This window comes from Xylaria bambusicola (genome assembly GCF_022495145.1).
Source record: "Xylaria bambusicola strain CBS 139988 unplaced genomic scaffold F5B22scaffold_12, whole genome shotgun sequence".
In the NCBI taxonomy this organism is placed as follows: Eukaryota; Fungi; Ascomycota; class Sordariomycetes; order Xylariales; family Xylariaceae; genus Xylaria; species Xylaria bambusicola.
This window is the reverse complement of record NW_025953565.1, coordinates 350,283-458,659: the sequence shown is the minus strand read 5'-3', so window position 1 is coordinate 458,659 and position 108,377 is coordinate 350,283. Positions and strand designations below refer to the sequence as shown.

At 48.0% G+C, this 108,377-nt stretch overlaps 29 protein-coding genes and 1 non-coding gene across 30 annotated transcripts; 14 read left to right on the top strand and 16 right to left on the bottom strand.

Moving 5' to 3' along the window:
• Positions 1 to 1,026: 1,026 nt before the first annotated feature.
• F5B22DRAFT_599400 (putative sialidase) lies at positions 1,027 to 3,104 on the top strand. Its single transcript, XM_047974459.1, has 2 exons — positions 1,027 to 1,792; positions 1,861 to 3,104. Exons 1-2 carry the CDS (start codon positions 1,741 to 1,743, stop codon positions 2,868 to 2,870), a joined length of 1,062 nt encoding a protein of 353 aa, XP_047832600.1. The 5' UTR covers positions 1,027 to 1,740; the 3' UTR covers positions 2,871 to 3,104.
• A 6,208-nt stretch (positions 3,105 to 9,312) lies between these two features.
• Positions 9,313 to 10,729, top strand: F5B22DRAFT_65478 (Alpha/Beta hydrolase protein). Its single transcript, XM_047979832.1, has one exon. It carries the CDS (start codon positions 9,633 to 9,635, stop codon positions 10,566 to 10,568), a length of 936 nt encoding a protein of 311 aa, XP_047832599.1. The 5' UTR covers positions 9,313 to 9,632; the 3' UTR covers positions 10,569 to 10,729.
• On the top strand, positions 10,730 to 12,770 carry F5B22DRAFT_65477 (peptide N-acetyl-beta-D-glucosaminyl asparaginase amidase A-domain-containing protein). Its single transcript, XM_047979828.1, has one exon. It carries the CDS (start codon positions 10,891 to 10,893, stop codon positions 12,661 to 12,663), a length of 1,773 nt encoding a protein of 590 aa, XP_047832598.1. The 5' UTR covers positions 10,730 to 10,890; the 3' UTR covers positions 12,664 to 12,770.
• F5B22DRAFT_65476 (DNA glycosylase) lies at positions 12,771 to 14,813 on the bottom strand (the record flags this gene model as incomplete). The annotated part of the gene is made up of 1 exon (XM_047979826.1): positions 12,771 to 14,813. A coding segment is annotated over one exon (1,936 nt), but the record flags the coding sequence as incomplete, so codon positions are not given.
• Positions 14,814 to 14,985: 172 nt separating this feature from the next.
• Positions 14,986 to 16,726, top strand: F5B22DRAFT_599397 (Fructosamine/Ketosamine-3-kinase). Its single transcript, XM_047974458.1, has 3 exons — positions 14,986 to 16,213; positions 16,292 to 16,475; positions 16,539 to 16,726. Exons 1-3 carry the CDS (start codon positions 15,670 to 15,672, stop codon positions 16,591 to 16,593), a joined length of 783 nt encoding a protein of 260 aa, XP_047832596.1. The 5' UTR covers positions 14,986 to 15,669; the 3' UTR covers positions 16,594 to 16,726.
• Positions 16,727 to 20,740: 4,014 nt separating this feature from the next.
• F5B22DRAFT_644797 (Mechanosensitive ion channel-domain-containing protein) lies at positions 20,741 to 23,453 on the top strand (the record flags this gene model as incomplete). Its single annotated transcript, XM_047978485.1, has 2 exons — positions 20,741 to 22,196; positions 22,249 to 23,453. 2 exons carry the CDS (start codon positions 20,741 to 20,743, stop codon positions 23,451 to 23,453), a joined length of 2,661 nt encoding a protein of 886 aa, XP_047832595.1.
• Positions 23,454 to 24,226: 773 nt separating this feature from the next.
• F5B22DRAFT_599388 (uncharacterized protein) lies at positions 24,227 to 26,090 on the top strand. Its single transcript, XM_047974457.1, has 6 exons — positions 24,227 to 24,331; positions 24,388 to 24,501; positions 24,601 to 25,049; positions 25,115 to 25,271; positions 25,422 to 25,620; positions 25,674 to 26,090. The coding sequence occupies exons 2-6, from the start codon at positions 24,488 to 24,490 to the stop codon at positions 25,728 to 25,730; spliced, it is 876 nt and encodes a 291-aa protein (XP_047832594.1). The 5' UTR covers positions 24,227 to 24,331; positions 24,388 to 24,487; the 3' UTR covers positions 25,731 to 26,090.
• Positions 26,091 to 26,585: 495 nt separating this feature from the next.
• Positions 26,586 to 29,620, bottom strand: F5B22DRAFT_65374 (S-adenosyl-L-methionine-dependent methyltransferase). The gene is made up of 5 exons (XM_047979743.1): positions 29,093 to 29,620; positions 28,492 to 28,914; positions 28,297 to 28,413; positions 27,251 to 28,230; positions 26,586 to 27,021 (listed from the first exon to the last, which is right to left on the bottom strand). The coding sequence occupies exons 1-4, from the start codon at positions 29,361 to 29,363 to the stop codon at positions 27,257 to 27,259; spliced, it is 1,785 nt and encodes a 594-aa protein (XP_047832593.1). The 5' UTR covers positions 29,364 to 29,620; the 3' UTR covers positions 26,586 to 27,021; positions 27,251 to 27,256.
• On the bottom strand, positions 26,888 to 26,981 carry F5B22DRAFT_t80. The gene has a single exon. It is a non-coding gene; the product is annotated as a tRNA-Cys (tRNA).
• Positions 29,621 to 29,877: 257 nt separating the features above from the next.
• On the bottom strand, positions 29,878 to 32,988 carry F5B22DRAFT_644794 (p115 like vesicle tethering protein; the record flags this gene model as incomplete). The annotated part of the gene is made up of 6 exons (XM_047978484.1): positions 29,878 to 29,973; positions 30,028 to 30,138; positions 30,189 to 30,338; positions 30,398 to 30,650; positions 30,703 to 31,937; positions 31,996 to 32,988. 6 exons carry the CDS (start codon positions 32,986 to 32,988, stop codon positions 29,878 to 29,880), a joined length of 2,838 nt encoding a protein of 945 aa, XP_047832592.1.
• Positions 32,989 to 34,164: 1,176 nt separating this feature from the next.
• On the top strand, positions 34,165 to 37,501 carry F5B22DRAFT_65319 (exoribonuclease Dhp1). Its single transcript, XM_047979693.1, has 3 exons — positions 34,165 to 34,602; positions 34,676 to 36,737; positions 36,792 to 37,501. The coding sequence occupies exons 1-3, from the start codon at positions 34,293 to 34,295 to the stop codon at positions 37,339 to 37,341; spliced, it is 2,922 nt and encodes a 973-aa protein (XP_047832591.1). The 5' UTR covers positions 34,165 to 34,292; the 3' UTR covers positions 37,342 to 37,501.
• Positions 37,502 to 39,542: 2,041 nt separating this feature from the next.
• F5B22DRAFT_65278 (GTPase) lies at positions 39,543 to 48,112 on the top strand. The gene is made up of 12 exons (XM_047979668.1): positions 39,543 to 39,726; positions 39,840 to 41,345; positions 41,398 to 41,756; positions 41,814 to 41,928; positions 41,987 to 43,507; positions 43,577 to 43,736; positions 43,790 to 44,079; positions 44,134 to 44,421; positions 44,471 to 45,782; positions 45,839 to 47,687; positions 47,756 to 48,008; positions 48,078 to 48,112. Exons 1-12 carry the CDS (start codon positions 39,655 to 39,657, stop codon positions 48,090 to 48,092), a joined length of 7,740 nt encoding a protein of 2,579 aa, XP_047832590.1. The 5' UTR covers positions 39,543 to 39,654; the 3' UTR covers positions 48,093 to 48,112.
• Positions 48,113 to 49,358: 1,246 nt separating this feature from the next.
• On the bottom strand, positions 49,359 to 50,863 carry F5B22DRAFT_653978 (uncharacterized protein; the record flags this gene model as incomplete). The annotated part of the gene is made up of 4 exons (XM_047979766.1): positions 49,359 to 50,092; positions 50,182 to 50,337; positions 50,439 to 50,684; positions 50,773 to 50,863. 4 exons carry the CDS (start codon positions 50,861 to 50,863, stop codon positions 49,359 to 49,361), a joined length of 1,227 nt encoding a protein of 408 aa, XP_047832589.1.
• A 1,645-nt stretch (positions 50,864 to 52,508) lies between these two features.
• On the bottom strand, positions 52,509 to 55,243 carry F5B22DRAFT_653976 (sugar transporter-domain-containing protein; the record flags this gene model as incomplete). Its single annotated transcript, XM_047979765.1, has 8 exons — positions 54,953 to 55,243; positions 54,835 to 54,867; positions 54,688 to 54,768; positions 54,181 to 54,635; positions 53,856 to 54,128; positions 53,490 to 53,798; positions 52,987 to 53,432; positions 52,509 to 52,871 (listed from the first exon to the last, which is right to left on the bottom strand). The coding sequence occupies exons 1-8, from the start codon at positions 54,976 to 54,978 to the stop codon at positions 52,509 to 52,511; spliced, it is 1,986 nt and encodes a 661-aa protein (XP_047832588.1). The 5' UTR covers positions 54,979 to 55,243.
• A 3,459-nt stretch (positions 55,244 to 58,702) lies between these two features.
• F5B22DRAFT_64762 (ARS binding protein 2-domain-containing protein) lies at positions 58,703 to 61,391 on the bottom strand. The gene is made up of 2 exons (XM_047978904.1): positions 60,764 to 61,391; positions 58,703 to 60,716 (listed from the first exon to the last, which is right to left on the bottom strand). The coding sequence occupies exons 1-2, from the start codon at positions 61,169 to 61,171 to the stop codon at positions 59,022 to 59,024; spliced, it is 2,103 nt and encodes a 700-aa protein (XP_047832587.1). The 5' UTR covers positions 61,172 to 61,391; the 3' UTR covers positions 58,703 to 59,021.
• Positions 61,392 to 62,501: 1,110 nt separating this feature from the next.
• Positions 62,502 to 64,263, top strand: F5B22DRAFT_65160 (mitochondrial carrier). Its single transcript, XM_047979491.1, has 3 exons — positions 62,502 to 62,896; positions 63,013 to 63,773; positions 63,916 to 64,263. Exons 1-3 carry the CDS (start codon positions 62,808 to 62,810, stop codon positions 64,038 to 64,040), a joined length of 975 nt encoding a protein of 324 aa, XP_047832586.1. The 5' UTR covers positions 62,502 to 62,807; the 3' UTR covers positions 64,041 to 64,263.
• A 166-nt stretch (positions 64,264 to 64,429) lies between these two features.
• F5B22DRAFT_599327 (Mak10 subunit, NatC N-terminal acetyltransferase-domain-containing protein) lies at positions 64,430 to 67,692 on the bottom strand. Its single transcript, XM_047974456.1, has 6 exons — positions 66,960 to 67,692; positions 66,822 to 66,889; positions 66,629 to 66,757; positions 66,341 to 66,571; positions 65,820 to 66,284; positions 64,430 to 65,769 (listed from the first exon to the last, which is right to left on the bottom strand). The coding sequence occupies exons 1-6, from the start codon at positions 67,057 to 67,059 to the stop codon at positions 64,486 to 64,488; spliced, it is 2,277 nt and encodes a 758-aa protein (XP_047832585.1). The 5' UTR covers positions 67,060 to 67,692; the 3' UTR covers positions 64,430 to 64,485.
• F5B22DRAFT_599325 (mitochondrial ATP synthase epsilon chain-domain-containing protein) lies at positions 67,684 to 68,751 on the bottom strand. Its single transcript, XM_047974455.1, has 3 exons — positions 68,609 to 68,751; positions 68,384 to 68,498; positions 67,684 to 68,291 (listed from the first exon to the last, which is right to left on the bottom strand). The coding sequence occupies exons 1-3, from the start codon at positions 68,638 to 68,640 to the stop codon at positions 68,214 to 68,216; spliced, it is 225 nt and encodes a 74-aa protein (XP_047832584.1). The 5' UTR covers positions 68,641 to 68,751; the 3' UTR covers positions 67,684 to 68,213.
• Positions 68,752 to 70,639: 1,888 nt separating this feature from the next.
• Positions 70,640 to 71,617, top strand: F5B22DRAFT_653975 (UbiA prenyltransferase family-domain-containing protein; the record flags this gene model as incomplete). Its single annotated transcript, XM_047979764.1, has 2 exons — positions 70,640 to 70,645; positions 70,730 to 71,617. 2 exons carry the CDS (start codon positions 70,640 to 70,642, stop codon positions 71,615 to 71,617), a joined length of 894 nt encoding a protein of 297 aa, XP_047832583.1.
• A 248-nt stretch (positions 71,618 to 71,865) lies between these two features.
• F5B22DRAFT_599321 (ubiquinol-cytochrome C reductase complex CORE protein 2 precursor) lies at positions 71,866 to 73,767 on the bottom strand. Its single transcript, XM_047974454.1, has 4 exons — positions 73,392 to 73,767; positions 73,157 to 73,331; positions 72,258 to 73,102; positions 71,866 to 72,200 (listed from the first exon to the last, which is right to left on the bottom strand). Exons 1-4 carry the CDS (start codon positions 73,656 to 73,658, stop codon positions 72,105 to 72,107), a joined length of 1,383 nt encoding a protein of 460 aa, XP_047832582.1. The 5' UTR covers positions 73,659 to 73,767; the 3' UTR covers positions 71,866 to 72,104.
• A 1,494-nt stretch (positions 73,768 to 75,261) lies between these two features.
• F5B22DRAFT_599320 (RNA polymerase III subunit RPC82) lies at positions 75,262 to 78,219 on the top strand. Its single transcript, XM_047974453.1, has 4 exons — positions 75,262 to 75,557; positions 75,640 to 75,702; positions 75,772 to 76,608; positions 76,668 to 78,219. Exons 1-4 carry the CDS (start codon positions 75,549 to 75,551, stop codon positions 77,817 to 77,819), a joined length of 2,061 nt encoding a protein of 686 aa, XP_047832581.1. The 5' UTR covers positions 75,262 to 75,548; the 3' UTR covers positions 77,820 to 78,219.
• Positions 78,220 to 78,671: 452 nt separating this feature from the next.
• On the top strand, positions 78,672 to 80,300 carry F5B22DRAFT_653969 (putative YHM1; the record flags this gene model as incomplete). Its single annotated transcript, XM_047979763.1, has 8 exons — positions 78,672 to 78,732; positions 78,789 to 78,826; positions 78,877 to 78,918; positions 78,984 to 79,097; positions 79,155 to 79,288; positions 79,340 to 79,517; positions 79,568 to 79,822; positions 79,886 to 80,300. 8 exons carry the CDS (start codon positions 78,672 to 78,674, stop codon positions 79,967 to 79,969), a joined length of 906 nt encoding a protein of 301 aa, XP_047832580.1. The 3' UTR covers positions 79,970 to 80,300.
• A 684-nt stretch (positions 80,301 to 80,984) lies between these two features.
• F5B22DRAFT_653967 (uncharacterized protein) lies at positions 80,985 to 87,588 on the top strand (the record flags this gene model as incomplete). Its single annotated transcript, XM_047979762.1, has 2 exons — positions 80,985 to 81,490; positions 81,579 to 87,588. Exons 1-2 carry the CDS (start codon positions 81,408 to 81,410, stop codon positions 87,586 to 87,588), a joined length of 6,093 nt encoding a protein of 2,030 aa, XP_047832579.1. The 5' UTR covers positions 80,985 to 81,407.
• A 591-nt stretch (positions 87,589 to 88,179) lies between these two features.
• F5B22DRAFT_599314 (uncharacterized protein) lies at positions 88,180 to 90,491 on the bottom strand. The gene has a single exon (XM_047974452.1). The coding sequence runs from the start codon at positions 90,216 to 90,218 to the stop codon at positions 88,551 to 88,553; it is 1,668 nt and encodes a 555-aa protein (XP_047832578.1). The 5' UTR covers positions 90,219 to 90,491; the 3' UTR covers positions 88,180 to 88,550.
• On the bottom strand, positions 90,492 to 92,210 carry F5B22DRAFT_599312 (Alpha/Beta hydrolase protein). The gene has a single exon (XM_047974451.1). It carries the CDS (start codon positions 91,822 to 91,824, stop codon positions 90,634 to 90,636), a length of 1,191 nt encoding a protein of 396 aa, XP_047832577.1. The 5' UTR covers positions 91,825 to 92,210; the 3' UTR covers positions 90,492 to 90,633.
• A 19-nt stretch (positions 92,211 to 92,229) lies between these two features.
• On the bottom strand, positions 92,230 to 94,437 carry F5B22DRAFT_599311 (actin-domain-containing protein). The gene is made up of 2 exons (XM_047974450.1): positions 93,811 to 94,437; positions 92,230 to 93,743 (listed from the first exon to the last, which is right to left on the bottom strand). Exons 1-2 carry the CDS (start codon positions 94,242 to 94,244, stop codon positions 92,435 to 92,437), a joined length of 1,743 nt encoding a protein of 580 aa, XP_047832576.1. The 5' UTR covers positions 94,245 to 94,437; the 3' UTR covers positions 92,230 to 92,434.
• A 176-nt stretch (positions 94,438 to 94,613) lies between these two features.
• On the top strand, positions 94,614 to 97,706 carry F5B22DRAFT_599309 (uncharacterized protein). The gene is made up of 3 exons (XM_047974449.1): positions 94,614 to 94,806; positions 94,859 to 94,995; positions 95,069 to 97,706. Exons 1-3 carry the CDS (start codon positions 94,793 to 94,795, stop codon positions 97,507 to 97,509), a joined length of 2,592 nt encoding a protein of 863 aa, XP_047832575.1. The 5' UTR covers positions 94,614 to 94,792; the 3' UTR covers positions 97,510 to 97,706.
• A 1,103-nt stretch (positions 97,707 to 98,809) lies between these two features.
• F5B22DRAFT_644776 (uncharacterized protein) lies at positions 98,810 to 100,513 on the bottom strand (the record flags this gene model as incomplete). The annotated part of the gene is made up of 1 exon (XM_047978483.1): positions 98,810 to 100,513. The coding sequence occupies one exon, from the start codon at positions 100,511 to 100,513 to the stop codon at positions 98,810 to 98,812; it is 1,704 nt and encodes a 567-aa protein (XP_047832574.1).
• A 2,517-nt stretch (positions 100,514 to 103,030) lies between these two features.
• F5B22DRAFT_644775 (uncharacterized protein) lies at positions 103,031 to 103,978 on the bottom strand (the record flags this gene model as incomplete). Its single annotated transcript, XM_047978482.1, has 1 exon — positions 103,031 to 103,978. One exon carries the CDS (start codon positions 103,976 to 103,978, stop codon positions 103,031 to 103,033), a length of 948 nt encoding a protein of 315 aa, XP_047832573.1.
• Positions 103,979 to 106,170: 2,192 nt separating this feature from the next.
• F5B22DRAFT_653961 (uncharacterized protein) lies at positions 106,171 to 107,731 on the bottom strand (the record flags this gene model as incomplete). The annotated part of the gene is made up of 2 exons (XM_047979761.1): positions 106,171 to 107,051; positions 107,105 to 107,731. 2 exons carry the CDS (start codon positions 107,729 to 107,731, stop codon positions 106,581 to 106,583), a joined length of 1,098 nt encoding a protein of 365 aa, XP_047832572.1. The 3' UTR covers positions 106,171 to 106,580.
• Positions 107,732 to 108,377: the final 646 nt, after the last annotated feature.

The window sequence follows — 108,377 nt, the reverse complement described above, 5'->3', positions numbered from 1 at the left end:
CCCGCCCCCGCCCCCCCCCCCCCCCCCCCCCCCCCCCCCCCCCCCCCCCCCCCCCCCCCCCCCCCCCCCCTAGAAGCATAGCAAATTGGAAAGCTGCTCAACGAGATGTGTGATCAAAACATTCGCTCTAGCCAATTTCATAACCATGTTAGATGATTTGCATTAATATTCTATTTCTCTTAGTTAGAGGACGAGGGTGCTAGATGACGGCTGTAGGAAGATGCGAGAGGTCTAAACTTCTTGCTTGAGGCGACTTAGATCCCGTCATGTGCTCGTGCATTAAATAATGCTCGGAAGACCGAGAAGAAGCTAGATGAAAAGACTGATTACACCCTCCGACTGGCATATGTATAACAGTAGGATTAAATAAAGTATATTCCGTAGACGAGTATAGAATGGAGTTACGCACCAGTACGATTAAAAGTGCGGACTGGGACGACCCGAACTACGTACCGGTGTGGGTAATAAGGGGATAATGACATTATAGTTAACAAATAAACATGACCTAACTAACAAATCAATTACCTGTGAGTAGTCCGAATAAAAAATGAGAGATCCTAAGCTAAGACTGAAGACCCCAGAGGAGGTATAGACACCCAAAGGTGTCGCGCCCTTATTTTGTCAGTAGAAAATATTTCGTGCATTCAGAAGCTATCATAGAGTATCTATTACGTATTTTATTGCGTGGGAAATCTCGCATTCTCCGCCATACTGTTCTCGGCTATGGGCCAGAAGCTGTGAGATGCGCGGATCGAGTACTTGATAATCAAACATACAAAGAGTAGAAAGAAAGTAGCGTGATACCCCGGCTTGCTTCAATTCCAATTCGATCATGACATATATACGTGCAAACTGTGAAGCGGCTGACATTAACGTGAACAATCCATTGATTAGGCACCTAGGGAGCATCTGCAAGCATGACTACAGGGAACTGCTCCGCAGAACCGAGGCACCACTGCATCAGGGCAGCAATATATTGCTGCATGTCAGACTAGTAGTTACATCCCCTTACCCCTTCACGGCCGTTGCGTTTGAGCGGCTCAACAGAATGGAGGGTTAGCTCCTATTGACATATGAGACTCTGTCGGTCTCCTCTTAAATCCATGTGTCAATAGCACACGCCACACGAAGACGCCAGAGGGGTGCTTCTTTCAAGAGAAGTTATTTGAAGAAAACCAAATAATACCAGGAGTCGATTATACCAAATTCAATATTCGAGAGTTAGTTCACAGTTGAAAGCAGCAGCTCAGCACCGCTTCACATAGGCCAGACTGTCAGATGAGGGTTACAGTGGCTTGTGGAGATAGTCTTATGTCATTCATCAGATTTATCGACGACTTCGAGAGTGCCATCCGAATTGCTTCAATGAGCAGAAAGAGGCGCAATCTGTCCAAGCTGAGGTTCCAGAATGGGATGTGGTTGATGCGTGCTTGAGTCATACCTCGTCGCAAGACTGCATGCAATCTAGGACTTCGTGCGGCTCTGCTCTAGTCCTCCCAGGCTGCACGGGGCAAAAATTGGACAGCATCAGACGCTGGGGATGTCGTCACCTTAGTTGATAGATGATCTGAATTGCGCTAATAGGAATTTTGAACTTCTTTTCTCTGCATCCTAAATGGTGTATATAAGACCCATTCTCCACGACCGAACGACTTGCCTTGACGATGTTGCTCATCCGACCTCTTCTGCCCTATCGAATCTAGCTTACCTCCTCCCGAACAAAAATCCACAGGCCCCGACATGCATATTAAAGGTTTATCTTTGGTTCTCCTATGGGGGACTTTCTTGGGTTGTAAGTTAGCCTTGATCCCGTATACCTCGCAGATAACCTCACACTAACGGCATGTCACGATCTAACAGCCACACTAGCCGGCTCCATATCCAAACAACTATCGACGTTCTCATGGAGTCCTACTCAAGTCCACTCATTCAGCCTACACGCCAACAGTCAATTCTACCACATCTGGTGGAACGGAACCGGCTTCGACTACCAGATACTCCCAGGCAGCGGATGGGCTAGTGCCCCCGAAGCAGTGAGCTGGGGTCCAAACCACATCGACCTGTTCGCTCTTGACCGTGAAAACTCCTGCTACCATACTACATGGGACGGCAGCAGCTGGAGTAGCTGGGAGAACTTAGGCGGGCAGTTTACGAGCTCGATCAAGGCCGTGTCTTGGGGTCCTGGTCGCATCGATCTGTTCGGTCGAGGACCGGACATGGCCGGCTGGCACAATACGCGGGACGCAAGCGGGTGGTATCAATGGTCAAGCCTTGGTGGCGACCCTCATCTGGGCGGGTGGCTGAATAGCGGCATTGAAGCGGTCAGTCGGGGTGCGAATCTGCTCGATTTCTTCGCCCTCGGCATCGACAACACCTGCCTCCACAGGTCATGGGATGGTAGTACCTGGAGTCCATGGACCAGTCTTGGCGGCAGCTTGACAGGGCCTATATGTGCCGTTAGTTGGGGCTTGGATCGACTTGATCTGTTCTCAAAAGGGCCCTCTAATGAGCTGTTACATAATTGGTGGGATGGAGTGAGCTGGAGCGGATGGGAGTCTCTAGGTGGCACGATCATAAGTGACATCAGCTGCGTATCGCGGGCGCCAAATCGGCTGGATGTCTTTGCTCTGGGTACTGAGAATACTGCTTTTCAACGACGATGGAATGGAAACAGCTGGGAAGAATGGGTGAGGTTGGGAGATACTAGGTTTTTCAGCGCCGTCGCGGCTAGTGCGGCGGGAGCAAACCACCTCGACTTGTTTGCGGTTGGCATCGACAATGGCTTTTTTCATCAGTCATGGAACGGTAGCAATTGGGATGGGTGGACTTGGCTTGGTGGTTCTCTGATCAACAACATCCGAAACACTTGAGGCACTTGTAAATTACCCATGTAGATGAGCGATACCAAGTCGCCAGCCCAGGTGGGCTCGGTTTTCAAGTGCCTGCTTGACGTAGCGCTGCACCTCCCTGTTATAGACAGAAGATGTCACTGCAGATTCAGCGTTCACCTCCGTATTGAACTAGGTAGATGAGACTAACTTGTCTCTATTCGCGTCATTTTTTACTACTTGAGAACACTGATTTATATTCACATTAGAGAAGGGAATATATTTCTTGGCAAGTTTTGATAAGCAGATTATGGCAACATTCAGTTCAGGCCTGGAGCTTCATTTCCGCCATATATCCCAACCGTATTTGGTAAAATCCGAAAGCCTCCGAATGTTAGTTCAGGACTTCCCATATTTTATTATATCTACCTGTTATATAACAATTACATTTGCCTTAAACTATGATTAATACTCAAGCTAGAATTCGATTATGTCTTTGTTATTGCTTAGTTATCTAGTCATTGCACTTTATAACATTAGTGACAACAACCCCCTTTGTGGTGGCACTCGCAACAACCTTGGAAGGGAAAGCAGCTGCTGGCTACTGCACTTTGGCACCATTGTATTATTTCAGCAGGTAGCAGGTACGCTGGGCGTTGTCATATGCCCCTCGCAGTGGATTTCTATTCATTACCCAGATCCTTCTACTCTACAACATCAATCCAATCGCTTTGCCCATCCCATCACTTACAAACTTGACTCGAGGGTCTTCAATATTAGCTTAGTACCGCATAGAAACTTTTGGTTCTTGTTCTCTCTTGTCCTCTCTTCCTCTCTCAGGGAGGCTTACACGAATATATTTCAAGTCTTATTTTTTAATACAAAATAACCCAATGCGAATAAGAGGGTCCAGTTTATTGTCTAAATTATTATGATCCTAAGCAATTTGATTAAAAATATTTTAAAGCATGTTTTGCCCACTTTTGCCAATGAACTGGTGCTGATTTAGTAGAGGCTTTTAAACCGAATACAATCAGAAATTACCAAGGGGCAATCAAGTCATCTATTTCATCTACTTTGCTTGCCTAGCCTAGATATGCAAAAGATTGAGTAGTAGTATACATACTTAGGGAAGTAGGTAGCTTCTGCGCAACTCGTCCCAAGAAGTAGACGGCTTTATGCCATCCCTACGTAGATGACTACTTAAACTCAAGAAGCCCAATCATAATTTCTAGTCACACATTTAAGGTTATATATCCCAGGTTTTTCCTTCACTTGCTGCTACTGATTTCTTTAGAAGGTACCGTGGCTGCTCCCTTTTGGAACGCTTCCTAGTTTCTAAGGTTTGTCAACGCATTTCATATAAGATGAGGACTGGATATTTTCACCTCCAATACGATCTGTCTTCTTTCCATTGGTTTTACGGCCAAAGTCCGTAGATGACTCGCATATATGGGCGTGCAAGAGTGTTTGATACATATGAGAACCGTTGTTAGTTCTAGGGGGTAGCCCAGTCAATACTTCCAGAAGCCGTGATTAGTAGTTAAGCAAAAACCCTGCCTCACGACCACCCCCGTCACGACCAGGGCCCTAAGCACCCTAAAACGCGCTTTAACTCCCAACTATTTAATTAAATATTACTTAATAATATAATTGCGTTTAAGTCTTATAATAACTTTTTACCTTTATTTTATTTAAAATTAACTTTTCTTTATTGCTATATTTTTTAATTTTAAAAATTATTATACTATAGTTACTATTTATACAGTTTAACTTAAAATCCTAATTTAAGCAGCAATATATATTTAAAGCATTAATAGATTGTACCTATATTATTAGCTTTAAAGTATTTTTATTAAAAAATAAACCTACGTTAACCTTTAAGCCTTATTAACCTATTATAAATATTAATTAATAAATTGGATAATAAGGTAGGTTAAGTTAAGCTTTATACCTTTATTTTTTAAATTTAAATTTATAATTAAATATATATTAACCATTTTAAGCAATAATAAAAGCTTTAAAAAAAGTAATATATATATTTTTTAATTTAAAACAATAAAGTTAAATTAATTAAATTATAATTTATTAATTATATATATATTAACGCATCTCCCACTTGACCTGGCCACCCAATTGAGCTGGCCACCCCCCCAGCCCATACAAAAAACGTCGGTGCGCTAATCACGTGATAATTCAATAACTTTACAAGCACTGGTCGTATAAAATAATAAAATATACCATTAGATTCGTAATAAAAAGAGCTATTTAACGATACCCTTCATTAGTTTATACAACTTATATTCGTGGAGTTATTACGCAATACGCTAAAGTAAGCGCTAAAATAATCCTTGCCTAGCGCCCTTTTAGCGTATTGCTTAATATCTCGCTTAATAAATTTTGTAAAAAATAGTAAAAAATACCTTTAGATTCCCCTTGAACTAACGGATTTAACGGTACTAATCATTAAACCGTACGATCCGCATTCGTAAAGTTATTGAAGATTGAAATAATAGGATTTTATATAGGTTATTGGGGTGGCCAGGTCAATTGGGTGGCCAGGTCAAGTGGGAGATGCGTTAATAATATAATAATAGTTAATATTAACCTTTTTTTTAATTGCTTTAAAGCTTTAAAAATTATAAATATTCCTTTTAATTACTTTTATAATATTAATAAAATAGGTATAAGTTAAAATATTAATAATAATTATTAAATAATTATTAATTTTATTTTATATTAAACTTTTTAAAAAGCTATTAAAAAAGATAAATGGATTATTATTTTTAAAACTATTAATATTATTAATAATACTTTACTATTATTAATAATTTAAAAGGGTATATAAATATAAAGTTAATAGTTTTTAAATTAAAATTAAAGCTTATTTAAAAATTAACACTTTAAATATTTACCTAATAGGTGGATTAATAATTTTATAATATTAAAGTAATTATAAAACCTTTTTATACTTTATATTTAAAGCTATTATAATAATATATAATATATATTAATATATAATAGTTATAAATTATATATTAATAATAAGTTTTTTTAAACCTACTTTTTAAATAAAATTTAGCTTTTATTTTATAAACCTTAACGCATCTCCCACTTGACCTGGCCACCTAATTAACCTAGCTACATTTTTAACCTTTATATACGTATTTGAAAATATCTTAATAATTATTTATACGATTGATTTAAACTAATCTAAATCTAAATCGCTAAACATTTTTATAATATTTTTGCAAATTTGTATATTATAGCTAGGTATAAGTTTCCTTCCTCCTTATATAACAACTACCTTAATATATAATGCAATTTTCTACCTTAAGAATACCCTATACCTTTATTTAATCCTTAATATCTTTAACAATAAAAGATCTTCTATTTTATAATTTAATTCTTTTTATATAGTAACGTTTATTAAACTTATAATTTATTTTATAAAAGCTTTTAACCTTCCCTTTTAATAATATAAAATAATATATAATATTAGTTATATTATATATAATTTAACTTAACCCTTTAATAATAAATATAGGAAAGCTATTTTAATATTATATAATTTTTTATTTAATATATTTAAAAAAGGAATTAGCTTTAGTTAGGTTATTTAAAGTTATAATTATATAAGGATTAAATAGTACCGGGAATAAAGGGTTAATTTAAGGTATAATTGAATAATTTAACTAGTTAATAATATAATTTAAATTGTATAGCATTAAACCTATTCCTTTAAATCCCTTTTATATATTATTTAGAATAATTGCTTTATTAAACGTATAGAAAAATACGGTTATAAAATCTTCCTTTTAAATATAGGTAATATATACCTATATAAAGCCTTTAATTTATTTTCTATATAATTGTTTTAAAGGGCTAAATACTTTAACATTAAGTAGTTAAAGGTAATAAAAGGAATAGGAAGGTATATAAAGGGTAATAATATTATTTTCTTTATAATATAATTTAAATTTATATAAATAGTAGCTTTTATAACTATTAAAAAAAAAAAGTAATAATATCCTTTTATATAAAGCTTTATATATTTATTAAAATGTTTAATTTAATTTATAACTTATTTATTTATTATTTAACTATTTTTTATAATTATAATCTTTTAATTATTTAATATATTGTTATTTTTATATTAAGGTATAAAGTAGTTTTTTCCTATTAAGATAATATATAGTAGGATAATTTAACCATACGATAAAATTGCTTAAATAATTATAAACTATTTTAAATTGCTTGGTTAAATAGCTTATAGTTTTTATTTATATTTAGTTAAAGTTATAACTATTTTAAATATAATTTTATTTATTATAAACCTAATTTTATTAAAGTTATAAATATTTTTTTTTAAATATTATTTTTATTTATTATTTTTTATATAAGGATAAATTAAATATAATATTTAATTGGATTTTTATTTAATACTTATTAATAATTAATTCTTTAATTAAAATATATTTAAATATTTAAAGTTTATTATATAAAGTTTAACATTTAATTTTTTCCAACTAGCTTTTAACCCTATAATGCTATTAATTAATTAGCTATATCTTTTATATAACTATATAAAGGCGGAAATAATTTTGCTATAAGATTAAAGATATATTGTACGATTAATTATTTTTCGTCCGGAGTTAATTGGGCTTTTAAAGGTGGTATTTTGCTTGTTGGTTTAAAACCTTTCGTTCGAAGGGTAAATGTTATACGAGGAATATTATAAATAGTAACAGCGTATTAAATAAATAATTTCAAATTTCGTTCAATAGCTTGGAATATAAGCTATAGGTTGCTTTCTTTATAAAGGGTTTCTATAATTATTAGTAGAGAAATAAGGGATTTTTTTTATATGCGTATAAAGGTTAAAAATGTGGCCAGGTTAAGTGGGAGATGCATTATTATAATTATATATTATAATTATTAAATATTAAAATCTTTAATTTATTAAAAAAAAAGTTAAAAAATAAGCTATAGGAAATATTTATAAGCTATTTAAAAATAAAGCTTTTAAAAAGAAATATATTAATAGTATATAAAGCTATATATAAAGATATAATAAAGTTAAATATATTAAAAAAAGTATAAAAAATAATTAAAATATATTTAAAAAACTAATAAGTATTATTATTTTTAAAATATATAATATTTAAAAAAAAAGGTATTATAAAGGTAATAGTATTAATATTTATAATTAAAGAATAATTTATTATATTTAATTTATTAAAAATAGCTTTAAAAATTATAATTAAAATACCTTTTAAAAGTTAATAATTATAGGTTAATATATAAAAACTAATTTAAACCTTCCTTTTATTTAATAATTTATTATAAAAGCTATTTTTTATAAAGGTTAATAAGGCCTTTAATAAAAAGGTTAAAAATTTTACATTTTTATAAATAAAGATTAAAGCATTAAAAGTTAAACTTTAAAAAAATATTAAAGTTAAGTAAAAAGTAGTTAAAATAAGTCTTAACAATAACTTTATTTATATAATATATATATAAAAGGTAAAACGTAAATTATATAATTATTTAATATATATTAACGAAGTTGTTAATTAATATATTTTAAAATATAAGGATATTAATATAGAAAAGGTTATTAAGGTTAAAAATAATAGATTTAATTGAAAATATTAAAAAAAGCATCGCGAATAACGTATTCGTTAAGAAAATCGCTTTAAAAGTTGGGTAATTAGTAGGCAGGGGGGGTGGTCGTGATAGGGGGTGGTCGTGAGGCAGGGTTTTTGCTTAATGTACGGGGAATCTCGGATCGCACAGTCTATACGGTGAGTGGTTGAGGAAAAGAACCAGTGATTTACTAATTATGGAAAAGAAAGAAAATAATTGCAAGTCCTCATAATAGTACATACATATCGTCTTCAGAATGCACTAGCGACGCCCCTGTCCCTACTTCTTCTCCATCATCTCACCCTCAACATACAGCCATGTGGATGATGTGTCAGCCTCCCCAATTCCAACAACTACATCTTACACCCCGAACAGGAAACTTCATTGTTCAATTTCACCCTCCGATTTCTCCGTGGCGAATCCTCTTTGCACGGCGGCCCCAAAATCAATGCCAAACCTTCTGGCCCATATCCCGTCGGCTTCCTCTCCCTGCGTCTCCCACCATCCAGAGCTAAACCCCTAATCGCCAAGCAATTCCGTTAATTCGGCTGCGCTCATGCACTCAGCGCCCGTAGTGCGCGCTGCACACCGGCAGAACTCACTCCCTGCGAGAAAGCGCTATTAAACTTACAATCGGGTATGGGTGGCGTGGAAGAATGCCGCGGACGTCCGTCAGCCAGAAATCGAGCCTGGATTCGGCAGGTCCATCATGGTATTATCTGTGCCAAGACCAACCTTGACAATTAACTCCGATCCAAGGTCCCTTTTCCAAATAACGTGGACTGGAGCCAGTTTATTCACTCATGCGGTTTACAAATACACGCCATTAACTCATAATCCTTGTTCCCACATCAGGGAAATCCACAAGTGCCGAGCCCGAGCATCAAGGGCACCGGGTAAACCACAACCGATTCCCCGCACTGTCTATTGTTCAGGCTTCTTGGAGCATACATCATTACATCGCGCATGTGAATCTCGTAGATATATATCTACGTCTTCCCAAGCATTCAGTATAATCAAAATACGCCAAATACCTACATAGTGCGTTCTGTTTTGCGGGGCAAGAGTTGCCAAGTCCAAGCGACCTACGGAATTTGAAAATAGGAAGTGGGGAGGCAGAAGAGACTATCTAATTATCGCATCAAGCAAGGAAGCATGGACAAGCTACCCCCTCTCGGCCGCGGGATAGAACAGGTCTTACTCCCTACATTTGCCGCCTACGAAGACCTGTTGAAAGCCAACGAGGCCGACATCCGGTCCGCGCGGCGCGAGACGCACAGCTACGGGCCGAACCCGCGCCATGTGCTCGACGTGTACTTCCCCGATGATGCGTCAAAGATAAAAGGAGGGAAAGCTACTGTCCTTGTATTCTTGCACGGCGGCGGCTTCTACACCGGCGCGCGCATCAACGAGGGGTACGCGGGAGGCCTGATATTCGGCAACATTGGGCGGTTCTTCACGGCTAAGTACGGCGTGACGGTCATCGTGCCTGATTACCGGCTCATCTCACACGGCGCGAAGTACCCCTCCGGCGGTGAGGACGTCGCGCTTGTGGTAGACTGGATAAAGGCTTCGCTAGCGCAGCGCGAAGGGCACGAGAGTGTCGACGTCGTGTTACTAGGGAACTCAGCAGGTGGGGTGCATGTGTTGACGTTTCTGTTGGACGGCGCGTTCGAGGCGGAGAGGGAGGCTGTTCTCGCGGAAGACGCTGCTGTACGGCTTCGCGGGGTGATTACTCTAGGCGCGCCGTTTCATTGGGGCGGATTCCAGGACGATGCTATTCGGACGTATCTAGGGGAGAATACGATAGAAGAGAACGCGTCATTGAGCAAGTTGCAAGCTGCAATTCAACGGGGCGCGAAACTGCCGACGGTGAAAATCCTGATACTGGTGAGCGAGCTGGATCCGCAGTTGATGTTCACATCAGCCGAGGAATTCAAGGCGGCGTGGAAGGATGCGGATATCGAGATCAAAGTGCTCGAGGGACATAACCATATCAGTCCTCCGCTGGGACTAAATACGGGAATTGAGCGTGAGGAGGCTTGGGGCGCGCAAGTTGCACAGTTTTTGAGCTCCTGTACTTCTGATTGATAGACCTGTGAAAATTTCATCATGGGACATCACGAGCACTAGATTAATCGTACAACTGAGTGAATCTTACTTCACTCAAGATAACGACTGCTTCTCATCAGATTGCTGCAGGATCCGGCTCCAACGCTCTTAATGTCTCTCGGTGTGGTGCAGCTCCGACGCTGTCACCCCCCCACCTCCAATGTCACATTCCATTATCAGGTTATCATCCGATAGATAGTCAATCTTGAAGCAATTGAGAAGTAGACATAATAATAGGATATCCAACAAGACATTCGTTTCGGGTTATTCGCCGTGATCATTGTACCTGCTCATTGGCAAGATGAGAGTTTTACCTCTGGCTTCATTATTCATCGGCCAAGCCTGGTGCGTCCTTGAAGTAATCCAAGCTGCCACTCCTCCCCGCTTAGATCTCAGCGCCCCAGCATGCAGACAAGAAGTCTTCAAGCATGATTTTGGGAATAGCTATGGTTCGCCATATGTTGGATATTACACGCCACCGCCTGGCTGCGTCTACACGACAACTATCTTCAACCTAAGCGTGGTATCCAGGGGGCGACAATACGACCGGCTCGCGACGCTCTGGCTCGGCGATGTCGAGGTGTGGCGGACATCAACGGCAATGCCGACGCAGACAGGGATTCACTGGTCATTCCAGAAAGACATGACGATATGGAACACTCTGCTGCGCAGCCAAGATCCCATAAAAATCATCTTTGAATTAAATAACATTATTGACGGCGACCGCTACACGGGGTTGTTCAATGCTACGCTCGAGGCGCTGTACTTTGATGATGTTTACGACGGTCAAGGACTGCACCCAGCAGAGCACATATACGCTATTTCGACGCGTTCATCATCTAGTAACATGACCTCGTTATTCTCTCTCCCGGAAGATAGTGGTGCCGTCAACTTGACCTTCCCGCGAAACGCCAAGACCGCTGTAGTGTCCATCATTGCCTCTGGAAATGCGGCCGAAGAGTTTTGGTTTACCAATGTGCCAACCGAGTACATCAACACGTTCCCGGAGAACGAGGGATGGTTATACGGCTATAGCCCGTTCCGAGAGGTGCAGCTACTTATCGATGAAGAGCTTGCAGGCGTATCGTGGCCATTCCCTATCCTCTTCACAGGTGGTGTTGATCCCGGGGCTTGGAGACCGATCGTCGGCATCGACGCATACGAGCTACCGTCGTTCGAGATCGACGTGACGCCGTGGCTTGGGTTGTTGACAGACGGAGACTCTCATAGATTCGCACTCCGTGTCGTCGGTTATGACACTTCGACCGAAGATGGCATCGGGCCGGTTGGAGAGAATTGGTGGGTGTCAGGGTCCGTTTTCATCTGGATTGACGAGGGGAGTGAGCAGACGACAGCGAAGAGCTTCAAAAGCGAGATTTCATCGCCCCTATTCGAGTTTCAACCGACCCTCGGCACTCGTGTTGCTGAGGATAGTACTTTAACTAACACGTCTTTCTATTACTCCTTGATAGCTAGTCGAAGTCTCAAAGTGTCCTCGATAATCACGAGCGGAGGGGAGAGTCGCCCAGTCTCTTGGAGCCAAGATGTATCTTATTCCAACATCCAAAACATGACAGACTTTGCTTTCAACCAATCTCTCGCAATGGTCTCTTCTGGTAACCATTCTAGCTCGGCTTCGAATATTGTATCGAGTTACACATATCCAATGAATCTGTTTAGTGCGTATAAAGTCCAATCGGAGGGCGCAACTACCAATCCAGGCTCCGTTCTTTGCCTTGTCGACAGAAGCAAACTCACTAATGGCCTTTCATTATTATCGTTTCTCGCCGGCACATCAACCGGGCTCGAAACTCTAAGCACGAGGCAAAACGTCACTTCCAGCTATCATTGGAACTCGACTATAGTGGAGGGTACCGCAGGCCTAGATACCATGAACGGTGAGACGTGGTTTTCTTCTTCTAGCTCTCCTGGAATTAGACAAGGTGTACGGAAGTACCACCGGTATGCGAAGGAAAAGGATGATGCCTTAGAAGTCGACCAAGAAGGATGGGATACGATCCCGGTGCCGCCCACCGAGCCATTGCCTGTTGTTGAGGGAGAACCACATGTATAGCCCTTTCAAGCATAGAAATCATAGACCCTTCTATGTAAGGTTATATAATGGCGGCAGAATGTGTTCAGCCAGCTCTGAGTGTTCGGTGGTGTCTGTTAAGTTTAAAAATGGTCTAGAAGTATCTTGAAATCAGACATCAATGTTAGGCTGGTGTCGTGCGCATTCCAGTCTGGAGATCTTGCCCGTTGCTTTACTGCGAATGTGGGTAGACAATCTATTCGCTATTCGCCTCACGAACGAGTTCCCAGCATTTCCGCATGCCCGTTCCCATGGATTCATTCTCTACCTCATCGCTCCATCGATCATTAGTATCGGGTAACGTATTGAATTCGCTCTTTGAGCATTTAAGCTCAAATAAAAAGACGTGCATTGTCAACTTAAGGTGCGAGAAAAGCCACGGGACGCTTCCAAGCTCGCTGACAAACTTCAACTTCAGATGCGTTGAAGAGTTGCGCTTGAGGGCCGGGTCTAGAACTTTTGATGCGTGGAGCTCGGCAGCCCGTTTATAAGCTGTCGCCGTGTTCTCGTAGTCTTCCGGGACAATCCAGCTAGGGAACTCCCATAACCCAGCTAGTAGGCCTTTGTCAGGTCGCCGGTGAATGATGTATCGACCATCACCGCGGTGTATGGCGCACACAAGCGTTTCCTGTTCTTTCACGGCCTTTTTGATGACCTTGACGGGAAACTTTCTCGCATGTTCCACGATAGTGTTTAACCCCGCACGAGTAAGTTCTGTTGGTACAGATTTGCTCGCCTCAACCGATTCCTTAGGCCGTGTGAAAAAATTTGATAGGGTAGGCTGTCTCAACAGTCGTGGTTTTCCCTTCTTCGCAATCGGCACAATCTCAGCCTCATCATCACCGTTATCTTGTATCACCTCCTCAAAAGGTTTGCAGAAATTGCATGAGTCCTCAATATCAGGTAGTGAGCCACGCTTAGAGTGTGTACGTATGTCTTTTGGGGCCAATCCTTTGGTGGATGCATACTGAAGGCCCTCACCATATGCGCGGCAGGTTTCACTGATAGGACAGACCTCACAGTCTGGTTTAGGGGTACAGATTGTACTACCCAATTCCATTAATGCTTGACCCCACCGTCCTGGTCTATCGCTGATTTCTTCTTCCTCAGCACTTCTTGATTCCTCATCCGGAAAGTCTTGTGCAATGGCCTTGACCAAGCTGTCGGCCGCCGCCCAGAGGAGATCGATGACAGACTTGTCAGTTTTGACATCTCCAAGGAGGCCTAACTGGCGACTGAGAACACGGAGTACATTGCCATCCACCATGGGAGCTGCCTTGCCAAAAACGATAGCTGAGATGGCGCCGGCAGTATACCGCCCGACTCCAGGAACATTCGCGACGAGCGTGTCTACAGATGAAGGCAAAAGTCCTTTTGTTTCCGGGTCTTTGCATACTAATTTTGCAGCTTCATGTATCCTAGTTGCACGGCTATAGTAACCCAGCCCACGCCATGCCGCTAACACTTCGTCGCTTGTAGCTGCGGCCAGTTCGTGGATTGTAGGCCATTTTGCCATCCAACGGTTCCAGTAGTCTATGACAACCGCAACTCGCGTCTGTTGCAACATAATCTCACTAATCCAGACTTCGTAGGCACGCTTCTCTAGTTTTTGGCGAAGAAGTGAAGGATCATCGGTATATGTGCTTGGGTCAATCCAAGGCTTTCGCCATGGCATTGATCGTTTAGTGCTTATGCCATCAAACCAGTCAAGGAGATCCTTCCGCCCTTTTCGACTACCCAGCAGTAGTGGGCGATGGTAGTCGACATTATGAACTCGCGCAGGTAATAATACACATGGCGGTATATCAGCCACCACCCGGTCGACGCTGAGTAGTTGTGCTAAGGCTTGCTGGTGTTCACTGTTCTTGCTGCTTTTACTACGCGAAGCTAGCTTACGCTTCTTCTTCTTCTGCGGCAATTCGGTGGCTTGTTCTGGTGATTGATAGTCATCATCTTCACTGTGCGACGCGTCGTCCCGCGTTTGCCGCGGTGGTACTGTCCTTTTTCTGGTGGAATTGGAATTGTGTGTGAGCGTAGATCTATTGTCTTCACTCGTTTTTGAAAGCCCGTTGGAAGACGTGACTGAAGCCTCATGGCTTTGTCTCTGGACTTGTCGCAAGGAGCGTCTCATGGTGGCTTTTCACCATTCATCAGAGCAGCGCCATGCAAGACGCGGCGGGATTGAGATGCAAGTCTCCAGTTTGATGCGGTCTCACGTGACACCAATAGTCCCGAGTGGGACCTGCCCAGAGGACCCTTATCTCGCTAGAATTACCAGCCTAGGGACCCTACCAACCATCTTGAGCAGCACTATGACGACATACCTACTTCTTGTAGGCAGTTATCTCCGGAACTATGGGAGCCGGCATACGTCGTGCTTCCCAGTTACCCGTCTATGGACTGTCATGATGATGGCACTGCAGCAACATCAGCATTGCTGATTGGGCACGGTGACGCGGATTGCAGACCAGAAGGAGGAACCCCGCACTTGTTGTGTGGTAACACCAGATCAAAGGTGCTTACGAAGTATATTATGTAGTGAAGGTTTGTTTTTAACTTAACGTTACCTCCATGCAGAGTAAGTTGAGCAGGGTGACCCAAATATTTCGAACCATGCCGACTTCTGAACCTGAGCATCCTCGAAATGGCCATGTCTACTATGATGCCACCTGATGACCTCGGGGACGACGGTGAATTAGATGCCAACATCGTCGCAGGTAATATTGGATGCCCTCATGAGGCACAGGTTTTTGACATTTACTAATATACATCAGCATTGCCGACTAGCAGCGCAACCCACTTCGTCACCCCATCGGGCGAGAGTCTTTGGGTACAGACGGTGAAGATCGAGGCCAGGGATGGGGAAAACGAGACTGGCGCGTTCTTCAAGAAGGTACACCCCAGTTGATATTGCTGGGCACTCGCAAGACCAGTTGACTGGCATTGCTGACGTTGTTTTAGAGCGCTCCCGGAGACACCGGTTACGGCATGATGAAGGGAGCCTTCGAGGCTGAAAATGCCCTCTACGACGTCATACCCGAGTACGTCCCTCGCCCGGTCAGCTATGGGACCTACATGACCCATCCTGATCTGCATTTCTATATATGTGACTTCGTCGATTTGGTCGATGAAGTCCCCAGTCCTGCCGTATGGGCTGAAGCAGCTGCAACATTGCACAAGCGCAGCAGGTGGCCTACCGGACAGTTCGGTTTTCACTGCCCTGGCCACGTGGCCAACGTGTTAATCGATAATATTTGGGATTCATCCTGGGAATCTGTCTGGACTCATCAAATGAGATCATTACTGCGTCAGGACGAAGCAATACATGGTGTAGATGAAAAATACTCTGAGCTACAGGCCACTTTTTTCGACGTTGTGATCCCTACATACCTAAGGCCGTTGGAATCAAACGGTCGGTCAATAACACCATGTCTAGTTCATTCAAACCTGTGGCCCGGTAATATCAAGCCGCGGGCAGACTCCAACACAGTTTGCATGTTCGATTCGTGTGCTTGCTGGGGACATCATGAAGGTAAGATATTTCCTTGAAAGCCTACATAGGTAGGGCAACTTTGATGAACCATTTCCAACTAAGGCATCTTGGACGTAGCTGAGCTGGCTGTTTGCCGGAACCCACGATATCGTCTTGGTAAAACGTATATAGAAGAGTACCTGAAGCACATGCCGATTTCAGAACCGGTAGAGGATTTTGATACGCGCAATGCTATATACGCGATGAAGTATCACATAGTACTATCAATAGCGCATCATCAAGATCCCGAATATCGACAAATGTGAGTTTCCCCACTATGCTCGTCATCAGGACGATAAGTCGGAGAGCTAACATGATCGTCAAGTGCAATCAGAGAAATGAAGCAACTTGTAGAACAAGTCACTCGTTCCGTGTCATAAAGTCGCCCTTGCCAAATATTACGTCAGAAAGCGAACAGTATTTCTTGCATATATGTTAAAGTTGATAATTAAATTAATCATTTAATACTATATTTTGAAAACCTAATAGACTACATTTAAGAACCCGAACCCGACTTGCAAAGATTAACAGTTGCGTTGCTCTGTCTACCTCAGAACAGTATAGGTAAACGATTCAGCCTCACGACCTCTACCTCGTAGATTCACACGAGATATCCACAATAAGGGGGTGCTGAAGTCACCACCAATAGGAGCCGGAGGGCCGGGGAATGAATTCGTGCTGGCAATGGAAATGTATGCAATGGCCAAATCCTAATCCCATCTTATCCACGATGATGAAACTAGGCTCAACGAGCATCGTTCTATGACTTCACATACCTCTCTTGCCGGCCGTTGAGAACATATCAATCTATTTCGTAATTACCCACATTTTAAGCCGTTGATTCGGCCATTTCGGGGTTCTGTGAAAGTTGACGACGTATTAACTCTGTGTAACGGGTTTACGTGTTGAGAGTAGACGATGATGTCATGTCTGGTTGACTCTAGCCCTCCGATATTTCAGCCAACGGCCCACTCCGGTCAGAACTCCGGTCAATGGCTAAGCTATGTGTAGAACCCTTAAGACAAATCGTTACATCAGACTCTGATGCGAAATTATCAAAAGTACTCCTCATATGTCTTGTGTCACTCATAGCTGTATAAGAAATACTAGGGTTGGGTAGATGACGGTCACACACAAACCATCATCAATCTTGCCTTAGAAAACCGGCAGGCAGGTAAACCCCACAACCACAGGAGCAATCATACGTATGTAACAGTAGGTCTTGAATAAAACATTTTAAACCTCTACAATTAGAGTTTGGGTCGAATTGAGATGCGTACCGATGTTCTAGACATTGTGTGATTGCGGAGCCAGAGAGGGGAAGGAAGGAATATACCTACCTGCCCGTTATGAAGTCCCTGATCCCGTCACAAGGCTTAACTCGTACGATGGAAGTCACTCCGAATTAGAGCCCTGAAGCCTAAATATAGGTGAGACATTGATGTGGAATGGGATTGCTTGATTTTGTTTCGGTCGTTATTATTTTATTTTTTTTCGGGAAGAAGTTGTAGAACATTTATCTACATCAAGTTGGTGTTTTAAATACGCATACTTATGAGACATACACATAAAGATATGCAATTGGTAAGCAGGTGAGAATGGCCGAGGCTGCGCAGCACTACCATTGGGCTAACCAGTCATCAGGGTATCTACACCAATCTCATCTTCTTCACGTCTTACACCAACTACGTCCCTCATCCTCCTTGCGAGGCCGCAAGTCAATGCCAGAAAATAAAAAAGAATAAAAAAGAAGAACAAGTGGCTGCCACCATGATAGGCACTTGGTGTCGACTTGGTGTTGCATCCACACACCAACTGGTTCGCGTGTGTACACACCCTGTGAAGGCTGCAAGAGTCCGAATCAAGTGATGTGCGCTGGGATATGGTCGATCAGGGCCCTGTTCAGGGAAAAAATAGCGATCCCCTACCTCCCCTACTACCTAATCCTTAGCAAATAGAATTTTCACACCTTACCGTGAGAACAATTTTGATCTTCTCGGGGGGTCCTGAATATCAGCAGCTACCTACTGAATAAACAATTCGCGTCACGAAAACAGTGGAAGTAGGTACTGTAAGTACTGTATGTTGCGCACTAAAGAAGGCATGCAAGTGTGCGATGACGAAGCAAAGCCAACCACCTCGTGCGAAGTTATGGGCCGAAACGCTTGCGATCGGGTTAGATGTGCCGCTTTTTATTATTTAGTGTACACGCGCTAAATTGGCTGCTGAGTTTCCGCTGTCTGATCCGCGCGGAACTCCTCATTTTCGAGGGACCCCTGGCTCTGCCCTGGTTCAAGGGACGGAGAGATGCAACGGTCAATGCCTACTTACCTACCTCCCCGGTTCGCGAGCACTATTATTGGTATGTATATCTGCAGTTGGTATTGCATGCTGTGAAGGCCTGTGTGAGCCGGTTTCCCGGTGCTCGCGTGCCACCAACGAACATAAGGGCTGTTGCTCTGGGTTGGTAGGTATGTGTAGAGATGTGTGTGTAGATGGATGGTAGGTAGGTGTTGTACACGTAGTCGCTCCACCTGGTCTGGCGAAGAACAAGGCACTAAGGTCGTACACTATCGATGCCAGGAATTGAAGATGGGTCTCAATCGATTGGAGTAGTATCGTGTAGATCGATGAACGCAAAATCTGTCTGATCTGTGTTTCCATACTTTCGTATCGCGTACCATCACTTGCAGATCTACAGTACGGATCTACATAGAAGTGCAACACCAAATCGCTTCTATTGTGGGTGTAGTGGGTGCTCTGTGTCCCCTCGCTTTGACAGATGGTAGGGCAGAGTGAGTAGGGGAATTTGAGGCTGTATCTAACTGGTATTTACGAACGAGGCTTTTCCTTTTATTTTTAACATATTTGTTGGACGTTTGCATCTTCTCGCATGCCTGAATACCATGCGCCGTACAGAAAGAAGTGCTTGAAGCAGCAGTTGGAATACTAATAAAAAGGGGTAGGTATTCGGTAATGGGGAACTCCGGGGATTAAATTCAGCCACAAACTGCACGCTACTGTACCTATCGACTGGCAGCGTACCTGCCTGACTGCCTAAGTACAGGCTACAGGCTATCGAGTATGTAGCTAGGTAGGTGGTAGGTAGTGTACCGGTATGTACTGTGAGCGGCACGGGTAGGTACCTCCCCACGGGTACCTTAGCCGTCTCGCCCGTGTTCAAGGCGGACCCCGAATGCTTGGGAAGCTTCTGTGGCCCAGTGGTGGCGAGTCTGACGACCAATACCGGGTCCGGATAGCGCTGCGAGAAAAATTCATTTGGCGCAATTTCAGCCCCTAATATGGGGGCGACCCTTGCCTCTGCCTTGCCTTAGCGAGAGCTGAGTGGAGACTTCAACTTGAAACATTTGCTCAGGCACGCGCGCTGATTGGATCCATACAAGGAATCTCAAACACAGGGACTGCGTTGCACATTGTTTGCATGTCTTGAATGAGTAAGTAAGTAAGTTGTACATGTCACATGTGGTATCAACTAAGCCTCCCGTCTTGAAATATACGATCGAATTTATAAGATTATGTCATGGTATGTATACATAATATGTACTAAAGAAACTGCCCGTAAGTAGAGCGCTGGGGTGTGCTGGACAAGATGCTGGAGAACTGGCAGTAAACTGGTAAGTATGTATGTAGTACGGGCGAGGGTAAGGTTACATGTAGATCGGAAGACCAGCTTTGTCTCTGGATGGATTCTGGTGGGCAATCGGAATCTCCACCATCTACCTACAATCTCATAATACAGTCTGTACAGTAGGTACCTATTAAGACTACTGTGCTTTTACATGTACAGCACGCCATGAGTCGCGGCGGGACCTACAGTACTTACTACTTACATGATGGGGGACGGTACCAACAGGCAAATACCCCGGTCAGTGGGCACTTGCAACTTCAGATTCGTGCGTAAATGGCTGCTGGAGAAGGCCAATCAATTACTTGACGTAGGTAGCTCAAGTAACAGCCCACTGCTTCGATACGAGGCCTCGAAGGAAGAGCAGGCCAGAGCAGGCACAGCAGCAGCAGCAGCAGCAACCGCCTGCCTCCCTTGTCAAGCGTGACGGTCCACACATCCCACACCAACCGTTTGTTAATGTTCATGTCTGCTGGCTAGACTGACTCCCTTCTTTTCTATCTTTGTCCTCGACCTCCCATGTAATCATACCCGCTCCCAACCACTCTTCATCTTGATTTTACCTCTTCCTGTTTCACTCTCTTTTGTCGTCGCGCCCAGTCTCTCGTTTATCTGGGCAGACATCGAGTTCCTGTACCTACTTAGCAACAATCCAAGTTGCCCGTGCCGTCCATCATCATCATCACTCCCCACATATTGTTCAGTACAGAAGGCCGGCTCACCTGCAATACAACTTGGGAACCGACGTCCAATCGATCGCCTGGCGCGTCTTGGAGTGGCATCTCTGATGCGACCGCTTTCCCCATAATCCACGCCACCGCACAAGATACGATACGCATTGAGCGCGGTGCTTTCCTACCCTCACGATTACCAGTGCCGCCATGTCTCTCAGGTCCCCAACTAGGTCCTCTAGGGGCTTTGTACCTCTTGGTGGCTCTAACTCGAGCCCTGGCGATGGCGATATTCCTCTCACTCAAATCCGAAGCAACATGAGCACCGGCGCCCGGAAGGCCAATCAAGGTATCGGGTCAGGTTTCGAACAATCTGAAGATTCAGGCGACAATGGAAACCAGGAGAAACATCACTTCTTTCACCGCGGCCGCAGGTCTGCCAGGAAAGCCGAGCCGACAAAGTCGGATGAGCTCGCTAGCAATGAGCTTTCACTCAACGCTATGGGCAGACTTTATGATCGGATCGTCAACGCCTCTGGCCCCCAACGTTATCTATTGTATATTGTCCCCGTTGGGGCCTTGCTCGCCGTACCTATCATCGTCCTCGCTGCCCTGGATAAGCGTAACGACATTCCTGTCGGTGGCTCAGAAGAAAACCCGGGGCCCTCTCTTTTCCTTTTCTTCATCTGGATTGAGGTCGGCTGGCTAGCGCTCTGGGTTGGAAAACTCGTTGCCTGGCTATCTGCCCCTGCGTTCATGTTCTTTACTGGAGTCATCAGCCCGGGAACACGCAAATATGCCGCTCTTCTACGAAATCTTCAAATACCCTTATCGCTATTCTTCTGGGCTCTTGCAGATTGGCTCGTGTTCATCAACGTTCTTCGACGCGGGCATGAGAAAGTATCCTGGGTTAATACCATTTCCACGATCTTGGGAGCTTTGTTTGTGTCATCGGCCATTTTCCTCGGTGAAAAGGCTTTCATTCAGCTCATTAGCGTTTCGTACCACCAGCGTTCATTCGCGAATCGGATTCAGGATTCGAAGCGGGACGTTCATCTTCTCGGCATGATGTATGACGCGTCTCGGAAGCTATTCCCCATGTATTGCGAGGAATTTCTTGAGGAAGACCAGATCATTAATGATAGCATCGAGTTACTCCTCGCAGGAAGTAAAAAGAAGTGGAGACGGAATAAGGGAGCTGTGGCCGCCGTGCCGGGCAAGTTGATTGGCAACGTTGGTCGTTTCGGCAACAAGGTTACATCTGCTTTCGGTAATATTGCTTCAGAGATCACCGGCAAGCAAGTTTTCAATCCTAATTCCGCACATTCTATCGTCATTGAAGCCCTGGAAAAAGCTAAGACCTCCGAGGCATTAGCTAAACGTATTTGGATGTCGTTTGTCGTGGAGGGAAAAGACTCTCTCTATGCTGAAGATATCGCGGAAGTCCTCGGGCCTCAACATCAGGATGAGGCGGAGGAATGTTTCGATGCTATGGACGCTGATGGCAATGGTGACATCAGCCTTGATGAGATGATTCGAAAGGTAGTCTCAGTTGGCAAAGAACGAAGGGCCATTACTCTCAGCATGCAAGACATTAGTCAAGCCTTGGGTGCATTTGACAAGATCTTACTCTTCATCGTACTGCTAGTGGTCATTTTTGTTTTCTGTAAGTTTGACACGCTACCTTTGTTTGAGATCTAGCTAATGTGGCATGTCAGTGAGTTTCTTCCAAAGCTCCTTCGTTACGACACTGGCAACCGCGGGAACCGCGCTGCTATCGTTGTCGTTCATCTTTGCTGTTACAACTCAAGAGATTCTCGGTTCTTGCATTTTCCTGTTCGTCAAGCACCCATACGATGTCGGAGATCGGGTCGATATCACAGGTCCGGAAAAGGAGGCACTTGTTGTGGAAAAGATCTCCCTACTCTACACTGTTTTCACCAGAATTGATAAGATGCAAGTAGTGCAGGTCCCTAACATTCAGCTCAATAACGTGTGGATCGAAAACGTTACTCGAAGCAAGGCAATGAAGGAAGTCATCGATGTTAATGTATCATTTGATACAACCTTCGAAGATATCGAACTACTTCGACTAGAGATAGAGAAGTTTGTCCAGTCTCCCGAAAACTCCAGGGACTTCCAATCAGATTTCGGCATAGGAGTGGGTGGCGTCGGCGATCTCGATAAGCTCAACCTCAAGGTTGCTATTAAACACAAGTCTAACTGGCATAATGAGGCCGTACGAGCTACCAGGAGATCCAAATTTATCTGTGCTCTTGCACAGGCGTTGAAGAAGGTTCCCATCAATGGTCCTGGAGGTGGTGGCGAAGTTCTAGGTGGTCCTACGAACCCTACTTACTCAGTTAGCGTTTCAGATGTTGAGGCTGCTGCGGCTCGTGACAAAGCCGCACAGGACAAGGATGCTGCTCGCCTCGTGCCTCTGAATGATTCGAGTGCAATTAGTGAGGACACCGCAGTTCAGGGCATTAATACTCTCAATCCTCTGGTGGCTGCGCAAGACGAGTGGGGTTACAACCGCGATGATGAGACTTTGAGCGATGCTCATGGTCAAGCTATCGATCGAATGCGGTCAAATGACGGCCATTCTTTGCAATCTGGACCGCGCAAAACACCGAGCCAACGTGGCGGCCTTCGCAGAGCCGGTGAATCGGTGCCAGTGGAGCAAGTCCCAGAACGGACACCAAGCTTACAGGTCACTCAGCATATGGGGCCTTTTGATGAGGAGGCACAGATGGGTGGACCGAATCCTTTCACTACGGCCCAGCAGAATCTGCAGCAGGCCCCCTATGCTGCTCCGCCATCGTCAAACAGGACCAACCCTTTACAAACTGTCAGCGAACCAAGCAGTAGGCCAGGTGGAGTCGGTTCGTCTCAACCGCAAAACCCACCTTATCAGCGGTAAATTTGCCGTATCATGAATTTGCATAAGACCACGAATTTTTCAAAATTTAAAAGCATCCTGTTTCGTGCGTATTGCACCAATGGCGTTTAAGAATAAGCGCGTAAGAAGGGCTATTAGGCTATGAACAATGAACAAACATTAGATCAACTGGGTAGGACCCTCCCATTTGAGATGGGATCAATTGGTGGAGGTTCCATATTTTCTTTCATGCGATGACTTTTGGTATTTTATAGAGAATCAGCTGCTCATCGATATAGGTAGCTGATGTTCACGAATGCATGAGTCGCGATAGAAGGGATTATTGTGGTGGTATATCTCAAGATGGGATGAGGCAGGCGTATAAATTGTATATACATCGACCAGACCAGTAAATTGTTTAGGCATAGAAATTACTGAGCCTTACTCACTCATTCCCATGTTATCGCAACTGAGAATTTGAAGAAGCATGATTTACTTAGATCCCTGTCCGGTGTGTGTGTGTGTTCACTGAAGATGGTCTGGGTAATTACCTATTATGCGGGGTTAATTCGGGATGAGTCTATTCTCGCGTTTCATATATGGATGGATAGATTATATTCGTTATTATGAAGTTAATTATGATGTGCAATGTGATAGTTATCTTGAAGTGTAGGTGTCTACTCAAACCCACGTAACACCTACCTGCCTACATATCAGCCTACCTCTACCTACACGTAGTACCTAGTTAAGTCATTGTTACCGGTTCTGTATACATGATAGCCTGTCTTTCTACCATCTGCCGCCTCATCCAGCCAACCACATGTTCACTTGTCAGCTCGCCCCCAGTTATTACCGCTCTGTACCTATGCATGTTGGTGTTTTACCTACACTACTGTACAGCTAACGGCGACGTTTTTGAAGTGTGATATGTACCTTAGGTACTACCTACTGCGTAGATAGCTAACGTGTAGGTTAGGTGCCTAGGTATCTGTGTGTTCACCGCCGTTGTATCACCATTACTACATATGTGAGTATCTACCTCACCACCGCTAGAGGTGGGAGGGTTTTATAGAGAGATGTTAGGCAGCATGTAAGTTACTGGGTCCCACTTCATATTAATGAATCGATTCTTCCTCTCCATATTATTTCGTCTTAAGGCCTTTTTCACTCTGCTTATTCTATCTCCAAGATCTTTCATCATGAGCTCACCCAAGACTGTCCTGATCACGGGTTGCAGCAATGGTGGAATAGGTTCCGCCCTCGCCATCACTTTCCAGGAGCGTGGATACCATGTCTTCGCTACAGCCCGTGACCCTTCCAAGATGCGCAGTCTTGAGGGTCTATCACGCGTAACGCTTCTGACCCTTGATGTTGTGAAGCCAAGCGACATCCAAGCTGCTGTTGAGGCAGTCACCAAGCATACAGGTGGTACTCTTGATTGCCTTGTCAGCAACGCAGGACGAAACCATTTCATGCCTATTTTGGATGAGGACTTGGAAGGGACTAGAAGGCTCTTTGAAATTAACTTCCTTGGTCCCATTGCCCTTACGCAGGCCTTTGCTCCCTTCCTTATGAAAGCCAAGGGCACGGCTGTGTATATTACCTCGACTTCCGGATACGTGAACATCCCATATATGGGTAAGTAAACTAACTATCACTTCAATACCGAGCTTGAGAACTACAGAATTAAGCTGTCACAAAAGGGACATATGCGGCATCTAAGAGGTCTCTGGAAATCGTGGCCGATACCTTGCGGCTGGAATTGGCTCCTTTCGATGTCAATGTTATCGAAGTCGTTACGGGTGCTGTCAAATCCCAAGGTCAAACATACTTCGACGATTTCAAGCTCCCAGAGCAATCGGTGAGTGCCATGCCACCCCCAAACTTGGAGTTATTACTATACCGCGGTTCATTGGTCCCATACTAACTAGAGTTTAGTAAGTTAATTGTTGATTTCATGAAAGGGAAATGATCTAAACTACACGTAGCATATTGACAAACTATGTTTAGGCTTTACAAGGGTATCGAGAGCATCGTCGCCGGAAGGGCACAGGGCAAGGATGGGACACAGAGGATGGACACCGGAGAATACGCCGCCGCCGTCGTAGATGAGGTTATGAAGGGAACCGCAGGCCGCATTTGGTTTGGTGGTCGCGCTGAAGATGTCAGGCTGGGAACTACGGCAACAGCAGTGCCACAGTCTGCGATGGTAAGATATGAACAACGCCAACTCGACTACGGAAGCATATTAACATCAAATAGGATGCTGGAATGGCCATGGGAACTGGTCTTGATGCAGTGGGGAAGTTTGCTTCGTAGCGAAGGAACTATCTATGTGCTGTGGTGCGTCTGGAGTCGAAAGGTCTCGGCCAGGTCGAGTAGCTACATTTGTCGTGCTTCATTTCAATAGCCAGGTACATTTAGGGATTGTACAATCGAATGCTTTTATTGCCCCCTTTGAGACCCAGACTCGACCACTCGCATCCTTCCTCTCCATGTTCTTCCTTGGCATACCATGGGTTACGCTAAGGTGAGCGCTGGCCGAAGTGGAAGTTGCTAATAGTCGTTACGTGACTGTTAGTGTCACCCTAGCAACCCAACAGTTATCTTATCAAAATATAAAAGGAGGTAATATTGATACTATTTAAGATAGGCTAACTATGTGTTACCTATGCAGACTGCTTTATATATAAGTTATCTCTAAACTTTAATGATATATTAAATAGAAATAAGATAAGCAACCTGTATTGAAAGCGAAGCTACTTATCTCCTATGTATAAGATACATTGATGGACCTTGGAAGTCAAGAAAGGCAGCCCAATTATGTATAGACTTCATGTCAGTCACCAAGATCTGAAAGAAGAAACTAGAAATGCGAATAATTGTCAAGGGCAGGGGAAGCTCATGGCGCTGCCAAGGTGACGTCCATGTAACTGCGTGCTCATCAGTATAATGCTGACATATCTAGATCCCTCCCTTTCCGTTAACGGAAAGAGGATATAAAGAAAAGGCTTACATGTAGTTAGAAGAGTCTGAACAAATTCAGTTCACTCCGGGCCTTCTCAACTTTGCGTAATAATTAAAGTTGTAATCCGAGATAAAGTCGAAAAGGGGGCTCGATACATATATACCAAGACAATTTGGGGAAACAACTGCTTACTACCATCAACGCCTGTGCAACAAGTTACAATACCTACCTACGGATATAGATCATTAATATTGGCTCGTCTTATCTACACCATTCCGGATAACCTGAAACCAACTATTTGTGTAACTTCAACAAGTCAGTCTTTTAAAACGAGCCATCAAAGGTGGAATAGGATAAAATGATCGGTTTTACTCAACTACCCAACGACGATTTAATATAATAATGATCTACAGTCTATGTAATTTTATCATACCGATTTAGGATTTATAGACTATTGTGTAAAAATCTTTATATCAGCTGTAGAAGAGGAAAGAGGAGCAAAATCAATAGCACTGACCCGGGATTGAACCGAGGACCCGCCGGATGTATTCCCCTGAGGGAGAGAACTGCAGCCGACTGCTCTACCACTGAGCTATCAGTGCCTATCTCTGGTTTTCTAGTCGTGGTGATGAATAACGATCCCTGCAAAATAAAATTATAAAGATCAGAAACGTAGAACCCAAATCAACAACTACAAAGCAGATAGGGGAGAAGCCAAGTCCAGCCAAGTTAGCCAGTCACGAAATATTTAGCCCGGAATGACATTGTTTAAGCTAACATCATCGTCGATGTTATCCATTACTTTGCTGCCTTACTAAAGTAAATGAAGGACTGAGCAGGAGTGCTATTCCAAGTGTATACATATACGTACTATCATCTACCGCAGTGCCCAGCTCTGCTGCGTCCTTCCCGCATCCCACGTCGCCTTGATGACGAGCGCTCGGGCGTTGTCCTCGGCCACCGAGAACGTGATCTCGCCACGTACTTCCTCGCCGTTCTTCTTCTGCTGTTGTTGTGTCTCTGCAGCATTGGCATTATCTCCCTTGCTCTTCTCATCCCCCTTCTTCTCGCCTAGATGGGGATCGCAGAGGAGCAGTCCCTGCTTCCAGTGCGTCTCCGCCCCGCCAAACGGCCCCGTGGTGAAGGCGACGCGGTCTTGGTCCCGTTTTCCGTGACTGTCCAAGATCCACTCTGTGGCTACGGCGTTGTCTGGGACACTGTGTTTGTCTGGCTCCTTGTTCTGCCCTGAGAAAGGGGCCGTGGGCGAGAAGAACGTATCGAACCAGATCAGGAATCCGTCTAGGGCGTCGACATCTTCGGTAAGTTTAGAGGCGTACGGCGCGGTGAAGGAGAGATCAGCGGCAGTCGTCGTGTACAGGTCGAGCATCTTGAACGCGCTCGATGTGCCGCAGACTTTATCCCCGGGCCAATGCAGCACGCGCGCCTCGTCGTAGATACCCTTCGCCATGGCGCTCATGTCGAAGCCATAGACATCTGCCCAGAAAGTCTCGCCGTTCTCGGACACCCACACAGGGTCTGACACAGGCGCGACCCACATGTTGGTGTGCGAGGGGACCATGAGGCCGCCAGGTGCCAAATACTTGTCGCGCGCGTAGAGAACGGATGGAAGCATGGCCTCGAACAGCAGACAGTAACCCATCCACTCGCTCACAATGATGTCGACTTGGTCTACTGGTAGCGTGACTTCTTCCATCTTGCCATGGAGCGTGGTGATGGTATCCGCGAGACCTGCGCGGTATATATTCTCGCGCGCCTTGAGGATGATGTCACTGGCATCCACCGCTATCACCCGAGCTGCGCCAGCACGGGCACAGAACATGCTAAGAATTCCTACGAGCTTGTTAGCAGCTGGTGGGGATGCAAGAGATGGTAGGTGTAAAACAAAGTAACACATACCTGTACCGCATCCTATGTCGAGGACTGTCTTGCCTGCGAATAGGTGCTTGTTATTGTAGATGAAATCGCGGTACGCATCAGTGCGCACCGTGTCCTTGAGCATCGTCTCGTGGATATCTTTACTTGGCCGTTAGCATAGTGGATATTTTGGTACTGCGGGTTTCATATTAAGAAGGGAGAGTTGTATGTACTCACCAACCCCAGCATATGACTCCCAGTAGTACTTTGACTCGTCCTCCTTCTCATCTGCACTATCCTTGCCCTTTCCCTTACCGGCAGCATCGTCGGCTGTCTTTGCGTTATCGTCAGCCCCCGTCTCGCCCCAGCGTGCATCTAATGTCTTGGATACTGCTGCCCGGTAATTCTCATGTTGCAGCATGACGCTGGCAAGTTGCTCTTGGAGTTCTGCGTTGCGCTTCAATAGATCATTGACAAGCACTGCATTGTCGCTATCCTGGCCGGGTTGAATGGCGCCCGGGACAGACAGCTCTGGTAGGTCGAAAAGACCAATTATCACTGCATCGTCGTCTAGCACGGGCTTCAGGTATGCATCGTCGTCGATGTCGGCGAGTGATATGCTCTCGCTCACCGGAAGGCCTTCATGCACTCGTTGACGAACTGATGAAACATTAGCACTGCGCATGGGATTTTTGCGAAGGGGAGTGAAATGAAGTCAGCAAAAGTCCTGATGCTTGTGCCCATGTCCTTTAGCTCAGATAGTATGGTTTGAAGTTTGAAGTTGGTGGTGATGTCGGCCCGCTGTAGGATAGTAGTGAACGTGCTAAGATGGACCTACTAAAATTCACAAGTTTCACGCAGCCGTGGAAATCGAGTTGTAGTTTCTGTCTCACAGCTAAGAAATCGAAGTTATGCTTTTCCTTGCAATGCGCCAACATGGAGATGACATCGGGAAATACACGATCATCGAGCAGTGAGATGACCTCGGGCGTTTCTTCTTCGTCTTCTTCAACGTCGTTCCATCCCTCCTCATCTCTCGAGTCGTCTGACTCTGAGTCGCTGGGCGGGTTATCGTTGGCCAGCCTGTCTGACTTGCTTGAGGTAGCCATCTCGGAGCCAATTGAGGGTTTGGGCAATCTATGGACTAATCGAGAGGGGAAAGTGAAGGCCTGAACTATATCAGATCGCCCCCGCCAAGAGAAAAGGCTATATCTGGAATTGAGTGGTATGCAGGAGTGAAAATTGTAAAGAAAAAGTGATGATATCGTGGTGCGCCTAATTCTTGCTACCTATGGTTTTTGATTTTCCAAGATCAAGTCCAATATAGATACCAACCTCTAAATACCTGCTGAGCGTCGTTGGCCGTTTGACGATGTAAGTCGCGATTCCACCTAATATCATGGGCGTCGAAGAATTTCTAAAATGGAAGTGGGCTTGTGGAGGGGCAGATTATCGGATAAGTACATAATATTCACAGCATTTACGGGGTACATGCATGACCAAGGCGGACCCGTGGATTGATTCCAGTTTGTCTTCAGTCACCTTAGTTGACCATGTAATTGGACGTCACACGCTTCATCCGGCTTTTCAAGAAGTGTAACTGGGGGGTTGATCCTGGGTTCTCTAATCTACTTCGTCTTCGGAATCGTCGTTATCATTATCATCTTCCTCATCTTCTTCGCCATCTGATACCGTTTCCCCTAAGCCTTTAAGTCGTTCCTACATGCAAATTAGTCACGTTTCAATGAAAAGCTGTTCGAAAATGAGATATACCTTATATTTCTCAACCTTCTCTTCCAAGTCGCCGAAGACCATAAGGAGATCATCTAATTCTGTTTGTGTAGACGATTGCTGCGTTTCCTTCTCCTTCAATCGAGTTTGAACCTAAACATTATAAGCAGCTAGTTAGAGACGGGTCGAGATATCCAACACACCTCTTTGATTTCTTCTTGTTTTGTCGACAACTGCTTCTCCAAGTCTGCGACCTGCTTCTCTGCGGATTTGGTCTTGGACTCCTCGGCAGATAGTTTAGAGCTAAGTTCACGGCGAGTAGCTTCTACTTCTTGGGTTTTAGCCTTCTTGGCCTGTGTACACGTTAACAATTTCACTGCGTCCTTTTTATATGGCGGACGAGTGCACAAACCTTCATAAGATCAACTTCAAGACGACTGATAGTAGCGCGAAGGTCCGCCATCTCAGCTTCAGCTCTTCGTTGGACACGAGCTGCCTCGGCCTCTGCTGTCTTCCGAACGTAATCAACTTGCCTCTGCAGTTCGGCCTCTTTGGTTTTGTGCTCAGCCCGCAGGGCCTCCATAGCGGCTGCAGCTTCCTTCTGGGCCACTCCAAGTAGTCTTTGGTGTTCGTCAACCCTGGCTTGCTGTTGTGTCTCAATTTTCCTGTGGTTGTTAGTCACCAATGCTGGATATTTTCCGACCTTGGTGAACTCACTTAAGTTCCTCTTGGTGATGGCGCTGTATTCCTTCATTTACACTCTTGATACGGGTAAGTTCGGCGACCGATGCCTCCTTTGAACGGCGGTGATCGGCTTGTTCTTGACCAAGTCTCCCATTGAGAGACGCGACGTCGCTGAGAGCCGCTTGCAACGCTTGCTCCTTCTCTTCAAGTTGAGAACGTAGCGAGTCAACTAGCTCCCTAGAGATGCCTTTTTGAACGCCATTCGTTACTACAGATATCTCCAGGCCGGGATCTCGATCAATGGCTCTTGCTATGCGGCTGTAATTATCTTTGAAGAAATCCACAAAGGTTGCGTCAAAATAAACATCAGGCAGATTTCCAGACCCATCTGCCTTCTGCGGCGTAACCTCAAAATCTCTCATCAGAGCATGACTTCGAAGTTGGTTCAAAGTGTCTATATACTTCTCTCGTCCAACTCGAGATAATATCACTGAATGAAGAGTAGAACGTGGAACAGGCGAATCCTTTGTGGAAAACTCGTAGATGACGCCTAAGATCATGGCGCATAGCCCTTGCACGAGGACACTACTAGGAGGATGGCGGACAATTTCTTGGGCCAGCGCGTGAATGTTGCTGCCCTCTCCTAAGAAATCATTAACGCCGTCGACATCCTCAAACAGCCACCCAATCAATAGCATTAGATACCCAACGGACACGCGGTCATCTTCTTTTCTGCTGAGGGCTGTCACGAGATGGGCAGTAATGGTTTGTATGCTAGTCACCACCTCTTCACCACTATCCGCATCTCCTTCGCTAACAGACATAGCAAGAGTCTTTCCTTCGGGGTTGTCGAAGACGAGATGAAAGACAATCGTAGCTGCGAACCAGTGACGGTACGGATCATTAGCGGCCGAGGTACTTAAAGGTTGTAGGAGCGTAGTTAGTACATTCGCTGTTTCATCAACACCTGAGGCGTGGCCTTCTATAGCGCGTCGAAGAAAATGCATCCGGACTTCAGGATGGTTGTAGAAGTATGCTTTGATGCACTGGCACGCGGCTACGCGCAGGTCAAAGGCCTGGGTTGATGGTACACTTAAGACAAGATCTAACAGTCCGTCTATTACATAGATAGGCGGAAGACCATTTAGCCTGCCCGCCTGCCCATTTGTTGCCGCAGCTGTCTCTAATACCGATGGGACTTGAAGCTGAGCAAAGTTCTCCTGGAGCTTTGTGTTGCCTTTAATTGTATCGGCACAAGTGGTTAAAGCCTACGACACACCCGATCAATTTCTGTGATTCTTGTGATGATTGGGGAAGAACCCGAACCTCTGCTCTGATGGGCATCTCAGCCTTGCGGCTGAATGCAACCTGTAAGGCATGATAAAGCACGCCATGTTGCCAGAAGGCCGCTTGATTTTGGGAGGTCCCAACAGCCCCAGGTACTAGGAACAGCCGAATAACAGCTAGCAAAGCATAGATATTTCTGTTCTGTTGTTCCTGAGCCCAAGCGGCGACCTCTTCCTCCTCCTCCTTGTTGTCGGTATGATATGTACCCTCCAGCAGCTTGGCCAACTTCCCAACGCACCCGCTCTCCCGAAATAGGGATTGATTTGGTGGATTTAAACGCAAAAGATTAGCTAGGAATATGAGGCAATCCTCCACTATCCTACCTCCCTCTAATAACGACCCCTCGATTTCGATAATATCGAAAGTTTTGTCAAATGCATTTTGATACGCAACCGACTGTTGTATGAGCGACGAAGACGGTGTAAGGTATGTGAGAAGAGTCAGGGCTTCGTTTCGTATGGCATCTCGTCGATCGTCAAGAACGGCGACTAATCGGGGGATTCCTAGCGGTGCCAATGAAATACACTCTTCGGTCCTTTCCGTCCGGGCAGCAAGAATAGCAACCAGTAACTGCAACGAATAGAGGCGGGAGTAGAAATCAGTGGTCTCCAAGAAATCCAGAAGTAATGTGATGTTTTCTTGCCTCTGGGTAAACTCATCTGCTAGCCACAGGGCGATGTCTTCTGATGCTTCGGGGCTGTCCTGATTAGGGCTAAAGAGCATCAGCAGTGTCTCGAGCACCACTCTCACGGTGTCAACATCTTCGCCATCAGTAGACAAGCACCCGATCAGGCTTCGTAGAGCGCCTGACGCAACAGAGGCAGGGTAGTCCTTTGCAAAGCTACGTAGGCCGAGTATGGCGGCACGTCGGTCTTCGAGGAGCGTGGCAGAGCCCAGACGGCCACTGAGGACGGTTATGGTATCACCGACCGACTGCTTCGCGGGTGCGGCAGCAGCAATGGTCGAGAACATGGTTGGTGCCGATCGTTTGGGTTCTCGCGTGACAAGGCCATGGGCAAAATCAAATCGATCACTCAGCGAAGCGCATTGCGAGGTAAGTCAGGGTGGGAAAAGTTCTAGACGAGGTACGAGGACAGGGTTAGATTGGATCGGGCCAGCTAGCTTCTCAATGGCTTTGGCGAGTTTATTGCTGTGTCAAATAATTAGTGAATAGATAGGACTGAGCCCCTAACGCCAAGTCGGCATCTGAGAGATAGATATCAAGAATGTGCAAAGCCGTTATAAGACAGCTTGGCATTAAGAAGCCATTCAATTGAAGTGCTGGTATGGGGTTGCTAGAAGTCCTTCTTTTGGCCAACTTTCCGCCTCGACTACCTACCTACCTAGGTAGCTGTGTAGGTAGGTAGGTAGATACAGTACAAGAAGCTACATGCCTCTTACCTAACAGAGGTTACCTAGTCTACCTAAGGTTATACCTACCACTACCTAAATGTACCTACTATGTATATTCATAGTGGATACCTGCTGTAACTGCCCAGTTAGCAGACATACTTAAGAACGCGCGTAGATTATGTACTCTGAGCTTCTACCTAGGTACCCATAGAATTGCTGTTTAGATAGCTTCTAGATGTTGAAACGGAGCTGAATAGGCAGAACAAAGCACTCTAGGCAGGTATGCAGGTAGTATTGTACACTAGGTAGAGCAGACCAGAGCTTAGCCGTGTCTTGAAGAGATGAGACCCTGCGCCAAGGAACACAGCAGTGGCGCTTCTCAGTGGCTCGCCTTTGTGGGTCCAACCTTTCCAGCCAATCCTGCGAACTCTTTATTCGCAGGAAGCCTTGTTGCGCAACTCGTCCGTCTACATCATAATTTCTTGCACATCGGGCGAACGTGGAAGAGAAGCCCTTTGTTTCCCACCAGACTTGCGCGCGCCTTTTCCTACCATATATCCGGAATTCTGCCGTTCCTCGGACCATGAAAGTTGTTTGAACAGTGAAAGGAGACCTGACGAACGCTCTTTCCCCGTCGCGTCGACCTCTTTCCTTTCTAGCCGTTAGGCTGTAATCTACGAGTAGTGCGCAAACTCGCGGCTTTTGTCGCTCTATTGATTTGAGATCGAATCGCGGCCTCTTTGTCTTTATCCTGTATAGTGTGGCGCCATACGTTCTTGTCAGTGTGTCTCTAGTAGCGCTTTGGTGGTCGTAGCGGCATCGCTGTTCATTTTCTCTGGATCGGAGTAGAGAAGCTCGAGGTTCGCCAGTGTCATCCTAATCTCTGCAGACAACTTCCAGCTAGATATATTACAACCGCCGTAATGGGTATCCCAGCTGCGTTCCGGTGGCTCTCCACCAAGTACCCCAAAATCATCTCCCCAGTTATTGAGGACAAGCCGATCGTCATGGACGATGGCTCCGTGATACCTGTCGATACTACGCGCCCAAATCCGAATGGCGAAGAATTCGATAACCTCTATCTCGATATGAATGGCATCGTTCATCCTTGTTCACATCCCGAGGATAGGCCTGCTCCTAAAGATGAGGAAGAGATGATGTTGGAAATTTTCAAGTACACTGATCGTGTAGTTAACATGGTTCGTCCAAGGAAGCTGTTGATGATTGCTATTGGTAAGAATTCCTCCAACTCGCACACTGGCTCTCTCAGTACAAGCAAGTTCCACTAACACTTCATTCTTTGTAGATGGTGTTGCTCCGCGTGCGAAGATGAATCAACAGCGATCCCGTCGCTTCCGTGCCGCACAAGAGGCAAAGGATAAACAGGCTGATAAGGAGGAGTTATTGAAGATGATCAAACAACAGAATGGCGGTGTTTTACCACCCGAAACATTGGCTTCGTTAACTAAGAAGGCTTTCGATTCAAATTCAATTACTCCTGGTACCCCATTTATGGACATCCTAGCTATCAGTTTGAGATATTGGTGTGCTTATAAGCTTAACACTGATCCCGGCTGGGCTAATATGAAAGTCATTATCTCTGATGCTACAGTACCTGGGGAGGGCGAGCACAAGATCATGAATTTTGTTCGTTCACAAAGAGCTTCACCTGACCACGATCCAAATACGAGACATGTGATATATGGGCTGGATGCCGATCTCATTATGCTGGGGCTTGCGACCCATGAACCTCATTTCCGTGTGCTCCGAGAAGATGTCTTTTTTCAGGAAGGCAAGGCCCGTACCTGCAAGATATGTGGTCAAAAGGGCCACGATGCACAAAGTTGTCGCGGAGAAGCAAAACAGAAAGATGGTGAGTTCGACGAGAAGGACAAAGCTGTTCCGCAAAAGCCTTTCATCTGGCTGCATGTATCAGTACTGCGGGAGTATCTCGCTGTAGAGCTCGAAGTGCCTGGTTTACCGTTCCGTTGGGATCAGGAACGAGCGATAGATGATTGGGTTTTTATGTGCTTCTTTGTTGGCAACGATTTCCTTCCCCACTTGCCTGCTCTTGAAATTCGCGAGAATGGCATCGATACATTGACTGCTATCTGGAGAGACAACTTGGCTTTCATGGGTGGCTACATGACTAAAGATGGGCATGTTGACTTGGAGAGGGCACAATACATTCTTGATGGACTCGGAAAACAGGAGGACGCCATCTTCAGGCGTCGAAAAGAGGTGGAAGACAGACGTGAGGCAAATTTCAAGCGACGAAAACTACAGGACCAACAACGCAACGGCCACAATTATTCCCAAGGGGGCAAGGGAGGAGACAAACCTGGAAATGGCCTCCCTGGCGGACTATCTGATTCTCTTACACACGACATGATTGTGAAACGTGGTGCAACAGCCGGCGACGCCAATACAGCAAACAAGAGTGCTGCCGCTGTTCTTAGAAGCCAGATTCAAGGCCTCATGCCGACACCGAAACCCAAAGAAGAGACAGAGAAATCAGAACCACAGGTGGCTTCCGGTGCAGCAAAGCGCAAGGCATCAATGATGGAGGCGGATGGCACTAGTACCCCAGGTAGTGAATCTACTGCAGAGGAAGAGCCAGAAGACAGCGTTCGACTTTGGGAAGACGGCTACGCAGACAGGTACTATGAACAGAAGTTTAAGATTGACCCGAAAGACCTAGACTTCCGACGTAAAGTGGCCTGGGCCTATACCGAAGGATTGGCGTGGGTCCTTAGATATTACTTTCAAGGTTGTCCCTCGTGGGAGTGGTTTTATCCGTATCACTACGCACCCTTCGCTCAAGACTTTAGGGACCTGGCCAAGCTGGAAATTAAATTCGAGAAGGGCAGAATCGCAAGGCCATTTGAGCAGCTCATGAGTGTACAGCCGGCTGCCTCGCGCCATGTGCTCCCAGATGTCTTCCACTCCTTGATGACAGATCCAGAAAGTCCAATCATAGACTTCTACCCCGAAGACTTTGTAGTCGATCTCAACGGCAAGAAGATGGCCTGGCAGGGCGTGGCCCTTCTCCCATTCATCGAAATGCCTCGCCTCTTGGCTGCTATTGAGGAGAAATACGCGTTGTTAGCCCCGGAAGATGCTGCTCGCAACGAGCCCGGAAGAGAATATCTTCTACTTTCCGAGGAAAACCAGGAGTTGTATGATGATATCATTGCACAATTCTATTCAAAGAAGCAAGGTGCCCCCCAGAGCAAACTTGACCCTCGTAAAAGTCAAGGTCTCTCGGGCAAGATCGAAAAGATGCCAGAGTATCTTCCACACGCCACTCTAGAATACCCGCTAGAACGCAAGGGGATGCCCGATATAGATGATGATCGGTCCCTGACGTAAGTCTTCTCTTTAGAATTTACAATATTGCAATTGACACTGACCTTGCCTAGTGTCCACTATAACATGCCGAGTTCCTCGCATACGCACAAGTCCATGCTTTTACGAGGGGTACGGCTACCCGTGCCAGCCTTGAACAGCAGCGATATTGAAGAGCTCAAGGGAAAGACGCGAAACTCGGGTCGGAGCTACCGCGGGGCTCCCCTTGGGCGTCAGCATCATGATGGGAGAAGAGAACGTATGAACTACGGTCCAGACTCGCGACGCGGAGGAAACAATCGTCATTATAACAACAGGGGCGGATACAACGGGCCCAATACATACCCGGGCTCAGCTCCTGTAATTCCGCCGGGATGGGCACCACCACCGCCCGGTTTCCCTGGGTTTGGCAGTGGGGTACCGCCACCGCCCCCGGGCTACCAGGGTGGTAGGACCGGCGGATACGGCAACGGCCATTACGGAGGAGGCCCAGCTTATAACCAGCGACAGGCGCCACCAGGCATCTCTGATTATCAAAACTATGGAGGACAGTACAATGGCCCCCCGCCTGGGTATCAAGGGCATGACCAGCGTCGTGGTCGCGGCGGATACGGTCATAGATGAAGGCCGATATAGGCGCGCCGTGTTACTAGATATGAGCTGAAAATGTATATATGTGAAGATGAAAAGTTACTCGTCACATTTGCGTCTTTACCGCTATTGTTCACGCATGGGAAGTATACCCGATTGGTCTTGGAGCACGCCCATGGCTTCGACAATACTCAGTAGAACACCTACACGTATGCTACTAGAGATAACGGAAGAAGATGTCTGGGTAGGCTTACCGTTTACCCCCGCATCCTTACCGCAGTGCCTACCTGCGCATGTTGATGTTGATAGGGTAAGGTGACCCCCAACGTACAGCTGGTCGTGAGTTAGGCATCCTATGGAGAATGCTGTATGTTTTTGAGCAGGGATTGGATTTGATGGCGTCTAGATACTCGGGTACTCAGTAGGTATGGCAAGCTTATCGGGATTTCCGACGTTGAATTGTAGAAGGATTTCGTAGGACACTTGTCAACCCCTAAGATGATTAGAATGCATACTATGTATGTAAAAATACAATGAAACAGCAAGAAAAGGTGTAGTGTACGGTACATCTGGGCTACCACATATCTATCTGTACAGTACTCAGTACGCATGTTCCCAAGTACCGAATTATCTCACCAGCAGCAGTGTGATTTATCCTTGGCTGGCTAATTTTCGCTCATCTGGCCCGTGCAGGACGCTACTGTAGCTAGCGTGCAGCAGCATGTCATGAGCTTACTTAATAGCACCACGTTTCAGCACCTTGCAGCGTCCCCCCCGCAAAATCGACATGGGAGTCGTGATCCTTTCTTCACCTTTGCCGCACACCCACCACCGCTATTTTCCAATAAAATTAAATTCAATTCTCGATAGGGCCGCCAGCTCGATTCCTTCGGTGAGTGACCGCAGCGTCCTGTCACTCACCCGTCACTCACCCCTTTCACGCGCAGCTGTGGTTGGCTGCCGCGCCTGTGGCCCATCGATAGTACTACGTGCGTAAGTACTTGTATATCTCTTCCAAGAACCTACTACGACACCAGGGTCGCAAACAAATGAAACAGATGTACAGAGATACATACATACATATGTAGGTATAAGCACATAACTACCTACATACATGTAGATACCGGTACCTCCTTGAATTACCAGTGTACATATGGCGGTATTTGCGCTAGGAGGTACTTCAATCTCCAAGACAGCCGCCGGCTTATTCGTCCATGCCCAGACATTCCTTCAACTTCCTGAACAATGTTAATAGCCTTCCCAAGTGTGATTTTGTTAGTGGGCTCAGAGCGGGACCTTTGCTGGAGATCTTGCCCCAAGTGCTTGGCCCTACCTCAGTTCTTACTCAAGTAAGTAGGTCTATGAGATGTACACTTACTAAGTAAGTAATCTGCTAGTTCAGGGCCGGCAATTAGAGTAATTGAATTGCAAGTCTACCTTAGGCTAAGGACCTTAGGTAGGTGAGGTAGGTAATCCTGTGAATCATAGTAAGTATCTACCAGACACCTACCTACATGCCCCCCCGCTGTGCCTGCACCTGCACCTGCGCGCGTGCGATACCTACATAGTACGTCTCTGGGTCTGTCTGTCTGTCTGTCTGTCTGTTTGTCTCTCGGCCGGAATCCGTTTCTGCACGGCCACCACGCACAACAAACCAATGTCTACCTTATCTACTACTATGTATGTAGAGTACCGGTCGATGGTAGATATGTACATGTAGGCTCGCCATGCTGTATGTATCTATCTGTACGCGCCAATATGCACACCTCGGTAGGTCGATGTAGTATCCATGATCCCAGGCAAGAAGAATCTACTTTGTAAATTGTAAGTATTCGTTCACAAGCTACTACGTGCTAGCTAGCATGGCCGGGGGACCGCAGTCTACCTTAATCCTCCTGCTCCACTACGCCTTGTATCTTATTTCGGACGCCAAATTCACAACACACCCAATGCTATGGAATCTGATCTGATCTGATCGCTCTCCGGTCTTCTATCTTCTGTCGCGCAAACCAACGACCGGTCAATACCTTGACACCGTCTTGTTCTGCTTGCTGGCGAGTCCCTTTCTCTCGTCATCGTGCGCCATTGGCAAAATATATAGCACCGGCTCAACCCCGCCATTGTAGTCCTTGGAGGGAAAGTGAAGGAAGACCAGGAGAGGGAACAAGAATCACACGCGGCCGCCAGCTCCTCTGCCCACGATTCGAGCTATTGCTCCGTCTCGCGTCTCTAGAGAATCGTCCTCCTGTCGCCGCCTTTCTACCTCACATCGTACCTGCTCGACCGCCCCAACTCGCTTGATGGCGCCGTCATGACGTTTGCCCGATCCCCTTCGACTGTGACTAAATGGTACCCGATCACAAGATGAATAGTCATGCTGGCCTAGTCGGTTCTCTAGTCGAAAGACTTACCACCAGGGTGACTATCCCTCCCTCCGCCTAGAACTCGGTGCTCGGCACTAGAGTTTGATTCTACGCCGCGTGCGACACTCGGACTACGTTCCGTTGCTAACCTCTTCCTATTTACTACAGCTACCGCACCGCACAGGCACACACAGTTCCGAGCTCAAGCATGACGATATCGTTACCATTACCCGTGCCAGCATAGTCAAGCTCAGCTCGACCTCAATATCCCATATTCTACACGCCCTCATCTCGTTGCTGGAAGACGTATCCCGAGCCTACAAGAGCGGCCACCCGTCCTACATTCTTCAGTCTGAAATTTACATTGTTGCGCTTGCTGCCGATTGTTGTTCCGCCCATTGGCAAGCGCTCCGTGACTCCAGTTCAAGCGCCTCTCCCAATGCCTCGTCAGTTAATTCGGCCACCCAGATCCCGGTGTTGCCCAAGCCTTTAGACGACAAGTTAGTAAAACGGGTCTTCAGCTACCTTGAGGTCCTCATAGAGCCCATACCCGATGGATACGTCATCCCAGCGAAGGTGATATTAGAGGATGAGTTTGTACGTGAAATCTTGGATCCGCGCTATGACGAGCCCGCGCTCAGTCTCGCCTCGTCCAGTGGTTCAGACACCGCTCGAGACACGATTAACTCGCGCGAGGCCAACGATGACTTGACAGCCGCCGAACCCTATATCAAGAAAATTGCCGAGTTTGTGAGCGCAGCGAATTGGTCAGCGTCCTTCGACTATGTGCGGTCTGCCATCCGTAGCAAGAGAACCACTGCTTCCACACAGTCGAACAGCACCCAGAGCCTAACCATGTCTGAAGATGACAGGTCTCTCCTGGTTACTCTCAAGTTCCTCTCGTACTTATGGGTTGACGCTCTCAAGCTTGGTTTGGTCATGCAGGAGCTTAGCTCTACATTCCTCCACTTTCGGAGGATGTTCCAGAATACTGTGGCCCTAGTTGCGCCGCTGCTTATATTCAAGTGGATTGAGCGCTACCCTTGGGAGTTTGTGCGACTGCATAGCCAACGTAGGAAACTTGATGGTGGACCAGACACTCTCGCCGATATGACCCACTCCTTGGGTGACAATGGCAGAAGGCGCTCGTCTCTTTATCCTTTTCAGACAACCCTACTTATGCTTGTCCCAGAAGTATTTGAAGTAGCAAGTAATCTCCGGGATACTAAGGGTGGTAACATGGCCAAGAGGGTAGCTTTTCTCGAGGGCCTCAGAAAAGGGTTGCGCAACAAGAACGAGACAGCCGGTGTGTGTCTGGTGATACTATTGCGGGCCGCTCGTCATTTCCCCCCAGAGTCGGAATCGGCCTTCTTAAGCTATGTAATGGATATCCAGGATGAGCTGAAAGATGCTGTGTTCCGTCGACATAACCCGGTCGGCGATGGCATCTTGTTCGAACAAGATTTGACAACGGCCGCATGTATAAGCCTCATACACCTGAACCTTAACGTCTACGTAGATCCTCTGGTGCAGATTTGTGCACAACCCTCCGCTCCTTTGTCCTTCAGAGTTGCCATCATGCAGACATGCTCCTACTTCGCTCGAAGACCAGATGCCCAAGACTACCGTCGTCTCTACATCTCTGTCTCTGGGTTTATCCAACATATGTTGAAGGTGGGTCGTATCATTCTCAAGCGTCCCGGCGTGCAGTCGCTGACGGATCCAGGCCATGTCGACTGTGTCGACCGACCTTTACATAGGCGTTCGTCGATCCCACCGCAAACCATCGACAGGCGACGCCAGAACAGCAACCGGGATTGTGATATGCAACATTCTCAAATTTCTCAATTCGTCTCCACTAAGTTTATTCGAAAGCACATCACCAGATGCCAAGAACTCGGACTCGTTCTACGAAGAGATTTATGAGTCTTTTGTTTCGTGTCTGGTGACAGCAAATGATACGGTGAGGACGTTGTCTAGACCGCTTGCTCAGAGTATCCTACCGACCAACGGCTTGCTCGCGTCTGTGCGTCAGGCGACCCCTCTCGATTCGGAGAGTTTTAAGCTGAAATTCTGGAAGCTGACGTAGGCAACGTAGCGTCCCAAGCTGTTGGTAACAAGTCTTGGCTAACGGGTATGTAGTGCTTCGGTCCTATTGGACATGTGCGACAAGTGGTACCAACAGGAAGATGTCTCAATCATAAAATCCATTCACTCATACCTGGAATCGGGTTTGTTGCTTCTCTCCTCATGTCGGGTAAGCTACCCTCGCTGCCACACTTCCCTGCCCTGTGGTCGATTTAACACATACCCAGGAACTATGTAGATTGAATGAAGACTTCCCTGAACGTACAGCCGTTGCCATCAAAGCAGAGTCACTTCTGCTGTTAGCGCTCTGTTCTCCAGAGATCGAGACCTGTCAGCTTGTGACATCTGCTTTGGGGCTCCTAAACGAAGAATGCCAGATTCTGCTGAACGAGAGTCAGGAGGCGAACGTAGCGACTTTACAGCTACCCAACTACGAGATATACGCTGATATTGCATCGCGTGGATTCAGGTTTACTGGCATGATGGCTTTTCAGAAGCGTACTCGAGCGCTTTTGCGACGTATTACGTTTCCTGGCCCAAGCATACTTGACGCTTGGGAACGTGCTTTTGACAAATGGATTCACTTATCAAAGGATGTCTCCACAACGCCAATTGATGCTATTGACGAGAGGACCTTCTCGGAATGGCGAAATCTATCTGGATTCCTGGCCTCTCTCGGTGGTGTCTGCACTGCAGAGCAGGCTTACGGTGTCCTAGAGGAGTCTGTTATTAGCGGGCTCAAATGGATTGACCGAGTTGTGTCTGAAGACTCCGGAGAACCAATTCTGAACAGATACCTCAAACAGAGCACGCAGCTTCTCGCATGCCCCAATGTTCGCGTGAGAGAAACCATAAGAGATGTTCTGTCTACAGAGATATCGCCACCTCTATATCAACCGCTGTTCAAGACTTTAGGTTCCGAGCTTACCAATCTGTTCGAAGGCAAACTGAATACTGTTAATGGTCCGGACGCGGCGATCATCTTTGCTGAGCAAGCAGCTTCACTACTCAGAACGCTCGTGGAAAAGTTAGAGTCGCCCTCTGAACTTGGTGCTGCAGCATGCATGGATTTTAGCTCCGTTGGTCTCGATTTCGTTAAATTCCTCGACGGTGTAACTGAAAACGCCTCATGCTTACGGGTCAAGATCAAGGCTTGCCAGCTGTGTGAGTCTATTACTAAAAAGAAAGAACATTTAAATTTCCATGACGACATCAGGAAGCGGAATCAGTTGTTGGAGTACATTTTCAGCTGGATTGCCCGACCTCGTTCTCCGAAGGCCGATCTTTCTCACGGCATAATTCGCCAAGACGAAACAGCAAGGCTCCAAAGGGACTTAGATAAGGCTTGTTTCCGCTGTCTTGCTAGTCTTACATACAAACTCCCTCTTCAGCCGGGCGAGGGACAAACTGATGCAGGCACTAGCGAGCTAAAGTCACAGATGTTCCATACATATTTCAATCGATTCCTCTCTCTTCTTAACCATGAGTCTGCCGAAAATATCAGGGGAGATACTTCGGCTCACGATGAGGCCGGATCGACCTCCGCGTTGGCCATTACTATTCTTTCGAACCTCTTAAGTGCAAACATCGACGTGGGCCTGAAGCATTCTCTAAGTATTGGCTATCACGAAAACATTGAAATTCGCACTGCTTTTGTGAAGGTGCTCTGTAATATTTTAGTTCAGGGGACGGAATTCAGTACACTTTCTGATAAGGCAGTCAACGAAAAATACAATGCCTTGTTACAGGTAAATTTAATCTCAACTACAGGATCTGCCTGGTGTGGTGTATGTTACTGACGATGAGAACGTTCGCAGCTACTTACTCAAGATATGAGTTTGGTTATTGCCATCAGTACGGCTTGTCCTAGCAGCGAGGTGGAAGAAATGACAGTAGCCCTCCTCAACGTATTTGAGTCTCGTGGACTTGCGTTTGAGCTCATGGAGGCTCTGATCAAGCAAGAGATCGAGGATACAGGTACGTTAGATGCCCATTATTCGGAGCTGAGCAGCATCTGACTTTACTTATAGAAAACGAAGCGGAGCTCCTACGAAGAAATTGTGTCGCAACAAAAATGCTTTCCATTTATGCGAAGTGGAAGGGCTCAAATTATCTCAAATCAACTCTACAAAAGGTAGTCGAGAGGTTGATGTTAACCTCGGAAGACTTAGACTTGGAGCTCGACCCTGCGAGATTATCCTCTCAAGAAGAGCTTCAAAGAAATGCTATGCAATTACGAATTGTTGCGAAAGTCTTCATAGATGACATATGCGCATCCTCTACTAACATACCGCCATCGTTCAGGAAAATATGTAGTATTGTAAGTTGTCAATGATTCGGTAACTGAACAGTACCAATAGCTAACCTCCGCGAGATCTCTACTGCTGTTATGCCGAGGTTTCAGGAAGCGAAATACACTGCAGTTGGCGCCTTCATCTTTCTTCGGTTCTTCTGTCCTGCTATCGTTGCACCAGAATCAGAGAAGCTTGTGGCCGAACCTCCTTCCAAGGAGATGAGGCGAGGTTTGCTCTTAATCGCTAAGGTTATTCAGAACTTGGCGAATAATGTTCTCTTTGGAGCAAAGGAGCCATATATGTATCCACTCAACGACTTCTTAACCCAAAATATTTACAAAGTGACAACATTTCTAAGGGAGATATCAGTCAGTATGCTCGCCCCCCGTTCCCAACCACTTGCTAATCTTTTGGTAGGTGCCGCCTGATACTCTAGATACTACGCAGTCTGAAGTTGAGAATTTCGACTTCGGTTCTTGCGTTGTTCTACACCGTTTTCTAAATGAGCACTGGGATAACATCCGACAGCGCCTCATGTCTCAAGGACGGAGAGAGCAAATTCGCACTCCCAACGAGCTCTCCCGTGGCTACACGCCAGCTATCGAGCGACTTCGAACACTGATCACCACGTTGGGTCCACCCTCTTTGGCAATTACCTGGAATCGTCCACAGATATCGACAAACTACTTGCCCACATACTCCAGATTCCAAAACTTCATGTTACGTAATGCACACCGAGACACCAGCTCCTTCATGACCTCTCGCACTATATATGAGGGTGGTGAAACCAAGGACGGCCTAGCAGTAATTTGCGTAATTCTTCGTCACATTGATCGAGAGGCTGTTGACCACGGTGCTTTGTTATTCGCCTATCTGAAGCTCGCAAGCCGTCTTTGGCATAAACCTTTTGGCGTGTTCATTGATGCGACGTGTGACCACGGCGCCATCGAAAACCACGATGATCTCATCAAAGACCTTGAGAATCTCATGCCGACAGAAATGATCAGCCAGCTGACAAGGATGTATGTCTACAACATGAACAGCACATACAGGAAAACATTCCGACGCAATCTGCGTCTGGCTGGCAAACGCGAAGTGAATATGTTCGTGGGACCAAATACGGAAATACATCTGCTTGGAACCGTTCAGGATCTGCAGACACATTTTGTGCTTCGACAAGTTCACCTGCCCAAAGAAACCATCGATGTAGTGAAGGACACTCGATATGTCTTCCAACCTGTCACCAGACTCTCGAAGACTAAAGGAAAGATAGAGGTTACTATTAAGGTTGGCAGTCAGTTTGTTCAAATCACGACAGTGAAGAAACAAGAAGTTCATCCGACCCACCGCCTCAATGCTATTATCAATGACATATTCCGCCTTAGCGAGGTTGACGAAGCGCCAACATCCATTCCTACCGAGGATGATTCTGCTTTCGGACTGCGAGCGGATAACGGCAAAATTGTCATGTACTTCCAGAGTTCGAAGAAGAATGAGATTCTCCAATCCATCCGAAGTGCCAAGGCTAAGTACGGGAAGGATATAAGGAGTGTCAAGTCATTTGACAGGCTCGTTCGACCACAAGATATACCTGGGACACTCTTGAATCTAGCCTTGATGAACCTAGCAGCACCCGATCACTCCCTCAGAATCGCGTCTTATAACCTTTTAGGCGCACTTTGTCAAGCTTTCAAATTCAAGGCAGCTTCAAAGTTTACGTGCATAAATGGTAAGCAATGATTAGGCTCTTATACAGTTACTGAATAATACTGATACTCATCCCAGATGTGTACATACCCATGGACCCCAATCATTTCATCATCAATATAAGCAGGACTCTAGCCCTCGAAGAGCCTCAATTAACGGCTGATTTCTTGAACGAGTTTTTCGTCGGCTGGGAAAACTTCTCTGATGAACAGAAGCCATTGAGCCTTGCCTACATGGCACCGTGGTTACCAAATTTGCGCACATCGCTTCTTAGCGACGAAAGTGATAGCGAAAAGGGTAAAGACAAGATATCTGCTATCTTCCAAAAGCTCATAGATACCGCGGCGGTCGATTCGTCTCTTTGCCTCATACTTGAACAAACAGTGTTGCCTGCAATCTACAAAGACGAAATCCTTTTGGACCTCTTTCTCGAAGAGATCACTAAGGCGGCGCTTGCGGTCGGTCCTTATGATGAGCAGACACAGGCCTTGACATCGACGGTGACAGCGATCGGTACAATGACACTTCGTGGAAAGGTCATCTCGCGTCTGCGAAAAGCGCTGAATCGATCAGTCCTCCGGCCCACGAAACACCTCCCTCAGAATGCTGTCTGGGACGAGATTGTAATCTTACTACAGTTCTGCCTTGCACTATCGTTTGACAGCGGCGTGCAGTCTCAACTCTACATGCCAGAAATATTTCACATTGTCACAATGCTTGCAAATACTGGCCCTGTCGATGTCCGCACATCTGTTCAACGATTATTAGTCAACTCTCTTCACGCAGCATGCACCTCTTTTACGCTAGATGACCACAGGTCATCCAAGTTACATGGCATTCTTGAGTTAGTTTCAGACCCTAAAAACGAAAATTTCTGCATCGCTTCAGACTTCATACCAGATGGGTCTTCCATGTTCGCATTTCTTGATAGTTATCAACCGCTCTTAGCTACGGAACATCTTGCGATTCTACTCTTCGACACCTGCACTGTCGCTGCACCTTCCATCGACTTGGCAAATGCGTGGCGGTCTAGGTGGATGAGTCTAGTTGCCAGCACTGCATTTCAGAATAACCCTGCAATTCAACCACGTGCTTTCACTGTCATGGGCTGCTTGGCACGCGAAGAGATTGATGATGATCTTCTTTACCAAGTTCTAGTAGCCCTTCGCCACAGCATCACCCGCTTTGGAGAGGATGGCTCTACCGATATGCTTATCGCCGTAGTATCGGCCCTCTCCAAGATGATTACCAAACTAACTTCGGCATCTCGTTATGGACTGCAGCTCTTCTGGCTTGCGATGTCCTTGATCCGACTCATGCCAACAGCTCGTCTATTTAACTGCGCAACGCAGTTATTGGAAGCTGTGCTCACTAACATCGGTATCTCAAGTGAGCTTAGGAGCGAGAAAACGGCAGCGTTTCTCCTTCAAGGCCGTAGCACATTGGAAGAGGCCACTCTCCCACTAGATGAAGTTTACGGCGTGCATTTTACACCAGACAACTTCCATTCTGCCGTCTGTGCCTGTCTAGTGCGCGGTCTTACTGACCCCATCACAAAGCCGTCTACACTACGTGTCGTCTCAACATTCCTAGAATTAACGACGAGTTCGTTCTCGTCCAAGTCGTCCACTATCGCACCGGCTGTCTTCTATCAATCTCCATATATGGCCCTACTTCAATCAAGAGTCACCAGCTCAGACAGAATTAAGGAGTGTCTCTGGTCTGCTGGCTTTGACCCAGCTAGTGTTGCCAATCTCACACTCGAACGAGGTGTGCGTCTTACGGAATATGTTCAAGATAAAGATATTCTTCTATATGTTGCTATTCAGCTAGTAGATTTCCGGAATCTAGAAGACGAGATCCAGTCACACATGTTAACGTGGCTGGGTGATCTGGCTATAGAACGGCCAGCAGTTGTTATCCCAATGTGAGTAATCAATCAACGTGTACTTGTAGACACTCCGTAATGACCATTGGCTAATATTTCGACTCCAGGCGTTCGGCTATCACATCTCTTCTTGATGAGATCCTGCTTCATGCCAAGAATCCAACAGCCGTCAAAGCAGCACATGGGTTGCTTCGGATGGTAACTACTAATCCCAAGTTCGCATCTACTAAGGACAACCATGACACGATCGATGATTTTCTTGAAGATATGGGATTCGAAGGATTATGGCGTTCCCATTCCTTCGTCCAGTCTCAAGAATTTGATAAGCAGCTCATAGTGCTGACAGAAAAACTGATTGAAGTAAGTCTCCGAATACGATTGCTGCAGTGAAATGGCATTATATGCAAGCAAATGCTAATTTTAATTCAGCTTATTATTATGTGAACCACGATAAGCGACCACGACTAAGAGGAACATCACCTCTCATTTTCGGGGACTATGAGAAGTACATTTTTTGCATAGCGAGCGAGCTTTGGATAACATTTCATCCACCACCGTCACATTTTGGAGTGGGGGTACCGAGTTATACTTGGTGTATAGACGGAGTAGGCGAGGTGGAAGGCAAAAAAGATAAAGACATGATGATCTGAACGAAAAGTTAAAAAAGAAAAAAGTATCCCACACATATCTGATATTCGCCCCCATCGCCAGCGGATTTAGCGCCCCATATGCATATAGCGGAATGAACCTGATGAGAGCATATGTGAACTACGAATAAAAGAAAAAAGAAATTCTTATCTTTGCAGACTATGTGAATAGTGTGTGGCGATGATCCTTAATTGCACGACGCGCTTATGTACCGCGAGTAAATGTGCCTGTTGTCTGAGATCAATAATTGACCAAGTCGTGATAGAACTATGGCAGTCATAGGTGGACTTTAACGCACAGCAAATGCTGATTAGTTAGGATACTGCAGCGGTGATCTAATCATCTTCATTTCTCCTCCTCGACAGAATCAACGGTACGAGGGTGTCAACTTGTATTTCCTTCCTGTACATCGGGTCCTCTAGCTTTGTGGTATCGAAACCATCGCGGGTGGGATCTACTTGCGCTCTTTCGCACTGGGAGAAACGAAACGTGTGTTAGGCGGGAGTTGAACGAGTGCGAATTCGTTTGATGTCCGGATCTCACGCCTAGACTATGGAGGAAGATGATAGTGTTTGTGGATTCGACACTGTATCGATCGCTCTTTGGTAGATGGGAGCCCATTATCTACAGTACGACGAGAAAGTAAACAGACATGTGATATTAACGAAGACTTTTCTGGTAAATTATGGTTAACTAATTGATAGTCGAGTGACCTCTAGCTGCTACTTAGACAGTCCAGCTCGCTTGTTTGCGTGAGAAGCTCCCGCTTCTTCTCACTGTCACATGCCTATTTTTCTTTTCCAATCGATACCCAGAAGCTGTTTACTACACCATGTGTTCGTATAAGGGGGTCTAGCTTCCGCCTTCCGCCTGTGGTACGTTGTGGGCATTGCCTTCAGTACCCAAGATATATTTGTTAAGAAAGGTGTTCGTGTACGATGGTTTTTCTCCTTCTCTTTTCGGGTTTTGCCATCGGAATTGGCGGTGTGTTTCCCAGGCTATGTGCTCATATCTGAAGACTTTCTCTTCTTTTTGTTTGCCCTTGGTTTGTATGTTGGATCTTCATCCAGTAGATAGCCATCTCAGTAAATATTCAGCCACTAGAGGCGTATAGTCTGGATTCCATTCCTCTGAATCTTCACCCCTTGGATCACCATCTTCTGGATCCCCATCCTCTGAATCTTCACCTCCTGGATCACCATCTTCTGGATCCCCATCCTCTGAATCTTCACCTCCTGGATCCGCATCTTCTGGATCCCCATCTTCTGGATCCCCATCTTCTGGATCCCCATCTTCTGGATCCCCATCTTCTGGATCCCCATCTTCTGGATCCCCATCTTCTGAATCTCCATCTTCTGGCTCACTGTCAATCAAGGATGCGTTCAATAGCTCTTTTAATTGGCCTGTGCCGAATGGAGTTGATGAGAGCACCTTATCTACTCGTTCCCATTGAATTTTTGGATTGATGCGTTCAAGGAAGGTATTTAGACCACGGAATACGGCGTAGGGCAGAGAACCCTCAGGGGTCGAGTCATCGAAACGGCGCAGCCAAACAGTGTAAGTGGAGTCAGTTTCTATGTCGCCGATCTTGCTGTCCTCGAAGTTGCCGCTAGATACAAAACTCCAGCCTTTGAGGTAGTACTTGATTTCGGATTCCATACGCGGGCTCTGGTTCTGCATGCATACGATCGTTGTCCGTCCGAGATTTGCAGTCACCTCCTCAAGCAGCAATCCGAAAGCAGCGATGCAGCACGGGCTGAATTGCGGCATATGGCAAGGGACGAAGTAGGGAACGTCTAATTAGCCGCATCTTAGCTTCACCATAACAGACCCCAAAATGAGAGGCCCTTGTGAGGAGACTGTTATGAGAATAATCGACACTTACTGAGAATACCATTGTCGCACCCCTCACCACGTATATTCTTAACGCGCTCAGCGTACTCGGGTGGGAAAACCCAAACTCTGTCGGGAGACAAAGCATTACATCTCTCATTCTCTGTCCATGGGTCATTGAAGCCTTGTGACTTCATGTGAAATGCCACTAGTTTTTGGTGTCAGCAGCCAACAGAGTTTCGAACCCGTTACGAGTTCTCCGACACAAATTGGCAAAGCATCAGAGAGGGAAAACAGACATTCACTTACAGACCCCCAGGACATTAGCACCTTGCTCGACTACAAATACCCAACCTTCCGTTATCATTGACGGTTTTATATAGTTATACATGATCTTGAAGATCGCCTCCCGGTGTCTCGACAGCGCGATTGTCCATGTCTGTTCCATAGTGTAGTTACCACATCGGATGAAATTTTTGACTTCACACGAATGATCCGCGCAAAATTTGGCAATTCTGTCAACGTCTTTTTCATGACGAGCCCATCTCAGATATACTAAGACTAAGTTAGTTATCACTAATTGAAATAAACAGACAATGAGTTCAGGGAGCTCTTTAAGGCTGCCCATTTCAAACTAGCGTACCTGGGCCGTCCTCTGTCTCCATCAAAAACCGAGGTTCCATCAAGTTGAAATTGTAACTGGGAATTTGATGTTTCGAAAATTCTGAATCCATCCTTCCCTTTCTTGTGTATGAATTCTCGTATTGTGCCGTGCAGAATAAGTGTATAAGTTCTTAAGTGCTTGACTAGTAGAGTATTTGTTGTAGATGCTGATCTGTGCAGAGGAAAAGATAGATGTGAAATGGGAGCTAGGAGACAAGACGAGAGATGTTGATGGATCATTCTCACTGGCTTATAGCCACAATCGGTGAAAAGGAAAGAGGTCCTGATGTCAGGCACGCACGAAAGTAGGGGCTCCCAACTATCTCGAACACACCTACTAGAGTTGTTGATTTGATAACATGCGCTACGTCATCAGGTCTTAATGTCTTCGGGAAGGAAAACCCCACAAAAGCAGGAGCATCAGACAGAATGCTCGTTCTCTTCCCGTTAATACTACTGTTGTAATGGATACAGGACCTCGATGATAACCCATGTGTCCTTCCAAAAGACCATGACACCAGAATCTGCTCAGGACAACGTGCTACGTAGCCGCTCCTCGAGGCCGGATTCGTTAGATACGATACGGATTCCTTCTTCACGTTGTCGACACTCGAGGGTCTCGAGGCTTAAAGTAAACTGTGCGCCTATAGACAAAAAATCTCTGTAGGCTAGGTCTATGTGCACTGTATATGAGTGAGCGAAGGGTATCAAGCTTGCCTAAGGTATGAGGACAGCATGTATTACACAGATAGCTAAGTTCTTGCTCGGCATCTATACCAAAGTGTCCACCACACCACACGTGATCCCGCACCACGCACCGATATAGCTTCCAAGTGAAAAGCAGCAGTTCACCATAATACAATAATACTTTACAGCTGGTTTCCCTCTTGGCCTTAATAGCTGACTTTAATTCTATACAAAGTTGTTTCTGTCTTTGCTAGCCTCTAAGGCTCGTTAACATGTCTTATAGTAGGGAAATTCTGTAAATATAATTGATTCCTCTTTCTATGCCTTATAAGCGGGACTCTTACAAGATTTGTTAGGCAGACTGCATACTTAGCCGTAATTAACGCGTATATAAGATAAATAGAAGTACATAGCTAATATCTTTAATCATGGCATATGATACCCATATCCACGGTATACTGCGGAAGGCGTTATTAAGTGTGACGGGCTAATGCTTCGTTCCGCTATACTACTCTATTCTCCCGGCCGAAGATACGAGCATGAATGAGTGCCATTTTCGGTGCCGTAAAGCAGGCAGCTACGCAAACCTCATGCGGCGGGTGTTTCATCACTCAGCACCGTTTTCTTTTGGTATAATAGTTATAGCATAAGACATACACGAGACGCAGTCTTGATCCCCAAATCACAGACCTACAGCACGTAAGCATTGTAAGAGGGGGCAAGGGCGGAGTAATACATTGCATCTGAGCTCCAAGACAATTCAACTACGGATTAGGTAGTTGCTATATATCGCAAATGGGTATGAGGGTATAAGTTCCAAGTCGAAAGGAGAAAAGAAAGAAAAGTAAGTAAAAGATGGGCGCATGAACCCGCGTGTCAGATAGCATGAACTCTTCCCGTGAAGAAACAAGCAAATCTCTTCTCATCACAAGTGTCACGCTCAGATCTACCACCAGTACATCATGAACACCCGACCTCACGCATATGTAATCACAGCGTGCGAAGCGACCAGGAAACAGAGGCCAATCCTTAGTCTTGAACTACATTCTTCTCACCAGCAGGCGGTATGTCGGTACCAGTGGTCGTGGCGATAGCATCGCTATCGTGGTTTTTCTCAACCGAGGAGCTGCGAGCTGGCTCTGGGGTTGATACGACAACAGGCGGACTGTCGAATTGGTACAGCGGTTGGAGAGTAGCGCTTTTCTGCCAGAGTACCCAACGCTTGAACCACCATGGAAGAGCCTTGGTGAACTGGTACTTGATGAACAGCGTAGAGGGCACGGCAAAGATGTAGTCCAGTTCTTCTAAAGTGCGCTGCTTCGTTTCTGGTACCCACAGGAAGATCAGGACAAAGCCTAAAACGTTAAATCCAGCATACAAGCCAAATGCACCCTATATTGAAGCAATTAAGTCAGTGATTTGTCCAGTTCTCTCCATCCTGTACTGGATCTATCTTAGGAGAGGGGAGCGTCCAAACAAGAACGATAGAACGAAAATAATGACTTACGACGACACCCAGCGAATCTAGAATTTTAGGGAAGGTAATACTCAGCACAGCAGCCCAAAACAGGTTCGTTGCCACTGCGAAAGCCATGCCGACCTCACGATGAGAAAGTGGGAAGACTTCAGCACTGTAGGCAAACGGAACAGGGCCTTCACCAGGAGAGTAGAATGCTGCAAAAACGTAGATGAACACGGCCACAAGGACGACATGGGTTGTTGACTGTTCGGGAAGAAGGTTGAAAAGACCAGCCGCAAGCAATGACCACGCCATGTTGGGGAATGTGAAAAGGAGAAGAGCGCGGCGGCCGAATGTATCGATTGTCCAGAAGGCAGGGAATGCAAAGAAGAAATTAATGGCACCAAAGCCGAAAGAGGCGAGAAGGGCCTGGAAGTTATTGGCGCCGGCAGCAACGAACACAGTCGAGGAGTAGAAGGCAATGATATTGATACCTAAAGAGACACGTCAGTTGAGGGACTTCGGACAAACTGCTGGATCTTATAACTAACCGCAGAGCTGCTGTGCAATCATAACCACAAAAGCGGCACCAGTAGCCCGTCGAAGGCGAGGGACTGTGAACAGCTCGAAGAAGCGAGTGACGTATGAAGCTTTCCCGATAACATTGGCCTCGACTTGAACCTGGGCATGGATAGCGTAAAGGTCGCGAGCTGCTTGGATGGGATTATTGCGTAGTTTCAAAAGCGATGTCATAGCCTCGGCGTACCGACCCTTTTTGATAAACCAGCGAGGACTCTCGGGGCAGAAAAGAATGAGAGATACCAGTGGTACAGCCGGAATGAAGGCCGAGCCAATTTGCACTGAGTTTTGGGTAGTTGTTAATACACGATTAATGACGCTTCTGTAGAGCTACTCACATCGCCAAGCAATCGGCCCAACACGTCCAACAACTAAATTGGCAATAGTCCCGAGCCAGATACCAAATGCAGTCCACATTTGCCATGTCATCGTCAATGCCCCACGGATGGAAGCTGGGCTGTTTTCGGCGGCGAAGATGGGCACAGTCGAGGCCTTGATACCCATACCGATACCAAGAAGCAGTCTCGTAGCGAGGAGTTGCTGCCAGTTCTGGGTAACAGCACCACCAATGGGGGTGATCAGACAGAAGATGGCAGAGATGAAAATGGTACCTGAACAAGTCAATACATCTAGTCACTGAATATGAGATCTAATTTGACAAACCTCGTCGGCCAAAGTAATTGTTTAAGGGGTCAGAGCACCAGCAACCTATCAGAGCTGAGCCAATGTATGGGGCCGAGTTGATCAAGCCAACAAGGAAAACGTCATGAGTCGAATTAGATCCAATGCCAAATTGCAAGGGAAAAGTTAGGTTGGCGCCATTGCTACCCTCTTGATCCCAGCCTTGCACGGCTGCTCCAATAGAACAGGTGATAATAGTCAGATATAGTGTTCTAGGAACACTCCATTTATGAGTGATTTCACGTTTGAGGGCGTAGATCTCGGCCTCGTCAAGTGCCTCGGCACCCTGAATATCTTCAAAGCAAGTTGGGTCCTGCGCAACGAGGGCTCCCTTCCGCAGGAGCGGTATGTGCTGGTCTAAGTTGTTCTCACGGGCAAATGCCTCGACATCGGAAAGCAATTGCTGCCGAGGAATACCTGCAAGCGGATTTCGGATCCTGTCCGTCGCGTTAAGTCTAGGTAGAAGATCACCAATCGGTTGTTACGTACTTAGCGTCCACGTTCTTGTTGATATCAATGTGGGCAGCAGAGCCACGACGGCCTTTCTCCGCATCATGGACAGGCTCAGGGCTGGACCAAGATGTTAGATTGATATTCTTATTTCAATTGAGCGACGCCTCTCGCGCCTGTACTTACGCCAAAGCAGCCGCGTCTTGTGCACCAGCTGTGCTGTGAAAGCTCCGTTAGATTCGACGCCCATTTCTCCCAATTAACCATGACGAATGATATCGTCTCACTTGGGTGAGGTGCTTACGTTGACACCGCCTCTTTCTCCGACATCTTCACACTTTTATATCGAATCTCCAAGGCAATGACGAAGTGTAGCTAGAAGGAAGCGTGGATATCGCTGAGCGGATAAGGTCCAGTCGGGCCACACAAGTTGGGATTGGAGTGAAGCGCCCTCTTTGCTCTTGTGGCGACAACGTCGTGATCGAGCGACGAAGGGGAAACAAAGAAGGTCAAAATCATGCGCAACACATGTGTAGCGATGACGCAGGGCTTTTATTACTTATTATTGCGGCGGTCGGCAATCAAGTAACATGTAGCCCAGCCGCAGGCGTAGGACAAAGTCGACCCTAGCTTCCTTCTCGATACCTAGGCAACGGCAGCTAGGCATCCTAGGTATATGTAAGTAAGGTAGGAAGTATGTACTTAGAGAGGGAGGCATACCGAGTGCCACCTGCACGCGGGTTGCGATGGCGGACACAGTACAGGTGAATGCGACCTAAACTGTCCCATACCTACGAAGTATCCCCTCATGGATGTCTCTCTGGTAAGTATGTGGATGCAGGGATACGAGCATGGGTCATTCGAAATGGCATCGTTACCTTAGGCCTACCATAGAGATTCTGGTGAACACCGGCTTAGGCAGTTTTGCTATGCTTTTAATCATCATATTTTGCTGCCCTGTCTGTCGGATGAGCCACGCGATGGGCAGAGTTTACCTAGAGTTGAGCCGCGATATCGTACCTTCGGTCTGCTCTAATTAATCTCCCGTCATCTACTACGTACTTACTATGTATCTTATGGAATGTCAGGATGTAAGTTGTCTGGCGAGGGTGATATTGCGGCAAGCCAAGGTAGCATCAGCAACTGAAGTAGCTTTGTTCCGTCTTGTTCCATGGAAATGGGTTTGATGTCCTTGCATGTCTAGCGTCGACGGCGAGCAGCAGCCCGCCCGCTCATTGGTGAATTAATATCCTGATGAGACTACAGGTCTCACGGCACATGCAGGTATCCAGCTTCGAGCTGAGAAGGCAATGGAACAAAGATACAGGACTTGACAACCCAGGTGATCTGCTGCCCAGCTGAATCGAGCCCCTAAGAAGTACTTACTCTGTCGGGCAATGTGTATGTATTTTACAATATATATACCGGTACTGGCAATAGCATTGTCGCCGTGTCAAGTTCTTTCTTTCTATCCATCGTCGAGTGCGGTAGGTACACAACAGAAACATGAGTTTTTCAGCCCTGACGATCACGAGAGCACAAAGCTATCTCGTACTCTGGACAACAACGCCTCTATTGGTCCCTTCACCCACTTGTTTCCCGTCTTGCTCGTACTAGATGGCAGTTCGATCATGCGTGTTTCACATCAGCTTACAAGCCGTTGGCATATCGTTCGTCGATGAGCTACCTATTATGTATTATGTTAGCATGCCGTATTGATGCGTATACATGCCTGTACACTTCAATTCTTTGCAAACCCACGGCGAGAGGAGGCTTACTATAGACATAATGTACGCAAGATTGCGCACAGGCAAAACTGACAAGGGTAGCTCCTAGGATGGTATTCAGAGGATTCGACAACAGGGTGGATGTTATCATCTACACATCTGTACCACCATCCTCAGGGTACTTCCCCAGTACTTACTTGTCTCTGTATTGAGATTCCATCGACCAACCCGAGATTATGCGGCCGGTTACTCCCCGGTAGAATAGGTAGGTGCCCATATCCCATATCAGAGCCTTGGAACAATGTTAGCAGGGCTTCTGTACGTCGCTAAAGCAGATTTGACAAATATCAGCACCACCCATACACGTGTGATGGGTGACATCACTTTTTATTCCTACGGCCTTTGGCTTGGCTGTACCTAGCGTACTCAAAGACCATTGGCCGGTCGTGCTGTGCCTCGTCGGACCTGGCGCACTGGGGTGGGCGGCAGAGGCTTTCACAATCCGGTGATGCTGTCAATGGCTGCTTCGACAATGTGAACTGATTGGGTGTTGTTCGGACTAAAGAATCCTACTTAGTATGGGTATATCTACCGGTACCGTGGCTAGCATCGCCTAGAAACCATCGTTGACGCCTCATAGCTTAGCTTTTGGCGCTGCCGATAATGATGGTGCCTTTGACAAGCCTTGGTATTCCTCTCATTGCGTATCAATTCCTTAGATCGATATCGCATGTTCGATCAAGCTTTTAGATGAATGCGGAGGTGGATTTCTAAGAGCGCTAATTAACTAACCTGTTCCCTGACCAACCTGCGCTGTGAGGTTGGTGCTAAGCAGAGCTGGGCAAAGACTAGAAGGGTCTGATCACAGGGATGTGGAAGGACCAGTGGAGCAATATGGAACGACTAAACATGCTTGACGACCTCAGTCAGACTCAGTCTTTGTATGATGAGATGAGTCGATTGACCTTGGCCCTGTGACACAAGCAAGTGACGGTGAGGACTGTAGCGAGGACTGTACTGAGTGAGTACTGCATAGGTATCTAGAAGCGGCCTAGGACTGGCTTCAAGCTGTTTTCGACTCTGGTCTGATCTGGCGAATGAACCCCCGACGCCATGGCTAGTTAGGAGGAATACGATGCCTGCTACCCGTGGCTTCAATGGCCTGTTCTCGGGTCATCTTTTTTAGGTCAAATGAGGGGAAAGCTTTCTCTCCAAGGGGGATGCGGAGAAGCTAGAGATCCTCCCGGTATTCAACGGCGTTGCCGAAGGCATCCTACTTAACTCGTTGCCTAAAAAGGAAACATCACACGGCTGCGAGAATAATTAAGCAGTTCGCCGCCGTAAACGCACGCACCTTCGCGTACATATATATGTACAGTAGCTTATACCTCTGCCTAGGTTGTGTAATACGGTAGTATACAGATGTCAGCTCGACACCTCTTATTTAGATTCCTGTCAGCTGATCGGCGCTGATGTGTACTTGTTTGTGCTCTTGCATGGTGCAGAAACGCAGGAATGAGGCGCTCCCATGTGCCAACGGAGCCTTGCCGCCGTCCTTGCCGCTGCGCAACACAAACTGCGAAATAACGCCTGTCCGGTCCTCGGAGGTGTGTGGTGAAAATATACGAGTCTGCCTGACTGCTTGCCTACCCGCGTAATCTACTGTATTGTGAGTAGACCCAAAGATGCGAAAAACAAGACGTGAAGAGAATCAGCAAACGGTAAGGCTGCATTGGAGCCCTGCATCTAATATCGACTCTCACTGCAGTCTGCATAGTTGTAGATATGTGCATCGTACTGTGTAAGCAACCTGTCAGTCATCGATACTACCTTAAAAAAAAAAAAGTCGAGGTAAATCCGAGGCTTGGAATTGGCCCGACACACAATTTCGAAACAGCCGCAGAACGCCTAACCTAGGCAGTCGTATAGGCAAGACTCGCCCGATAGGCCAACCGTAAATTTCACCTGTCGACAGAGACAGGTGATTCAGCCTTAAACTGCCGATCATCTCACAAATCCATGATCTATCTACCTGAGGAGAATCGCCTCCTCGATCGACGGTTAGAAAGAAAACGGATATGCTATTACTTGGAATAATCGAGGACTGTCAAAAAAAAAGTTATTGGTAGTGAATGTATCATTCTTCTTAAGAAAACATAGAGTGAAAATATATCACGAGTGCTCAATCAATCTCCCAGGCTTGAATATCCCTTTTGCCCGCAAATCTACACAAGAGGTTGTATGGACCATCCAAAAGAATATCGCTGATTTTCCTACATCTATCAAGAATGCTGCCTTATACCATTTCCCCCTAATGCGCCCACGGCCCCTTGATCAAGGACCGCTTCTGATTTTTCAATGCAGATTGTACATACAAAGAAAAACAATAATGTAAAGTAGAACAAAAGTAGGATATACACAGCACAAGCAACTAAACGCTTCAGCTGTAAGAGCCTGATTATATACCAAGTTTGGGCTTTTTTAAAAAGTAGTAGTAATGTTAATAAAACGAGCAGTGAACTGAAAAGGAAAGGGTATCTAGAAGTCCACCACTACAGTCCAAGGTGATAAGGTGATGACCACCATGTCCGGCATGGTACGTGACTAGACGAAATAGGATGACGTTTAGGCACGTTGTGAAATGACCTATATGAGTCGGTGCGGATCAACATCAGGAGTTCCCTTCAGAAGCTTCAGCGCGTTGGCTTTGGCGATTGTCAGGTGATCCAGCCGCCGTATAGACGTAACAGCTAGGCTCGCGTACTGCTGTTGCCAGTATTCGGCCGCCGGGATGCCCTCGGTGGGCATTTGATCTTTCTCTAGAGGTTCACCGGTAGTTTGGTGGCCCGGCTTCCATTTCGAATGTGGCACCGTCTCCGTAAGCGTAAAGGTACCTCTGATAGACCCATAGTGAAGATTCCATTTACACAAATATTTGGTGTAGTCGGGACCGATCTCGAGCCGGTGTACTTCTCTATCGGGCTGTAACATGAAGTGCCCGCCGACAAGTGCAGCCAAGTTGATCAAGAACGCTTCTTTAGTGAGAGCTTGGTCTGCGATGCTGCGAATGACTGCCCGGACTAGCGCCACAACCTCAGCCACGGAAGGGCGAGATCCAATTTCACCACTGGGGTCGTACCATGTACAACCCACTAAGGTCACAACGAATACACTCTCGACTTCGTCATGGTTCGTCTTATCGGGCCCGTCAAGCTCGATCTTGTCGATGCGGGATGGATTCTCTGGATTGAGATACATAGCCGAAGTTCGGTCAAAGATCGTGTAGCCAAGTTGGGGGTTGCTATTTGCATCGGTGGCGGGAGCAATATTACTACCGCTACTAGAGCTGGGATTGGGATTTGATTTGGGAATGGGGTTTGAAATAGGGTTGGAAGTCGGAGCGGGGATGAGATTTGGCTTGGTGTTTTCACTTGTACTAGCAGTATTCCGTCCGTTTACCATCACGACAGGAGCTGGGGGCGTCGCGAGTCGCACGGGGCCGCTAGGCCTTTCGGGAACTTGGAGAGACAGACGCCCGGGTCGCGGTGGACGGGCACTCTGTGCGGATGTGGGCTCCGGTGTCTTGACTACAGGTTCATGTTCATGAGCTGGCATATGCACAGGGGTCGGTGTGCTTGGGTGAGAGGAAGTGTCGAACACCATGCTTGGAGGCGGTCCGCTTACACTCCTATCAGAAGGATAAGCCGAAAGAGGTGTCTCGGCATTGCGGTTCATAGGTGGCCGTCCTCTGGCCTTGCCGCTTGCAGAAACTCCAATGCTTCTCCAAGCAGACGATACTGCCTTGGCCCCATGGCGGCGACCCAGAGGCTTGCTCTTAGGGCTCACTGCCGAGCGAGGCTCTCCATGCTCTGGCCAAAAAGACCCTCTAGTGGTAGGCGTAGCAGCAGAATGCGGATAGGCCGACAATGGCTCCCGAGGATCATGATGCCATGGATATGCAGACTCAGGTCCAGGCAATATGCTGGATCTTGGGTCAGCAGGAGGATATGCGAATCCTGGCCTGGAGTCGGGATGTGCTGTCCAAGGATTCAGCATCTCAGGACGAGGTGGGTGACCGTCACCACCGAAGGCTGGTGAATTAAGCCTCGGTTTCTGTGAAGGTGATTTACTCAGGTTATCGTCCTCTGGGCGCTTTCTACCACGACGAGGCCTGATGTGAGGCAGAAGGGCACGCAAGGCCATATCATCCTCGGCCGCAACCCCATCACGGCCTTCCTCGCAGACAGGGTTATTGTCAGCAGGAATTTGCGTCCAATAAGGATGTGGATTATCAAGCAGGTAGTCAAAGAAAGCATTCACGTGCATCGAATGCATCCAGCGCTATATTACGTCAGTTGTGCTCGCACGACGGGTAACAGATGACGTACTTTCAGTCGCACGGCATATTGCTGTATCTTCTGGGAGCTCTGACCTTTCTCATGGTCAGGCGGCTCAACGCCCAATCGGAGAGCTAACTCAGCCCAAGTTTTTATTTCTTTCTGATGAAGCTTGGCAATGAGCTCGAACAGTGTGAAAGTGCTGAAGCTCTTGCCCTCGCTCTTGGGAGGCGTCCGAAAGGCCTCTCTCAGGGCGGCCGTGTCTACGTCCAGGGGTACGGCAGGATTGCAGTGAAGAATGAAGCTTACGTACGCATCTTCAATGGACCCGGCAGTTACCGACCGGTTAGGTAGCATCGGTCGGACACCGGGGGATCTGGGAGTAGAGTTGCCATTAGAAGAGGTAGGAGTGAGATGGTTGACACCGTTGACGCCGGGCTGTGGAGTGAGCGCCGCCATCTCCACACGGATTGGACGAGTGTTCAGCTCAGTCACGGTTAGGTGTCCATGTACGGGGTGGAGCGGGACGTGTCAACTAAACGGAGATTTGGGTTGGCGAGGGGCAAATATTGCAGCAGCCACGAATCTATGACAAAAACGAATGCCGGGTAGCTGTTGGTCGAGGCAGCTCAATTACGAGAACAGAACAGCAATGAAACGGGTGATGCTCCGAGCGTTCGTGGACAACGGTTTCCGGGCTAATTGGAGGCTGTTGCCCAGCACCGCAGATCCACAAGGAGCAAAATTTGGCCAGTTTCCTAGTCGCGAGAAGACACGAGAAGCCAAGATGCTTCACCGGCTAAAAAAGACGTGAGGGGAACATAGAGAGGTGCGCCGAAGAGCTGAAGCAACGCGCGCAGAGCGAATCACGCTTGCATCAAGCTGGAGAGCTGGGCTCGGATGCGCAATCAGGGTCTACAGCACTGGTATCCCCTTCAAAACATTGGAAGGGCTCGTAAATGGCACGGTACAGGCTCAGCAGTCAGGTTTGGCAAGGCAGGCCGGGCTATTTTAAGAAACCCGCTCACGGATCACGTGAGGATATCCCTGTCGTATTTCCTGCATCATCGCTTCGCTGTAATGCCTCTCGAAGAGAGCTGTTACCCCAACGATCCGAATATCTCGACGGCGCAAGAGGCATGCAAATGGGCCAATTTTGAAATGCGGAAGGGAAGGAATGAACACGGCGAGGTTTGTGTATCTGGTTCCATTTCAAAAGGAGGCGCTGGCCGTAGCTTAGCTCATGACTTAATAATAAAAAGCAAACTTTAAGTGCTGTTATGCCGCCTAACGGATAATGATATAATCCTTTTTATGATGATAGCCTCCCGCAACTCTATACTTTTATAGATATATCCGTGCAAAAATATCCGTGCGTCCACGCAATATGGACCTAGATCCAACGGCAAATGCGGTTCTAAGTTCCGAGACAGAAGGCCCCAAAGAGACATCGAGTCAACGGCCTAGGTTACTTACAGATATATATATATGTATGCGAGGGAGATACAAATACCCCCATTCTACCGCACCAATCGTCCAATCTATGTCCGACCTAATAAATCACAAGCCTCACCTCCCCTCCCCGCCTTGTAGATAGCATAGATATCCATTTGACTGATTCGCATGTGAAAACCGCAGAGCAATCTTCAAGTTTCGGCAAGTCATGTGATCGGCCACGGTGGTAACAGTGGAGAAAGGGATCTCTAGTGGGCGGGGGGAGCCACTAAAACGCGGCCATCACCACTGTAGTCTCCCTCTGGCATCCCCAGGGCCTTAGGTACTTCGTGATGTAATCGGACCTCGGCTCAGTTTCCGAGGACAATAGAGCACGCCAACAAGATAACACAACCTTAAGCTACCAACTCCCTACTTACGACGAGATCCTTACTATCTCCAGCCCTTTATCCTGTATTTACCTAATTATCTTCTCATAAGATATGAGACCTAGTCATTACTGTCATCTGCGAGCTGATCACTATATTCTGATATCCTGAGCTCACCATTCCATCCCTCGACCTCGCAATAATAGTTGAAGTCTCGTAGGAACCGAGACTGCGCCGAACCAGACTAGACCAGACCAGATCAAATTGAAAGCATGGCCTCAAAACCAGTCATCCCTCAAAATGACAATGTTGCGCACGCGCTCGCTGGCGCTGGAGGAGGAGTCCTATCCATGGTTCTGACGTACGTGCCGCGACATCAACTACACTAACCAACCGCACACATCCTCACAACGAGACTGGTTTCACATACTATCAAGAGAAGAATCACTAGCTAATGAGGCGCAACAACGACAACAGATACCCACTCATCACCCTCTCCACACGCGCACAAGTCGAGTCGAAGCGAGCCGAGACAGACTTCCTCAAAGCCGTGAAGCGCATCGTGGCGCGCGAGGGCGTCGCCGGCTTATACGCGGGGCTCGACAGCGCCGTATTCGGCATCAGCGTGACCAACTTCGTCTACTACTACTGGTACGAGTGGACGCGCGCCTTCTTCGAGGCCGCCGCGGCGCGCTCGGGGCGGGCGTCCAAGAAGCTGACGACGGTGGAGTCGATGATGGCGGGCGCGCTGGCGGGTTCCGCGACCGTGATCCTGACGAACCCGATCTGGGTCGTCAACACGCGGATGACGACGCGGCGCGAGTCGCTCGAGGCGTCGCAGGAGATCGTCGTCGAGGGCAGCGGCGCCAAGGCCGTCCCGGAGAAGCCCAAGGCGCCCACCACCCTCGGCACGCTGATGGCGCTGCTGCGCGAGGAGGGGCCCCAGGCTCTGTTCCGCGGCGTCATCCCCGCCCTCGTCCTCGTCATCAACCCCATCCTCCAGTACACCCTCTTCGAGCAGATGAAGAACATATTCGAGGCCCGCCGGAAGCGCAATGCCACGCCCACCCTGGCCTTCTTCCTGGGCGCTCTGGGCAAGTTGTTCGCCACGTCCATCACATACCCCTACATCACGGTGAAGAGCCAGATGCACGTCGCCGGCAACGGCCAGAAGGAGGGCATGACCCAGGCTATAAACCGCGTTATTAAGGAAGAGGGTTACTCAGGGCTATACAAGGGTGAGTCTGCTTTTTTTCTTTTTTTTTCTCTGCTCCATCCAGCCACTTTTCTCGTCTACCAAAGGCGATATTCTCCACCCCCAAGTGCCATAAGCGCAGCAACCTGCGAACCTTTAAAACTAACGACTATTGTTCACGATAGGCATTGGTCCCAAGGTTACCCAGAGCGTGCTCACCGCCGCTTTCCTTTTCGCCTTCAAGGACGTCTTGTACGAGCAGACCATCAAACTACGGGGCACCATGGCCCGTAGGGCCGTCAAGGCTTAAGAAGTAGTTGCCCTGGACCCAAGTGTGTAGAAATATGGAGCGAACAAGAGGCGCTAAAGACTACAGGTTCAAGTCGGCGCAAGTGGTAAGTCATATATGTTGGGTGTGCGCCCAGCATAAAAAAGACCCCCAGTAGTAGTCAGGCACTGTGGGAGGAGAGTGGGTGGAAGCCATGTAATATGTATCTATGCTAGAGATGTGTAAGGATAGGCACTGTTTTGGAGACGTTTGTTGGTTATTATAATACCATTACAGCAGACTCCCCCTTTCTCCTGAAGAATTAAAAAGTTTAGAGCCTGTGGTGCACAGAGTTGTGTGTCCATGTATAGAACTCAATGGAGAGGAAATATAAACATGTATCACTTTTATATCACCATATAGCGTCAATCCATAATGTTTGATTTAATTAAGCCTATTTTCCTTACTGATCCATTAAATTTTCTGTCTAATTTGTGCTATCAGTTGATTTACGTGTTACCGTGGGTACTATCCACCGGTTGGAATTACTGTCGCCAGACTCCGGAATCGTCACCTTCAGACCAAGGGTAACCCCGTTAGTTGAGCAGTTCGTTTTTTTGTCCTCCATTTCTTTCAAAGCCTTTTGCAGCATTCCAATCGCCACGCCTGCTGAGATAGTAGCGTGCATGTCACTGCGGACACTTTTGGCCCAGTATGAGTGACTCGTAGGATTGACCGAGAACGACTCCTGCTTGTTGTAGTTGATATAGTCCCGGACGAATAGGCGAGCGTCACCAATTGTCTTCTCGGCTTGGCCTAACACCTCTTCTGTACTCATTTCGGGCTTTTCTACCTCCTTTTTGACCAGTTCGTAAGGCGGTAGCCCTGGGGTTCCGAGCTTAATAGGCCGCATGCGTAACTCGTATCTCAACGCATCGGTGCCGTAGGGTTGTGGCGGCCGTTTCACAAATCCTAGGCGCATAAGTGCTAGGTATAAGAGGTGCAATCCCTCAGACAGACACGATGTGAATGCGGCATTCAGCATCATCAACTGCTGGTACTGCGAAGATCGCGTAAAATCTTCGCCGATAGGTGTGGGTAAGGATTCGTCATCATCTAATAATCCAACAAACTTCCGGGCGCGCTGTTCCCGAGACGCCGTCATACGCCGAGTTCGGTTCCATTCCAACTTAATGAATACGGCCAATGAAGCTAAACAATGATACATTTCTGCAAGCTCATCAGGCTGGTATATACGAAGCTCGAATCCGAGCTGCACAATCCATTGCAGCTGCCGCAGCTTGAAGAAGCGAATCCAGCTTCGCAGTGGCTTATATTCGGGATCTTCAGCAGGGTACTCTTCGCTTGTAATGGTGGGGATATGTTGGTCTATGCGGTCTTCAATCTCCGCAACCTCTTGCTCCAGGGCGTCCCATGACTGGACATGGTGGCACAGCAAGCGCCTAACGCGACATCGGTTTTGACAGAGGACACAAAGTAGGTCAAGGTATGGTTCGGCCACTCGTTGGCGAAATTCTTCCATAGCATGTGCTATCTTGTGTCGAGGGTCCTCTGGCGCCTCTACATAGTCAAATGATTGGTTGAAGTGGGGTCCGCATGGAAGAACACTGAGGCATACATCGTGGTCGAGGAGCTGGCGAATACTGAGTCGACCTAGTACCACCATATCCTTAAACATAAGATTTTGGAGCATTGTTCTGATAAAAGCCAGTGGCTGTGGCTGTTTTTGTTGGAACAATAAGATGAAGTTCTGGAACAGGTCAGTGCTGTAGACAAGTAGAGATATACAAGGAAACATACCAATAGGCTTTGAGGGTCTTCATACTGAAGAATATCGATAACCTCATGGGCATCCTCGAAAAGACGACTGAAGTGTGAAATGCACTCCTGAAAGCCTAAACTCACCATGGGACGTGGTGGCATAGTACTAGTAAGTCTTCTCTGTAGCTTGGTGCTGAACGCCGCCGGCACCGGCCACCCCAGCCCATGTTGATTTGCAATTTCGTCTATGAATTTTCCCATCCGCGTCCAATGGAGTCTCGGCAATTCCGAAAGATTCATCCTTGTGGTATCCAGATCAAGGGCATCGAGAAACGCGATTCGGAGTTCAAGGCGAGATACGAGAGCGGCACCAATCGATTGAGAAAATCCATTCCGCTCAGCACAGACCTCCGCGATGGCATCGAGTAGCAATTTCTTGATGTCTGGTACTGGTATATTACCTAATAAGCCTCTCCCATAGGTATTTGTGACGAAGTCTTCTTCCTGTGGTCCGTCAGACAGAATACTCCGCCACCGAGTAAGTAGGCTCAATGCCTTACCTCATACGACATTTCTTCTTTCATAAACTCGTTCACAGAGAAGCATGCTCTCAATAGACCGGCACAGTACGCTCTCAATACCAATAACATTACTGATTCTGGACCGGGGCCAGAGGGCTTGTTCGAAAAATCTACATCTTGTATAGTTGCTGGGTCAGGATTCATTAATGCATCCACATGAACGCTTGTTAGGATTGTCTGCGATAAAGGATACCCAAGATGCCAGGCCATCTGTGGACAGGGTCAGAATTGACTTTCACCATTGTAAGTCGGTTGACAGAAACATACTTCAAGACAGAGAAGTTCGTCGATGATGCCGAGAATCTCCTGTGGAAGCACACTACTTGTTACATCGTACTCCTCATCAAGCGACTCATCTTCGTCTAGGATACCGCTATCCATTTTCCGGTCCATAATCTGTCATTCTGTTAGCAGGTCATAAAATTCGAAATAATGGCTGAGGACCATGATTCCAACCCACCTCCATAGCTGAAACTGAGTCATACAAATGGAAGGTATCATCTTTTACCACCTCGCCGGGCGACATTGCTGCAGGAGAATAGGTTAGCAAGCACCTAGTTGGAAAAGGACAAAAGTCGAGGTAAATGGGACGACCTACTCGCCACGGCAGAAGTGAATTTGTCGGTTATATCAATAGCCATGATGCCCGGATGTGAGATGTTTGGCGGGGGAGGTCTGGTGGGTTCAAAAGGCTGCATTGCTTAGAGGGGGGCAAGATGCGATTTAAAGCGTTGTTGGTTCTTTTGACGGCGCCCGGGGATGGCCGGACGGACGAATCCGTAGACAGCGGAAAGTTCAAGCAGGAGCAACAGCAAACCCAGCTCTGGAGGCAAAGTTCTAAAGACAGACCCTCCAGGTAATCGAGCAGAGTGCGGAAAGTGTAGGTCACAGAGCGAAAGACGGCCTACGCGAAAATGACAATGTCGCGCTACTCGAAGATTCGATTGAGGTAGGCACTTGGTCTGTATCTGACCTACCTGTGAAACTTGGTCGATCTATGAATGAAATGCCTGGCTACCAAGCAAGTATTGAATCACTCTGGGGTGTGTGACCGTTGAATAAGGTACCTAGGGAGGTAGGTAGTTACAAATGACGAGATGAATAGCGGTTGTTTCTGTTAGTGGAGTTTGAGAATCTGGTCGTCACCTAACCTACAGGACGGAACAACGGGGAAACCTAAAACCACCGGATCCTGCAATTTCCATAGGAGCGGAATCGTGACTAGATACCAACCCGGGCGTCAGTGGTGACATGAAAATGAGCCGCAGTCGACTTTAATTCACGGTCTCTAAAATGGCAACGCAAAATGTCTTATTTAGGTTATTGTGGGCAGCATACCTGAGTAGCATGTTCAAGCGCTGTAATTTGCCAATGCATCGCCTAACCCAGAGTCTACCTAACTGTGCAATAGTAATAGGCGGAGCTACCTACCTACTCTACAATGCAGTTATTTTACCAATGGGTTGGCAGCCCCGATAAATTTGATTGCCGCCATTTAAGCCGTCGAGGTCATTACAGAGTCGACGCAGTTGACGAAAATACTAGCCAACAACCGAGACTTGTCAAAACCAGCCAGTTAAATGTCTCGAAACATGACGATCAAGATCATCACAATGCGATCTCGTGATAATTCGCGGGACCAAAAAAAAAAAAAAAAATTGTAGCATGTCAACAACTAAGATGGAAATGCCTTTATGCGGTTTATTTATACAGCTTTACACGAGGGCTGTGCAGATAGTTTCCTAATCCCCATCGTGGATCTTCCCTTCATTCTATCGTAGCCGGCTCCGAGATCTAGTACAAGCGCCTTCCATCGTTTTGTCTATTATGTCGAGATGTTTGGGCACGCCGTTTAAGAGCTGTTGGCGGACTCAACAGCTTGAGCAGCGTTAGCCTCGGCCAAGCTCTTGGGTTCGCCCATCTTGCCGTTCTGTTGTTGCGGAATCAATCAATCAGCATTTGCTGCCCTGCTTCTGCTCTGACCTTCGTCCCCTTTCTCCCGCGTAGGCACAGTCAACTCACCTCCCACTTGGCAAATCGCAGTTCCATTTCGCCTCGGCGCTCGGCGGCTATGCGCTTGTCGTCCTTCAGGCTTCGGCGCACGACACGGGCGGCGACGGCGAGGTAGCGGTTGTAGCTGTTCGGACGGATGGATTAAGTCAGTAAAAGGCCGCACATGGCATCGGTCGTCGCATTTTCGGCGTATCGAGAATCAAGCTGGCTTGATCTGGGAGAATTAAAACTCACGTGAGGCCAGCGGTTTTCCACGCAAAAGCCATTTTGACGGTGGATTGAGGTGTGTGTTGAGGTGATCGGTTTGGAGATTGTTGCGTTGCTCAATTGAAGCAAATTCCAGGCGGGAGCTTTCGGAACAAGGTACCGCACCATTGGCCACTGGCAAGGCCCAAGTGCCGGCGACGTCGACGGGCCGCCACCTGGCAAGCCTGGCTGCGAACATGCGCTCTAACCTGATCCCAGGGCACGTGATTTCTCCACGTTCGTCTCCTAGCATCTCGAGTCGACAGTCCTTGGTATTGTATAGTTGCTTTCATCTTACCTATGATATTAATTGGTAATAGTGCTATGCAAGTATAATCTGCGGAAATTATGCGGACAATTTGCAAGAAAAAGCTTCCATTATTAAAGGAGATTCAAGTGACAGACCAATAAGAGAACAAAAGCATAGAATTGATCACGACGTCAGCCAGCCCTCTCTCTGGACTACTACACCAACTTTCACATGACTAGCAAAGATGTAAAAAGATGTGAGATTTCTCGTCCCTAATCCTCCTCGTACAGGGACTCCAGATTGGTCTGGCCATACATCGTGGTAGGAGTAGAATCGAATTATATACGCTATTCCTTGTACAAGAGCCCGTATTGCTAGAAAGCATTTTACGCTTCAACGCCATCAGAAGTGCGAGATTTCTAAGTCAATGCCTTAGAAGCACAACCTGCCATCGATCATGACACCACTTGCATTTGCCACACATGGCGAGATACTGGGTAGAGGCGATTTGATACTTGTGCCTTGACAACTTAATGTAAGTGAGCAGCCAGAAGATGTGTGGCCGCGAACCGCCGGGAGGTGGGAGAGTGCAGGCGCCGGTTTTCTTGGGCCGAGAAGGCGTGTGAGCTGTGGACAATATCGAGTATCACGAGCAAGCTCGCTCCAGGTTCTACGCGAAGCTCCGACTCCTCGTCGGTCTTTGACTTGACAAACAACAGCTGAGTTTAGGCTCCATCATTAGGGGTTGTTTTGTTGTCTCACTAAATTGAAAAATTGGGCGACAATACGCCCCTGATAATCTTTCACGAAAGATTGGAAGCTGGTTGAACCTAGAATAAAACACTAGACACCGCTGGCCAGATGAGTACTGGTAGCTTCTTTACGTACTTTGTTGGCGAGACTACCATGCCTATTATTGTGATGTGCATCCCATGACTGACTGAATGTAACACGACTTCGTAAAGGTTTGTTGCTTGTGTAAGATTTCTAATTCTCCGACTCATGCTTCCCTAGATCATTCACCCATACACCAATTCAGTTGTGGTAATAAGCTTCGTTTGCCACTAGACCTGTACCGTTGCTTTTCGAGACAGCGTACACTAATAGTTTTTTTTTTTTAGAATAGCTCAATTGTGCATGTCTATGGATGCGTATGTATGTATGGATCTTTAGTGACAGGAATATATGTAGAGCCTGCATTTGCTGGCGGGAATATTGGCTGTGAGAGAGACGTTGAGTTTGTCTCATCTATACCCTTCTTTCCGAAGTACATGCATAATGTCTCACTGGTGGTTACACGATGGATGATTGTTCGGAATCAGATTTGAGAATAGGAGGATTATGCAAACACGGAGATGCATATTGAAATCAAGCCATCTAGATAGAGTAAGGACCCGGCAGGATGTCTGCATGTCATACTACATGTGACGGCGAGTGCTCGGTTTGCTATTTTCGACCTTGGGAGAGCGCAATAGTATAGTAATGACACCTTAGAGCTCCCAAAGTTCTCGTATGCACTGGTATTGATGCATATCTCTACTAACAATTATCGCTGGCTACATATATATTTTACTCATATTCTACCGACAATTGTTGTTGGGCTATATATATTACGCATCCTTCAATACTATCTCACAAGGCGGTCGATCTTCTTTCCAAGTATAAGCGGTAACTCGAGGCTCTCTGAGATTACAGCTTACAATATTCGGGCAATTCAAAGCACCACTGGTAGAGGCTCTGGTATTCATGTTTTAATGCCTGAGCCAATAATGAGGGTAAGCATTTTCAAAGCTAAGAGGCGTATATTGATATTTTCCTTCCTGGTACAAGTTGTACATTACTAACACCTTATTTCACAGCGTTCACTTCCGTACCATCTTACTACGTTGTTCCTATTCACGAGGAGCGACTTCAAGACCGTCATACTTCCCCAAAGTGTTTTTGCTCTATCGTTGGTCGTTTCGAGGTCAAACTCGCCCCTGCTGTATGGATTTAGCCTTGGGGATATTGCTTACCGGATGCCATACATGTTGGTCTGGTTATGGTTGCATCTGCTCGTGGAAGACATATCAAATCAGAGCCTAAGCAGCTCAATCGTGGAAGATACCATCAACAGACCATGGCGTCCCCTACCGGCGCGACGTCTCACTGTGACGGAGGCTAGAAATATCACCCGAGTTGCGGTTGTGGCAGCACTGGCACTTAGCATCTTCCTCAAGAGCTTTCTTCCAAGTACTACGCTCATGACATTAATTTGGCTGTATAATGATCTAGACGGTAATAGTACTGGGCCGTTGATGAGAAACGTGCTTAACGGGGCTGGTCTGGCTTGCTTTGGGTGGGGGGCAGTCTGTGTCCTTTTAGAGGGTGCCACTGACGACGGCAATGTGCTAAGAGACTGGTTGATACTGGTCGCGGCTATGATCTCGACCACCGTTCACGTTCAGGATCTTGCTGATAAGGATGGGGACAAGGCTCGGAAGCGACAAACTGCAGCCTTAATTTATGGTGAAGGCTGGACGCGTTGGAGCGTGGCTATTGTCGCTATTTTCTGGTCGGTGGTCTGTCCGGCGTTCTGGGGCGTGTCTCTTCCTTATGCGACAGCTCCCCTTGGAATTTCATCAATCATGAGTGCCGTGCTCTTGCTTGGGAAAAGCCAATTCTCCAATGAGCTTGGGTTGCGACTATGGTGTTTATGGGTAACTGTCGTGTTCATCTCACCACTGTTGGGTGGTGAAAGTGTGTAAGTAAAGCGTATTTTCAGCATGATTAATCACATATCACCTCACGTACCTGCGTATGCCAAGTTCAATGCTCTCACCACGTACTCAGCTTTGAACGACAGCATGACAAACAGCGTTCCTAAACCCTTTTCGAAAGCGTATCTCACCAAACATCGCGACCTACCCTCTACGGTCCACTTTGACCTAGTACGTGGCAGTGAGTAGGAGTTTTTGCGGTTGGCAACGTTGTCGGCTATAGGACAAATCACATATCTTAACTCTGCTTCTCCTGTAATTTATTACTATAGGAATAATCATGGGGGCAACACAATTGATTGTTTCCCATCACATACAAGCAATACTGCTAGTGGTGTATTTGTCTCACATTAGGCTCTCTGCTGGAAGATAGGCAACAATAAAAGGAACTCTAATAAAGGGTGTTGACTATATGCACAAGATAGACTCAACTCTACTGATCTGTTGGTACAATTTTATTCCACTGCCCCAGTATCTATACCTTTAGACCAAGCTCCTCAGCGTAGGGTAATACATGTAGATCACCAACCGCAGTAACCGTAGCCTTACCATCAAGAAGAGCCTTGGCAGCCTGATAAATGGAAATTAGTAAAATGCTAGTAGCTAAGAAATTAGGGAAACGACTTACGCTCTGTAGCTTCTCAGCTGTGACACTGTTAATCGACTCAACGGTCTCGACAACCTGGAAAGGCTTGCCAGTCTGCACGATACCGGAACCAGCCGAGAGGAGTGTTGCGACGCCGGACTGGCTGGCGTCCAGAGCATTGAACTTGGCCTTCGCTATCGCCTTGGTTAGGTCCTCCTTGGCAACTGAGCCGGAGGCGATGCTCTTCAAAGCATTGACTGCTTCTTGCGCCGTCTTACCGACAGCCTTGGCACCACCGTTGATTTGAATAGCGAGAAGGCCAGCATCTGAGTAAGTAAGGTTAGTAGCAGAAGCGCTGAGGCCGGGAACACCCGCAGTAGCCTTCGACAGGATGGTGAATCCAGGTGACCACTTTACGTTAGGCTGTCCTCCGAGCAACGCGGTAAGAACCGCGATCTCGGGCTTGAAGGTGCCGAAGCTGGAGCCAGGGAAGGCGAGAACCAGAGAGTTGCCTCCAGTGTGGGAAGTACGTTGCTCACCACCGTAGTAGGTTGAAGCCTTGGAGTTGAGTGTCACGCTGCTTGTCGAAGACGAAGGGATGTTTTTGAAGAACTGTTCGGTCCAGTTGTGTAAGGCCTGTGGTGTAGCACCATCACCAATGAGGGCAATGTTTGACTTGTTGTAGACGGCGCCGGCGTAGTCGGCAATCGCGTTTTCGTCAAGGTAACCCTTGAGAGGAGTAGACGGCGAAGGGTACAGAGAAGCACCCAGACCAGTGTGGAAGGCGACCGAGTGGGCGGCATCGAGGGCGAGGGCTGACACGTCGAGAGCAAGCTTAGCCTGCTTCAGGTGCAGAATCCTCTCGACATCCTCCTGGAACTCGTAGGCTAAATGTAGGAATAAGTAAAGCTGGCCACCTCAACCACCCAAGGGATACTCACTGGTGTACTTTGTCTGAGAAATGACTTCGCCGAGCAATTCGGTGAAGTAGGGGATATCTTCGCGCAGGAAACTGGCCTGGATAACCAGGGCTTCTCGGGTGTGGAATGCAGCCAATTGGCCTCCTAGGAGTTCGGTCTCTCGGACGATGCGCAGTGCGGTTCGCGATGCGGTGTTCTATGACGGTTGCATGTAATTAGCTCAACTCTGGAGCCTGCAGGCGTCAGACTAGCTCACCTTGAAAGCAAACTCCTCGAGACCAACAGTGAGACCAGGAGCAGGCTCGTATCTAGTTCCGGCTTTGGCGACAATAGCAAGCTTGGTGGTCGGGCCGCGAGAGTCCCGGGTAGCAACCTTGATGCCAGCAATATCGGATGTCTCGTAGGCGAAGGAGGTCGGGACAGAGGAGGAGGAGCTTGCAGCGGCATAGGTCCGGAGCTGCGAGCCGCCTTGCCTGCGGGCGGCGAGCTGGGCGCCCCTAGAAAGAGCCGTTCTAGAGAGCATGATGAGGGTGATTTGCCGGGCACGGGTTGGCAATTGGAGTCGGACGACAACGCTTTCTTCGGTCAGAGGCGAAGGCTTGCAGGAGCAAAAAGATGCTCAATTCCGGTAGATTTTCGGCAACGGGCCACCCCCCAAGCTGGCAGCGACGTTGGGTGGGCGGAAGCTTGCACCTAAGCCAGCCTTTTGGGCCAATAGGAGGCCCGGCATTGCAGAAGCTGACCTCGAACCATAAAACAGCGCCGTCCACCCGGTAAGGCATCGTACTGGATCATCCAATCCGAAGCTTTATCCTGCCTACGCATCGCTTTCCCTTCAGTTTAAGAAGTATCTACATTCCTCAACACGTAGTTGTTGTCGTTTATCATTCTCGAGCTAGTTGCCTATTTTGGGTTCTACAAGACATGGCGGGTATATAACGGCGGAGCAGGTTCTTGCAAGACTCAAAGCGCTGATGTCTATAGTCTTCGGTAGACTTGATGATTGGATGTTTCAACCTGTCAATATTGTTGGCTGTGAGCACTTACGATGCAACTGCTATTAGCCAAGTTTCTTACGCAACTTATATGCGAAAGTTGTGACTGTTCAATCAGGTAGCTGAGACTGTACAGATCTGATATCTTTTAAAACCCAAGTTTGACCCAAGTTGATCAGCATCTACCCGGAAGTCTCCACTAACAGATTTAACTGTTGGAATACCTATTCATGGCGCTCCTGGGATCATTCTGTTACTACTTAGGTAGGGATGCTGTGCTTCGTACCGCTAATGAGGCTAATCAAAGCAAGGCCGAAAAACAGCAAAGTCAGTACTTCCCCCTAGGACACCACCAGCCAGCTTTCATCCAAAGGTTTAGCTGACCTCGTTTCCCGAGCTTAAGGGAAATATCATGCAACAGAGAGTTATAGAGAAACTGGTCTGTGTTAACTATAATAGCTATTCCCTATGAACTGATGTGTGCGCTTATACACTGTGAGCATGACGAAAGCTCTACCTAGGATGTTTAACACATCCATGGATCTTTTAACCAGGGCTTAGTGCTGTCTCTCCCGATACGATTAACCATGACTCACCCGGCATCGATACATATACGCTACTGCCTTTTGAGAGCTAGGTGTAGCATTTCTAAACCACGAGTCTAAGACGATAGGGATGAGAAGACGACGCAGCGATGGCTTGCCCATATACTGTATAGATGGGCGTGTCTTAGACACTGAATCGTGATCGCGCTAGTATGAGTAGCAATTTTTGATGCTGCACCTCGGCTTCGAGGATTGACCTGTAGAAGTGCCTACCTACCGGTATATCATTTCATCCTACAGCCAACAGCGGGACTGGTACATCTAAACTCATAGAGACAAAGAGCACCGGAATGATTCACAGGCAGGATCAGATACCTCGGCGCCCGAGGTAAAACAGAGTAGGTAGGACCATCATATATCTATAGCGAAGTATAAGTGAGTGAGTGATGCAAAGTCAATGCTTTAAATTAAAAACGTACCTACCACTTTAGGTTATGCACCATCCCCCAGCCATATAGCTTGGTGGGGGACGGCTTTTAAGGTAGGTAGTAGAGGCAGCTAACCAATACGTTCCCCGCCCTCAAGAAAAAAAAAGATCCGACTTGTCTTGTTAGCTTGAAGATTAAATTGATACCTATTGCTTCAATCCTACGTCTTCTTCTTCTTCCTCTCTTTCTTAAAACCCTCATCTTGGCACACGTTGTGACCAATTCAGCATTCACCAGACACCCCGACTATCAATGAAGTCACGGTAGCAATCGTGGCTGCTCTAGAGATAGTGAGAGGATCTCTAGAAGCCTTCCCCTCAGTCGGCGCGCGCGCGCATCCAACCCGAAATCCATCGTCGCACGACCAACCGTTTGCCTAGTCGTCATGTTGGTGGTGAGTCCCCTAGTGAATGCTTAGCTACGCGACGCAATCTGCGAGAACTATACTGATTTTTTCCTGCGCCATGGCTCTGCAGACAAGAAATGCTGCAGACCTCTGCACGCTGCTTGTAAATGAGCTTTACGGCCAGCTTCCCTCGGTACGTCTCCCGTGCGTTTGCTTGAAGCACTAGACCCAACTTTTGCGCTTACAATTTGGTGCATTGCAGCGTATAACTGCAGCTCTTCTAGCGAGGGGTCGATCAAACGTAAGGGATCTGTCACTTCATACCTCGCTGAATCCGAAGCAAGTTCGACATGGCCTTGCCCTTGTTATACAACACAATCTCGTCTTCTACCAAACCGACCGCGAAACCGCTGTGACTACTTACGAAGCAAACCCTCAAGCAGCCTATCATCTCGTCCGAGTTGGAAAGACTCTTGATGTTATTGGCCGAAACTACGGAGTTACAGCGCGAAATCTGGTCAACGACATCTTGATACTGGGCAATGTTGAAATAACCGAACTCGTCCGATATCATAGACTTAAACATGGTCGCAAAAAGGCAACAGTCAATGGGAATGATGCCCGCGGTCATGATCCTGTCTCCGACCACGAATTTGAGAATGGCAACGTCGATGATCCTTTCCACGATGACTCACACCATGTCAATGGAAATGGGGTGACGCACGGCGCAGCGGACAATGAAAACCCCATCCAGGCTGACGAGATCTACGATACGCTGGCACAACTTATTGCTGCTGGAGTCATTGAGACCGTGTCAAGCACGATGTTCCAATCTCCCCAGGATCTTAAAGCAAGCATTGAGCAGGAATGCGCACAAGAATTTCCGAACGGTGTTCGAGGTGCCAAAGTAATTTCTGAGTTTGATGCCATGGTCAAATCGCAAATCAAGGCGATCGGGGCGGAACGTTCAATGACGAAGAGGAAACTTCAAGAAAGCGCCATGTACGAGCCAAGTAATATCAAACGCCGAAAGCTTGCGAACGGAGGGATGTCCAACGGATTCGCTGGCGACAGTGGGGGCTCGATATTGCGAGACGAGGTAAGCTTTGCGGAGTTTTCATTAGCTGAGGTGCTCTTGTCTGATTATCTGCTTCATAGCCTAACACTGTCGTTCGACTAAATTTCGACAAATGTTTAGTAGAGCTTCGAAACCAAAAGCTCACCGAACACGCCGAGGATTTTGTTGGGGAGATCACAGCTCAAGTTTACGCAGCATTATTGGCTTCTTTGTGCAAAAAGGTGTACAGATGTCAACACGACCAACATACTATCATGACGGAAGAAGAGGAAGAAACCTATTTTACGGGCGTTCGCGTTACTACCGAAGAGGTTTTCGACCATTTATCCCCCGAGGTGGACGTAGCCACTGGCATTGGGACTGCGTCGGAAGAGGACATTGATATACGGTTTGCGGAAAAGATTCGAAAATACCCGCCTCAAGCCCAGGGCGCACATCTCCAAGGCGATCTCGATGCTGGGGACGAGATCATAGGCTCTGATGATGAGGATTATGACCCAACAGGAGAGCGCCCCAAGACTCAAGTGAATGGGAATGGTGGTTGGACTGCACATAATGGCACCAAATCTGGCGGCGACTATTCTGGAGAGGGCCCTTCGTCTCGTGTCGAGCAAATCTACCAAATGCGGCAGCATCTACTCATACTCGCTGAAGCCAAGCAACAATTCGTCCGTCATTGTGGGCACAACGAATGGACAGTTGATTTTGGCCCCCTTATCCAGCAATTGCGATATGTCGAACTAGATACGATGATAGAGGATAACTTTGGACGTCAGGGTCTCAGGCTCACCCGAATACTCCGAGAGAAAGGCAAACTTGACGACAAGACTCTCCCGGCCATGGCACTCATGAGAAAACCGGATGTGCATGTGAAGATGGCGGAGATGGAAATGGCAGGCTTTCTAGAGGTGCAAGAGGTGCCTCGTGACAACAATCGCGCGGCTAATCGAACCATGTTTTTCTGGTTCTTTGACGAGGCTAGAACGCTGAGACGGGTCCTAGACAATGGGTACAAATCCATGGTGCGTTGCTTGGAGCGGCTCGAGGTGGAGCGCTATAACAAGAGGCACGTAGTTTCGCTTACCGAACGCAAGGACGTTCAAGGCAACGAGGAACAGATGCTCAGAGGTGACGTTTACAACGAATACCTGGAATTAGTCGACATGGAGAAGAAGCTCTTCAGCCAGGTATCGAGACTCGACGATCTTGTTTCAATCTTTCAAGACTTCTGAGCGAAGAAGGAATAATATTTGCATTGCATTGCATGGCGGCGTTGGGCTTGAATGATTGATCAGACATTGTCTGATCTCCTATGTATCATTACCTAGTAGATGGCTGCTACTACGACTGCTTTCTACTTTGCAGCCTGTTGCAGTCGCAGGCCACGGCGGAGGAATAGTTTCTTTTCATGGAATACCTAGCCTGGGGTTTCGGGCTGGTGAAAGATTTGCTGCTTGTATGATACCTTCACATTACCTAGGCACCTATCGACCTATCTTGTTTCCCACGAGACAATCCGGTTCGCCGTGGTGTGTGTTTATAGCTCGCTCTGCACTTACTCGATCAAATAACGTCTTCCATACTATAGTAGTACCTGTATGAAATGCTATCATACTGTTTCTTAAAAGACCACTACAGTTGTTTCATGAACTACCTACTGGAGCTGGTTTATTGCTACCTATGTACGGGCAACGTTGGGTGCTTCCAGTGTCCATGTGGGGCATTGAAAAAGTTCAGGCTGTTGCTCTCACTTATCCTCCCGGCCTGATTGGTCTAGGCGTGTGCCGCGACTGGCGAGCTACACTAGCCCTCCCTGCTAGCTGCGATTTCGCTGGTGCGCAATCGCAACTTTGGGTAAAATTATTGTAGAAGCCCCCCCAACGCGTTGAATTTTTGCTTCGCAATTATCCTATTGACCCCGAACCCGCCCTCGTTCGTTCTCCCTCCTGCCCAATACTTTGTTGGCCGAGCCTGTGTGTATTTGGTATTGCCGTTGTTCATTCGAGAGTTGCAAACCTTCGGATTTTGTAGATTGACTAACTCCCCACCAAAAAATCACCCATCTCCGAACAAACCCAACGACAATGGCGCCTATGGTATCTGGCAAGGAGAAGGAGTCGAACGTCGCTCGATTCGCGGGTTCGGGTATGTGCCGTAGTCGAGACTCATCCAAATTCAACATATTCTAATCTGAGCAATAGCTTCTGCCGGTATTGCCGAATTGGCCGTCTTCCATCCTGTGCGTCACGACGAACTTCGAGGGGAAACCGTTGACTAACATGGTCCAAGGTCGACACAATTGCGAAGCGCCTGATGAGCAACCAAACAAGGGTATGGGAAATCAAAATTGTCTCGAACATCTCAAACTCGAAGAAAAGTTACTAAATTTTGTTAAGATCGCAAGCTCCACGGAATTGAACTCGGTCATCTTTAAAGATATGGCCTCTGCGCCGTTCGCACGGAAATTCTTCTCTTTGTTCCCTGGTCTCGGATATGCTGCCGGGTACAAGGTAGGGCTTGAATATATTTGGACGGATGTCACATTGCATAGCTAACAAGAACGCCAGGTCTCGCAAAGAGTCTACAAGTATGGTGGTCAGCCGATTGCGCGCGACTGGCTAGCTACCCACTATGGCAAGGACTTCGAGAGCGCATTCGGCAAGAAGACGGGGAAGGCCATCATGCACTCAACAGCTGGAAGGTAAATCATCTATATGCGCTAGTGATCACATTCGTCACTGACCTTTTTCAGTTTGATCGGTATTGGTGAGATCGTCCTACTACCGCTCGATGTCCTCAAGATCAAGCGTCAAACAAACCCCGAGGCGTTCCGCGGCCGTGGAATCTTTAAGATTATTGCCGACGAGGGATTCGGCCTGTACAGAGGATGGGGATGGACAGCTGCACGAAATGCGCCTGGCTCCTTTGCGGTACGTGTGCCTCGTCATTAGTGAAGCAGTTCATTTCTAATGCGATGTAGCTTTTCGGTGGTTCGGCGTTTACCAAAGAATATCTTTTCGCCCTCAGCGACTATAACAAGGCATCTTGGTTCCAGAACTTCGTCGCCTCCATCGCCGGTGCCTCGGCGTCTCTTATTGTCTCTGCCCCGCTAGACGTTATCAAGACCCGTATTCAAAACAAGAACTTCGAGAACCCCGAGAGTGGAATGCGGATTCTGTCTAACATGGCGAAAAATGAAGGCTTCTCCAGTTTCTTCAAGGGATTGGTACCCAAGGTAGGTCAACAACCACATATGTGATGTCCCTCATGCCACAGTTACTAATGATTCACCGTGTAGTTGCTCATGACAGGGCCTAAGCTCGTCTTTTCATTCTGGCTCGCCCAGACCCTTATCCCCGCTTTCGACAACATGTTGAAATAATTGATATTAGGATATGAAAAAACGGGTTGAATGAGACATGAAGGGAGAGGGGGCGAAATGCGGCTCAATCTGCAATTGTACAATATAAAAATGTCAGGGTATGAGGAATATAGAAAGAATCATGTATATAATAGGTAAAGCCGGCGTTTTCCAGGAAATGTCCTCTCAAGGGCCTCGATTAGAGATTTGGCTGTACAGGTCTCCCTATCTAGTCTAGAGATGATGAAGAAGCACTCGACTCATAGCTATAATAGAGAGATGTCAATCGCAAATGCTGTTCCATGAAGGTCTAATGAAAAGAGGAGTGTCTTCTGCTGATGAGGGATGCAAATGTCGGTCTTTTAGTTAGCCCCTTTGCACCCATCTTACCTGGCATGTAACAACGTCCACTCTGATGGTGATGTTGCCAGCACCGCTTGATCATGCACGTATCACAACAGGTGCTTACATCTACCTACCTAGGTTTCAATGCATATCTGAAAAATATCACGTAATTCCAATGTTCCTGTTATACTACGCATTGAGGGAAAAGGCACGGCCTTGATTTCATGTACCTAATTGACTTTACGTGTGTACTAGACAGCTATCTATCTATCTACCCACCTCAATATAGTGAAGTTCTCGAACAATTTGATTCCTCCTACCGTCAGTAGGTACTGTATGAAGACGTCACTCGTACGAAACAATGATAATGACTCAGTCTATCAATCAAATATGGTTGGGCAGCATCGGGAGATATAGGTACAATGGCATTGATTATTTACACATCTACCTTGGGCATGGTATCACCAGCAGCGGCCCTATCCGATAGCAGAGCGCATCAGTGGATACCTAGGAGAGGGGCATCAATTGCCCAATCACCGATAGCGGACACTCGGCTATAGAGTCTTGGCTGCAGTGATAGCTCTGTGATAGACAACCTTACGAAGCTGGACAGCGGTTGGATATGGTGTGAGATGGTGGTCCGAGCTGCGGTTGCCCGGCCAGCGGACTTGTGACGTTGCAGCAGAGCTTCGGCTGCTGGCATTGGGCGATCCTTCGTTTTTGTTTGTCCATTTTGGGCAACAGCGATAGTTGACAGGGCCCGCTTGCCGCCAATCGAGGCCCATCGAGCCATCGCACATCATCAACCGCCATTACAGTGTAGCACTCATATATACGCTTTTGCCAACCACACCCGGCTCCCTCCACTTCCATCCAAGTCTACCAAAGATCAATATCATCATTTTTTTTTTCGGGCTGTTGTTGCTGTTGTTGTTGTTTGATTGAGACCGTCAGTCATCAATCAGTCAGTCCCTTGCCCAGGCGGCTGAGTCAACTATTCGAATATATACGCATTAAAAACACAACAGCTTGATTTGCTTCCCAGACATTTGCATGCCAGTACTCGCGCGTCGCCGAACAGTCTGTATCCATTAGACTTTGTTTTTTTTCTGAGATGCCGACATTCGAGCGCGAGACGCCGCCTGACAGGCATCTAAGACATCAACATTCTGCTTCATCAAGCGCTCTTGTGCCAATGTAAGTCTAGACATCCCCATCATGCAACCGACCAACACGTAGCTGTCGCAGACATGTCACTTCTTCGTCGACTGACTCAAATATACAGGTGGGATAGCTCTGATCCCGATCGTGCTCCTCCACCACTACCCTTGAACCCACAATCACCCAGTGTCGGCACGTCGCGAAGCGGCACGTCATTGTTGATACAGAATGCCCACGCCGCGCTGAATGAGAAGGCACGAGAGAATGCTCTTGTCCCCGTCATTCACAAGCGCAACACCGACTTCTCACCAGAACGAGGGCTCGTCCAACGAACAAGCCCCCACAAGCGAATGCAATCCATGCAGCCTGGAAGCGTTCGCGACCTCAGTCTTATGATCGAGGCTGGCCGTGACTCGGCAAATACTACACCTAGAGGCTCGCCCGAGAAAGAAAGACAACCTAGACCAGAGAGACCAGAGACTCCGGTGCGGGGAAGAGAGCCCGAGAAAGAGACAAAGTCCGTTGAGAAAGACCCATCTACCATTAGTTCCATCTCAATACCTTCACACTTGACGCCCGCCATGCGGCCTACATCGCGATGGCCGCAACAGAGCATACTCGGCGAAAACACACCGCCACAGTCTGCAACTATGTTGGCTTTACAAAGCATGTCGACCCCACCGGCTCGTGAAATCGAGTCACCGCTTGCCAATGTCACAAATAATGCAACACCACAACCCAAGACCCCAGCATCTCACGAACAGCTTTCAAACCAATTATTAACCCTTACCAACATAGCTACTGCACTGCAAAAGGAGATGTCAGCGCTTAGCAGGAGAAGTCGAGATAATGCGACGGATCTAATGAGCCTCAAAGAGGCTACACATGCAAGAGACGAGGATATCCGGAAGACTTTGCGCGAGCTGTCTTCCAATGTGGATCCAACTAAACATCACCGCGACACATATAATGGCGGCCTTTACCTTGACAATAAAGCTTTCAACACCTCTCCCGTAATGAAAAACGCCCGCCCGTATGCGCTTCCTCGTATACCGTCACCAAACAGCTTTGCTGCATCTCTCGATAGAGAGTCAATTCTAAGTACGCCATCTCTAGTTGGCAGCGAGACTCCTGCCACGATGGCGTTGTTAGAAAAGATCATCAGGGAAATGGGAACAAAAGATGGCCAAGATATGATGCTTGATCGTTTATCGGAACTTGCGGAGAGGCTTGTAGGTATGGCTTCCGCAAATAAAGTCGAAGAACTCCTTAGCGATGTCAAGGCCATGAGGCAGGAACACGCGACAATCCCTCCTGCGGCCAATAGCTCGAGGAGCCTCAGCTTCGACAGTGGTAGTGAGGGCTCAGCATTGAATTCGCACAGTGGAGCCATAACCCATAGAGTTGAACGTTTTATAATCGACAAAGACGGCCGACGTGCTTCCGCTCCTTCACGTTCAAATGACGTCCTCAACGAGGATCTCATCAAAGTTATTCATTCCGTGAAAGATAGCGTTGCCCAGGGCGGCGGTCTCACAGCCGAGGTCAAAGCACTTGTCCGCGAATTGCGCGGCGAAGTCCTTGGCATGGGTAGAGAGCTCGGCCGCAAGCTTGAGGAATCCGGTGGCAAGACTTCTCACAGTAAAAGCGAGACGACGAATAGTAGGGCCGAGCTCGCGAGAATTGTTGAAGAAAGCTTGGAGCAGATGAAGCTTTACATGCAGCAACGGCTTCGGGAGCATCGGCGTGAATCAACCGAGTCCGAAAAGTCACTGGTTGACTACCAGGAGATATACAATGCTATGAGGACAGCCATCAGTGACTCTCAAGAAAGCAAAGATCCACAGCTGAGTCGCGATGATGTTCTTAATGCAGTCAAAGATGCTTGGGAGAACTATAAGCCTGAGATTGAAATACAACAGCTTGGCTTAGAACGCGACGAAGTTCTGGCTTGTATTAAAGAAGGTCTCCAAGAATATGCCCCGCAACCAGAATTCCCAGAGACTGCGACTAGAGACGAGGTCTTCCAAGCAGTTGTAGAAGGGATGAAGCATTTTGTACCCCCAAAGATCGAAACGCCCGAGACTCTCTCTCGCGATGAGGTGCTGGACGCCGTCAGGGAGTGTCTAGAGGAGTTTGAATTCCCTGTTGCTCCCTCCGCCACTGGGAATGAGCTCACACGCGAAGATGTGCGTTACGCCGTCAAGGAAGGCCTCAATGATTTCAACTTACCCCACCAAATTACTGCTCTAGTACCTCATGACACAGGAAGTTCTGAGATAATGGAGAGGCTTCAGGATATCATGCAGTACATGCAAGATGAGTTTAAAGGAGCTGCTGAGGAAGCCAAGCAGCGTCTCGCAGCGAGTGGACAAAATAATGAGGACGTCTTGGTAGCAACCAAAGAAGGTTTTGCATCATTACGGACCCAGATTGAAGAATACGCCGGCAAAGTTTCCGAGAACAACGGCGCCATTCCGCAAGAAGAACTCATGGCAGAGCTTGTCAGCAGTTTTGATAGTTTCCGCGACGAGCTTACTGACATGGTTACCAAAACATCAGATAATTCCAGAGACCTGGTGAAACAAGAGATAGAATCGCTTAGAGACGCTGTGAACTCGTCTCTTGTTCCCCATGTACCACCACCTACCGACAACAGAGAAGCCCTCGAAGCCATCCGTGATGGTCTTGACCGGGTTCGCAGTGACCTTCTTCGTCCCCATGCGGGCACTACAGACATCATGGACGCCCTACATGAGGGCTTTACTGAGATGCGAACCTGTATTGAAAAGATGAACAACAAGCCAGTTGATTTCACAGCAAATGACGAGATCCTCGATGCTTTGAAGTCGGGTCTGGATGACGTCCGTTCTGATATCGAGACTCTCCGAGGCAATGGCGACAATGACAAAGCCATTATAGCGGCCAACCCGCAGTCCATGGAGCTCATCCCGGCCGACCTAGTCAAGCATGGTGACATCAAGAACCTTGAAGAACTAATGACTGACTTACGGATCAAGATGGATACCATGGAAGTAGCACGGCCCTCAGCGCCTCCTGCCTCTGAAGGTGGGCTGTCAAAAGAGGCCTTGGCTGCAATGGAAAAGATGCTTCTGAATGGTCTATCCAAAGAGGACCTGAATGAAATGGAAGAAAGGCTTCGGAATGGGGTGTCCAAGGAAGACCTCAATGAAATGGAGGAGAGGCTCCAACATGGTCTCTCTAAAGAGGATCTCAACAACATGGAAGAGATGCTTCGAAACGGCGTGTCTAAGGAGGACCTAAATCAAATGGAAGAGACCCTTCGGAGCATGCAGGAGTCAATGGCAGGGCTGGCAAACGTATCAACCAAGGATAGGGGAGAGGGCAACGAGACTCCCGTCAACCTGGAAGATGCGGCCACTAAAGAAGATGTACAAGCCATCGAAACTATCCTCCGTAATACCAAATCTAGGTTGGATGATCTCATCGACGGCGAGCAAGCGGTCAGAAAAGATCATGTTGACGCCGTGGAGGCTCTAGTCCTAGAGACAAAGGACTCCTTAGGGTCCATCACCACTGAGTTAGAGACAGTCACTCGCAAGGCAGACCTCGTTACTATCGAGTCTCTCGTAACGCAAGCTACAGCAGCTCTTGATGAGATGAAGGCACGTGCTGAGAAGTCTCTTGAAGACCCTGAAAAGGTTACTAAGACCGATGTCGACGCCATGGCCCTAGCAGTTGCAGACGTTAAAGCCCTTGTTGAGAAGATGTCTAGCACTGATCTGGCCGAGCTCCCGACGAAAGATGACCTGAACAAAGTCGAAGAGGTCGTACGAGAGATTAAGGAACACAACACCACAGAGCTGCCCTCAAAAGAGGACCTGAAGGCCGTCGAAGATGTTGTGAGGAATATCAAAGATCACAACGTCGAAGTTTTGCCGACAAAGGACGAACTAAAGCTTGTCGAAGATGTTGTGAAGGAGATCAAGGATCACAATACTACAGTGCTACCGTCCAAAGACGATCTCAAAATCGTCGAGGAAATCGTCAGAGAAATCAAAGACCACAACACTGCTCAAGAGGAGGCCAACTCTACTGCTTTGGCGAATAGGCAGGCTGAAGTCGTCACTGTCAATGAAAGGGTTGCCGAAGTCAAAGCCTTCTTGGAAGACTTCCAGGCTATGGCCAAGGAGAGGCTCGAATCCGGTGGTACTGGCATGGAGACCTTGGGTCGGATGCTGGAAGGTCTTGGCGAAACCATTAACCAGAATGCCAGCGTTGGAAGTGACCTCAAGGAGATGTTTGAGCTGATGAAGACGGAGTTTGAGGACTCCAAAAACGGCGTAGTAGGCGCCAAGCTCGACACAGACGAGAAGCTTAAAGAAGCTACCGATCAGCTCAATGAGAAATTTGACGAGAAGATAGGGGCACTGCTTACAAAATACGAGGATTTCCAATTAGTGATTGAAGATCGGACAAAGGCCGGAGAGGCTCGGGATGTCGAGATGGAAGCCGCAGTTGTCGGCACCAAGGCTGTCACAGAGGAGCTCAAAGTACTCGTTGACACTCTTGGCTCTACCGTCACCGACTCATTAGAGAAAATGGAAGTTGCTTCAAAGACAGTCTTTGAAAAGGTCGAGATGCTTTACAGTAAAGCCGAAGACAACCACGCTGAAGGCAAGTCTGAGCACGAAATGACGCGTGATAAACTCAAGGAAGCCCTTGGTATGGTGGAAGGTCTGCAAGGCCACGTTTCTGATTACCAACCCAAGATTCTTGAAGCCGTCAAAGATGTCCTTCTCATCGTTGGACAACACTATGAACACTCTAAGGTCTCGGTAACTGATATCCAACGATACATTGATGACGCCAAGCCACCGCCGCTTAAAGAATTGCTACCACCACCTCCTGAGAAGTACGACGATACGCTAGTACGCACAAAAATCGACAACATGAATGTCGAGGTACACTCAAAATTAGACAAGCTTGTGGACCACACTCATGCAGCTGGCAAGGCCTATGCCCAACTCAGTACTTTAGACAAAGTGCATCAGCAAGTTGTACAGACAGCCGCCGATATCAACGAATTCCTGTCTTCACAAAAACAACGAATTGAAAATGAATACGAAGATCGCGAGAAGACGCTCCGGGAGACCACGATCTCTCTTGAATGCCAAAGGGCAGAACAAGAACACGTCTCGGCCAACCTGGCCATACTCAGGGACGAAGAGGCACAGCTTCGAGATAGCATACTCGCCCTACGAACAGAACAAGAATTCCTTAATCGACAGAAGACTCGCCTCACGGCCGATGTTTCATCTCTCGAGACTGCACTCCACCTACGCCGGGAAGAGCTGCACGCTATGGACGTGCGCGCCGAAGGCTTGGAACGCAGGATCCTCGAGGGTGTCCTCGACCACTCTCGAGCTCTACTGATGACCAAATCTAGCGCCAAGGGTCAGGAGGCTATGAGCCGAAAGCGCGTCGCCCGCTCGAGCTTGGGAGGTAGCGAGCTCCCCAAGGCAGGTGCCAAACAGCCCGCTAAGTCCCGCGCTGCCGTCAACATGGCTGTCAATAGCAATCGTGCAAGCCTCATTGCTCCGAACCCGGCGGGCGCAAGCCGTCGCATTCTAAGCCTCAGTCAGATTACCAACAACACGCCCACTGGTGGACTCGCCAGGAGTCAAAGCGTGCGCAACACAGCGGCTCCTGGCATACGAAAGAGGAGTTGGGCCCACGAACGAGCAGGCGCCGGGAAAGGTTACGGCGAGCTCAACAAAGAAAACGTAGACTCGGTCCGCGAAGCCGACGAGGAAGGCCGCGAACCTATAGGCTCTCAAGACAGAAACATCACACCTGTGGACATTGACATACCCACCCCCGTCGGCGAGGAGGACGAAGATCCCGCAAGTGATGGTGAAGAAGGAGAAGAAGACTCAAGCGAATCCGGCGAAACACTTCGTCGCACAAGCCTCGGCACCACGGTCATCACAGGCACGGAGACGGAAAGCGCATATAGCGACGAGGACGACGAGCAGTACTCTTCTGAGGGCAGCGGCATCAGCGTCGGCGACGACAGCGTTGTGTCCGAGAGCGTCGCTGATAGCGAGAGTATTGCTGGCGAGCCAGAGGTTCTTGTTCACGCTACGTGATGATGGTCTCTCAAACTATAAAATTTCTTTTCTTTTTTCTTTTTTGGGGGGACTTTGCGATCTTGGGTCAAACTGATTTGACTTGATTACGGGTGATTGGGATGGTTGATCGTTGGTTTGGTTTCTAGGAAAGGTGGAATGCAATGCAATGCAATGGATACGGCGCATAGGGGGTTTGAATTGTTTTTAATTCATTGACTGGTTGTTGTTGACCTTGATGGGTGCTTTTTTGCAAATCCCTTGCCGTTTCTCTCTTGCGTTTCTCGTTGCCTTCGAGCTTGTCATGTGATATCGTGTCTGTCTGGATTCATAAAGTTTCGGGGGAAGGAACTGGAGAAGAGGGAGTGTAGCGAGGCTCATGGAATTGAGAGAGGGAGGAAGGGAGTAGTAGGTAGATAGCTACGCAGATCGATGATGAAGACCCCTTTTCATCTATCTATCTGCCACACACAACACACCTTGTTGTTGTTGTTTGTCTTGTCTTGTCGATATTATAGTACATACATACCAATTACGAGTTTAATGAACGACCTTTCTTCACCGTCTTGCTGATTTGATCTATGAGCATAGAAATTAAGTGACTAGTGTAATGGTTTGAAGTTGTGGTTGTGATGTCTTGATGCTTTTGTGATTATGAGATTATTGATTGATTGATTGGTTGGTTGATTGATGAGGTAGGTAGGTAGGTATGTAGAGTAGTTTATATACAGATACAGACTATAATACAAGCTCGTAGGTTAGCTCCTTCGTCGACTGACTGAAGCAATTCGGCAATGCAGAGTAGTATACTCCCGTCCTTCCCCCACCTTAGTATCCCATCGCCAGGCAACCTACCTAGCTATGCATGATCCTCCCTCCGTCCACACGATACTCTTACACGAATCACACTTTTCATCCTCCGTGTGTGTACCTATCCATCGCCCGGCAAGAATAGAATAGAGCACATAAGCTTTTCAACCCATCTAACTCAATCTCGGCGTCTTCATCTCGATCTTCTCCTTGCCGTCCATCCACGGCCGCAAGCACTCGGGGATGGTAACGGCCATCTGCGCCTCGTCCCAGCCATTCTCGAGAATCGCGGCGAGAACGCGGGGGACCGCCAGCGCGGTGCCGTTGACGGTATACGGATACGCCAATTTGCCCCCGGATCCCGAACCTGCGCTGCGCAGCCGCGTCGCGAGCCGGCGGGTCTGGTAGTCCGTGCAGACGCTGGCGCTCGTGACCTCGCCCCAGCCGTCGTTCAGGCCCTGCGCCGCGCGCGACGGGAAGAACGCCTCGATGTCGATCTTGCGCGTCGCCGAGGCGCCGAGGTCGGCCGTGGGCATTTCGAGCACGCGGCAGTGTAGGCCTAGCGAGGCGAGGATCTCGGTCTGCGCGTCGACCATTTCGTCGAAGACGTCTTGCGTGGCTGCCTCCGTGGGCGCCGTCCAGGCGAAGAGCTCGACTTTTGTGAACTCGTGCACGCGGTACAGGCCTTTCGTGTCGGCGCCGCGGGCACCGGCCTCGGCGCGGTAGCAGCGGGATACGCCTACGCGTTTCGACGGGAGCTCAGCGGCTTCGAAGACGCTGTCGGCGCGCATGCCTGCGAGCGGGATCTCGGCTGTGCCGGCGAGGCTGAGCTCCGGCTTGCCGCGGGCTACGTCCGAGGCGGACTGTGCTAGTGCGTAGACTTGTGTCTCCCCGTTCTGGTCGCGCGGCTGGAAACCGCAGGCCGCGGCGATGTGGCTGTATACGATGCTCGGGGGCGCCACTTGTCGCCAGCCTGGTATCCGCGTCATGCTCGCGAGTGCGTAGGAGATTAAGGCCTGCTCTAGCTGGGCGCCTTCGTCAAGAAGGTAGTACCATCCCCATCCGGACGTTGTCGCTGCGCCCGCGAAGTCGAGGATGCCGAGCTCGGAGCCGATATGTACGTGTGAGTGCCAGATGCGGTCTGATGATGGGGAGGCGGACTGAAAGGGGTGAGGCTCGTTGATGTAGCTGAGTACTTCTGGCTCCTCGCCCCGCGGCGTGCCTTCAGAAGTCAGATTCGGAATAGCGAGGGCAAGGTCTGACATCTCGGATGTCAGGCGGGCTTCGTCCTCTTCTATGGCTGACAGGCCTTGTTTGACGAGGCGGGCCTCCTCCAAGAGCTCGTCTTTCGTCATTGTCCTCACATCTCTCCTAGGTCCTTCACCAAGCAGATGTGATTCTTGCGATCCGCCTCGATTTGATCCTACGGCGCCGCCATTATCTGCCTCGTCCTCGTGCTGTATGGTGGCCGGGTTGGCGATCTGTCGGCGCAGGGCGTTGCCGCGCTCGCGCAAGCTACGGCCATCTTTCTGGCGGGCTTGCCATTGGTTGAAAAGCGCATTGATGCGCGAGGGGTAGGTGGCTTGGATCTTGTAGTTGCGCTCGAGACAATTCTTCTCGTACAGCTCGGGATTCTGGCGGATGTGCTTGATATCAATGTTCGCCCGTGGCGCTATGGTCGGCCGTTGGTGTAGTTGTTTCTGACTAGCTTCGTCGCTGGGGGTAGAGCTGGGGTCGGAGTAGAGTCGGGTGGTTGAGCGGGGAAGCGGTGTCAGTCTTGTCGCTTTCGGCCGAGCCAGCCGGCACTGCAGACATGTGAAAGATGATCTCGCAGCTTTCATGGTGTCATTAGAGAGCTGCTGTCGTCGTTGCACGTCGTGATCGGATCCGAAAAGTTCGATGCATCGAAAAATGAAGAATGGATGCTATCTCGAGCTGCCGTATGTGGGGCAAGCATTTTCTGGAGTAGCTTGAGCTCCTTTGCTTCGAGGACCCCACACGCTACTTTCGACCAGATGAACCTTGTTGTTCTTAGTTCAAATTAATTCAAAGGATGAGAACAAGAGAGTAGTTGCCGATTTACTTTCTATTTACCAGTGGCATGTTACTATTGGGCATAAATCGCTTTATCTCAGAATATTATTCGACCGCAGACGTTGAGTGCTAATTCTATATCTACATGTATTAAGTTTATGCCCATCTATGCTTGACATTGCTAGTTGTCAACATTCCTCTAACACAGAGTCCATCTATCATCTACCGTAAAGTGTGAAACGCCCGCATCACAGCTAAGCTGACCACTGGATACGACATTATCCTATCATGAAGGCCATATTTCATGATCTCCTCTCGAATGACGCCCCTGCTCGTCCTTCGTTCAACCGCCCAGCCTCCAGCGTTATTGTTCACTCTGGAGGCAATCTTCTCCTCTTCCAAGTCTTCGAAAGTAATTCCTCGTGGCATTGACGCATTGACAGCATGCCAGAAAAGCTGTTCGCTATGCGACCATGGAATATTGTAGTCGTCCTCGGCGTGAATCATGGTAATATCGTACCCAGAGAATCCTTGATCCATATCCTCGCATCGCCGGATGAAATCCGCCAGCTTGCTCTTACTTGGCCATTTGGTTTTGATAAACGTATTGAGCCAGCATAGAAGACGAGGAAACCTAGCAACGGGGTCAAGGAGTGGTATCGTTCCCGCTATGCGGTACGTGGCTGTCAAGGACTCAACGTCGGCAAACGGGGCCACTAAGACGACGCCAGAGAACAGGACTGGCTCTGGTCGTGTGGCCATGTGATGAATAAGCGATAGCGAGACAGCTGTGCCCAGGGATTGTGCGAATATCACGATACGTGAAGGTGGGATCCCGGCTTCTTTCATCGCCCACTCAGCAAGCGTGATAGCATCAGTCAGCAGGCCTTCCTCCGAAGGACTGCCGCTGCTGGCTCCGAAGCCGCGATAGTCTATGGCCAATGTATGTATACGGTATGGTGCACCGGCTGACATGGCCCGGTAGCTCGGCGGTCTCCAACCCGACCCTAGGGTTCCCGCAGCGCCGTGGAAGTACAGCACCAGAAGAGAGGAGGGATCATCGCGAAGCAGCTTGAAGCTAATCCTCTCCTTGATATCCGACGCCAATCCATGAGGTTCGTCGGTTAAGGCCGTCTGATGTTGCTGGTACAATCCGAGCGGTAGAATGTGCCAAGCATGAAGCGACTCTCCGTCAGGAGTCTTCAGAAAAAAGGGTGAAACTTGATTCCGAAGAAAGCCCCATTGCTCTGGTATATTAACGTCTTGAAACCAGGTCAGAGTTACGCGGTTGAGATAAATGACCTGATCCTGTAACACCGGAATGGTGAGTAGACCAATGAATAGCGCGTACAATCCTGTAGAGGCAAGTAAGCCGTAAAATGTCGACCGTAAAGAAGTCAATAGGGCCACCATCGCTTCAGCTGTATTATGTATATAGTGTTTGTAAAGCCAGGATCTGCTGAGATTAGGGGGATTCTTGAGCTGGGCGGATATACCTGAGTAGAACCCACACCCACATCTGCAAACAACATACCAACAGCAATTCAAGGCTGACCAAGGCTGACCTTCCAAGCTCGTCTAGTAAGTATGTCTCGGTACCGGTGTATACACTTCTCAAATAAAACGGTATTACAGATACAGCTTTTCCCAATAATGGCTCCAACTCCCTTACTTCCCTTATAGCGTATCAGGGTCTGTCAAGGGCAGCACAGAAAAGCTCCAGTCATGAGATATACTAAGTCTCGTTAAGGGCCCCCTTATCTCCCACGTAAAAAAAAAACGGTGCCGGTCAAAATATGGCTGATCAAGCTAGAGATTGGCATTCCTTATCTAAGCCTTTGGCAATATCAAAGTCGTAGGAATAACTCGCATTGTGAGAACACTGGTGAAGCACTAGCAATGATGCAACTTTTTATCAAATTGAAATCATCTAAATTTATCAGCAGCATGATGCGCAGAAAGGGTATCTATGAACAGTATTTTGAACGAGCCATCTTGAAAAAGGGGCAACAGCTCGTTAGATTTAGAACAGTGATCCCCAGACACCCAATGTCCAGTTATTCGGCTGGACTGTTTGACCTCGCATCAACCCAGTAGGTCCCATGCTCTGTCTCTGTCCGGCCTTGACATCCACCTCACTTGGTCGAGATGCCCCATTGACGCCTTGTGACAACCATATATCTCTGTCTATGTTTGCCAGTGCCGGGATCTTCATCTGTGTCGCCAGACTCCCTCCGCACCACGGCCCAAGAGAGTCGATGGCCCGGAGTTGACCTTGGACCGAAGGCTTGTAGTTTCGTTCTCGTTTAATGAGATTCTCCACCTGATCGACCTCTTGGGGTACATCTGCGGCCTTGACCTGCGGCTCAGTCGCTTCTCCGCCAGCGCTCGTCGTGTCCGGATGTACAACAACGGGTATAGCGCTGTCACTGCCTTGACGGCTAGCATCACGGTGGAGCTTTTGGTTGGCCTTAAACTGGTTTACCACTTTGCCTCTGATTGGATCCCAGCCTTGCTCTTCTGCTAGATTTGAGACTTCATCAAAGATGCGACCTTTGAGTCCCGGGACTGATGAACATCCTCCGGTAAAAATAATCCGCGACATACAAATAGCACGCACATCTAGAGGTAACTGAAGCAACGCTCGATAGACAAGGAGATGTACTGGAAGCTCGTGATCATCAAAGCATGACGGAGAGAGTCGCGTTTCGAAGAAAGTATTTTCACACGGTTCGGCTAACTGCGAAAATGGTATTTCTACCGTTTTAGGGGGCTTGCACGAGCCAAGGGTGATGGTTATGGGAGAGTGATCCTCAGTCGGTGGGATCTCCTCTTCCGACTCCTCTTCGTGTTCGTGGACCGTAGGTAAACCTTCTTCAGCAGTCTTTTGGGGTGGCTGTCTTGCGGCTCTCCTACACCACAGCATACGAATAGCAACCTCCTCGCACTCCTCGAAGCTAACGGCGTCATCCCCGAGCTTATCTTCATTTCGTTCGGCGCGTGCCGTGGGTGGATGTCCGTGGGCTGCTTGTAATAAGAACTCATATGTCTCTTCTACGAGGAATTTGCCAGCTCGGATAGTCCTCCAGCTTTGCACCTCACGGTATTCATAGACAGCAGTAACGGTGGTTTCGTGCCAGCCCAGATCTATCACCATGGCCGACCGAGTGCCGGCCGAGAACGCCGTCATAACAGGCGATGAAAGCAGGGATATAGTGGGAGCCTGGAAGTGGTGGAATATGGTGTCGAGGGTTGATGATAGCAAAGGGATCGGCAATGTTGGAGGCAAGATCAAGGTCACCCTCCTCGATTTCGAATCGACTAGCAAGTATCTGCGGGAATGATTGTATTAGTTTAGCAACATAGCCATCACAGCAGGTTAGCAATGCGCCCACCTACTTGAAGAAAGCATCTCTCAGCTCTCGTTCCAGCTTGTCGCCGATCAGACCAAGGTCTTGACCTCTGGTCTCTAGGGTCCATAGCTCATGGTCAGCACCCCATGGCTTTCCAGAAGCTCTACCGCGCCATCGGCTCGCGAAGTCGGGCTCCCACACGCGGAAGTCGCCGGTGCGTCTCTGCTGATCCGGACCAAAGGCGACGATCCTCTTCGGGGCGGCGTCACCAGCGAAGCCGATACGTAGCTTTCGGGAACCAAGTTCGATGACAATGGGGTCGTCGTCGATTCGCGAGCTGCTGGAGGGAGAACCGAAGGTTGAGGATATGGGCCGTGCCGGGGTTTGGGGAGGGCCGGGTGCGGAAGTCGACTGGGCTCCGGCGCGAATGCTAGATACCGTCCGATGTGGGAGCGATGCCAGGCCCGCATTAGACGACATTATCAAGATTGCCTATCTATTTCTCGTCTCGCATTCTGGCACCAAGACTACCGATATACCGAAGTGGCCTGAAGGTGAATAGGTACCTAATTACGCTGATCCAAATACCCTAGCAACTGGAAATATCTGGTCCGGTAGCATGTACCTAGGTACTGCAAAGAGATCGGGAGGCGGAATCCAACCATTCCTCGCCTTCAGTGGTGCTAAAAATGCAGTGAAGCGAAGTATGGTACTTATTCCAGTAGCGATAGCTTGGTAGATAATCCCTGCAAGTGCATGCATGGTTGCCAGTGGATACGGGCCGGGGACAAGCTAGCCGAGAGTCAATACCTACTGATACAGCACCCAAAATGGCCACTGGACAGACACTAGACAAGCACATGTGAATGATCCAACAATTTGCTCGAAAAAGCTTCAACTACCTACACGAAACGAATATGCCCTGATTATAGTATAGATCCTGCCTAGAGCTGTAAATTGCTGTCTACTCCCTTTGCCCATGTCTTGCCTCAGGTAGCTTTAGACTTCGGGTAGTGTGCGTCATCAAAATGGGGATTAAAGGGTAAGATATATCACTCCAAATATCGAGCGTTAATATTGACATTCCATCACAGTATCTACAAGGAGATCGGCCCGGGGAAGCGTGTATCCCTGACCAAACTCGCTGTTGAAAAACTCGAGGAATCAGGCCGGCCCTTGCGAATTGCCATAGATATCTCTATATGGCAGTTTCAAGTCCAAGCCGCGAGAGGTAAGATGAAAAGCATAGATACTCATTCATGTAAATATCTGGGTGGTTCATTGATTGACACGAAAATACATAGGTGGCTCGAACCCTGCCATTCGCACACTCTTTTACAGGTTGTTGCGTCTTCTTGGCTTATCGATTCAGCCCATTTTCGTATTTGATGGGCCCAACAAGCCAACCTTCAAGCGAAACAAGCGCTCTGGCCGAGGCGATGGCGTGGCAACTGCCATGGCGAAGCGCTTAATACGGCTGTTCGGCTTTATAGTCCATGACGCACCAGGCGAGGCCGAGGCGGAATGCGCGCTATTGCAGCAAAACGGCATTGTAGATGCTGTGCTGAGTGAGGACGTCGACACCATAATGTTCGGCTGTACTCGGACGCTGCGAAATTGGTCGGCGGAGGGCACCAAGGGGGCGAAAACGCCAACGCATGTTTCCGTATATGACAGCCAGGAGCTTGTTGATGGTGCCTCGGGTCTGGACCGCGAAGGCATGGTTCTTGTGGCCCTGATGAGCGGTGGCGACTATCTTCCCGAGGGAATACCTGGCGCCGGCGTTAAGCTGGCTTGCGAGGCTGCTAGAGCAGGGTTTGGCAAATCGCTTTGTCAAATCAAGAGGTCCAATACCTCAGAATTAGCTAGCTGGAAAGAGTGGTTGACATACGAATTACGACATAATGAAAGCGGTTTCTTCAGAACACGGCACAAAGCTTTGAACATTCCTGATGATTTTCCAAATATGGATATACTTCGATACTACACTCATCCCGTGGTATCAACGATAGCGACACTAGATCAGTTGAAACAGCAAACGTGGGACAAACCTATTGATGTCCAGGGGCTTCGGGAGTTCGTACGTGAAACTTTTGACTGGAGTTACCGGATAGGAGCGGTGAAGTTTATCAGGGTTTTGGCACCATGCCTCTTGGTACGCAAAATGATGCAACAAAAACCCGGCACAAGTACAGCTTCTGGAGAATCAGGACAGGGGCCATCTGGCTTGGTCAAGGCCATCTCAACCAGGCGAGCCCATTTCAGTACAGACGCTACCCCAGAGTTGCGTCTATCATTTATACCATCTGACATCGTCGGCTACAATTTCCAGGAGGAGCCTGACGAAGTAATAGATTTTGGGCGTGATGGCCTAGCCCTTAATAGCGATGACGAAATAGAGGATATAGCCGGGGAGGTAGGCGATGCTGATTCTACATCGAAACCAGGTCCAAGGAAACCGTTCAGTCCCACGGAGTCAGATCTATTATGGGTACCGGAAACAATAGCCCGGGCTGGTATACCCTCAATGGTTGAGGAATGGGAGGAAGCACAGCGTGTAAAGGCTATATCTCGATCTAAACCGAAGGCTTCAAGGAACAAGGCTAAAACAGGAGCAATAGCAGCAGGATCACTAGATAAATTCGTCAGGATCACGAAGAATATTGGGCCGCAGACGGCGGCGGCCAAGCGGCCAACTCAGCCACCAGTGAGCCTAGGTTCATCACCTGTTCGGGCTCACCCACCACTGGACTCCCTCCGGGCCTCATCCCAGAGTACTCAACCATTCTTTACATCAAGTCAGGAGACACAGAAATCTCGACCAGTGAGACCTAGTAAGCTACCCACATCTAAGCCGTCGCGATCCGAAAGGAAACCTCCAGGAGGCCCCAAGGCGGACGCCAACACCAACCCTTGGACCATTGCCAGCTCACAAGGGACACCCAGGCTCACCAAATCTACAACATCATCATCAACCAAGGCTTCCGAACCGATTCTCATATCCTCTAGCCCGCCTTCGTCGCCTCCCGAGAATATTTCTTCCTCTATGAATTATACCAAGGGCATATATAACGACACTAGGGCGGACCCTTTTTCAATGCAGCCAGTAGGCCCGAGGAAAAGGCGATCACTGACCCCTATAGTAGACGAGGTCGATGTCTCGAGTCGTAGGAGCGCCAGAGACTCGAGTCCCACACCATCTCCCGCAATGAAACCACAGCGCAAACTAGCCCGCACAGAGTCATTACCCATTGACTCGAGCCCGCGTCGTCCAGAGCGACGAACGACAAGAGGACTCGCACGAGCACAAACTGTCGCAGTCGAGATTCTACCGTCCGATTCCGAGGACGGGGAAGAACACAATGGCGACGAGGATGATTTCGAGCTACCACCTCTCAGCAGTCTAATCAACAAACTCCCCGCCAGCAAAAAGACTCCAATAGAGACTCCAACTCCCACCTCTTCACCTTCTACAAAACCCACCGGGAACGCACAGACACAACAAAAAGACAAGCCGAAACAAACAACCCTAAAAGAATCCCTCAACATCACGAGGACGACAAAACTCTACATGCCCCGCAAAAGCCAGCCAGGATTCTTCCGCGAGATCGACGTCGACGTCGCCGAAGCCGACGCCCTCAAGGGAGAATTCATCGCCGCCGCAGCCGCTTCTTCGGGCGGGAGACGGCTGGGGGTGTGGAGGCAGAGCGATGTCTCTTGTATCGATCTCACGGGCGAAGATTAAGTCCTTAATCAGCGTGATTGAGATATACAAAAAGGTTATATACTTATATATAAGCCGACGGGGGTTGGGAGGGGGGTCTTGGAACGGCGACAATTTTGGTATTCAAAAAACAGCATCTATCTAGCATTTGCACTTGCATTATCCATTGATAGTGTTAACAGGAGGGGTAGAAGCGTTACATAGATATATAAAATGCATACTCATTTATTGTTGAAATATACTCGTAGTTATATCTATACCTAACATGTGTATATATGTACATATGTAGACATATCTATCTCCCCCGTTCTATTACCAGCACATGATCGAGGAAATACACAAAATCCAACCCATCTTGCTCCGAAGGTCCGTAAAGCCAATTATATCCCCATCCATAGATCCCACGCAACGGACTCATCACATAACAATCAATGCATTTCACCCAAGGAAATGAAAACGGGCAGGCCAAATAAGTCTATAAATATATATCTCCCACACTCATCCTTTCCCTCCCCCTCTCTCTCCTCTTTCTCTCCTCTGTCTTCCCCTCACACCCAGTTCACATATAAAAGGCTCATATTTAGTAATTTGGTATCTATCTGACAATCCTTCCTTCCCTGCTACACACGAAAAACAACACTCCCACATTCTCACTACCACCATCACTTCCCACTACCACAACAACATCAACTAACAAATCGCGTCAAACAAGCAAAAGATCATCAACAAACACATATGATAAATAAAAAAAAGGGTATCGTATCCACGCAATCCATCCAACCAACCAATGCCATCAACCACATAAGTTTAGTCAAGTCGTCGTCGTTGTTGTTGTTATGGGGAAAAGGAAAGAGAGAGAGAGAAAAGAAGAATAAGTGAGGGACAGAAAAACAACAGAAACAAACATGAAAGATAGAAGAATGAGAGAAAATCATCCCCTGAATACCAACTTCTCTCTCCCCACCTAGCATCCGTCATACATCATGGCATGATATAATTTTCTCATCGTCAACAGAGGCGAAAAAGCGAGACAAGGGAGACGAATGAGGAGGACATTGCCATGCCATGCCACACTAAACCACATCTGACGCCGCATTCCTACAGATTTCTATACGTAAGATAGAAATGCGAAGCACCATCATCCTCGTCGTCCTCTGAACACAACATGCAGTTATTATCATCATCATCTCATCTCTGATCATCATCAAAATCCTCAATTCATCATGATATCATCGCTGATCCTGTTCATTTGCATCTTTCCTTTCCTTTCCTTTCCCAAGGTTATCCGCTACTGTTCGCTTTTCGTCTCTCGTCTTTTTTCTTATTCCTCGGAGTTCCAGGGTAGATCTCTTCCCTGCACCTCGATACAGGTGAGATAGTTCGTTGTGCCAGCAGCAGGTCCGGCCGTGCCGTTCACGACCCTATCGAGTTCGAGCTCCAGCCTGGTTCCCATGAGGGGGCGGACGACCTCTCGTGCCGCGCATTTGAGCTCGTCGATGCGCTTCTCGAATCGCCTTAGATTATCGCGCGTGTACAGTTCGGGCGTGAGTTTGAGGAAACGCTTGCACTCATCGTGGCCCAAATATCCAGCGCCCGTTGCTGATCCTAGCGTACGATATGTACGACCGACGTTCTCTAGCGTGGGGACAGTTGCTCTACCTAAAGTCGTATTAACCGTTGATGGCGGCGGGGCTCTCCCGCCAGCGTCACGGGTAGAATGGCTTGAAGCATGGTGTCTTGAACTAAATGAAGAGGATGACTGCCGGACTGGTGGAGGAGGTATGGGCGGCGGACTTGTGCTATCGGCTAGCCACTGCCGGAATAGAGACACGGCAAGCCAGTCAAGGTACGAATTCTGTGGGCTTACGCGCTCACCGCGAGAGGTTGTGAGACTGAGTCTGAATAACTGACCCTCGGTACGGCTGACAGTTTCCTCGAGTTCCTCTACCTTGTCTTCAATGATATCTAACACAATCTCCGGAAATGAGGTGCGAATGGTATGCTCGTTAGCCGGCCACTGCCCGACAATGTGAATCAACGCCTCTTGAAAAATGACTTTGCTACGACTGAGATATCCCAGACGTAGATAGCTGACCGGGTATCTTGCAATCTGCTTCCATAGCCGGCCTTGAAACTGCAGGAGATGATGATCGACCCGAGGCCCAACAACAGCGAGAGCATCGTATTGATCTGCGAGCCTCAGCAGCGATTTGCACTGAACGTAGGCATCGGGTATGCTGATGGAGTCGAGCACTGGTGGGTAGTTGTAAAAGATGCGGAAAAGGTTGTCATAATCGCGCAATAAGTCGGCATCGATCTGCGAGAGAGGTTGCGCGATTTGAGATTCTGGTTTCGGGGCTGAAAGTGATAGGTTCGCGACGGAACGGAAGAAGGAATTCGTCGAGTGCATGCGTGAGTGGTCTCCTTTATTTCGCGGTACGTTCAAACTAGATGAATTATTTCCACCGCCGAAGAGTGAGGTTGAGGTCGCAGATGGTTTTTGATTATTTGTTTGATTGCTTGCATTAGCTTCCCTCTGCACCAGCATTGGTATGTCGTCTCTATCCACGCCTGCGTCTAGCTCGTAACGCCATCGCCTCCTCGGTATGGGTGATGTCGCGCCCTGTCTAGTAGCTACCTCACTCTCGGTGGTACTGCCGGTGTCCTCTCCAATCCTTGACAGCTCTCTGGACGATGGTTCCGGGAGTGGTGGTAGCACAGTAGCTTTGGACCATTCCTGGCTGGTGCTCGCCTCGAAGAAGCCCGAGCATCTCGTCAAGGTATGCCTGTGCAGCAAGTACCGATTCTCCCTTCCACCGGCAGCTATTATAATCTCAACATCGCCGGAGTAGCTGAAGACAGGAAACTCGTTCTGAGGCACATAGGAAGCGCCGCCGGCGTGCGACCGGTTATACCGCTTGCTGCGGGACGATGCATGTGGGCGGGAGGCGGAGCGAGAAGAGACAACGGAGGAAGGCCCGCGAAGGGCAAGGGAGGAGTGGTTATACTCGGGTTGTGAGACCATGAATACGGAATATTAATAGATTATCAGGTAACGCTGGAGTGCTGGAGTGCTGAAGTAGAGGAAAGGCCGAGAATGAAGCTATTATCGGCGTATCGGCGTGCAACGCAGGTGGCCTCGACCGGGGTCTATAATAAGAAGTGACAAGACTTGATTCGCACGAAGCCGTACATATACAGGGTTAGGGGCTCCAGCTGGGATGAGAAACGAGGACGAAACGAGGACGAAAAGAAGAATGAGGGAGGTCGGGCAGGCGGTGGTTGCGGTGTCGACACCGTCGCGTGCACGACCAGCGTGTAGAGACGGGATTGCTCGAATGGATTGGTTGTGAGGGTACCTGTCGCCCCGTCACCCCTGCCACTCCAGTGTTTCTAATATACTTAACGCTCCGACGGCGAGCCGATGATGAGCGAGTAGTGTGTGAGGGGCAGCTCTGGGGCAGCTCTGGGGCAGTTCTGGGGCAGTTCTGGGGCAGTTCTGGGGCAGTTCTGGGGCAGTTCTGGGGCAGTTCTGGGGCAGTTCTGGGGCAGTTCTGGGGCGGCTCACTGGGTTTACTGGTCAGCAGATGTGGCTTACTTATGTACCAGGTTTCTGTGCCGGGATAGGTAGAGCAAGTATGGAGGTATGATGTAGCGTGGAAGAAAAGGTGTAAGTAGCATCTGAAGATCCTTCACTCAACCCATCGCGGAGAAGACTTCCCACTCCCACTACACAGACAGTCCGCAGGTATCCTCAGCGATGGATGGATGGATATGCTAGCCAGGACCAGGTAGGTAAATACCTACTTAAGTAGCGTACCGCGCTACGGTACACACACGACCGATTGATGAACGCAGTTCGCTCAGCCACCCGAGACAGACGGGTATGGACGGTAAGGTGTTCTTCAGAGGGACGGAGTGGGGAAGCAGATTCAAGATCATCGCCTTGGGCCATGAGTAGGTATAACAGTAGAGAAGGAAAGGGGAAAATATTCTACGCACAGATATCGAAGGGAGCCCAGTTGGGCTTTGAGCTTTATTAAAGCTGCAGCCTTCTCCCGCTTCTGCTTTCTGCTTCGTGTTTGGGGCCGTGGTGATGAGCGAAGCGGCCTGCTGCAGCTTTGACTTTTGGCTCTTGCAGGGTCGAGTGAGGCTGTGCGCTCAGATCTTCGCCACAAGTTTCTTTTTGCGTGCGTGCGAGTGGTGGAAGGGCCGCAGGTAACCTGTAGGGATCTCGGGGGATCACTGGAAGCAATGCCTCGGTGCAGCCGTCTCCGGTACGGTAGGTAGGTATCTGAAGTGAGTGAAATCCTTGCTCTTTAGAGAGATAGAAAGACAACAGTTAGCGATACCAATACGTCATAACCTGTCGCTGACTGACTTCCTTCTATTTTCGATTCAACTGATGGACATCTTTGAAAGAGGAACAAGTGTCGCTATATAAGGAATAGAAGTGCGAGTCAAGGAATTCAGAGTTGTCTTATCATCGTCAGTCAGTCATTCTGCATTTAACAGAAGACCAGATATGCATAATGCGCAAAACCAAGTCTTTATTTTATGTTTCTATATTTACACTTAACTACCGGTATATGTACATATAAACACAATCCAATTCCTGCATCGTGTTCGACATAAAAATCTAGTCGCGCGTCGACGCGTCGTCGCTCACTCACTCACATGCACCAGTATTGGAAGCTGATTGTACTAAAGGTCACACACACACACACTCTCTCTCTCTCTCTCACTTTTAGTGTGCTTGGCTCAAGTGGTGTCCTAGGCTCCCTGAGGTTAGGCCGTTTGCACCATGAGCTCTCTGTATGCAACGATTGGCCTTGAAGAAAACGCCGACACCCTATCAAGTACTAGCGATGGCTATTCTTCGCTCAAGCCCCTTGAAAGCTCAATCCTGTGAAACGTTTGAGGAGTGCTACAAGTCTGGCAGTCGACAAATGCCCAGCTCAACCATTCCAGCCAGATAGATATGAGCCACTTGTTATTCAGATATGTAAATGCCGTCCTTGCATCTGGCAGCCTCTGATTGTACTGTTATTTAGGCAAGGGAACAATTCACCTTCACTAGTCTTATCATCTATCCATATCATAGGCAGGCGTGCGACGACTTCCCAATATGGTGGAGACATGCAGCTCATAACGTGGCCCAATTGTTGCCCAACCCTTCAAGCATTCATAACATAAAAAGGCAGCTCTGCCCAGTCAATCCTACGTTGGCTGAGAATGCCGCGTGCACTCTAGCATCAATGGCATGGAAAAGAGACTTTTCAAAAGAAATAATCCGCATTGTATCGGGATAGATTACTACTATCGTACAAGCTAAGTCCGTAAGCCCGATGAGTAACCCCCAGATTCCCGATCCGTTTTGATTGCTCCAATTCCCACCTTGGGATAAAGTTGTAAAAGACAGTTAAGAGAAAAGAAATGCCGAAAAAATCGATACGGGCTCACATGCACCGCCAAATGCTCCTCATAGCAACGCCGTCATAACCACGCCGAGACACACCTAAGTCAACTTTGGGTCACTTGTCTAGCTCATGTCCATCTCCACAGATACTGGCACTTGGGGCGAAGGCATGTCGATAGGTCGCGGGGATTCTGCAGCCGTCATGACCTCGAGACCCTCAAAGACTGGGGGTGTCGACTTCAAGTTGAGAAGAGCTTGGTCAACATTCCTGCTGACAAGCTGGCCCTGGCGCAAGTCTTCGGCGAATAAGAAAAAGCCTTCGGAAGCCTCGACAAGATAGGATTGAAGCCCTTTGCTTTCTAATCGGATTTGAGCATTGGTCACAGGGAAGTGGTTCTCGATGTAGCGCGACCAGCCACGAGCCGCAGCCTGGATATGTTCATCTTCGCTTATGCGACGCCACCCAATGCCGAGATGAAGTGTAAAGTTGTCGACGATAGGCTGGGTGCTGGCATCTGTGGAAAGACCAGGCGTAGATACCGCAGGGGCGGTGTCGCGAACAGGGCTAGTCCGCCTCGCTTGGGTCTCGGCGCTAGAAAGCGATACAGAGTTCATATCCAATCGTTGAGATTTGTGACTGCGGAGAGATGGTCGTGCTTGCTGATTGATAGCTCGAGCCTCTTCATTCTTGCGTTTCTCGTCTGCGGCGGCTTTTTCCTCGAGCCAGGTTCCGGATTGACTACCAGCGCTTGCGACATACGATGATGGTGACTTGATGAGCACCATGCCTTCGCCATAAACCCACTCGTCTTCTGGTTCTTTGACGGGTTCGATAGTCTGGAGCTTGGCTTCCTCGACATCAAGATTGACGCCGGCTTCATCTCTGGAGCGCTTGCGGCCGGCCGTTGACGAGGTGCCATTGCTGTTGGACATGTATGATGAGGGTCCCAAGGAATGGACATGGCTAAGTGGAGAGGACTGGTGTGAAAAGGGAGGCATGGCAAACGCGCCGTGAGGCGCACTTGGGGCCATGGTGAGGACAGGAGAAGAGGTGCGTTCGAAGTATGACATTTTGACCTGTTGACACTAGATTCAGGTGAGATATCAATAACAGTGCTAGAGGTTAAGGGGTTAGGAATATGGGTGACCGGGTAAGTATGCTGGGAGGAAGGAGTCAACTGATGCTGATCAAGCTCAACGATCACGGCGGCTGAGAGAAAGGTGTATCGGTGGAGGGCAGGACCAATTGCGTGGAACAGCTGGATGGAGGAGACGGTGAGATCTGTGTCGACGACGGCAACTTGACGAATGCGAAGTCCCAAGCCGCAGGGTGGCAATGGCCGGTGATGGAAGGGACAACAAGGTTGAGGTTGTATGTCAGTGTTGAACGAGACGGGTATAAAGTGAAGAGATGGTAGGGGAGTATAGGAGTATATGAGTATGGATGTATGTGTAAGTGTAGGAGAGGATGGTGATGTGGGAAGGGAATGGGAGAGGAGGGAAGACGGGAAGACGGGAGGAATGGTGTGGGAGGAAGTGAATATTAAGGACGAGCAGTGAACGGGTAGGTCAGGTCAGGTAGGATGTGTGTGGATGGGGATGGGGGCATGTTGGTGTGTGTGTGTGAGTGTGAGAGAAGAATGGGCGACGGGCGATGGGAGATGGGAGAGCAGGATGCAGCAAGAGGCGGCGGATGTCGAGCAGGCAAAGCAAGCAGCCGTACTGTAAGTAGTCTGTAGGTACGAAGTAGGTTGGTAGGTACCTACACATAGTACTTTGTAGTGTAGGAACTTCGCATGTGCAGCTCGATGGGACGCGCGAGGATGGGACAAGCCCAGGATCACCTCCGTTAGAAGTGGTCGCAGCTGCTACGCTAAGTAGAGAGTACCTATCTTCACATACAGTTTCGATGACCAATTGAGGTTCCTGGATACATTGGTACGTAGTAAGGCAGGCAGAGAGGCAGGTCTGGGAGAGGCACAAAGCGGACGGACCACTCAAGCCCTCCAGCGAGCCAATCAGCGAGCATGAGGCGGCAACTGGGGCAGACACAGAGGCACAGCAGGCATGACAGTGCGTAGGAGACTGAATCAATCGACATACGGTAACCCGCACTGTACTTGCATCTGCCTGACTCGTCTCTGTCCGCCCACAACGCCCCCCCCGGGCGTGTTTCTATGGAGCAAGACTTGCTCCAAAAGGCCCTTTCCACAAGAGGACTAGTCGCTCTTGTGTGAGACCAGGCTTGCCCAGAGTCTGCCCAGAGAGTCCGAGCCTCCAAAAGGGCCAGACTATCCTCCACTAAGTACATAAGTACATGTATATCCAATACTACCGGGATACAGTCAATACTACTCCGTATTGCATGACATTTTATCTATTCAATACCTACTGTATGTACGTTGTGGACGAGTCAACATATTCTGTCGTAATAGTACAGTACTAGCAGATTTGAACCAGAATCAGGTAACCCGCTGCATGTGAGAGCCCAGTATTACCATATCAAGTATGACTAAGTTCCGTTCACCTACTACGTACACTACAAAGGTGTCTTACACAGCGTCTCATCCAAGTTGCCCCCTCACGTTATCACAGCCAGCCTGTGACTGATGCATAAATGATTATGCAATATAGGGTTGGTATAGGTGGTATCTGGCCTGCCGTGTGAGCAGTAAGGTGCTAGTAACGGGACAGATCATTTAGTACGACCTCAAGACAACTCCCTCGGAAGACTGAGTTACCTACCTACCTGGCTCGCCTGGATTATATTAGGACGCATATACGCATCTAGTGTACTGTTGTACCCGTAGCACTGTCAGCACTGGGAAACGAATAAACGAATCAGCGGCGTTTGGGGCGTTATGCAGAGCATCCCATATGGCAACACCACGGCCAACGACAATCGCCGTCTTAGCAGAGACATGATTCGTCCAAAAGGATCCATAGTCAGGGTGGGGAGGAAGTCTCCAGTCTGCCCAGGTCCCTTCGTCTTGGCGAATCTGGGGCCAAGAGATAATAACATATGATTGGTCATGACGCCCGGACCGGAAAAATCCGACTGGAGATCATCGTGGGCTCTTTGTCCCCCAGTCAACACACGATGCCGTCATCCACTAGTACTATTGAGGAAAAGTTCTGCGAATAGCTAGCTATCGTTGAGTCCCCACTCACCGGAATGGACCCCAACTCTCTCTGAGAGTAAAGTCTTGGTTGCTGAGTGGGGACAAGGGCTCGTCTTCGCCGGAGGGTGAGACGGATATGACGGGCAGAGACGGGAGACAAAAAAATAAGGCTACTTAAAACGGAATAGAAACCTGAAATCCTTTGCTCCGATCCGGTTGCTATGGTATCAACTATTTCCGGCCATGCCAAATGAGCAGAGAAAAGTTCTTTAATAATGGCCTTAGTAATAATGGTCTGATCATTTCTTGGAACTGTTCCTGGCAGGTCTTGGTTCAATGATTAATATTGTTTGTTCTACAGAGGAATTCCGACCTGTTGATGGATACTTACACTTCAGACGGGGATTTCTATGACATCAATTCGACACTCATTGGGATGGTGTGGTGAGTATACGCCGATTATGTGAAATAACTATGTATACTTCCAATGTCCTTCCTTCATTGTCTGCCGTAAACAAGCTCTTTCGGTTATACTTCAGCCTGCCATATGGCTAAGAGGAACCTTCGTCATTCAGCTGAGATGCGTCGTGCTGAAGCCTCGTGTCGTCCGAGTTCTCTATACCTCCGTAGAGACCTTGAAATCCCGGCGTTGCCAGGACCGATGGGCTCTGGGTGTCGCGCTGCCTAAGTTGACTGATAGTAGGGCGCTGAGCGGACCGTCTCATACCAACGGGCCGCGCGGGAACCGTGGAAAACCCATGCAAACGACTCTGGTGACGTGTCTCGGGCAGGTTCATCGGCGTCTGAGGCTGTAAAGAAGCTGGAAGAGAATCATCGTAAACTTCGAACCTGGCTGTGTCCACGATCGTGCCGTCGGACTCGTCCCTTCTTGGTGGCTGTGAGGTGGATTCTGTTGCCACTTGTCGTGCGGTTGGTGTCGGAGAACTATGTCTGGGGAAGCGAACGATCGACTCGACAAACCTTGCAGCAGAGCTAAAAATTCGTGCTCCCGTACTGCTTGGCTATTAAGCATTTAGCTGTGTTGTTGCTAAGCTACGAATAGAGATGGACCTACCTGTGGAGGCTCGTCTTGAGTTGACTGAGCCGACCGCCGTAGGGCTGGCCGTCTTGTTGGAGTTGGCAAATCATATGTGACGCTCTCCCGCGCTGGGGTGGCCACACGCATCTGTTCAGTCATGTCGGTCAATACCTCTCGTACAACACGTAGAACGTAACGCAGACGCACCGATGGAAGAGACTGGACATCAGATACTACACGCCGTTCTAATGAAAATGGGGGTGGGAGAGATATTGGTAGGAAAACATCCTGGGTCAACTGTGGCCCCACCGAGTAGTTTGATACCCGGCTCAGCGATGAGCTGGACTCGGTCGGGTTGACGCTTCCTATAGAATCTCCATTCTCTGGGGGACGTCGTGGAGGGCAGGACAGCAGCTTACGGTCTTCGCTGTGCTCTACCAACTTGGTTTTAGATGGTCTGGGGGTTATGGTTTGGCGTGTCTGCTCAGGTGCAGATTTCTCTGACTCAAGACCATCCTGCGCAGGAGCTTGAGATCGTAGCCTATATGGAAGTTGTCCGAAAGCATCGTCTTTGGCAAGATACTTCTTGAACCGACGGCGCCGCTCAAACTCCTTGACTTCTGTTATGGTTAAGGAGATAGTAGTCGGCGGTAATCGCAGCATCTCGCAATGACGTTCAAGCAGCTTATACTGGCAATGCAAATATTCACGGGGACAAGTTGTCTCGCTATTCTGCGAGAAATCAAAGAATGTTACCAAGAAGCCTCATCTAATCGACTTTAGCAGTGAGCTCAATTCGAGGGTATTCAGACGGAGAATCCTTGACATGATTGATTCATTCAAGTTCTATTACAAGCTAGGACATGGCTTCCTCAAGCATGTCCATAGCCTGGGATAAACAGTCATTCAACAGAAAATGGAAGTTTGGACCGGATGTAATGTATACGGCATGCACTGTTCCTTCGACCCGAGACATTATGTATTAAAGTGGCTTCCGTTTCTCATTATACACCGTCATGAGAGGTTACAACCGATGTAGAGTGCCGTTTGTTGCCAAGAGTGCGCGGCAGCAGTTTAGTAATAAGCAAGCAATTGCCTCTCTGTTTACCCTCCACATCATGGTCGTGTTCTGTTTGCGATATTTCTCCCTTACCCAGACAACGTGAGCAGCTACCCATTAAATAGTATATGTAGTTGTACAAACTATCAAGTTGTTGAGTCGGACTTCGCTAAGAACGGCCCAAACACAATGTTACTATTAAGGCTGAAGGTGGTTTCGAGTAGCAGAGGCACCAAGGAGTATTTTTGA

Coding starts and splice junctions, on each gene's coding strand:
- F5B22DRAFT_65374 (XM_047979743.1), bottom strand. CDS start 29,363: ATGGCTACCTCAAGCAAGTCAGACAGGCTGGCCAACGATAACCCGCCC. Junction 28,414..28,491: donor GGAGTCATATGCTGGGGTTG/GTGAGTACATAC, acceptor GGCCAAGTAAAG/ATATCCACGAGACGATGCTC. Junction 28,231..28,296: donor CGACATAGGATGCGGTACAG/GTATGTGTTACT, acceptor ACAAGCTCGTAG/GAATTCTTAGCATGTTCTGT.
- F5B22DRAFT_599388 (XM_047974457.1), top strand. Junction 25,272..25,421: donor TTCAAGCTCCCAGAGCAATC/GGTGAGTGCCAT, acceptor AACTATGTTTAG/GCTTTACAAGGGTATCGAGA. Junction 25,621..25,673: donor CAGTGCCACAGTCTGCGATG/GTAAGATATGAA, acceptor AACATCAAATAG/GATGCTGGAATGGCCATGGG.
- F5B22DRAFT_64762 (XM_047978904.1), bottom strand. CDS start 61,171: ATGGCGGCGCTCACTCCACAGCCCGGCGTCAACGGTGTCAACCATCTC. Junction 60,717..60,763: donor AATATGCCGTGCGACTGAAA/GTACGTCATCTG, acceptor GACGTAATATAG/CGCTGGATGCATTCGATGCA.
- F5B22DRAFT_599311 (XM_047974450.1), bottom strand. CDS start 94,244: ATGTCGTCTAATGCGGGCCTGGCATCGCTCCCACATCGGACGGTATCT. Junction 93,744..93,810: donor CTGAGAGATGCTTTCTTCAA/GTAGGTGGGCGC, acceptor TCATTCCCGCAG/ATACTTGCTAGTCGATTCGA.
- F5B22DRAFT_65278 (XM_047979668.1), top strand. CDS start 39,655: ATGGTACCCGATCACAAGATGAATAGTCATGCTGGCCTAGTCGGTTCT. Junction 43,508..43,576: donor AATACAATGCCTTGTTACAG/GTAAATTTAATC, acceptor GAACGTTCGCAG/CTACTTACTCAAGATATGAG. Junction 44,080..44,133: donor TCAGGAAAATATGTAGTATT/GTAAGTTGTCAA, acceptor AACCTCCGCGAG/ATCTCTACTGCTGTTATGCC.
- F5B22DRAFT_599309 (XM_047974449.1), top strand. Junction 94,996..95,068: donor TCAAGTCCAAGCCGCGAGAG/GTAAGATGAAAA, acceptor GAAAATACATAG/GTGGCTCGAACCCTGCCATT.
- F5B22DRAFT_599325 (XM_047974455.1), bottom strand. CDS start 68,640: ATGGCTTTTGCGTGGAAAACCGCTGGCCTCAC. Junction 68,499..68,608: donor TGGAAAACCGCTGGCCTCAC/GTGAGTTTTAAT, acceptor CCGTCCGAACAG/CTACAACCGCTACCTCGCCG. Junction 68,292..68,383: donor TGCGATTTGCCAAGTGGGAG/GTGAGTTGACTG, acceptor CCGCAACAACAG/AACGGCAAGATGGGCGAACC.
- F5B22DRAFT_599400 (XM_047974459.1), top strand. CDS start 1,741: ATGCATATTAAAGGTTTATCTTTGGTTCTCCTATGGGGGACTTTCTTG. Junction 1,793..1,860: donor ATGGGGGACTTTCTTGGGTT/GTAAGTTAGCCT, acceptor ACGATCTAACAG/CCACACTAGCCGGCTCCATA.
- F5B22DRAFT_65477 (XM_047979828.1), top strand. CDS start 10,891: ATGAGAGTTTTACCTCTGGCTTCATTATTCATCGGCCAAGCCTGGTGC.
- F5B22DRAFT_599327 (XM_047974456.1), bottom strand. CDS start 67,059: ATGCAGCCTTTTGAACCCACCAGACCTCCCCCGCCAAACATCTCACAT. Junction 66,758..66,821: donor ACTCAGTTTCAGCTATGGAG/GTGGGTTGGAAT, acceptor ACAGAATGACAG/ATTATGGACCGGAAAATGGA. Junction 65,770..65,819: donor AAGACCCTCAAAGCCTATTG/GTATGTTTCCTT, acceptor GACCTGTTCCAG/AACTTCATCTTATTGTTCCA.
- F5B22DRAFT_599314 (XM_047974452.1), bottom strand. CDS start 90,218: ATGAAAGCTGCGAGATCATCTTTCACATGTCTGCAGTGCCGGCTGGCT.
- F5B22DRAFT_599320 (XM_047974453.1), top strand. Junction 75,703..75,771: donor TTTACGGCCAGCTTCCCTCG/GTACGTCTCCCG, acceptor GGTGCATTGCAG/CGTATAACTGCAGCTCTTCT. Junction 76,609..76,667: donor GCTCGATATTGCGAGACGAG/GTAAGCTTTGCG, acceptor TCTGCTTCATAG/CCTAACACTGTCGTTCGACT.
- F5B22DRAFT_65319 (XM_047979693.1), top strand. CDS start 34,293: ATGGGTATCCCAGCTGCGTTCCGGTGGCTCTCCACCAAGTACCCCAAA. Junction 34,603..34,675: donor GCTGTTGATGATTGCTATTG/GTAAGAATTCCT, acceptor CATTCTTTGTAG/ATGGTGTTGCTCCGCGTGCG. Junction 36,738..36,791: donor GATGATGATCGGTCCCTGAC/GTAAGTCTTCTC, acceptor GACCTTGCCTAG/TGTCCACTATAACATGCCGA.
- F5B22DRAFT_599397 (XM_047974458.1), top strand. CDS start 15,670: ATGATGAAGGGAGCCTTCGAGGCTGAAAATGCCCTCTACGACGTCATA. Junction 16,214..16,291: donor TTGCTGGGGACATCATGAAG/GTAAGATATTTC, acceptor TCTTGGACGTAG/CTGAGCTGGCTGTTTGCCGG. Junction 16,476..16,538: donor GATCCCGAATATCGACAAAT/GTGAGTTTCCCC, acceptor ATGATCGTCAAG/TGCAATCAGAGAAATGAAGC.
- F5B22DRAFT_599312 (XM_047974451.1), bottom strand. CDS start 91,824: ATGGTGGCCCTATTGACTTCTTTACGGTCGACATTTTACGGCTTACTT.
- F5B22DRAFT_599321 (XM_047974454.1), bottom strand. CDS start 73,658: ATGCTCTCTAGAACGGCTCTTTCTAGGGGCGCCCAGCTCGCCGCCCGC. Junction 73,103..73,156: donor TTCTCAGACAAAGTACACCA/GTGAGTATCCCT, acceptor TCCTACATTTAG/CCTACGAGTTCCAGGAGGAT. Junction 72,201..72,257: donor CAGCTGAGAAGCTACAGAGC/GTAAGTCGTTTC, acceptor TCCATTTATCAG/GCTGCCAAGGCTCTTCTTGA.
- F5B22DRAFT_65160 (XM_047979491.1), top strand. CDS start 62,808: ATGGCCTCAAAACCAGTCATCCCTCAAAATGACAATGTTGCGCACGCG. Junction 62,897..63,012: donor GTCCTATCCATGGTTCTGAC/GTACGTGCCGCG, acceptor CAACGACAACAG/ATACCCACTCATCACCCTCT. Junction 63,774..63,915: donor TTACTCAGGGCTATACAAGG/GTGAGTCTGCTT, acceptor TGTTCACGATAG/GCATTGGTCCCAAGGTTACC.
- F5B22DRAFT_65478 (XM_047979832.1), top strand. CDS start 9,633: ATGGACAAGCTACCCCCTCTCGGCCGCGGGATAGAACAGGTCTTACTC.